We start from the raw sequence: 144,179 nt of genomic DNA, 5'->3' as shown, positions 1-144,179 counted from the left end.
AGACCCAGCACACGGACATTGTTGTGATGTGCCCTGCCTTCTGAGTCCTCCACCCTGTCTTGAAGAGTCGATAACTACTTTTGCATGCAGGTCAGGGTTTCTGCATGCCCCTTATGTTGTGATAGGATCTCCAGCAGTGCCTGTTTGTTGTTTTTTACTGTGTCCGCCAATGTTACATGGTCTGCTCTCAGAAGTGTAAAGCCAGTGGTTAAGGAGCCTATTTGTTGTTCAATAGACTCACATGAGTCCCGTATCTCTTGTAAGATTACGTCTAACTTGTCTGGAGTAGGCTCTTCGTTGGTTGGCGGGACACATCTAATGGACGATGTTTGTGAGTCCGTGTCTAGTTCCCCCTGCGTCTGGTGTTCCAGTGGGGGCTATTCCGTGGTCTTCCCCTTTGTGCGCCCCATAGTGAATGGCCTTTCAGTAGTACATCTGCGTGGTGACCCAGTCGTAGTATCAGGGTATTGCTTGTTGTGTTGCACTCGTGCTAAATAGAAGGAAGGAGGGGAGAGAACGAGCTCTGTCAAATATCACGTCTGCGTCAGGGTTGGAAATCAGACAAATGCAGGGCTGTTGGTCACAACTCTTATGAGGATTGGTCCCAGTTCTACAATGGGATAGGGCAATGAGGTCTGTTTTCAGGCTGTGGATCTTCTTTGCAGTTCACCAGTGCACCACAGTGGGGTATCGGCTATGCCCCTCCATAGGAGATAGCTCACACCAAGGACTGCTATTAAGAATCTCTGCAGGAGGAAGAGACAATCCGCTTAAAGTAGCACGTTACTAACTTTGCTGTAAGTCTTATGTAGTCAGCGTTTCTGTGCTCCTTATTTGCACCTCCAACCATTGGGAAGCCCAGTTACATAAAACAGTAGGTTCGATCTTTTCTCCCAAATGATAGATTCCCTTGAAAGGTTTAGTATGGGTATTGCCTTTCTCTGTTGCGCTCCCAACAATGCTCAGTTTGAAGATGAGGATGTATATGTGAGGCCTTGGAGACACACAGGGGTGTCAGAACTGTGCTGCCTCTAATTCTCGCTGGATGGAAAGTATGGCTGGTGGGACCGCATTGGCCCAATCAAGCATGTACCTCGGTGGCCCATAAGCTTTCCCTGCATGGTGGCCCTGACCCGCATCCTCCTCTGTCTCACCCCTGGGCCGCCCATCACCAGGCTCAGAGGGCACCGGTAGTGCCTTTGGAGGGGGGAGGGAAGGAAGGGGGGCAAACTCCATGGGTGTCAACACGCCACTGATCTTATTGTTGCTGTGGGCCCCATGCCGTAGATATTTCCATTTAGAGTCGCTCCCAACTCGTAGGGAGCACATCACTGTCACTTCCCAGCTCCCCAGGGCAGCACCCCATACTCACAGTTTGCTCGCGCCGGGTGTTGAGGCCCAGGACCTGGTCCCGGGGTGTGTTCAAGGGGCCCAGCCGCCGTATCCACAACACTCCAGCGGCCTCCAGCTGGTGCCACAGTCGACTTCCACTGCAGAAACTGCCTGGCCTCGGGACCCGCCCCGATCTCGTCTGGCACACTCAGTTCAGATTCGGTCTGCCGTCCGCTGCGGAAGGAATGCAGCCTCCTACACTGGCAGAGGATCGTTTTCCTGGGGCTGTAATGCGGGCTTTGGTTCTCTCCATTAGGTAATCCTCAAGACCCCAAAACGTACTTAGGCCCAGGCAGTCATCACAGCTCTTATTCAAGCTCTCCGGTGGCACACCCTGGCAGCGGGGGCCCACTCAGGTCGTTCAGTGTGATAGCGTTCTGTCGCTAGGTTCAGCAGCAGCAGTATGTGCATTTCAGCACCACTGTACGGCCTTTGATGATGTGGCTCATCGTCCCACGCCTCCGCCCCTCATGCAGCTAGGCCCCGCAGTGCGCAGTCAGTTTTCAGACGTTTTTTCTCCTTGCATATACTGTGCTCTACTTTCTTAGCGGGCCTGCACCATTCTGCTGTGCTCAGGGATCGATGGCAGGGAAGAACAGATGCAGTTGACCCCTGATCCAGTGAATTCAGCAGGATTAAAGGATCCTGCAGTGTAGCTCCGTCACATTGCGTCCGCCATGCTCGACAGTTAGCCACACCCCTGTTATCTGAGCTAACTATAACTTACTGGGGGAGTAAGTTATAGTTAGCTCAGGTAACTTTAACTCCTGAATTTCACTGGTTTTCTATGAGTGAAATCGGAGTCTAACTATAACATCCCTGTACCCTTCTTTTTTTGGCTATTTGAGGGGCTGTGTGGGTGAGTGACTGTTTGTATGAGTAGCTGTATGGGTGAGTGAGTGGCTGTATGAGTGAGAGAGTGGGTGTATGACTCTATGGATGAGTGAGTGGCTGTCTGAGTATTTTTATGGGTCTGTGACTGGATATGTGAGTGGTTGTGTGGGTGTGTGAGTGAGTGTATGGGAGATTGTGTAGGGGCATGAGTGGGTGTGTGAGTTGTTCTGTGGGTAATGTCTTTAGTGATGTCATTTGACATATCATCATTGATGTGATCAGTGATATGACTGACCATGTCATGAGTGATGTAATATGTGAGGTCATAAGCAGTGTATTGCGGGACATAAGTCATAGTTAGCTCAGGTAACTAAAACTTCTGAATTTCACTTGTTTTGAACGAGAGAAACCAGAGCTTAACTACAATGTCCCTGGAACCTTTGTTTTTCCAGTGAAAATATATATATACAATAGCACTTGTTGCCCGAAACACGTCATCGTTTGTTAGGAGTGAGGACTAAATAAAAACATCTTGCCAAAGAATCCTTGGTTTGTCACTCCCTTCGCTGAAAGGAAGTTATGAGAGTCTGTAAGTCCTGAAACTGCTGCGATTGTGATTAAAGTCATGAACAAATACATACCTGTGTGAGGTTTCTTCTGTTCGGAGGCAACTTCTTCGATGGATATTAAAACAGCTGTGCCTAGCTGTGGAGGAAACCCGCTGTGTCAGCATGGACCCCTGCAACGCAGAGTAGACGTGAACAAAGTGGGCCAGGTGCTCGGTAACGGTTGCTGCGAAGTGCAGCAGTCTAGAAGGCAACTTGGTAAAGCAACCCACTGTGGAAACACTTGTTTAAATTATAAACTGTATCCCGCGCCAGCTCACTGTAGTTTAATTGTGCCGAACTACAAATTCCAGAAGGCCGTACGAGCGGCCACACCCACTGGGGACTGGCTATCGTTTATTTTAGTTGTGGCACCTGTGGCAGCGTGATGTCAGTCAATCAAGCCTCTGAAGAAGTGATGGAATCATGAAACGCATCAGGCTCCTGAAACTGCTGCTTTCCTGATTGAACTCTGTCTGCTGCAGCAATCGTGATTAAAGTCATGAGCAAATACATACCTGCGTGAGGTTTCTTCTGTTTGAAGGCAACTTCTTTGATGGAAATATATATATATATATATATATATATATCTCCAAACCTCCTCCAGCAACGAAGAAGCAGGGGCCACACAGGGGAAACGTTTGGAAGCTCTTTATTTAGAAAGACGGCATGATGCATTTCAGCCCAACGGCCTTCTTCGGATGCCTTGCAATGTCAGGGCGACATGTTCACCTCGCTTTTGATTAGTCCTGCATATTCGCCTGATTGGTCAGAGTCCGCCCTGCCCCTAATTAACTGATGTGCTCACCACTTGCGCTGATAGAAACTGCAAGTCCCAGGATTCCATTCCCCGGTAAGTGCTGCACGGGAAATCACCTTGTGGTCGGGCGGGAAGGCAGGCTGATAGCGAAGTGTTCAAATGTCAATGGCCCAGGAATAATTCTGTAAACAGCTTCCTCCAGTCCCCAATCGTTCAGGCCACTCAGCAAATCGATTTCACTGGGTTGTGGTAGAAATGGAAGTCCAATCCACCCCGTGTAGTCACGGACCGCGCTGCAGTCACCCTTGTGTCATCTTTGCTTCAGGGCGAGTCCGGGTTTTTCCAATAACTTGGACAAAAGAAATTCATGCCACAGCATGCACCAGTTTTAACCCGGGCTTCTTGTTGAACGGGACCCCTGTAGCGCGTTCCTGGCAACCGCGCACAATATCTCTCCAAACCTCCTCCAGCAACGAAGAAGCAGGGGCCACACAGGGGAAACGTTTGGAAGCTCTTTATTTAGAAAGACGGCATGATGCATTTCAGCCCAACGGCCTTCTTCGGATGCCTTGCAATGTCAGGGCGACATGTTCACCTCGCTTTTGATTAGTCCTGTATATATATATATATATATATATATATATATATATATATATATATATATATATATATATATATATATATATATATATATATATATATATTACCTACTGGATATCGCCAGTAGGTATATATAGTTAGGATTTTTTTCCTATGGATTTCTGAAAATTCTATGTCGAATAACTTTAGCGTTTGTGGACGGAATTGGCTGAAATTTTCAGGAAACTGGCACATTTTGTTTCTGAGCAGCCCCTGAAAATTTGGGGGGGTTTCGTCAAGGGGGGGCTGAGAAAAAAGGGGGGTCCCAAAACACGTTTTTCCCATTCATTTTTCCATAGGGCGGTTGGAATCACTTTTAGCTCGAACGGCTGAATGGATTTACACGAAACTTGGCAAAATTGTATATATGGTTTGCCCGATGTGCCTTTGCTATGTCTCAATATATGTGCTCCAGTGGATTTTGAGAAATTAACGTTTTAAAAAACAGATATATCTGTGACAGCGTCCCGGTTAGCGCCCCGGTTCGCGTACCTAACGCGTAACGGAACTTCGCGAGGAGAAGCGGATTGGCTCCCCGGTGACTGTGAACATTCTAAACAGTCCGGAGCGGCCGCCATCTTGTGTCTCGGTAGGATCGAGACACAAGATGTGGCAAAAACAAAGGGGGAAATTAGCATAAGGGGGCAGAGTACATCCTCCCTGACTCCCTAGGTTTGTTGAGGGGGCTTTAAAAGGGCCCCGCGGGGAAAAAAAAAATTATTATCGTTTTTTTTGCGGGGGGAGCGCTCGGTACGCGCACCGGGAAGCGGTCCGGGGAGCGTAATATAGGGAAAATAGAATGAAAGAATGTTCAAATAATGTATGTATATTGATTGTTCTTTTTGTTGTCTTTTTTTTTTATTTAAGTACCAACATGTAGGTACCAATGCAGAGTCGAAAAATAAAAATACACCGTTTCCTTTGTAGATATCTTGCATGTTGTTTCAGAAGTTATTGTGGTATATGGAATTCATAGCATAGTATGTGAGGAAAGCAGAAAGAATATGGAGGCAGGAGATGAAAAAGAGATGTTAAATACACATTGGAGATAAAATAGTGGGAGAAAGGAAGTAACTATGAGCAAACTTACTATGTTACACAAAAAAGTTGCACAGTATATTTAAAGTCTGACTTTACATTATAATCAATTTGGTACTAGTTTAAAAAATACATATAAAAATGAATAATGTCTCAAACAATTTTTGAATTATTTAATATAAATTTATTTCTCAGATTCGTTTTCAAAATTTAAAAGAACTTCTAATATTTTATTGTCAGAAATGTCCTCATTTTCAATCAGGAAACCTACTGATTCTACACATTGAAGAAGTTCATAGTCCCGTGATTCATCAAAGAATTCAGAGTCATTGGGTTCAATATCTGTATCTTTGTTACTTTCCAGAACTAATTTGATGGTATTTTTTTGCTCTCCTTCCATTTTTGTGCTGTAATTTGAATTTTAAAAAAATATATCAGTAGAGATAGGGCACTGTTGGGTTTAAATTCAGACAGGTAGTTGGTTTTTTTTAACAGTGATTTTATCTTTGGGCAGTGTATGGTATCAGACTGGAAGTAGAAATATAAAAAAGTGTATGTGATAAAGCCTAAGTAAATTCATAATTATACAAGACAAGCCTAACTCCATCCATAACTATAACAGAGAAGTCTATCTTATTCTATAACTATTACAGAGGGATAGTATATAACTATCAGAAAATGTCTTCCTAATTAACTTAAAGTGCACAACATACTTCAGTTTTTAAAATAACATCTTACCTTTCAAAAAGAAGTTTAAGTTCTCAGTTGAAATGCACTTGAAATATACTTCAGGAAGTAGTAGTCAAAATGGCTGTGTTTCTCTCTCTTTCTTTATATATATTCAGGTACATAACCAATCAAATGTCATGAAATAATAGAAGATAATGAAAGTAGCATTTTAATTGGTTGTCAATTCTAACAAGTGTTTTTGTTAGGTAATTTACCTCAGGATATTTAGTCAGGCCTACAGCATAATTTTCTCAATGGAATTCCATCAAATTTGGGTAAATGGTAGGGACTGCTATGTAGTAGGGCCTATTCTATATTTGATGAAAGTGTCTCTAGTGGTTTTTCTGTAAATTACTTTCCCACCTTTTTTTAGCGAGCGCTCACCGGTGCGCGCCCCGGTACGCGAACCGGCAGCGTAACGGGAGACCTTCAATATGGGTATCGGTACAATTAATACACAAGATGGAGGACAAACAATGTTCGGAATGGGTAGGGGGCACGATAGACACTTTGTGACCGTCTAGGTTTTCTGAGTGGGGCTTAGGACGCTGATATATGCAAAAATAAAAATAAAAAATTTGAAAAATTTCGCGGGGGGAGCGCCCGGTACGCGCACCGGTAAGCGAACCGGGGAGCGTACTTTGGTGAAAAAAAAAATTAGAAAAAGATAAACGTTTTGAATGATCAGAGGTAGGGAGGCAATGAAAAGAGCTATTGGGTTCTGTGGCTAATTAAGGTACTTATAAGTAGGTTCCAATGCACAGTTTTAAATTCAGGAGGAATATTCTATTCCCCTCATCGGAGAAGTGCACACCATCTCCTCTGTAGATGTCTTGCATGTTGTAACGCAAGTTATTGTTGTATATTAAACCCATTGTAAATTCTCTCATGTAAGCAGAAACAGGTTTATTCACATGTTTCCGTGCGTTCTCAAATTGTGGAAAAAATTGGTTGGACCACTTCCATTTCTGTCATTGGCATATATTGGAATATACCAAGGCAGTTTGTGGAAAAAGTGTCATCAATTGATGAAAGGTGTCCTTTAAAAGCATTTCCAGACCAACCCCAGTCATAGTCCCAAAATCAATTCCACCACAGTGCACTATTAAGAGGTTAGGGTTTGGCAGATGCATAAAAAAATTATATTACAAACATATAAAATATATTTTTCATTTAAAAGAATAATACATTTAACAGTTTTTGATATTTGCAATAAAAAAACATTGAAATTCACTGAAAAAACCATAGGTTATAGACCATATATAGTTAGGAATTAGCATTTACAAAACCTTGAAAATTCACTGAAAAAACCATAGGTTATAGACCATATATAGTTAGGGATTAGCATTTACAAAACCTTATTTTACTCACACAAAACCAATGAAATTTGCATATATAGTTAGTTGCACTAACTATATATCGCGCACCCGCAATCCACTGCTGATGATGTCACATATTACTTCATTCATGACATGGTCAGTGACATCACTGATGACATCACTGATGACATCATCCAGTGACTGTATGTTTCTGTAAAGTTAAAATATGTCTTACATATTGAAGAATGAGTGGATGTATAAGTGTCTGGATGAAGGATTTAGTAGGTGCATGACTGACTGTATGAGAGAGTGATTAAATGTGTCTCACTGAGTGCATGGGTTAGAGACTAAACTGTCTTAATTTGTGCATCATTATATCTGTTGTTCTGTAAACTGCTGCATGTGTTGATTAGTAGCTATATGAGTAACTATATGGGTTATTGATTGGTTGCCCAAGTATTTGTATGGGAGAGTGAGTGTGTGTGTGTGGGTGGCTGGGAGGTGTGTGACTCTGTGCATAGATGTGTGAACAGTTGATTCACTAGATGTATGGGTTCAAAACTGCATGTGGAAACAGCTGTATGGGTGGTTGACTGTGTGTATGAGTGTATTGGTGAGTGAATGGATATCTCAGTGCTACATTTCAAAGTAAGTACATATGTAAAATACAGTACACGTGAGAGTTGACATATATAAATTACTGTGTATAAGAGCCAGTGAATGTGTGAGTGGCTGCATGGATCATTGAAAACTTGTATCAGTGATTGTATAAGAGAGTAAATATGTGTTAGAATATGTTTCAATAAGTAAAGTGTGTATAACTGTATAGTTGAGGAAATGGAGGTGTGATTGATTCGTTGCATGACTGACTAGGTGTTTGAGTAACTCCATGGATGAGTGACAATCTGTGAGTGTCTGTTTACACTGAGTGTATCTAAGGTTATATTAGAGTCTGAAGAGGTTCATCGTATTATCACATGAATGATGTCATCAGTGATGTTGTCAGTGATGTCATTTGAGTTGTCATCAGTGATGTCATCAGTGATGTCATTTGAGATGTCATCAGTGATGTCATTTGAGATGTCATCAGTGATGTCATTTGAGATGTCATCAGTGTTGTCATCAGTGATGTCATTTGAGTTGTCATCAGTGATGTCACTGACCATGTCATGAATGATGTAATATGTGAAATCATCAGCAGTGGATTGCGGGTGCGCGATATATAGTTAGTGCAACTAACTATATATGCAAATTTCATTGGTTTTGTGTGAGTAAAATAAGGTTTTGTAAATGCTAATCCCTAACTATATATGGTCTATAACCTATGGTTTTTTCTGTGAATTTTCAAGGTTTTGTAAATGCTAATTCCTAACTATATATGGTCTATAACCTATGGTTTATTCAGTGAATATATATATATATATATATCTGCAATACCTCGCAGCAGCGACGCTTCCCCCAGCGAAATACGAGGCAAGGACCATCTTTTATCAGCATTCTTTATTTAGCCAACAGACAGAGTGTCATGACGCTTTTCGGCCATCCCAGCGGCCTTGGTATATATATATATATATATATATATATATATATATATATATACAAATGTGTGGAAACCCCTTCGTGTGTGGCATTCCTTTGAGGGCATCCTTTTTTCGATATATATATACATATGACACTGTGAGCAAGGACACGTCAGCCCGAAACGCGTAACTGTTGTTCTGTGAATAAAGAAATCCATCTTGCTGTACCTGGTTGGTCCGTCTCCTTCTATGCTGGCGTAGCTTGCTGCTGTGGCTACGCAAGGTGAAACTGCAAGGAGTTAATTCTCATATATATGTGTATATATATATATACATATATATATATTTCAGAAATACTGGCCCTGCACCTCCAACTCTGGCGAACAGAAACCACGGCGAGTCCCAAAGATTTCAGGCAAAGATGTTTTTTATTTTACCACAGCACAGTTAGGAAACTGAATAAAAAAACATTCGAAATTCACTTAAAAAAGCAAAGGTTACAGGGACATTATAGTTAGAGTGATATTTCACTCATACGAAACCAAAGAAATTCAGCAGTTATAGTTAGCTGCTAACTATAACTCGCATCCCACAATGCACTGCGTTTGACCTCACATATTACATCACTCATGACATGGTCAGTGCTATCACTGATGACATTACGGATGATATCACTGTTGCCATCATCCAGTGACTATGAGTGTTTTTGAAATGTTTATGATTGTTAAATATTAATACCAAGGTGTATTGATGAATCAGTGGGTTTATGAGTGCCTGCATCGATGATTCAGTTAGTGCGTGACTGACTGTATAAGTGAGTGATTAAGTGTTAGTGAATGTATGGGTCTCTGACTACGTTGTCTGAATGTCTGTATCAGTCTGTCGGTTGGTGTCAAAGTGCCTGTATGGGTTGGTGAGTGGGTACATATGTAGGTACATGTGTGGGTGATTGATCGGTTGTCTGAGTAACTGTATGGGTGTATGAGTGTCTATGTGGGTGGGTGAGAGGGTATGTGACTGCCTGCATGGATGAGTGAGTATGTGAGTCAGTAGGTGTATAGGTTAGTGAGTGTAAGAGAAGGGTTGTATAAGTGACTGAGGGGCATATTATCAAGCAGGGTGTTAAAATTATCACTGTTTTAGTGGCAGGAAACTGCTGCTAAAGCGGCGATAATGGGCTTGATAATATGCCCTGAAGAATTCCAATAGAAGCCCATGTTCACACCAGAACATGGGTTTCTATTGGAAGTCACAAGGGCATATTATCAAGCCCATTATTGACTCTTTAGCATCAGTTTTCTGCCCCTAAAACGGCGATAATTTTTAACGCCCTGCTTGATGATATGCCCGAGAGTGTGCCTATGGCTGTGTCCGAGGGTGAATGGATGTGTCAGTGGTATACGGGTAAGTGGATATGAGAAAGACAGTATAGGTGAGTGTTGGAGTATATCAGTGATTATGTGTGAGTGAGGGATTGTGATAGTGGCTATATGGGTTAGTGAGTGCATGTGTGATTGTTTGTATGTTAGTATCTGTAGGAATAAGTGAGTGTGTGTGTGTATATATTTATAGGTGAGTAAATGGCTGTCTGATTGACTTTATAGATGAGTGAGTATGTGTGTAAGTAGTACTGAGTGACTGACAGTGTGTGAGTGGCTGTATGAGCAGACATATCAGAGTTGTATTAGTGAGTGAGTTGGTGTACAAGTGGCTGTATGGGTGACTGAGTGGATGTGTGTGAAGACCTATGAATCAGTGAGTGGGTATTAAAGTACTGGTATGGGTGTGTCAATGGTTTCGAGAATGGTAGTGTGGAAGTTGTAGTGGGTGTATGAAAATTTACATGGGGTGTGAGCGGCTGCATCAGAGATTCTGTAGATGATGTCATCAGTGATGTCATTTGAGATGTCATCAGTCATGTCACTAACCATGTCATGAGTGATGTAATATGTGAGGTCATAAGCAGTGCATTGTGGGGGCACGAGTTAGAATTTGCTCAGCTAACTATAACTGCTGAATTTCTCTGGTTTTGTACGCGTGAAATATCACCCAAACTATAATGTCCCTGTTTGTTTTTTTTCAGTGAATGTGTAAGGCTTTTTTTTATTCTATTTCCTAACTATAACGTCCTTCTAACCTTTGTTTTTTTCAGCAAATTTGTAAGGTTTTTTTTATTTTATTTCCTAACTATAATCTCCCTGTAACCTTTGATTTTTTTGAGTGAATTTCTAAGGGTTTTGAAATGCTTATTCCTAACTATACCTGACCTGTAACCTTTTGTTTTTTTCAGTGGATTTCTTTGTTTTTTAACTAGCTATCGCGTTTGCAGAGTGGTAAAGATAAAGAGAGGGGTCTGGGGCTTGAACCAGCTCTTAGGAATCCCGCTGTGTATGACTTACAGGAGGTACCAGAAGGGCTTCTTGGCCCCCAAGGTCCCTCAGGAGTAAAGTGAACTTCATCCCCCAATCAATAGTGCACCACAAGCTGTGTTTGCAGAGTAATAGAGAAAGGGGCGTATCCTCTGAACACTTCTTACCAATCCCACTGTTTGGGACTTACTGGAGGTAATAGGAGGGGTAGTTGGCCGAAAAGAGCATCCTTGGGGCTCAACTACCCCTCCTATTACCTCCAGTAAGTACCACACAGCAGGACATTGCAGGAGGTCTGGCCCCCTTTCTCTACCACTTGGCAAACGCACCTCTTGGTGCACTATCGGCGGATGGATGAAGTGCCCCTTGGTCATATAGACCACATTTTACAAATTCTAGCACTTTGCTTAATAGAAATGTTTAGACCGGACATAAATAAACGTGAATACAAATGAAAACAACCAAAAGTTTAAAAAAAGTTATAAAAAACACTACACTAAAACACAAGTTCATCCCTCTGCAGATTAACTGATAAACTGTCTCATTGTACCACTAATCCCCTGCTCCACCATCTGGAGATGAAGGGACAGATTTATGTTAATTGCGCATCCCCAGGGATGCGCCAGTTAACATGCGCCACAGTGCGCCACAGCTCCGCCAGCCATGGTGCGCAGCATTTATAATGCGGCGCACCATGGTGCAAAAACGGCACAGATGCGTGACGCATCTGTGCCGGAAATGTGGCGCATTGCTGGAGTTGCGTCGCAAGCGCGACGCAGCTCCAGCAAGGCTCGGGGGTGCCCCATTTTAACAATGCTGTGTCAAGACCTACGCCTGCTTCAAGCAGGCGCAGGCTTTTGACGCAGCATTGGCTTAAAAGTGACTGAGTGAAATCTCATAGATATCACTCAGCCACTTTTGCGAGGCGCACCTGCCCCGGAACGCCCACCCTGCGCGGGAACGCCCACAAGCGGCGCAGGGCTTTACAACGTGACGCATCTGCCTAGATGCGTCACGTTGTAAATCGTTCGTAGGGATGCGCCACGTTTACGCCGCCTTGCGTGACGCAACAGCGGCGTAAACGTGGCGCAAGGGCCTCATAAATCTGCCCCGAAATGTGAAATGCTGCGCCTGCGCCAAGCCCCGAGTCAACCTATTGAAAAGGAATTAATTGCCTCAAAAGTATGCAAATGTGGAGAGCCCAGACCTGATTGAAAGGAAAGTAATCATGCCTCAATATTAGCACCTTTAATTAACAATACAGCACACTCACCAGGAAGTAGAGGAAAAGAGCCTTATCACTGACCACCGCACAGCTCCTCGGGGATATCCGCACACTGCTTGTGTAACAGGCTGATGGGTTTGTCAAGCACAGCCTGTGTCTGTGGATCAGCACCGAGGGGGAGAAGCTTCAGGTACCAGCCAAGAAGTCAGGGGCATATTATCAACAACTAGCGATATTTATCGCTAAATGGGCTTACCGATATTTTTTTTATCGCCGGATTTTATCACAGAGATAACGTGCTATTAGTAACGTTTATCTCTAAAGCGATAAAATATCCGTCGATAGCGGCGAAATGCTTGAATATCGCTTGGAATCTAGCGATATTCAGGCATTATCGCTAATGGGGTCTTAACCTGAATATCCACCTCCCAATGGATATACAGGTTAAGAAGTGGTCAGAGCAGGCGTTAGTTTTCAGTGATTTTCACGCTTAGCGCAAATTTTTAATCGCTACGCCTGCGTTCATAATAGACGATAGCGATGTTAGCGACTGCTTTCAGTCGCTAATAGGTTGGGTACGCCCACTTAGCATGTCATTAGTGATAAATATCGCTGACATACGACGCGGGCCCCATACCGCTCGCTATCGCCTAAAAGCTGTCGCTAACTGACGTTAGTGACAGCTTGCTAATAAGGCGATGAAATTATCGCCGCTTTGCAGCCGAAAACGGCTGCCAAAGCGGCAATTATTTCATTTCGCCTGCCTAGGTAGTATGCCCCTCAGTTCCCAAACAACAAAACCTGCCGGAACGCGAATCCTGCACATTCCCACAGCATTCAGGCACTGCGCAGCAGGGACCTGTTCCCCAATTCCTTAGTAAAAGGGCCTTATTGCCTCAATAGTTTATGGTATTCAGGGCTGGCCTGTGGCATGTGTGAGCTGGGCCCACGCCCAGGGCGCAGACCTTCAAGGGGTGGCCATAGCTGCCTGCAGCAGTCTTCTTCCGACATGGCTCCAAAGACAAGTGCATTTAAAGACTCTTGCTGGAGGCTGCCAGTGCTCATGTCATTTCCAATAGAACATAGCAAACAAAAATATTGTGTACAGAATAATGTATCAAAAATAGTGAGGATCAAAACATCAAGATGGTAAGTGCAAAACGGTAAGTAAAGATTTACTTTTCTTAACTCCACATCTACGTACATTCAAGATATATATAACGCCATGGTACATATATGTGGATTTACATATAATAAAACCTTACTTTCTGATATTTTTTACCTCAATATTCTTGACACAATATTTTGACAACACAATATTTTTTCGATATTTTGTCTAAACACAATCCCAGGCACCCTGGGAGCAAAGGCCAGCTGGACGGCATTACTGAAGATCACTGGGAGATGGGATCCTTTGGTTTTGAAGAAGAGGTGTATAAAATACGTGTTTTCAAGAGTTTTTTGGTCTTCCGAAGTTTACAAAATGTCCAACTTTTCTTATCTGTACAAGCTCCTGTTGTTTTTAGTCGTAAATTAGTAATATTTCAATGACAGTACTAGCTGAAGATTAAAAAAACCAATGTGCCATTTTCTCTCCACTGAATGGCTGTTGACCCTCTCTTTTTACTCACAACAGACTTAAAAGGAGGACAAAAATCTTGATTTTAAAACTTTGTAAGTATGTGGCGTTTCTATAGTACAGACGTAGCCAAAAGGCAGTGGAGCGCTGCGTAGTCACAGGCAAAGTCAATGTGAGCGGTACCTGGTGGGTAGATTGTTTATGCACTGTGATGTGGTGTTGTTTATAGAGGTGCGTCTTCAACTCTTTCCTAAACTGGAGCAGCGTTGGGGCAGTCCTAATAGATACTGGGATGTAGTTCCAGATCCTGGGTGCGTAGATGGAAAAGGACTACGGCCTTTTTTTTGTGACTCTTCTGAGTCAGTCTTCTGAGAGTGTCCTGCCTGCCGGTGTGTACTATGTGTAGTAAACATATTATTTGTAAAACTTGCAGGAACTTCACAGACCATATGTAAAAGCTACATTTGAAGAAATCTTTTCTTAAATTATTGAATTAGTCTGAGCTATTAGGAGCTACATTTTAAGTCATGGTCATTGGTTCCTTATATAGGGCTTCGAATATCCATGCTTCGGAGGTTCATCGGGTTATTGGCATATTCATGGAAATAATGCAAAACACCATGAGTGAACCCCTTGTGAGAGCTTTCTAAGAAGATTCCTGCAGGCTGGATGCCCTTCAGGCGTGTTATGTAGTGGGGTAAAGCTCTGCCCTGAACCTTTAGAGACCTCCCTCCAAATCAGTTTGATCCAATTCACAAAATTAGAATTTTCTTCAAAAAGTACGTATTCTCACTGTATTCCTGAGACAGGTCTTAGAAGTCCCTGACGTACACATGTAAGTTTGAAACAGAGTCTTTGTGCATCTTGGGCATAAGGGGAGTCTCAAGTAACCGGGGTGTTGGACTGAGAAGATTAGGTTCCTGAAGTCAGCACTTTGATCATAACTGTGCTCGATCTTGATTGTTGTTTAAGGCCTGGAGATAGTCAAAATCTTTGGATTTTACTAAAATTATACATGAAACGAAATTACCTATTGAGGCTTTCAGCCAGCTCTCTTCGTCCATTGGGCTGTTGTTGTGTCGCTCACATTTTCTGCCTCCCACCACAGCATAAAAGAGGCAAAGCTTCAGCCTACTTTAGCCATTGGCTAACTTCTCAGCGGCTGATAGCAAGCCCTATCACAAGAAGAGCATCCACTCACAAAGTAGTTCCTTCTGTGCCAGCGACTACTGTAGCAAATTGTGCTTTTTGAGACCAAAATGTTTTTTTCTTGTATTCTTTTTTTTTTCGATTGACAAGGGTCCAGCCGTTTCCCCAACATTAATGTTTTGCAAAACTCATGACAAATCCAAAAGGCAAACAGCCAACAGCAGACCAATTGGCTATGTCAATGCTTGTTTTAACTGCTGTAAAGCAGTCTGTTGCTCATGAGGGTTAGGTACTCGCTGTATTGGGTTTTGAAAAGTAAAAGATACACTTTTGTGTATTAGCCAGAAAAAGTAAATGACATGGGTGAGTAAATGCAGTTTACACCTGGAGTCCATGACTTGAATTTCCCAAGACCTTTAATAAGCAGTTCTTCTGCTCCTGGCACCTCTGTGATGAATCTTCTTGAATAAAGAGAACAAGAGGGGCTGTAGTAGTGGAGGAATGGGAGTCTTGATTAGACTAGTCCCCTTCTTCAGCAGTATATAAGTAATAGTGGAGCATATTTACAGCAAAATGTCAGAGTGCGGTCCTACACCAAATTTGACAACGCCGCAGTCTGAAATTTTTTAGAAGCAGGGATGTGCTGTATTCACAAGAATACGGTGCACCCCTGTGTTCTCCTAGCGCCTGCACAAAAAAAGCTGCCAGTGCAGGCACCCTACCGTCATGTTGCAAGGGTGCCAGCGCTGCAGGGCCGATTGTTTGTGTGCAGGAAGGTACACCTTCCTGCTCATAAACAATCAATAATGGCGATTTTCTCTTTCCATGTGTGCTGCAGTGCTTAATTTGAGCCTGTGGTTTCCGGTGCTGAGCACTAGCACTTAACTGTCAACACTGGCGCTTCTGACAGTCTGCCAGAGGGTGGCGCTGTCTGGCTAATTTAGGGATGACTAGGGATGACCACGAAAACTGTTAATTTTTAATACGATATACATTAAAAATGACTATTACGTGCCGGCTTGGCCAATCATAGCTTTGGGTGCCTGAAATAGTTGGAATTGTCACACTTGAAGGAGTGCGATGTTTTGGTCATTGGTATCATGGGTGGTGCAAACTGCAGTGGCCTCCTGAGGAAGGCCCCAGCACTTATTATTTTACAAATTATTTACTGATGTGCTGCATCTATGGACTATGGGAGTTTGTTATGAAAGAATCAGATTGCGAGAGGTTTGCCAGACCACATATGCCACCAGGCTCAATGCAAACTTTCAAAACGTGCAGCAACGATACCAATTCAGTGTAGTACAGTAAGACGATTTTTTTTCATCAAAGCTTAGTGTACAATAGCTTGTGTCAGAGCGCCATCTAGTGTACATTGTTAAACGTGTGTATGCTGTAAATCTAAGACGGGCGATCCTGCAATCGTATATGTGTTTCCGTTAGTCAATCTCCCTCCATGCGTTACGGATAGGGCAACATTTTAAATCTGGGACGCACACTTTGGAAAACTCTCTTTTAACATCTGTCATGGCCCTTACCTACTCACATTCAAAGGCTGCAGCGATAACCCTCCCATTATCAAACACAGAATGCCAGACAGGGCTAGATGTACAAAAACATTTTACGATCTAAAAACATGAGATACACAAATGTACACATGTTGCGGCCGCAAAATGGGGTTATGCATGTAGTAAATCCCTTTTGCGAGTCAGAAATGCTTTCCTGGCTTGCAAAAGCGATTTTGTAAAACATTCCAAAACGCAATTAAGGGGAGGGGGGGGAGTTGAAGGGATGAACCCCTCCTAATTGCGAGTCGAATTAGATAAATCAATCGGTGGTGACTAAAGCTGCAGTCACAACTCATTAAAAAGTAAACAATATTTGCAAGGACGTGATATCTGATTCGCAAAGGTAGGCTGTCTTCCCAATTGGGAATCAGTTTGGAGACCTTTGTAGGGAGCAGTGCGCGCATCCTCCAGTGTTTCAAAAACAGGAAACATGTTTTTAAGCAGCCATGGCAATTAAAGGGAAAGTTGGTGCTTAAAAATCGTCTCCAACATTTGTGAAAGAAATATGGATGAAGGTCTGCTGCCCCCTACAGGTAACCATTCATACATTTGTAGTCAAACACTGGTGGTCACCAACTGTTACCGAGATGCCTAGTTTCATTAGTGTTTTACGGATGTATGACGTACAATGCGGGATTTTACAACTCGTACCATTACGACGCAAGTTTTACAACCCAATCGTTACAACGACTTGCGGTGGGGAGCGCTGAATAGTGAATAGTTTAATTTACTATTCCAACTCCAGTCCCTGTGGATAGTAGGGAAGGTGTTGGATAGTAATTTAAACTATTACGTACCTAGAGCGCCCTCCAGCGAAAGTCGTTGTAATGACTTTCGTTGTTAAACCTGCGTCATAACGGTACTTCGTTGTAAAAGTTCAGTTTTAAAGGACGTTCCCCGTGTTTTACGAACCCTAGTGAATGTGCAAATTGCAATGCGATCTACTAGTAGTAGTAGTATATAGATCGGAAAGTGCGGACTTATTCGCAAAGCCCTCAGGGACATATTTACTAAGAAGTGATGGACTGCAGCGTTAGCCTTCCTGGCTTAATGCCGCACTCCGCCACTTCTGAAACGCAGGGCTACACCATATCTACAACAATATGGTGCACAACCTATGTTTCCCCCTGCGCTGGCGCTAAATTTAGCAGCCTAGCGCCAACGCTGACACCGTTGCACCATAGCGCAAGGGTGTCTGCTTTGAGGGGAATATTGTTTATGTGCAGGAAGGTGACCCTTCCTACACTTAAGCAATCTTTAAATGGTGTTTTGTAACTTCTATGTGTGCTGCTTAATGCTGCACACATAGAAATTGCCAACCATCACTTTTTTTTTAATTATTGTTTATGTAAAGGATGGGACACCTTCCTGCACATAAACAATCAATGGTATTTTGCTGTTTCTATGTGTGCTGCACAATGCAGCACGCATGCAAACAGCAAAAACAAGGAGAAATTTAACATTTCTCCTCGTTTCGCCAGGTTAAAACCAGGGAGCATATTCACAAGCCCCAACCGCCACCACAAAGTCACTTTTCAGGACATTGTAGTGGCAATAGGGCCTTCGCCTTATTTATAAGGCAGCGTTAAACCACTTAACGTGACAACGCTGCCTTGTAAATAAGGCCCCCTTTCACGATACACTTAGCATAAAAGCAATGGGTGTTGCGTGAGTGCGGCGTTAAGCCAGGAAGGCGAATGCCGCACTCCGCCACTGCTTAGTAAATATGCTAAAGAGTTTTCCCTGGTCTTCATTTTGGCGTTGCCTCCTATTTACACCTTCCTTGTAAATAGGGGGCAGCATCAAAATCAATGGGTGTTGTGGTGGAACGCCCACTACAATTCCCATTGCCCACCCCTTTCACGCTAAGTGTCGCATAAAAAGTGACCTTCTTTACCAGGCAGCGTTAAACCACATTAAGTGGCTTAACGCTGCCTGGTAAATAAGGCGAAGCCCCTATCGCCACTACAACATCCTGAAAAGTGACGTTGTGGTGGCGATAGGGGCTTGTAAATATGCCCTGCAGTGTAAAAAGGGCACATCCTGCTTCATGAATGCTTATTAGTATAGTACATCAAGACAACGTAATTTTCTCAGTTCTCTGCATTTCTGTAAAAGTCACATCACCTCACTGGGGTTTCCAAGGACAAGGCCGTTGTCTCAGCTGTGAAAGTAGAGTCTGGATTTAAGTTTGGCATTCGCATTGAGAACTTTTAGGTGCAAAGTAGAAATTTAAGAACTCTTCCAATTCTTGTTCCGGTTCTGCTTCAACTGTTACATTTTTTTTGGAAATGCCTTTTTTGTATAAGCACTTGTCCGTAATGCAGCGTTTTTGTGAATCTCCAAGCCGCGAGGCGCTATGCATGAATGTTGGTGCTGTAATGTATGCACGCGCAGGCCTCCCAGTATCATTCTGTTTTCAAAGACACCACAATCAGTTAGGGGGCGAGTGAAGGAAGGCCTCTCCACGGCCATTGAAAGTATGGATGGATTCAATGTTTCTGGTATAGCGCTATATCGTTCCCTCAGTGTTCCTTTTATGCACTAGGAACAAAGTAAGGGGATTATGGCGCTTCCGATAAGTAGTGAAAAAGAGCAGAGATTTCGGAAATTGTCACGCTTCTCCTAATTGTTTTAGCAGAAGGGTGGAGATGGGAGGAATCGCAGAATCTTTTCCACATTTAGGACATTCCTGGAGGATTACAGAATGTACAAATATTATCATTGGGCGGGCATCTGTGTTAAAATTAGGCATTTTGGAATGATTTGCTTTCTTATTGCAAATCTCATTTCTAGGCACGTCATTAACCTAAACTTTTCGATTTTGGCAACAGTATATTTATTAAATATATTTTTTGATAGGGGCTTTCTGCCAGTTCTCCTCACCCATTGGTCTGTTGTTCACATATTCCTTCTGCACACTAGAGTTCACAGCATAGGGTAATGGGTCAGCCCACTTCAGTAATTGGCTAACCACTCTGAGTGATGGTATTCAGCTCTTTCACAACTTCTGTTTCACAAGAAGCACATCCCCACACAAGGTAGTTCCTTTAAATTCTAAGGCAACTTCTATGGCAACTTGTGCTTTTTGAGAAGGAAGAACAGTCTTTGCTTTTTTTCCCATTTTTCAAAATATTGGCAAGGGCCTGCCAGCACTCACAAAAATGTTTTATAAAAACCATGGCAAAGCTAAACAAGCACTGGCAAAGTCAAAAGGCTGGCAGCAAACACCACACTGATTGGCTGTGACAATGCTTTTTTTATCATCTGTTCTCATCTGTACCCCAAGTACCTCTCTCTTGAAACTGTCCACTGCTCATGCCCAGTCAGTCACAAGACAAATACACGCCAGGTATGCACTCACACAAAGGCTCGCTAGATACCTTGGTCCATTTAGTTTCTGTATGTTGCGCTGAGAACATTGTGCAGCCTCATGCCCTGCGCTGTAAGACAGTTACCACAAGACGTTTTCTACTCAAACCAAGTCCTGCTCTAAACAGTTTTGTCACCCGAGAAAGCAAAAAAAAAAAAGAAATTGGACAAAATATGTATAACTCAACAATTGCAGGTTTACGCAAGATGGCCCTTAAACAAACGGTCCTCAATACATTGAGTTGCAGACAAAAGACATGCAAAGGACATCAAGTTTATTTGGTGGAACAGATGCCATTTGGGAAATTGATTGAAGCTGCTTGCAAGAAGGGTAAGTCAGATGTTATTATTTGAAAGTAACAAGAGAAAAATGTCACCAAATTTCAACCTCTGCTCCTGTTAGCCCTAAAGAGAGCTGCCCAAACAAAACGATTCAATCTTCAATTACCCCACTAGGCAGCTCCCCCCGAATTTACACTGCAGTACAATTTGAAGAATTTTAGCCCAAATCTGCAGATTTATTCGGAAAATAGAAAACCTGGTTAACGAACCAGTTAGTGCTTACATGCTCCAAAGTGGTGCTAATTTATCCGGATTTTAAAAAACATATTAGACTTTAAAGGGCAACCGCGAGTCTGTTTATTGGATGTACACATATCAAATAAAGGGTTCTCTCGTCTGCAGCCTAATATTCTTGGTCTCATGTTATCATTCCTTGCACCTGAATTTCACCACTTCTTCACTGTGCTGTTGGACTTTTACAAAGCGATACCAAAGGGGATGATGGATGGAGCGTTTGAACAAATCAAACACTCGCCCCCAGTCAACTGATCTGGGTTTAATCCATCACCATACTTAAGCTCACTCCGCCACCCCAGTTCAGACATGGCCATATGCAAATAAGTCTGACCCTGTGCCTCATGGGAACAGTCCAGCCCGAATTGCCAAGCCCTGTATTCCCTGGAACGGAAGCAAGCATCCTGGGACCGGTTTCAGGTTCATAACGCTCATCAGCCAGGCTATCTTGAATACAGTGGCCAAGTGAGCAAGGGACTCACGTCTGAGCATACCCTGCCAACTTATGGCAAACAAAGCGATACCAAAGGGGATGATGGACGGAGCGTTTGAGCAAATCAAACACTCACCCCCAGTCAACTGATCTGGGTTTAATCAATCATCATTCTTTAGTTTGCTCAAGCGCTCCGTCCATCATCCCCTTTTGTATCACTTTGTTCGCCCTAAGTTGGCAGGGTATGCTCAGACGTGAGTCCCTTGCTCACTTTGCCACTGGATTCAAGCTAGCCTGGCTTATGACGGCTGAAATGCCAGAAACCGGTCCCAGGATGCTGGTTTCCGGCACAGGGAAGACATGGCTTTGGCAGTTCGGGCTGGACTGTTCCAATGAGGCACAGGGTTAGACTGATTTGCATATGGCCATGTCTGAACTGGGGTGGCGGAGTGAGCTAAAGAATGGTGAGGGATTAAACCCAGATCAGTTGACTGGGTGTGAGTGTTTCATTTGCTCAAGCGCTCCCTCCATCATCCCCTTTTGTATCGCTTTATTCGCCCTAAGTTGGCAGGGAATGCTCAGACGTGAGTCCCTTGCTCACTTTGCCACTGGATTCAAGCTAGCCGGGCTGATGACCGCTGAAATGCCAGAAACCGGTCCCAGGATGCTGGTTTCCGGTCCAGGGAAGACATGGCTTTGGCAGTTCAGGCTGGACTGTTCCAATGAGGCACAGGGTCAGACTGATTTGCATATGGCCATGTCTGAACTGGGGTGGCAGAGTGGGCTAAAGAACGGTGATGGATTAAAACCCAGATCAGTTGACTGGGGGTGAGTGTTTGATTTGCTCAAGCGCTCCGTCCATCATCCCCTTTAGTATCGCGTTGCACTTTTACAAGCACCTGCAGCCTCTTCTGCCCCTGTGTGAGGCAGGGTGCCTTTCCACAGTGTTCCACCCACATCACACAAGCCCCCGAAGAAGGGCTGGCAAAGAAGGGGGGGGGAGCAGTGCCTTCTTAATGCATGGGCACACTGGGCAGTTGCCCTGGGGCCCCACGAGCATAGGGGCCCCATTCAGGCCAGCATTTAACACAAATTTTTAAATAAACATTTTTTTTCTGTGAGCCTTTTATTCATCTGTTTTGATAATTAACGCATACATAAAAGGCATTGTCATTTACAATGCCAATAGCACAAACTCTTGTAAATGCCAGACCTATTTCACTTCCAAGAAGCGGCCGCCATTGTCCCGGACTGCTTGGAAAGTGAAAGCGCATATGGTACGCTGAATGTTGCAGGAAAGCATGTTGTGCATGCAGTAGGAGAAACTTGTTAACGAAAATAGTGCTTACAGACTAAATAAGACATAGCGTGTAGAAACGGGAGTAAAAGGGCCAGTCCTCATGAGAAATTACAAATGAAGACAAGGCGGTACTAAGGAGGGACTAACAAGCCTATTAACTAATCGGAAGACAGCATTTACAAAGGACAATTACACAAGCCAATGAAAAATAAGGGGAGAGCTTCAAATCCATACTTGAATTCAGCATGCCTCGCAGAGCAGTGCATGCACTGCCCAGGCTCTACCTAAAATGTCAGAAATCTAGAACTAAAAGTTATTTTGCATAGTACAACTCTGTGCTTTGGCACAATGACATAGATTACCAACACCAACTTTTTTTTAGTCAACAGCTTGTTGGATTGTGGGGCCTGCAGTTTTGCTTTGAACTGCTTCATTATGGGATTAAAATACCAGCATGCAAAGTGATGCTGTCTAAAATACCTAAATTGGCTGCAGGTCTTTTGCATGACAGGGAAGCACTTGTCATCTATGTTTTAACATTCTACAAAGGCCCCAATTCCATTAAAAAAAACACTTGTTTTATGCATAAAACCAAAAATAAACTGTGCACACTTATTTTGTGAGGTTTCACTCTTTCCCTTGCTCCATGAATTAAAACAAGCATTGGCAATGTGGATCTTTTTTCTGATGTGTAGTAGAAAGTTATATACCAAGCTTCACAACACAAAGGTACAACATGGACAGCTGCAGTGCAAATTTCTCTGACACAAATAACATGGGCAAATTGCAGCAGCAGAAATAACATCACACAATTCTCTCACACAATCAGGACAGCCACAACAGAGGTAGCTGACTCATTAAAGAGTGAACGAAAGGTATTAAAGGACTGTTGTATAATTTTCATTAACAGACAAACATACTGAAAGTACAAAACTCCTGCAAGAAATAGTCAAACCTGTTCTAGAATTACCATACATGTATGTACTCATATAAGATGATGAATGCTCATCTACCTAATGTGGTACACTTTTTAAGTGGGTTACATATCTTGCACTTGGAATCATTCAAGAGTACTAGTGTCTACTGGTTGTACAGACTCCTACCAAAGGGGTTCCTAGTTTGGATGAGACTATGCCGACATTTATGTACTACCTTTGTTTATTGGTCAGACCTATATTAACATTTTATGTGGGCGGGATAGAAATGTTTTTACTGTGGTCTCACTACCACTTAAATAAAAATGGGAGGGCTGAGTAATGGACCCTACTTCTCTTTCCATCAACACGTTTTGGACCTTGAAAATTGCCCCGTTGGGCTCAGGCATCTTCCCCAGGAATATTGGTATCTCGCATCAAATACTATGAAACAATCCCTGCTTCACGGGGAATGTTCACCAGCCTCGCAAGAAGGAAGAGGCAATGAGGAAGGCCTCGCATGAGGCTATTGGTGAGGTTGTCAGTATGCAGCATGTTTGCCATTGCAATAACAGCGTTCAATATGACATATACCATGTCCATGCTGCCAACCCGCACTCACAACTGACTGGGGTTGGGTAGTAGGAGTGCATAGGCCTTGAGACCAGAAACCATACGTCCAACACCAAGGCATCTCCTGCTTCGCTAAAATATGGCAGTGATACGGTGACCATCAAATCCATAATTCTCCACTGCCCCATCTGTGTTAATTCCTGTCTGGAAAACCAGTGCTGTGGAGGCTTAAGGGACAGTGCATAGCTCAGCCTGACCTCCCTCACTCTTTCAAAATTGTCAGTGACTGCACTTTATTAATAGCTGAGGTATGAACTTTTACATGAAATAAAACACCTTTTGGATTTATTCACTTTACCAACTTAGATTATATCACTAGTCTGAGCAGCCTTTCTGCTGTGAGAATTGTATTAATGACCCTGGAGGCACGTCAGTTGTATTATTTTCTCTAATGTAAACCTTTTATTTTTATAGCTGGAGCAACATTATGGTCTATTAAACCATACACAAGAGGTTATTGGAAAGTGTGCATCCTTAACTATTTCAAGGTGCTCTCAAATTTGGTAATCATGGGAAAAGAGGCAAGTAATTGCTGGTTAGTCAAGCTTAGAAGCTGGTACTGAACTCAGTGATTTTTATTAGAATTTGTGCAATTCACATTCTTTCCCCTTTTGCCCCGATTAACATTTTATAAGTGACCCAAAAGGCAAGTCAGTTGCCTTATGCCTCTTATACAAGGAAAACCTCATAAAAATCATTAAAAGGTTACTAAACCTGCAGGTCTAGGGACTTACTTAATCTGCTTGACGTAATTATAATGCTCTTGACCCATAAACTGGTTTCAAATTATGTGATCCTAGGCTAGCTTTTTATTATTTATCACATGGGTGAGCATCTTTCAAATACGCAAGCTCAGCACGCGTGCTGAACAAAAAACACTTTTGTTTGATTTAATAGACTACGTTTTTGCTCCATATATAATAAAAGTTGAGCCACATATAGGATACACATGACCTCTGACTTGCCACTTAGTTTATTAACTGCATTGTCATCAGGGTGAGGTAGGAACGTTTCTCAAATCATGTTTAAAAACTATGACTTTTAATAAATACATACCCGTAGCATGAAGTGATAGCTCACTTATTTGCAATCAGCAGGTTTTCCATTCAAATGGCCACAGCATTTCACACTTACTTGATTTTACTGATAAAACTGTATAGTGTATAATGCCCCTCATCATAGAAATGCTTCACTCTGGGTAGAAACAGTGCAACTATCCCTCCTTCAGAGGACAGGTGCAGCTAGTGTAGTACGAGTACAAGTGGGTACAAATCTGACAACAGCACTGCAAGCCTAAATTCCTCAAAGAATTGGGGTAGCATGGCATTAGCAAAGCAAGCTTCCCTCTCCCATAGAATGCAATAAGTACTATCTTTCATTTCCTTAGGACAGACCCAGTATAACAGGGAAAACTGTTGGAACGTCACGGCCTCAGCCACGTGTGTTCCAACATCATGAGCACACTTGCCTTAACCCCACATATGCGTGGTTAAGGCAGTGCGCAGTCTAGCTGCAGGGTTTTAGGCCTCAGGACAGGAGGAGGGGACTGGGTAGTGAGATAGTTTTTAGGGCTTAGGGGAGGGTGGGTAATTTGGTGGGTAATTTTTAGGTCTCGGTGGGGGTCGTTTTTAGATTTCGCCTGCACAGCGCTTGAGCTGTGCTAGAGAAATCGAATGTTTTAAATATAAACTTAAAAGGGAGTTACATCCCGCATCCTCTTTTTCCTGGCTTCTCATTGGTTCTTGTGCGTGCTACTTACTTTTCCTCCATGTCTATTGGCCGTAGCCTATTTTCCTCCATGTACCAGTGCTTGTTCCTCGTCTGCTTCTCTTATCAGTTTCCCGCCGCCGATATACTGTTGGTGGAATAATCTTTTCATAAATAAAGTTCTGCCTCTTTCTGCTTTTTCGTCTTGCAACAGTTTTATATATAAATGTAACTCATCATCAGGAGATATTTAGTAATTTTCCCAGAATCACGGGATGTTGCACTGGCAAGACTCGAACCAGGATCCCCAGCTCTGGAGTCCGCAGCTCTGCCTGCTGCATCACAATCTCTCTACACAGTTAGAGTTGTCAGGGAGCTCTTTCCTTCATCCTAGATGGTGATTGATGAAAACAGCTTATTTATTATTCATCATATAGGCGAACCCGATGCATTACCAAAGCTTGTACTTTTTGGGAAGCACTCCATGAGGATGCATGTCGTTTCCAGAGGTCTCCCATGTGTGCCTTTCTTCCCTCACCCGCCCCTACACTCAAGCTTTGTGACGCTCTCTCACCCATGTGACTCTCTGCCACCCCCTTTCTTATTTCTCAGCACCTCACAAAAAATGTTTCACACATTTCTTATTGGTAAATAAAAAGAAAATAAACGGCTGCTTCACAGGTTTAATTTTGTTCACATTTAGAGATTTCATTATTGTTTATTTAAACCAGTTTCCGATTTTACGGAACCAATTGCAGAACATTTTCCACTCTTTCTCCCAATACTTCCACTCAGTATTGGGATAAGTTAATAATGTCTGTGAAACTGTCTCTCTTGCGCTGGTGAGACTCGGACCGGAATCCCGAACTCTTGTGTCAGCAACTCTGGACGCTGTGCCACATCCTCTCCATTCCTGTGATACTTGTATGGGAGCTCTTTCTTTCGTCCCGGATGGTGATTGATAAAAACACCTTATTATTCCCAACATAGGCAAAACCGATGTTTAAATTAGGGGTTATGGTTTTAAGCCTAAGGGTTAGTGGAATGGGTAGTTTTATGGATATCACGAGGGTAGGAGGGGCTTGGGATACCGTATGTTAAGGGGCAGGGTTTTAGGCCTCGGAGTAAGGGGAGGGGAATGGTTAGTTCTCAGGGAAGGTTTTGGCCCCCAGAGTGGGGGAGGCAGGTAGGAGGTGGGTTATAGCTTAGGGCAGGGGAAAGAGGTCAGAGTAGTGGCAACCTCAGCCATGCATACCCCTTTGCAATTCATGCCTTTACCACAAAATTGCATAGTAAAGGCATACGTGGTAAAGGAATGTGTGGTGAAGACACATTTGTGGATTGTGCTGTGTGGTAGAGGCACGCATGTTTTATCCATGCGTGCCTCTACCATACAACCACATTGCAGAGTTGGGCAAGCTTTCATTACTCAGAGAACGTGAACAGTTAAGGCATAAGTGACATGTCGGTTACAGACAGATTTCTGAAACAGGTGCTTAACTCACTAAGAGGAATGTATAGGTGGATGAGTTCTGACACCATTCTCACTTCGGTGATATTCCACATCGGCACCCTGAAAATCCTCCTGCTGTCACTCTGAGACCTATTTTTTATTGATTCTGTGTTTTGCCATCTATTGAGAAATTGTAGTAACCTAGATGGTCATTATTATTTGGAAACCTTGCAACAGCCTAAGTAACTCTGCTCTAGACAAGCACACAGGTTCCAACCTCTTTGACAAGGTCTTAACGTGTGCACATCAGGCTTTGGGCAATCCCAGCCTCAGGGCTGCACCTGTTCAAATTGTTGAGGGCCGCCAGTATTGGATTGTCAATTTCTTGCAAAACCCCCATTTTTGTCATCTAATCGTGAGCAAACATATGTTTTCCTTCTAGCTGCACACTGTTCAATCAGTCACAAGGCCAATGTACACAAGGTACACACTCACTTATGAAAAGGCTCCCAAGACCCCCATTTCCGGCTAGCTTCTGTAAGCCGCACAATTTATACGTTAATAGCGTAGCGCAAGCGCTAAAGGACGGACATTAATGCATTACTACTGAAAGGAATAGTCAAGTAGACAGAACATGGAAAAACACATTACAGTCCTATTTTAGAAGTTTTCATTCTTTAAAATACAAAACCCTTGGTTAGCATTACATAACGGCATAGTACAACAAAACATGTTTGTAATTAAATTAATGCTTCTGGGAGGAGACTCAAGGCAGGCATTAAAGGCCTTATTCATTAATTTTCAACAGTTCTTGAGGCTGTCATTGGCAGGTATCTGCTGTTTTCTTCTTTGGTGATAGTAAATACTATTAATCCCATTAGGTATTTCATTAAGCAATACTAAAAACATTTAAGAACTTTAAAAGTAAAAAATGTGGCAGTTGTATTCAGTTTATCCAAAAGAGTTGCAAAGGGGCGTTGGAGATAATAACATGATTGCATTCTCCACCAGTCAGACCCCGCCCTTAAGCACCATATGCAGACAAGTGTGAGGACAAGAGACTCTCCTAAAGTAGTGGTCCGGAGCAAGATAACAAGGAGATTGGTGTCTTTCTGAAGGAGTTCTTATTCTAGCCATGCCATGGACACGTGGGTTCCCCCAGGAAGAGGCTTGGCCAGCCGTTCATCTCTCCGTGGTCGACAATGGTTACAATTCATCCTTCTTCTTCAGAATGAGATTTCTCACTAATTCCTTGATCTGGGGTTTGATTTCCTCCACAGAGACGGTAGGAGCCCACGCGTTCACCACCTTTCCATCAGTGTTCACCAAATACTTCCAGAAGTTCCAGTCTGGCTCCTTTTTAGAAGATTCTTTCAAAAAGAAAATACAACAGGTGAGTGGAGGCCTCTTGAGACCAGATCTAAAACATACAGTGATATCTGTGATTTCTCATTTTTCACATGACCCTCTTCCAGCATGCAGTGCCATCAGCTTTTATTACCAATAGGGTGGGGCTGAAGGGTTGAGGCAGGGGTAAAACTCCCTGTGGGTTAGAAGCGGGAGGATGGCTGAGGTGGGCTTTGGATGCATCCTCCTCCCCTCTCACAGCGCTCTATCCTAGAGAAGCCAATCTTGTTGTAAGCTAGCATGGGCGCTGTCGAGTTATCCCAAGAGGGAAGCAGGCTGCTTCCTCAGTCCATTTATCCCACTTTGTTGTGTAGGGGAGAAGGGCTGAAGAGCTGCAACAATGCGTCCAGTGCATTGCCTCACTAGTATCCCACAGTCAATGAAAATGCAGTCAGTGTTTATGCTATTCTGTTTTTACTGTTAGTACTTATTAATGAATATGAATAGATCCTCTCTTCCCTGAGTGCCTCGCTTGTACGCTTTCATCATCTCAAGATCATCTAAGACCAACCTCGCAAGACACTTTCGCCAACAGACTTTATGACAACCAGGTCACCTCCACATCATACCGGCTTCAGAAAAACTGATGGAGTCAGTACAATTTTCACAATGTGGTACACTTTGCTTCTTCAGTCCAGAGCTCTCCTGTTGTTACTTTCTTACACCAAAGCATGTGATCATGGTAAGTCATCATCCCTAAATCCCTTCTACTAGTGAGGTCAAGTGAAGAATTAACATTTCTGCTTAAATATTTGTTGCACTCATGTATCTGACAAACAAGTAAGATAGAATGCAGTCTTTTTTGACATTCGGGTAGGAGACATCGCTGTGTGACGTTTTACAACTAGTTAAGTTTTCATAACGGTGCTGCTGATATAGCGCTCTAGACGCAGATATCCCTGTTCTTCCCATTGAACCACAATGGCACAATACTGCAAGTTTGACTTAAAAAATAGTCTTCAAGAAAGATTCAAATTATTCGGAACCGAGAAATTAAGTCTTATATTATAAGGATGCACGTTTCATCGAATAACTTCCTGGCTGAGGAAACTCTGCGCGCCCTGGCTATGTCTACTCCGCTATATGGTTTCCACTTTGAACCTCTGTAGCTCCTAGCCCCTCTGTCATGTAATAACACTTGTCTAACCTAGGCTATCTGGATAACTTGTCACACATTTTGATGTGTGTTAATACCCATCCAACTTTATCTTGTTTTATTTCATGTGCCTCAATCTTGTAACTACATTGCATAATTGCATACTTAAATTAGGTACTTTGTAAGATAGGCAATATTTTTACATGTTTATTTGACATGATATTTTATTTATCTTTTCCCTGCTAATGGTATGTAAGTATGGATTAAGATTTTTAAAAAAACATTCCCCTAGGAATATTTTTAGGACTCCTTCCTTTGGGACAGCACATTACATTTTTTTATCCTTATTCATAGTTACACATATTTACTCTGAGGAGACTTTTGGGGAAGCGTTTGAGACAGGATTAGAACCCAGGTCTCCTCGGAGCAAGATCGGCAACCAAATCACTGATCTAATCCCTTGCTTAAATTTTACCCTAGAGCTTTTGTTGGAACACATCTGGAAAACAGTTCTGTGGCCACGAAGAACGTATGGATCGTTGTTAAAAAAAAAAATTGAACTCGAAGCTTTCCACTACTGACAAACCATTAACTGCTCAGCGACCGGCTGGTCACTAGAATTATGTTCAACACCCAAAATCATGTTTACAAGGACTGTACGATGTTGGTTTGGTGAATTGTACTTACCTAAACAAAACTCCAACAGTAGGATGTTTTGTGAAATGTAATATAATGAATTATGTGAACTCTAGAATAAACCTAAAGGAGGGGAATACAATCCATTCACATGCTTTGTGGGTTTGTGTTGAAAGAACTGTATGGGTTTTACCACATCGGGGGTCATCCAAATGTTTTAAATAACTGACTGTGAAAGAAATAGTAATCTCACCCAACAATCACAGATGCAGTATTGAGGGCCAAACTATTTCTATGTGTTTTTATTCCTTCGGGATCCCCCTTTTGTTATGTAGTTGTAATAGGCCCAGGTTCTATAGGGGTTAACCAGGTTCCTTCATAATCTCTTCCAGGAGTATTCTGGTACCAATCCTTTGTAATGCATATGTCAAAGCACTCAGAGACCTAGGGCTCTATTCACAGAACTAACTTAAGACAAAATCCTAAACGTACTACTTTTGGTATTCACAGAAGTTAGGATTTTGTCTTAAATTTGTCTTAAGACAGATTTAAGACATACTTAAGACAGAATCCTAACTTAAGTCCGTCTTAAGTCTGTCTTAAGACAAAATCCTAACTTCTGTGAATACCAAAAGTAGTAAGTTTAGGATTTTATCTTAAGTTAGTTCTGTGATTCGGGCCCCTGGGGATCTCAAAACCACTTTTCACCCATATGAGGACGATACCCAAGCGTCTCTGAAGATTGACTCCTCTAGATCAATTTATACCATCACAGTCCATTTGCAAAGTGCAAGAAATTGGGTTACTGGTTGAAGGGGAGGTGAAGTCCCAACCAACGCCAAATTAACCTGTGCTTAACCCTGTGGTAGCTTGGCACAGAAGTAGTCGTGCTTGACTTAGAGGCAATGTGTAAAGTATTTATGCAGCAGTTCAAACTGCAATAAAGTGGAAACACAACATAAGAAAAAAGAAAAAATCCACACCAATTAAATAAAATCGAGTAAAATGTAAAACATTATTTGAGAGAAAAATGAAATTAGTAGAACCGAAGATTTTGGAGAAATCAAGCACTAAAAAGCCAAGAACGCCAGCAGGACTTATTTGGTTGCAGTAGACCAGGTCCAAGTCACAAGTTCAGGCCGACCGCAATGCAGCGGGGGTCGCAGGACTGAGTTCAGTCAGCTGAAAGTACCTTGTAACCTGCGCATCGAGATGCATAGTCTGTGCAATAGGCTGCACAGGCCGGAATCGAGGAGCCGTCATCGAGGAATTGCAATGTGAGGTCTGGGGTTTAGAAGTGTTGCGCAGTGGCGAAGTCAGAGGTCGTTGACGGGGGCTAGCGCTGCGCAGTCCTGCATTGTCGTCAAGATGCTGCGAGGGCTTGCAGACTTGCACTGCGAGGCGTCAGAGCAGAGGAAATTATGCATTATGCTGGGCTGATGTCAGCATGGAGCAGCGTCGGAAAAGCAGATGGGACTTGCGAGGACTTGCAAAAAGATGTGTCGGCGTCGAGCTGGGCAGAGCCGGTGGAGAACTGCGTTGCGCTGTGTTGAGATGAGAAGAGTTGCATCCTATTAGAAGAAGCAAGTTATGTTCTTGCAACTTTGAATAGAGGGCCAGCCAACCAACCCTTGGAGCTTTCTGGTGCTGCAACAGCAGGCCTTGGCCAGTAAAGCAGTTGGTGATCCGCAGGGAAGACTTCATAGCGGGGCAGTACTTCTTCCTGGCAGAGTCCACAGATCCAGAAGAGTTGGGTCTGAGGTCCACTAATTATCCTTGGTGCCAGCTTTGAAGTAGGAGAAGTTTCTAGAGGCTTCCATCCCCGGTTGTGTTTTGAGCTTCCTCCTTCCCTGTCCTGGTCCTAGCTTGCCTAGGGACACTTAAGACTAGTGTGAAACCCTTTGTGTGTGCACTCAGGCAGAGTCTTTGTGATGTACAAGAGTGGTAGGTGACAGCTCTTCCCCCTCATCCTGACAAAGACAACCCATCCTGTCAGCACCTATCCCCCTTTGTCTCTCGGTCTGGGAGCAATACACAAAGGCCAACTGCCAGTTAGACCTTGTAATGTGAACCAAGATACAGGCTGCAGGCACCAAATAGCTAGGGCAAGAAAATGCCAGCTTTCTAAAAGTGTCATTTTCAGAATAGTCATTTAAAGTACGACTTTACCAAAAAGAGGGATTTAACTGTTCTTTAGACACCAAACTTAACATCCCTACCTACACCCACATGAAAGTTATCACTAATATAAGGTACCCCAATGTTATCCTATAGGAGAGGCAGATCTTGAAATAGTGAAAAACAAATTTAAGAGGGTTTCACTTCCAGTACGCTTAAAGTTAAAAATACATGTAAAACGTTCTAAATCACCACACCCTGCCCTATGAGCTGTTCGGGACCTACCCTAGGGGTGACGTAGAGGCATTAAAAAGTAAGGTTTAGGCCTGGCGAAAAGTTTCTTTTGCCAAGTCGAAATGGCAGTTTAAAATTGCACATACAGGCAGCAGTGGCAGGCCTGAAACATGTTGGAAGGGCTACTTAAGTGGGAAACACTATAAGTGTTGCAGGCCCACTTATACCATTTAATTTACAGGTAGTACTACTTTACTAGGGACTTACAGGTAAATGTAATGTGCCAATTAGATGTATGCCAATTTTACCATGTTTTAGGCAATGAGCAAACACACTTTAGCACTGGTAAGCAGTAGTAAAGAGTCCCAAGGCTAGCAAAAACAAGATTAGCAGTAAGTGGAGGAGTAAGGCAAAAGTTTGGGGATAAGACCACCCTAAGACTGACAGGCCTAGCAGGTGCCCCCCCTCCACACAGCAGAAAGTGAGGAGAACTACCCAACCTCATAAGAGTTCTCGTCTTTAAGGCAGAAACACCTAGATAGACCATCAGCATTAGCGTAGTCTGACACAGGATGGTGTTCCCCCATAAAGTTCATTCCCAGCAAGTAGATGGACCACCTCAATCATTTTGGATGTTTATCCTTCATTTGCATGAGCCATCTGAGGGTCCTGTGGTCTGTCTGAACCCGGAAGGGAGTCTCAAACATATATTGTCTCAACTTCTCCAATGCCCAGACAAAAGCAAAGGCCTCCCTTCCAATAGGGCTCCACCTCGGTTCCCAGGGAATTAATCTCCTAATGATGAAGGTTAACAGTTGATCAACAGCCCCTATGCCATGCTCTGAAGTCTCTGTCTGCAAAATAAATACCTTGGAGAAACTAGGAGCCTTGAGTAAGGGTGCTGTACACATGCCCACCTTGAGTATGCCAAAGGCTTTTTGACAGTCTTCCATCCATATCACCTTTTTGGGCTGCTTCTTGGAAAGTCAGCTCAGTTAAGGGGGCCACAATCTCTTCCTGTAGTAGCCTGTGAGCCACAGGAAGGCCCTCACTCCAGTCTGGGTTGGGGGGGAGGAGGGGGGGCACAGGGGGTTTGCCACGCTATGATAGTCTCAGTCACGACCTGGAGGAGCTGCACCTTGCCCCCACCCACTATGTGGCCCAGATACACCACTGTTAACTGGCACTTGCTGGCCTTGATGATCAGGCTTGCTGGATGCAGGTCCTGAAGTCCCTCCTGGAGGTGGTTCGGGTGCATTCTTTAACCCAAAGGGCATCACCCTAAACTGGAAGAGGCACAGGGGGTGGGGGTCGAGAATTCTGACCTCTGTTTTGCATCCTCAGTCAAAGCAATCTTCCAGTACCCTGATGTGAGATCAAAAGTACTGAGAAATTTGGCATCGCCCAGACTGTCGATGAGCTCATCAGCTGGGGGGATGTGGTGAGCATCAGTCTTGGTGACCAAATGGAGTCCCATCTAATCCACACAGGACCTAAATTCTGAAGTGGGGCCCTGTGGGACAGCCTTGGGTACGATTCCTGAATACCTTGTTATAGACCTTGGCAGTCTGGCTGACAGGGCTAATGCATAGCATTCAGGAAGGGATGACACAAGCAATTCTCAAAGTTAATGCTTTCAAATCAGAGCTCCAACTCATCCAAAATCAAATTATCTGTAAAGGGAAAATGCGTAATCTCCCTAAAAAGTACAGATATAATTCATAAAATAGTTACTTCAGCCCTGCTTCTGAACAACTCAAAAAATTTCTGGCCAAAAGCTATACCGCACTAAGCTGCTCAGCTCCTGATCAACGTAAAACAAATTTGGCCACATCATGCCAGTAGCCACATCTCTTTGATTCCGGTATTTATTTAAAAAAGCCTGCCTCGTGTGTAATGTTCCTTACTTCCCCACAGTACTACACGGAGACTTCTTGTAGAGGAAACAGGTTTATTCATACAACAAGAAATCCAATCGCTAAGGGCGCCGAGCGTCTGGCTATGACCAGCTCCAGCCGCCAACTGACACAGCTCTGTTCGCGCCTTCTCTTTCATAGTCCTGCGCGTGCGCCGTGCCGCTCTAGCTTATGGCGTGACGCGTCATCGCGTAGGCGCCCGTAAGCTAGAGCGCATACCACATATCTCCCCCCTTTATAAACACAGAAAGCACGTTCCCCTCTTCTATAAAGGCATAGTCCACCTCTGTGCCCATAGTCTATGTGAGGCGCCCGGGGCCATGTACCTTAGTGTCTTTCTACCACAAAGTCATTGTAACGAGAGGGCATCACTACTGCCCTTCCGCTGCGGGTGTGTCTTACCGGCACGTTCTCCCTCGTCTCAGTCTGTGCCTGGGGTATCCCCACATCTCTCACCACCGATCTCTGCTCTGCACTCTCTTGCGCTCTCCCTCCTTCGGCCTGCCCAGCTCCCTGGGCTCTCTCCTCACTGACTTCGCCTGCCTCCTCTCCTTGGCTGTTCTGCTCCTGATGCGGTCTCTCTTCTGGGTGATCAGTGTCTCTGTCTGCTTCCTCCGTCCTCGGCCAGACCAATATTTTGTTGACCCTGGCCATGCGATCTTGTGACCAGACTTTTCCGTCACTAAGGAGGGCTGCTCTGCCCCGCACTTCCTTAACTTGGAGCGGTTGACTGAACTTGCTGTCGCCCTTCTTTTGGAGGGTGGGCAGTTTGATCCTGACCCACTCCCCTTCTTCTAGCGACGTTTCTTTAGTGCTGTGTCGTTTGTCGTAGTGCGCTGCATATATTCTCTGGGCCTTCTCTAGATTGCTTTGCACTACCGCTGGGGACCATTTGCTGGTGATGGTCTTTTCCCTCCATGCCACATTGTCCCTCGTAAATGGATGCCGCCCTCTTAACACCTGAAAGGGACTGTACCCTACCACCGAGGGAGTTATTCGGTAGGCCCATATCATATTCATTATCTCCACTTCCCAATCCTTGCCTTGAGAAATGGCTGCCTGGATGGATCCCATGAGCACCCTGTTGAACCTTTCAACTTGGCCGTTGCACGCGGGGTGGTACACCGCCGTGTGTCTCACTTCAATCCCGTTGCGTTTCATGTATTTTCCCCATTTGTCCGACACAAATTGTGGCCCGTTGTCACTGAGGATCGTTCTGGGTATTCCTTCCCTCAGGAACACTTCAGTAACGAATTTCAAGATCGTGTCCGTATCCATCGACTCCTGTATGTCCACTTCAGGCCACTTGGAATACTTGTCCATCAGCACGCAGATATACTTGTTCACTCCCTGGTTGTCCAGAACCGGCCCCAGAATGTCTATCGCCACATCCTCCCAGGGACCATGTGGCGTGTCAAACTTCCCCAGCGCCGGTCGGAGTGGTCGGAGCACCTTGTCCGCTCCTTGGCACTGCACACACTCCCTGACTTGCCTCTTGATGTGGGCATCCATTCCTGGCCACCAATACGTCTGTTTGACCAACGCCTTGGTTTTCACTATGCCCAGATGGCCTTCGTGGAGTGTTTTAAGCAGTCTTGGTATCAATGACTTCGGGGGTACTACTCTCTCACCTCGGTATAAGAATATCCCCGAATCACTCAAGGACAACTCTTCCCTTATTTCGTAAAAGCGGCGGACATTCTCCGACAGTTTCCTTTTGTCCGGCCACCCCAACTTGAGGTGTTTCCTGACCTCTCTCTTCTCCTCATCAAGTTCATAGGCCTCCTGCCACTCCTGAGCGCTGATGGCTGTCTCGTGATCCTCCATGCAAGCGACCATCTCCTCTGTCTCGGGGGTGGTACTCGGGGCGTCTTCCATCGCCGCCGCCCTGCTGAGGTAGTCCGCCACCCTGTTCTGCGTGCCCGGAAGGTACTCGACATCGTAGGTATAGTCTAGCAGCTTCAGAGACATCTTCGCTATTCTCGGGGTGGCCGTGTCGTGGCCGGATGACGTCAATACTTTGACGAGGGGCTTGTGGTCTGTTTGTAGCCTGAACCTCGTGCCCCATATGAATTGGCGAAATTTACTCAACGCCCATGTGACGGCCAGCATTTCCTTTTCTATCACGCTGTACCTCTGTTCCGTTGGGGATAGTGCCCTTGAAGCGAAGCTGATTGTTTCTTTCGTTCCATCCGTTCTCTCCTGCGCCAGGACCGCCCCCAATCCCTTGTCACTCGCATCCGTGGTTACTATGGTCTTGCCCGTGGGTACATATCCCTGTAATGGAATGGCCTGGCTGATGCATGCCTTGATGGAGTCAAATTCCGACTGGGCCTCCTCGTCCCACTCGAATTTCGTGTTGTGCCTGATCAGTTGCCTCATCCGGTGCGTCCTAGTGGCGAAATGTCTCACAAACTTACTATAATATTCGGCCATGCCGAGGAATGACCGCACCTCCTCTTTGGTCGCTGGGGCTTTGGCGTCCTTTATGGCCTTGACATTCAGTTCTTTCGGTAAGATGCCATGCGTTCCTATCTCGTGCCCCAGGTAGGTCACTGAGCGGGACCCTATTTTACACTTGCTCCATTCGGCTGTCAATCCCTTGTTCTGTAGCACTCCCAGCACCTGGTGCAGTTTCTTGTCGTGCTCCTTCTTGTCGGAGCCCATCACCAGGATGTCGTCTTGGAAGTATTGCACTCCCGGAATGTCTTTGAATAGCCTGTGCATGAGCTTCTGGAATACGGCTGCGGCGGACGCCAGTCCGAAGGGCATCCTCCTAAATTGGTAGCACCCAAATGGCGTTATGAAGGCCGTGTATTTCCTGCTCGCCGGGTGCAGTTCTATCTGGTAGTACGCAGACGTGAGGTCAATGGTAGAGTAGTGCGTGATCCTTTTGGTCTTAGCCAACATCTCTTCTATTCTGGGGAGTGGGAACCTCTCCACTATAAGATTTTTGTTGAGCTCCCTCAGGTCCACGCAGAGCCTGACCTTGCCGTTGGGCTTTTTTACTACCACCAAGGGCGATAGCCATTCCGCGCTGTCCACTGGCTCGATGATTTCTAGCTCCTCCAGTTTCCGTAGTTCCTGGCGTACGGCCTCGCTGGTGGATATTGGAATGTTCCGCACTTTGTGCACTACCGGTTTTGCTCCCTCCTTGAGGACCATTTTGTGCACGAATTTCTCCAGCTTGCCCACTGTGCCTTCAAATACTTTGGAGTATGCTGCCTTCCAGTCTTCCTCCTTCGAGAGGGGCCATTCCTCAGTCAGCAAGATCTGTTCTCTCCCTCCTGGGTTGAGCACGATGCCCAGGGCACCCGCATCTCTCCATCCCAACACCGACGGACCCTTCTCCGCCACATATAGCGTGCACGTGGCCGTCCTTCCTCTGAACTCGAATTCCAGGTCTCTGCATCCCACCAGGGGGATGGCATTTTCGGTGTACGATATGGGTCTAATGTCAGGTGGCCATAGGTCGGGTCCCAACGCCGGGGCAAAATCTTCCTCCCATATTGACTTCTGCACTATCGTCCAGGGGGATCCTGAGTCCACCGCCACATAGACTTTGACGCCTCCGATGTGCATGTCTGTGCGTGGCTTGTCCCTGCGTTTCCCCGACACGTCCAGCACTTGGTCCTCTATGCATAGTACCAGGTCGTCCTCATCGGGTTCCTCTTCTTCACTCGCCTCTGCGGTGGCTGCTTCAATGCACTTTACCGTAGACTTCAACCCTTTCTTCCTGCAGACTTTTTCAAAGTGCCCCATCATTCCGCAATACGAGCACTTGGCGCGAAACGCGGGACAACGTCTGTCCTGGGCTGCATGGGCGGTGCTGCCACACCTGTAGCATGCGAACTTCGTCCCCTGGCTGGAGCGAGGCATCTGCTTCCCCGGTCCTTTCGCCTCCTTCCTCAGGTCTCCACCGGCACTTCTTTGCTTGCTGTAGTGTGGTGCCTCGTCTATTTTGTTGATCATCTGTTTTGGCGCGCTTTCTCTCTTCGCCGCGTCTGCGCCTCTCTTCGACATTTCCGCCTTTTTGACCATTGCCACGACCTCCTTCAGGGTGGTCTCGTTCATTGCCCACAGCTTGTCTTGGACTGCCCTGCTGGTGGTGTGCATTACTATTTGGTCCTTGATGTATTCGTCTTGCAGGTTCCCGTACCTACACGTGATTGCAAGTCGGCGGAGGGCAGCCACATAGTCGTCGATCGATTCTCCCGCCTCTTGCTTCCTCTGCTGGAAGTTGTAGCGGTCTATCGAGACACAGACCGCTGGGCGATAGTGGCTGTCCAGGTCGTCCAGTGCATTCACGAATACATCCGTTTCATCTGCACCCCTCTCCTTGGGCACCAAGTTCTTATAGACCCTTACCCCTTCTGGGCCTAAATTGTGGAGTAATAGTCTTTTCTTTCTATCCGGTTTGTATTCACTTTCGCTTTCGTCTTCCAGTGCTTCTATGTAATTTAGGAAGTACTCTTTCCAATCTTCCCATTTTAGTTGGGGTTCGCCTGGTCTGGTCAAGAACGGGACGGGTGCCATTAGTGTTGACGCTTGACTCGTCATTCTGGCTTCACCTCTGGGTCCTCCTTCCTGGGGTCTTTGGGTAGGCTCACCGGACGCTCCTGCGTACCCTGCCGTGTCGCCTGGACCTCTTGGGCTGCCCGGGGTATTATCCCTTGTGGCGTGTGCTGCCTGTGCGTCCTTCCCCCCTTCTTCTGAGGTGGGGGTGTCTCCCTTAGTTGCCAGGGTGCTGCCTGGGGTTCTGGAAGCTTGGATCGCACGACTTACTGCTATGCCTGGGAACGTTCCCTCCTTTGCTGTTGCGCTGCTGCCACGCCCTTGCTCCTGTGTAGTACCTGTGCCTCACCGGCCCGTGGATGTGGGCTGTGGAGGTATCCTGTGATCTTCTTCGTTTCTTCTCTTTTTCCAAGCACCAGGTGGTGTTCGGATCCCAGCCTCGTCGCCACTGTAATGTTCCTTACTTCCCCACAGTACTACACGGAGACTTCTTGTAGAGGAAACAGGTTTATTCATACAACAAGAAATCCAATCGCTAAGGGCGCCGAGCGTCTGGCTATGACCAGCTCCAGCCGCCAACTGACACAGCTCTGTTCGCGCCTTCTCTTTCATAGTCCTGCGCGTGCGCCGTGCCGCTCTAGCTTATGGCGTGACGCGTCATCGCGTAGGCGCCCGTAAGCTAGAGCGCATACCACATCGTGCACAAAGACCTGAAGCTTCGTACCCCCAACCTCCCTAATCAGAAGCTCACATATATACTGAGTACCACAATGTCAGAAGCTCAATCAACATCACCATGAAAAATGACTCCTTAAGAAACAGCAGTCTCAATAGATGCTATTCAGGAAATGCACCAAGACTCTTGATATCTCTGCCCATCTTTCTCTAGCTTCAATAAAGCTCTTAATACCTTTCTTTCTCACAACTTCGTGATCGTTTTAAGCTCCTTATTGCAGCTTCACTCCGTTAGGCACGCCCATGTGGACACAAACTCTTCAGTTTCCCACCCATAATTTTTCTTTTCAAATTTAATTTCTCTCTAATGCCCTAGCTCTTATCGGGACATAAAACTGCACCTCCTCCACCCTTAAAATAACACTAATTGAATTGTTTATGCTCTCTTTATTCTAACTAGTGCTAACTCCATTTCTAATGCTGTTACATCCTGTCCAAGAGCTATACCTCATCCGCGAGGAACTGCAGTGTTGACACCCTCAACTTTTATGCACCATGTAAAATAAGACAATAAATATATGAATGGCTCCCTCTTGCAGCCAGTGTCCTATACATCACTTACCAATTAGGTATTTGAAGGCCACATTTGCACCAGTGCCAGTAACAGCAATTTTGCTGAACATGGGGAAGGTCACACTGTAATGCTTTCTGGCAAAGCTCTCAATCTCCTGGTTGCTTCCAGGTTCTTGTTGGCCAAACTGGTTACATGGGAATGCCAGCACATTGAAATGAGAGGAGCCGAGCTCTCTCTGTAACTGCTGTAATGCCTTGTAGTGTTCCTCTGTGAATCCACACTCACTGGCCACGTTAACCACCAATGATATCTAGAGATCAAAGGAAAAGTAGAATTATTTAGAGTTATTACACTTTTGCATAAATTAAATGGTCATTGACAAATGCAATCGGTATGACTACTTTATAAGTGAAGGTGCTTCTTCAGTGATTGGTGAGTGTTTTTTGTGTAGATGGGTGACGAGATTAATGTGAGAATGAGTCAACAGTTAGATGGATGAGTTAATGAGTGCATGCTAGATCGATGAATCAAATAAATAAATGAGTGGATGTACAGGTGTGGCTAGGAGCAGCAACTCCCATATCCACAGCATGCTTTCATCCAGTAAAAGGCTGCCCAAAACAATATCAGAGTACCAGGTTCAAGGGCAGCATCACGCCAATTGTAGTTGCCGGTGACGTTTGCCTTGGAACCCTCAAAACCCTGCCTGCCATCCATGTCAGGAAGAGACAACATCTCAGCTGGAGTAGCCTACTGCTTCAACCACCACCAACGCCAACTTCCACAGATACATGATGAGTCGCTAACAGGATGAAGGGCAATTGCCTCAAACTCAACATAGACAAAGCGGAAGTCCTCGTCTTCAGGAACAACACCTCACCATGGAACATTGCATGGTGGGCCACAAAACTCGTCCCACTCCAATAGACCACCCCAGCAACCTTGGCATCATCCTGGACAGCAAGCAAATCGATAAAGAATCGAGTCAATGCAGTCTCATCCACCTGCTTCCACACTCTTCGCATGCTCTGCAAGATCTTCAGGTGGCTCCCAGCCGACACCAGAAGGTCCCTCACGCGGGCCCTCATCATCAACAGACTGGATTCAGGTGTACAAGGCCCTGCACAACGAGGGACCAGCATACATCAGCAAATACCTCACCTTCCACCAACCATCCAGACACCTTGGATCTGCTTCCCTCTCCCTCACAGACACCCAACTGATCTGCTGAACTAACAGCAGAATACGCTTCTTCTCGCACATGTCGGCCAAGGTATGGAACAACCTTCCCCTGCACCTCAGGACTGCACAGTCGCTCCAACAATTCAAGAGAGAATGCGAGACCAGGATGTTCAATTGAACAACCGAAATTGCAGCAGCCAACGTCTCCTTCGCCTCAAGACCCTCATGACTGATTTGAGGCAATCTACAAATGTTTGATTGATTGAGAGGAGTGATATATATAGTGGCGTAAAGTGGGGGGTAGTGAAGGGGAAGAGCGTAGAGTGGCGTGTTGTGGCACAGAGAGGAGTAGAGTATTGTAGAGTGGAATTGACTGTTGTAAACTATTGCGCCTTATAGTGGAGGATAAGCAGAGTGGAGGGGCATAGAGTGGAGGAGATGTCGTAGATTTGAGGTGCACAGAGAAGAGTGGGGGTGCATAGTGTGGAGTGGCATAGTGTGGAGTAGAGTGCTGTAGAATGGAATGTCATAGAATAGAGTGGCATAAAGCGTAGTAGAGTGGTGTCGATGGCATAATGTAGAGTGGAGTTTCGTAGAGTTGAGAGTCGTAGAGTGGAGAGTCACAGAGTACCATGACATAAAGTGCGGTAGAGTGGCGTGTAGTAGAGTTTTGCAGAGTGGCGGGACATAGAATGGAGGAGCATATATCAGAGTGTTGTAAAGTGGAGGGGCACAGAGTGGGCAAAGAGTGGAGTGGAGTGTTGTAGAGTCTTGTAGAGTTAAGTGTCCTAGGGTAGAGTGGAGTGGCATAGAGTGGAGTAGAGGGTCGTAGAGTGGAGTAGAGTGGCATTGAGTGGAGGGGCATAGAGTGGAGGGGCATAGAGTGGAGGGGCATAGAGTGGAGGGGCATAGAGTGGAGAGGCATAGAGTGGAGAGGCATAGAGTGGAGAGGCATAGAGTGGAGGGGCATAGAGTGGAGTGCCGTGGAGTGGCGCAGAATGGAGTAAAGTGTTAGAGTGGACTAAAGTTTCATAGAGTGGAGTGCCGAAGAATGGAGTTGAGTGCAATAGGTTGGAGAAGAGTGGAGTGGAGTAGAGTGGCGTACAGTGTCATAGAGTGGAGTGGTGTAGAGCAGAGGAGAGTGGCACAGTGTGGAATACAGTAGAAATTCAGAGTGGAGTGTGGTGGAGTGCTGTAGGGTGGAGTAGCGTAGCACAGTGTGGAGTAAAGTGTCATAGCAGAATGGCATAGTGTGGAGTGGTGTAGTATGGTGTAAAGTGGCATAGATGTTGCGCAGTGAAATGGGTAGTGTGGTGTAGAGTGGAATGAGGTAGAGTGGAATAGAGTAGAATGTCAGAGTATAGTAGCTTGGAGTAGCACAGAGTGGGTGGCTTAGAGTGAAGTGGTATGTGTAGAATGGAGTAGAATGGCGTGGAGTCTTGTAAAGTGTTGTGGAGTGGAGTGGAGTGGCATAAAGTGAAGTACAGTGTGGTTAGAATGGAGTACGCATGGTGTGGTAGCATACTGCCATTACAGACAACAGACTTTCGATTGAAATGGCCATTACATTTGCACAGACATACAGTTTAACTGATAAAACTATACAACACACAAATGATATATGTGTGGAAATGAGATCATCTAGTGTATTAATTTGTTTTGATCATATTCAAATATTTGTTTCCAGCACACTTCAGAATAGCAAAAAAAGTTTCTTCATTTGTGCTTTCTTAATTCTGATGTATTCTGAAATATTTGCACAGTTTATTTACAGACCTTTCCATTTTAGGGCTCATTACGATTTTGGGAGTAAAGCCTCCACCCAGCACCGACTCGGAATCGGGACAGACAGACTTGCATTCGGGGTTCCGACCGTCGGATTACGATGCAACGGAACACTGTTCAGTCGGAGTCCCATTGTTCCGTATTGGAGCTCGTGTTCCGTCCGAAAACTGGTCGTAACACAGGCCCCTATTGGGAAATGGGGTGTTTGTGGAAAACCCTGTACCCTGCCGCAGCCACCCCACAGTGCCTGTCGCACAGTGCAGGGTTTTAAAAGGGGGTCACTTAGGTACCCCCTCTGCCATCAACCCTAGGCCGCGGGCCAAGGGAGCCCTGCCAGGGCCCCCCAAAGTCACTTTCCGACAGCCTTTCCATGTCAGACAGGTCGAAGCGGAAAGGCTGTTGGAAATCGACATTGTGATCCAGAGGGCGGAAACGCTGTCCATATGGGGTATACTATGCGGTTCTGACCAACACGAATACTCCGCGAGCCGCTCGAAACCTATTCAGAATGACTGCGCTGTTTACATTCCGAAGGCGAACATCGTAACCCTAAACCTAAAGCCTACAACAAATAAATCCAGCAAATAGAAAGCAAGCAAAATTGAGTTACAAACCACAAAGCCAATGCTAAGCAATGGGCAGAATGCATTCCCTGGGAAGTGTCCCCAAAAAGTATTTGCAAACCAGACAGCTGAGATGTTTTGGTAGTCTTCAACCTAAAAAGCGTCTCTGTCTACTCAATTCCCCTTTTCCACTTGTTTGCGTTGCAGGTGAATTGGCTGCCAGTGGGGAATCACCTTATAGAAGACTGCACAACTTTATGACTTGAAGTGGTAGCTATCTAACCCGATGGTATTCCCCTAACATTAATCAGCATTCAAGTTCCTATACCTCATTCGAGTCGTGACTACCAAGTTAGCAGCCCGATCCCCTCCAGTGCAAGAGCAGCAGTCTGGCATACTGGGACCCAACTGGCATTCTATAACTGCGAGCCACTCCTCGCAAGCAATGCGGGGTCTGAACTCCTTGCCAATGATCGAAATGCAAAACTGCACAATAACATTGTGTGCTCATCTAAATGTGAAAGACACTTCACCGAAATCAAGTCAAGTCAAGTCAATATATCTTTATTACGGCCAACATGGCCCAGAAAGTGCAAAATTTACAACGTTTGTTTGCAAAGAGTCATCTAAAAAAAAGAACTTTGATTGAAATCTCATGACATTTACAAGGATTAAAAAGTGATTAAAACAGTATTATATAAATACATAAAATCAGGGTTTTGGTCTTTCTCCCCGTTTTTTGGGGGGGAGGAAAAGAAGGGTGGCTGAACAACACAGAAACATGTCACAGATCTATAAAAAAGATTTCACTTCACCAAAATCATTGTTGAAAGGGGCAGACCCCCAGCAACTACTGACTGAAGGGGGCTGACACTGGGCCCCTCTGTATGTACCTTATGTGTTAGGTGTTGTTTACATGAGCTCTAGAAACAGTTAAAGTTGTCTGGAACTAGAGCAATCCTTACATTTGTTGTCTATCAGGGCCTGAGAATTCTTATTGCGGAGATTCCGCCCGGGCGCGGAGGACCATTGAGAATCAAGACCCCAATTTCTAGACAGGCAGAGAACATTGTTAATACCGTAGAATCAAATATTTGTGATGGTTTGTACAGCCCTTCTTTCTTACTGTTGATTAGATCAACGGATGTAACATGATGACATAACAAATTGCAGCCAAAGAAAAAAGGGCACAAATGCACCAGGGTGTGTTTGGAGCTTAACACAGACATTCTGGGAGTTCAGCAACAGCTTCTTGTTAGAGTTTAGATGTTTAATGCACACGAAATCAATATTAACAGAAGTTAAGTTATTCAGTGTTTAAATGCGATTCATAATGCTTAAATCAATAATACTTAAATCAATGTACTGAAGCAGAAATTCTAAGAAACCTTGCAAGTAACGATCAGGTAATGCACGGCCTTTGATTCAGAGCTTTGGTGTTCAAGAGGTGATATTGAGATGAATAATAAAGCATTGCTTGTGAAAGTAGGGAACGATACCCTTTCCAGAAGCAGATGAAACAGAGGCGAGGGACAGAAATATGCAATATTCCGACAAACAGAATAGCAGCTTTTACACAGCAGTAACAAAAAACTCAGATATGTTGTGAAACGAGGGAGACCCAGATGTTCCTTCACAGATGTTCCTTCCTAAATCAGACTTCAGGGGAACCCTACAACCTGGTCCGAGCTCAGCCTCAAGAAGGATGTCCTGCTCGCTAGATTTTAAGAATCACAGGTGATCCCGACTAAAAACATCTTTAACAAGGCTGCAGAGTGTCTCAGGCATCTTGACATAATGTTATCCACCATCTGAGAACTCGAGTGGTTCCTCCTACCGGCCCTCCTCACCCCCAAGCGGTAAACCTCAGCACCCGCCATATCTAGTACAGAAGATCAGGCGCTCCCTGGGCCACGGGCCACTCAGGCTGGAAAGAGAAGCCATGATTCCAAGGCTGCTTTTGATACGTTTCTAGGATCGGACCTGCCTCCCCACCTCAGTCCTGCAAGCTGTAAAGACCCTATTCTTCTTCCAAGATCTCATACATGCAGAATCCTACAGATAGAACCCAGCAGGTTTCTTCCCCTTGCTCTGCCTGCTTCCACACCCACATACATTCGACCACTTAGGTTCTCCTCCGCTCTAACCTCATCTTTCAACAGAGCTGCGTTGCTTTGTGCCTAGACTCGGAGTATAGAACCCCCCATACAAACAGAATTAGGCTAAATTTTCCACAGGAGGTAAAGCCCCAAGTCATCACTGATTCATATATCCAGACGTACTCCTCTTTTCGTCTAAAATATTCATTCTTTATTTATGGAGTCTTCATCACGAATAAAACTAGTTTTATAGATTTTCTACAGGTACAGCCAGTGAACACGTGTTTTGGGGATCACCACTTCATCACCAAGGCAGGAACACTGGGATTCTCCATCCCCGTCCAGGGTGGGCGCTTGAAATAAATAAAGATTGAATATTTTAGATGAAAAGAGGAGTTCGTCTGGATATATGAACTATTGATGACTTAGTGCTTTACCTCCTGTGGAACATTTGTATACAAGATTGCACGGGTGGGCTGTCGGTGTTGGAGGTTGTGGCGCCAGGCTATTAATTCTTTCCCCTCGGTCCCCAAAGTAGAGACATAATTAGGCAACGGAATACCAATTAAAATATCTGAATTACCAATACGGGGTTTCTATTCTGAGACTTAAGGCAACTGTGAAAGGAATATGAATTTTAAAAAGGCAGATGAGTTTCTAGTTCTTAACAGGCGCAGACAAACACAATAGGCTTGTATTTTTATAGTACATGTACAAAAAGACACAGTATCCTACCTTGACTATATCACACATGCATCTACAAATGCAGAACAAACTCAACTCCAGACATCCGTACACAAGCAGAACAACATATATACATGGACGCATGCACAGGCGCGTGCGGGCGCACGCACCACCGTATACACAGGAACAAAGACCAACACATAGATGTCACTCATACACAAACACCCAGTGCCACACAATAAGCATACAGCAATATTGCACAAAAGCAGGTTTGCATAAAAGCACTCGGATACAGAGGAGGAGCTTCGCGGGCGACCGAGATGGCCGCGTAAGCTCCGAGCTCCGCGGACCCTCAGACCCTCCGCAAATATCCTGTTGAGAATCCTGATCCACATTAGTGGATTCTGCTTGGTGAGAGGTCGCGGACACGGGAACTGCTTTCCGCTTTCGAATTTGTAGCTCCTAGGCGAAGTTACGTCGAGCTGCACTTCGTGCCAGTGATGCGCCATTGTCTCATGGGTGGCTGCTGTTCGTACCGACGCTCTGCATGATTGGAATGCGAAGTGGACATTTTGGTCCCTGCTGGCGAAGTGCGTGTAGCTGCGGAGTCGCCTGCTACTGTTTGCTGACTTCGCCTCTGTTCTACACATCTGCTTCCTTGTCCGGGCGGCGTATCCCTTTGTTCTCCTTGGGTCCATCATGGCCGGCAGAGGGGACCCCGACAAGACGTCGAACAGAGGTGTTCGTAGGACGACTCAGACGCAGCTGAACAAAATTGATCGATACGCTCAGCAGCGGACCTCGCCCACTGTGGTGGCCTCTTCTAAAGACTTTCATCGTGTGTTAGAAATGGGATCCCTGGCTGGCCAGGGCTTTCGCCAAAGTCAGTCAGAGACCACCACTCCTAAGTCAGGGCAAGGGAGTTACACGCCAAGATAACCCCTACTCACCCTCTAGGTAACGTGGCGCGAGCTGCAAGGCTAAACTTGGAGGCGATATGAGTTAAGTATTTGCGCAAGCAACCCAGCAACAACACCCAAGGCCCACCACAAAGGAAACTCCACACAAGGTTATATATAAAAATAGCCTTTGTATTACACCAAAACACATTAGATAAAACACACACACTTTACAATGTGCCAACAGGCACGGGCAGAATTTACAAGGGATATGTACAAGACAGGGCCACCTTGACCACTGTCAGGAATCAGCACTTTTAGAACTTAGAATACAATACTTGTAGGCCTAGAACTTAAACATAGAGCCTAACGGACAGTACCTCCCGACCTGGTTGTAGGGATAATGCGAGTGACCTCCTTAGTAAACTTGAGCGGGCGGCCCAGCGAAGCGGCACGACTCAGGGGAGAGTGGTGCGGCTTGAGGCTTGAGCGGGCCACCGGCAAGGTACAAGCGTTTCTCTGGGGCGACCAATGTGTGCGGCTCAGAAGAGGAGGGGAAGGCAGGATAGAGTCCACTGGTCCTGGGACTCTGGTCAGGGGGCGAGCTCAGTATCAAGCCCTTGGACTATCACTTAGCACATAACAGAAAATCACTGTAGCACAAAAGAGCACACAATCAGTAACTACTGGTAATCAGGTAAGTACCCCCTACGCAATCCTAACCACCTTAGGAACAGGTCACGCAGGGAACCAGGACCTCACTAGCACCACCTGTACTAGCAAGAACAACCAACTAAATATCACCATACATTTAGGGGTATAGACCTGGGGACAAAACACATGATGCATCAACAACACATTCAGCGGTGTAAGGAACACATGACGCATCAACACACGTTCAGCGGTGTAGCACAAGAGAACACATGATGAATAATCTACCCATTCAGAGGTGCAAGGAACAGCAAACACAATAGCGCAAAATCCACATTCGCCACCACCAGTGGCAGTCCTTGTGTCCAAATCAGGGGGCCTAAACGTGGCAGTTGCCCACAAAGTGCTGGGCAACTGGTGCAATTGATGGGGCCAACGTGGGAGCCTCTCTAGGCTCTGCCCAACTGACTGTCTCCTGAGCCTCTCTGGCTCAACCAACAATAGTGCGCCTGAGCCCCTCGTGGGCTCTACAAACAACTGTGGCGATATTGAGCCTCTCTGGGCTCGTGAAACAAATGGCCCCTGAGCCTCTCTGGGCTCCTGCAAGAATGGCACTCAAGAGCCTCTCTGGCTCTTAAATAACTATGGCGATCTCGAGGAAGACGAAGGCCCCCCGTGAGCCTCCTCTGGGCTCAAAACACAAAGCGCGAGGTCGCGCTACCGAGGGGGGGCGGACACCGACAATGTGTCCCGGCGCCCCTCCCTTGTCTGGTGCACTCACCGGCTTCCGGTGAAGGTCCGGGTCTCCTCTCCAGCTCGGGGAGCCTCGGGCGGCCCCCGCAGGCAGCGCCTTCCTCCAATCGGCCAATCAGAGCACAGGTCACCCGGCGAGCCTCCCGCAGCCACAGCCAATGGCAGCGCGGCTCCCGGGTGACGCCAGCAGCTGCTCCTTGGCTTCTCCTCGGCTCGGGAAAAGGCGGTGCTGCTTCCTCCGGGTTGTGGGGGGGGGGGGCAGGACTTCCGGCTCGCCTGTGGGCCGGCCCACGTCCTGCTGCAGCTTGCCTGACTTCCGGTCTGGCAGCCAATGGCAGCGCGACCCCTTGGGCGAGCCTCCAGGCTCTCGGGCGCGCTGCTAAGATCACCGCGGCGAATTTCGAGGGGCAATGCCGGATGGGCACCGGCTTGAATTAATATAGCAAGCGAGGTGGCACTCGCTCAAAGGCGGCAATGTCCCTGGCAGGGCGGGCACCTGCCAGAGGACTCGAAAATCACCACGCAGCGGGGCAAACGCCGGGTGGGCTCCGGCTTCCAAAAGTAAAGCGCTCCTAGCGCTGCATGCAAAATCAAGCGCTCGTAAGCGCTAGAAGGGGATGAAGCGCTCCCAAGCGCTATAAGCGAAAGAAAAGCGCTCTCAGGCGTTAGGCAGATGAATACAGCGCTCCCAGCGCTATAAATCAGAAAAGGGTCCAGAGAAAGCGCTCCCCAGCGCTAGTTGACCCTTAGAGTCCAGCAAAAGGTCCATCAGCAAGCCAGGGGCTGGGCAGGGCCCAGGGGGGGGGCAAGCCTTCCCCTGGGCCCAAGCAGCAGCATGCCCCTGGTAGATTCAAGCAGCAAACAAGAACATTTTCATGGGGTCACAGCCCCTCTTTTATACACCTTTTCTTTTGTCTGTAGGTGCAGGGTGGGGGCAGAACCAGTCGCAGCTGGTCTGTGAGCACTGTTGATGGCTCAACCACCCCTTTCATTCATCAGGCAGGCTAGGGTCATCAGTCGCACCACAGGGGGCGGAGCCAGCATTGTGTGGGGGAAACCCAGCCTCATTCAGGACACAGGCGCAGCCCCTCCCTCACATCAGCATGCTATTCTCTCCATTCACCACCGGGGCAAACCCACACAGACTTCCTGGAGCCTGGCATCCCAGCCAGCTCCAGCCAATCACACGCCAGCACCTTCACAGCACATACACAGTCATTTCTAGAAGTAGCACTTCCGCACAAGACACAACCATGTCACATACATTGTTGCGAAGCATTCAATCACACGAGTTCGCACATACCAGACTTGAGCATGCACGCCTCACGCATCAGGAACTACCAGGGACACAGACATTCCCCATGCATTCCTATGGGAGGGCAGGCCAATCTCACTCCACGCACTCAGGAAGAGCACGCACTTTACACTGCGCCACAGTGTCAAAGTGCGCAAAGACCAGAAATCACTAGGCAAAAAGTTCAGGGGTGAACCCGCCAGAAGGGCCGAGTCCAACAGTGCGGGCTCGCCTGAAGGTTCCGAGCCTACTCTGAGTGACATTATGGGGGCCATCGCAGGCATTCGATCAGAAATGCAGAAGCAACACGAGGTCCTGACTCATAAGGTGGGCACTCTGGCCGTGGATCTCAACCTGATCAGGGCCGACTTGGGGAAGACCAATGATCGGGTGAAATCCCTTGATCTCAAGACCTCCAGCTTAACCACCGATGTTTCAGACCTTCAGGCGGAGGTCCGGACTCTGAGATCGGTCAACGATCAATTCTCCAGGAGGCTGGAGGATTTTGAAGGGCGTGCAAGGTGGCAGAATGTTCGCATTATTGGTATTCCGGAGGGAGCGGAGGAGGTGGCAGTGGACCTTTTTGTGGAAGACTTGGTACAGACGCATCTCGCACCTTCTGGCCTGAGTAACTTCTTTTCGGTGGAACGTGCCCATCGGATACCTGGCGGCCCTCCGAAGTCGGGTGTTGCGCCTAGACCCATCATTGCCCGGCTCTTCAACTTTAGAGACCGGGATGTGATTCTTCAAGCCTCCAGGAGACATGGGCCGCTTAAATTTCAGAACTCTGAGGTGCACTTTTACCCGGACTTCACCAGGGCCGTTCAGAGACAACGTCAGAGTTTTGCAGGGGTGAAACGACGCCTAAGAGACATGGGTTTTAAATACTCTATGCTGTTCCCTGCTAAACTGCGGATCGAGTACGAGGGCCGAGCTATGTTCTTTGATGTGCCGGAGAATGCGAGCGACTGGCTGGACACTTTGCCACAACGCCGGGAAGAACACGACGAACACTCCGGTGGCGCAACTGGTGGTTCTGATCTCTAGGACTGGGTTCTGCTGTGCTGCATATGGCGGTTGGTGGCCCTGATGTCTGTGACTGCCAATACCAATGCTATTCCGATTTTGATAGCTTTCCTGTTATGTACATGGAGGGTGGCGGGAGGGGTTTGCTGAGATTCCTTACTCCTCTAGGGTCTTTTTGTAGATTAGTTTATGGGGCGACAGGCGCACTGCTGGTTGGGGGGGCTTTTTAGTCTGCTGCAGGGGTGCAGGGTGGTGGGTGGTGGTGGGGAAGTTTGTTTGTTTATTCTTTCTTCTCTCTTTCTATCTCTTAGGCAATGGGATGTATCTACTGCTCAGTTTCATTTGTTGTTGAGGCTTGTTGGGGTTGGGTGGGGCCAGGGTCACGATGATGGGGGGTAGGAAACTACGAGTCCTCAGTTGGAATGTTAACGGGTTGGGTGACCGTATCAAGAGAGGGGTTGTGCTCCAATTGATTAAACGTCATATGCCTGATGTCGTCCTCCTTCAGGAGACGCATCTGGTTGGTAACACGTGCAAGGCCCTTAACCGTAGAGGGTACAAGATGGTGGCTCACTCAGGGTTCTCCTCGGGATCTCGGGGGGCGGGAGTTCTTGTTCGCACGTCCCTTCCGCTTGAGGTCGACGTCACTGTGATCGGTGAGAGGGGGCGGTACGCCGCTGTGGCGGGTCGATGGGAGGGGCGCGCCCTAACATTGCTCTCAGTTTACGTTCCCCCGGGTCTACAATCTAGCACCTTCCAGGACCTTGGTGGCGCCATTTTGAATTTGCCTGCTGGATTACTGATAGTGGGGGGTGATTTCAACTCGGTCTGCTCCGGCTCCTTGGACCGCCATCCGCCTAGAGACCTCCGGGGCTCCCAATTGTGGTTGCCCTCTTTCCTCGAGACCATGGGGCTAGTAGATAGCTGGCGGCTCCTACATCCCACGCTCTGTCATTATTCCTTCCACTCTGGCGCCCATGGTAGTCTTTCCCGGATCGACTATGTTCTTACATTGGCCGCACACGCGCCTGCTGTTTCTGAGGCTCGTTTTCTGGCACGGGGTATTTCTGATCATTCCCCGCTGTGGGTCACTTGAAGGTCTTGCATTTGAGGTTTTGCAAACCACCCTCTTTTAACCTGTATACGGGGTGGGAGGGAGGGTAAAGCCCATCGCGGAATCCCGTCCTGTGCTACGCACGGCTAGGCCAACCAGAGGATTTTAAATCCCTCCCCAATGCTTGCTTGTTTACTTTTGTTCGTGACTAATTGCAAGATTAGAGTTACATAGGGCCGGCAGAGCCTCTAGAAGAGAATTTAAAACCAACGAAGACCAGATAAAACGGACACACGCCTTGCACTGTAGTACATTCCTCATTGTAGGAATTCCCTGACGCATGTTATTATAACATGCAATCTTTCCCACAGAGATACAAATAACTGATTATTACCACTAACAGTACATTAGTAAAAACGAAACGAGCTTCAGAGCACAACATACACGTGACATTTCTGCTCTACTAAAAAAACATAAAAAAGAGCATGCGAGACACAAACACACAGGATGAGAGAAGACAGAAATGGGGCAGAAAGGCACAGGCACATGGACACAACAGTACAACCGAGAGAGCTGTTCTGCGAGAAGAACAGAGGTTCAGAGAGAGAGAGACTGATGCACGCACACTGAGATAAAGAGAGAGAAGGAGGGGAGTGTAAGGGAGAAGGATTGAGAAGTACAAGGTAAAGCGAGACAACACATTCAGGAGAAGATAGAGCGAGAGAGGATGTAAATTAGAAGAGAAAGGAGCAGAGAGCCTATGATGAAGAGAGAGCGAGAAAGGCAGTGAAAGAGAGAGAGAAAAGGAACTAATGAGAGAGAATGCAGGCAGGCCTGAAAAAACCTAGAAGTCAGACTCTAAATAAAGCATTGTATTTAAGAGAACAAATTGTGTGTGGGCGCACGTCACAGGTCTTCACAAACAGGCATGTCTCTCCTTTCTGTGGCTCCTAACTTTAGTAGTTTCTTTTAGTAAAATAGGGGATTACATTTTTTATAAAGTGTAAATTTCACTCCAACACAGCACAGCGATCTACATTGCAAACCTTCAAAACACCAAGCATTCAACGATAAAAGTAAGATAAATACAAAACAATCTACCCACTGCCCAGCTTGCCACCAGTTCCAACTGATGGACAGTGAAGAGCAAATTGGATGCGAAGAGAGCAAACTAAATGCGAAGGAGAGGATAACGGTAAAAATAATAACCATGAGAGTGGTGTGCGCATGCCACAGCAAGACATCTGTTTTCTATTATCGCGCTCGCGTCTGTGTGCGATAATTGCAAACAGATCTCGCCCGTGCGGGTAACCGCAAGCAATAGGCCACACACGAACAAGCGTGCGTGTGGTGAGCTTTCTGAAGCCCCTTACAATAAGTCTCGCAGAGCAGCGCATGTGCGCTGCCAGGCGAGACCTAAAAACAGGCAAATCATCATTGATTATACAATGAGCAATTCCTGAGATGAAGGTTGCAATAAAAATGGATTAAATTGTCAATGTGTTTTTTTTTGTGATAAAATCTATGAGACCATCTTCAGGACGAATTGTTCTTCTGTGGATAGGAGACCCTGGAAGACTGAGAACATAATTATATGTTGGAGTACATGGAGCTATTCAATGCAGGAAGAAAGAATTAATTGTACTCTGAAAATCAGGTTTAGCGTAGTGGCACCCTTCTTTTGGCAAGCCCACACTACAAGGCTTTCAACGTCTGTATGATTCACGTCCAGAAACGAGTATTGTTGCACAAGGTAATTGCCTGCCATCATGACAGAAAATATCAGATCCTGTCTTGGACAGGGTTGTCCTGTGCCTTGAAGGGCACACCAAGAAAGATTTGCAGCTGAGGGAACTGGAGTGGAGATGGATTGGGTCGCTTGTAGCCCAGGCTAGCCACAATGCCTGTGAGTACCGCAGCCTCTGCCCCGAAAGGACTGCAGATTTTGCTGGGCTGGCTGCTTAGGTAGCTGAAAATATGGAAACCCCTACAGTAGCCATGGAGGGGACGAAACTCCTGGCATGGTGGGACAGACAGGCCCAAAGAGCACACTGTAGCCCTACTAATCTTGAAGCATTTGAGGGCTGAATCTGACTTCTTGCCAAAAAGGACAAAAGCCATCAAAGGGCATTTTATAAAGGTGGATTGAACATCCCCAGAGAAGCCAGTGAATCTCATCCAGGCATGTCTCAAAAGAGCCACCATGGTGCTTATTGCCAGGCCAAGGTAATCTGTGATATCCAGCCCACAGCAGATTGTAAACTTTGCCGCATAACCGTGATCTTGAGACGCATACGTAAAGGTGGAACGTAAATCATCCAGCACTGCAGCTGGACTCGGAGAAACAGAGTTCCAAAGGGCATGGTCATGATGTCCTAACAAGCAGCTGATACTGACTAAACCTAATGACAAGGTGATGGAAGAGAAAATGAGCTTTCCAAGCGTTTTGTTGCAATTAGATTTGCTATCCAGTCGAATGGTGGGGAAGGCATTGGGGTTTATTCAACTTGGTTTTGCCTGTACAACCAGGCTTTCTAGCATTGGGAACTGCATTGCTGGGTTGGCCTGGCCATGCAATGGTGTGCAATGGTGTCTGCCTGTGACTTGGCACAAGCTCCAAGAACAATGCCTTTTATTTATCTGTTTTGATAATTACCACACAAATAAAAGGCATTGTCATTAACCCGTTTACCGCGGCCCCGATTTTCCCGCAGTGCGGTACTTCCGCAAAACTGGCAGGGCCGCGTCGGCCATTGGCCGACGGCAGCACTGGGGAGGTGGTGTTGCCGTCTGCCAATGGCCGACGGCAGCAATTAAAGGGTTAACATTGCCAATAGTTCAAACGCTTCTAAATGCGAGACCTATTTCACTTCAAAGAAGCGGCCGCCATTGTCCTGGGCTGCTTGGAATTTGAAAGCGCGCATGGCATACAAATATAGTCAGTGGTAATTAAATTCCCGCAGCTGCCTGTAAGTATTTTCATGTGTCATTAAGAACCCACTGCAAAGCAAACAAATAAACACTCCATTTGGTGGGTCTTCGGGGACTCAGAGGCTGCACTGTAATGATAAAATAACAAGGCAGGCAGGATTTAGTGTCCCTAAAACTGACTGAAACAAAGTTTATTTGGAAGAGGGGTGCCGAACAATGCGTGTCTGGAGCTAGAGCAGAGATTACTGAAGCCCTACACAGATATGCCAGGGAGATACTGGTGCGGATAAACACACTGACACCAGAAGAGCCACGCCACAGCGAAAGGCACAGGGCAGAGCCCACATCTGCAGCTCTGGGGGGCTGAACGGGAAATGCCACGCCGAGAGACTGCAAGGCAAATGAGACGGCAGAGCCAAGGAGTTCTCAAGGGCTACATTACTCATGTCCGAGAGCTGTCTGCCAGTTTTACATCCCGTGACTAGAATGGCTGGATCGGGCTGCTGAAAAACCAAGAGATGGCCAGACAAGCGGACAGGCAGGAGCACTAATGTCAGGCAAGAAAGAGATATGTCTAAGCAGCTACATCTGCAGGGTTTTGGAACTTAAGAACCAAGTTTGAGTCCTGACTTTAGCTCAACATCCTGTGATTCCGAGCGAAATGCTTAATGTCCAAGTGCCTTAAAAATAAGGCATCTGATCCTTTTGTATGTAGTTGGATGCTCATGGAAGTCGCATGTGCTATATAAAACTGTGAAGAAAAAAAGTCAGGTTTCCTTGTGAGGGACTCTAACCCAATCCTACCGACAAAGGGGCTCCAGACCGTCTTGGGTCTGTGTGTGTTTATAGGTGCTGGACTATTCTGTCTCGGTGCCGTTATTAGGTACTATTGGGTTAAGTCTCAAACTATCAGCCTTTCACAGGAACCGGCTGAGCCTTTTGCCCCCAAACCAACAGAACAGTAAACAACACCTGCCTGTACCTTTCCTGTCCATTCCCTTGGGCTCTTCAAAGACACCGATGTGACCTTTCCCTGCCTCTTCCCTACAGAACATTCACAAGCAGCATGGTGTCCCGTAGACACTGTAGACACCAGCAGGTCTCTTCTCTGCCCGTGTTCCAGCATAGCTGACCTTCCAGTGGCACCGGCCTGTCCGGCCTATATTACAGCCAGAGACCAGTGTGTCCTTTTCCTACCTCAGGACTGGAGCAGCTCTTATTGTTACCTTGTTTTCTCGGGGTGGTCATCCTGGACACCTGAGTGTGCCCACAGAGCAGAGCCAAATAATAAAAAGCGAGGAAGCAAGACTTCCCGGGCGGTCCCATCTGTCCCGGGATGAGACAAACGCCTACAGGGAGTGCTGCGTCGAGGGCAGCCTTCAGCCGAGGTCGGTGCGTGGGACAGAGCGCGAGTGCAGGAGCCTGGAGCGGAGGTGCAGGGGAGGCGACAGGTCTGAAGCTGCAACAGACTGGAGGGCTCTGTGACAGAAGTGGGAGGGGGTTTAGAATAGGGCTGGGAGTAGTTTGCGAAGTAGCGCTTCGCGAAGCTACGCGAAGTGCACTTCGCACTACGCGAACTGAGTAGTAGCATGTTCGCACTGTGCAAGATGCCGTTTTCAATGATTGCACAGTGCGGGCAAGCATCCGGCACTGTGCAATCATTGAAAACGGCATCTTGCACAGTGCGAGCTGCAGTTTTCTACCGCTCGAGGAGATTTTTTCTCAAGCGGCAGCTTTCTCAACGCGGACTGGTAGTTTCTCATCGCGAGCATACGCGACCACTCGCAATGAGAATAAAGAACTCCCCGCGTTGAGAATCTCGCAGGGAGGTTTATTTTCCACGCTCGCGATCGGCAACTTGATGTTGCTGATCGCGAATGAGGAAAAAGTCTCTCCAAATGTCATTTTGCTTGCTCGCGGTCGCCAACTTGTTGTTGCGGACCGGGAGCAAGCAAAAAATGACCGCTGCACTATACTACGCGTGTTCGCACTGTGCTACGTGCAGCTCGCGTAGTGCAAACTTCACAAACTACGCGAGCGTATCGTAGTGCTTCGCCCAGGCCTAGTTTAGAACACACTACGGCAGGAAGTGAGAGAGCGGGAGGACGCCCTGACTCCGACCCTCCACGGCAGCAGCCAGACACAAACATTTAACCGTCTCCTACTTGCAATCCCTAAATACATTATATGAGAGGAGACAGGAGCAGCTCTTAATTGTTACCTTGTTTTCTCGGGTGGTTATCTGGACCAAGACACGAACACAAAAACTGAAATATACAGCTACAGAAATAAACACACACACACACACACAAATGCATGCAGGCATCTGTAGAAGCAGAAAGCCATATAAAAATATAACACCTAAACACACAACAACCGCATGTCTGCTACAAGCTAAATTAAGCGCGCAGTGGGAGCGGGTGAGCGCGCGAGGCAGAGAGGAGATGCCATGCGCATGCACATCGCCTGTCCGCGCGTGCACATGATTTGTCTCCCTTCGCGCACCAAACCCACAACAATAGTCTCGCCAAGGCAAAGCAGCGCATGCACTGCGTTCGCTAGGCGAGACCTAAAAAACACATAATTGAAAGCAAACACTTAAAAGAGACAATGAAACGATGCTTGAAGCCAAGCTCGTAAAAGCCATGAAAATTAGTACCAGGGAATTGTGGTGCACCAAGCAACATTAGAACAGGTAACCCTGGCAACCCAAGGAACTCACATAATGCTCCAGCCTTCAGCATCACCTGCTCTTGCCAAAACCTTTTCATCATTTCAAGTCTTCTTCACTGTGAGCATTCGTCAATCCAATCAGTGACCATAGAATGTGGTTCAGACATCACTGCATCCATATAGGCTTAAGTATAACTGAGACCCAAGAAAGAGTCTATGAGCTAAGGGAACTGATTTACAGGGTCTCACCCTGCACTGCATGCTAATCCACTTGAACCACAGCATGGGCCTGAGCCAATTTCCAATAAGATGCCCTATGAAGCTACTTTTACCTTTTTCTGGGCATTTTCCCATTGAACGCTGCAATAGGCCTCTGTAGAATGGAAATATATCCTACGTCCCCAAAAACATATTGAACAGTTAACATACATTTTATCTCAGTTACTCCTTTTTCTGGCCTGTAAGTAGGGAGGTAGGGATGTGTTTGTGTGTGGGCATGTATAATCCACGCTGTGGGGACAGACAGTGTGGGTTAACCATGTCAGAACCTGATAAAAACTATCTTTGTGAGGACTGGTGCATTGTGAGGATTGGTCGTAGTAGTGTGCTTAGGTATTTTCGAGTGAGTGTATCATAAAACTAAAAGCGTAGTTAAATTTGCCACGGTCCACTTTATAACCTTCTCTACTATCAAAGAGTGTGAGTGTGTGTGAGTGTGTGTAGGAGAGTGTGTGTGTGTGTGTGTGAGTGTGTGTGTGAGAGTGTAGAAATTGTTGTTCTGTCCTGATAACTTTATAGTTATTTTCTTTGTCAAATGAATGTGTCCAGTATGATCATATACTCTGGGATGGGGCATGATTCTATTTGTATTGAAGTCCAGAGAACCCTGTGTCACTCTATTACAGATTCCAAATGCTGTGGTACTCTGGCTTCTGTCAGACGTGTTTGTCGGACAGCTTCTAGTGCATGGGTCATCTGGACATATTCATTCGACAGCAAAAAATGATAATAAATAACTATAAAGTTATCAGGACAGAACAACAATTTCTCATGTCCCGGACCTTCCCAGGTCTATGGGATGAGGTCAATTTACTCAGAAGGAAAGTCCAGATTTCTGGACCTATGAGATACCCCCCTATGTTCCACCATTATTGAGTGGTTACCATAGGTGGTCCTGAAGAAGGTGGATTTAAAACATAATTTCCACCGAAACACACAGACTGGATTGTGCAAGATCTCAACCTACAACACAACAACGGCTGAAATAAAAGTCACTTTCCCGTTGTTTTTTGCCAGTGAATGTAATCAGGGGTTGGGATGGGTATGAATGTTAAAAGTGAGTGAATATTTGTGTGAAAGGAGAGAGTAGGAGTGTGTGCATGGGGGAATGAAACCAGCTTACTAATGAGGTATGTTCTTTTTAAAAGTTGTTTGTTGTAAATGCAGGAGTCTCCTTTTTCCATCTTTTAATCTAAAGGCCTCTTTTGGAACATTCTGTGTTGTTTAACAAGATATGACGAAAATTGGTAATTGTATTAGTTTTGCATACTGGATAAAATTATGCACTGTGTTGTATATTACCATTAAATGTGTTTATATCATGTATAGTGTATAATCCAATTGAGACATGTAAAATGTATAGGGAAAAATACATTTAAGAAATTAGTATTAGAATTAGGAAATAAGCAAATGATCCAGGTACAAGGAGTACATGTATGAAATTAGTAAGAATTCGCATATGGCCATCCTTGTGAGCTCTTTGTAGCCCTTCAGTAAGTAATACAGATCAAGTGGGGCCATGCATCACATTTCATTGGTTTGTTTCCCCTTTGTCCCAGACCTTAAATAGTATGTTTAGGGGGTACCTTTCTTCTTCAATTACATCATCCAAACCATACTGCATAGCACCATAGCTCCTGCCACCCAGAAGAAGGCCATTGCTGAAAACACTATAGAGTTGTATCAACTTTCAAACACAAGGTACAAGGACATCACACAAAACCTACTGCAGACTTGCATCTCACAGAGACATTGTTCAAAAGGCACTGCAGATGACAAAACAGCATCCACACCCAACAAACAGAATGCAATGCAAAGAATCACATGCTGGTCCTAGGCATATCTCAGGTATCCTCCTCCTCCACAATTTAAAAGAGCGCAGGAGGCCATGAAGGTTTTGAAGATGGAGAACCTTGTAATCTACTAAAACTGTTACTGGGCAAATATATACTCAATCCACAAACTACATACATTTTTTCTTAAATTGATTATGAAAACATATGTGAACTTACTTAAACATACACTTAAACAGTCACTCTCTAAACGAATGGGCAAGAATACTATTTCAAACAATGAGGTACACCAGCAAGATAGGTGCCGTAGCACCCCACAGAACAAGAGTAGCTATTTATTTTTGCTGCTTTTTTAAGGCCTCGGCCACCGACAGGTTTAGCTGTTTGTTGACCAGACCGGTTGTTGCCAATGCATAACATATACGCTGTATGCCATGTGGCTTTGGGTCAGCCTCTTGCTCATGGCTGGGTGGCTTTTATTGTCTTTGATTCAATGACTATCTTTCCTGGGTCTGTTTGCCACACCCTGGATCACTGGCGAAGCCAATAGCTCCGGTTTTTTGAAGTCAAGAGCCATTTGCTTTGCCAATGCTTGTTTTTACAAATTTCCAGTCACCTGTAAAACAGACACCAGCATCAATGGATTTTAATTGAAGGTTAATGTGGCACAAACATTACACCATCAGTAAAACCAAGAGAAAACACAGAGATTATAGGGTACCAAAAACAATGCAGCATAAATGCCCTCCCTGTAACATTCACTATACCAAAAATAATACCATGAAAACCAGAACCTCTTACAGAAAAGTTAAACGCTCTGATTTACCGCATCAATAATCGCAGGGAGTCATTGGCCAGTATGGAGTAGCCGCTTGTGTGGTAACGCTCTTGCGTTAGCGCACTAGTGTTCCGCTAGGCGGAACAGGAAACACGGGAAACGGAAACGGAAGGCGACCATTTTGTTCATTGGCGCCGACCGTTTCAAAGTGATCAGTTGTATATCCCCGGCGCTCCGTCTACCAATAAAGAAACTACATTTACTTGCCACGTGTAGTCTTCTTTTAAGATATTACAATGGCGACGAGGCTTCAGATCTAACGCAGAACCCCAGGAAAGATTGCAGAAGAGCAATCGAGGTCGAGCAATCGAGCGTGCTGGCAACCAAGGTGAAATACACCAAGACGGAGCGTGGCAGAGGGCTACACCTGGCAACTCAAGGAGCGCACCCCGGCCTGAAGCACACTGGAAAATCAGGCAGCGGAGGTAGGCCTGCAAGCGCTCAGGGCACCGAGCACCACAGAAGCTCGAGCGAGCGAGCATAGCGATAGTGCCTGCGCAAATAGGAGGCGACCCGAGGGGCAGTGGGAGCATCGCCCCAGGGAGAATAATATCAGCCAAGCAAACTGGCGGAACAGAGAGAGGGCAGAGGGGAGTCATCCACCACTCGCCCTGAAGAGACAGCAGACGCTCATGCGGTAGGAGGGGCAGGGGCGCAGACACTACCCACCCCTTCCCACGCACAGCTAGGAGAAGATAGCGAGAGTGACCCTGAAGAAGGGGACCCGACCAAGCAAAACACTCCAGGCAGCCCCCAAGGGAAGACAGTCTCTGTCCAACCCACCAGGAACAGAGCGGGAAGAATGGCGGTGCACTCGTCGTCCCTCACGCAACTGGTACCGTTCCTAACCAATCCAGGGGAACCGAAGAGGCTTTGGGAGGACTGGAAGAGGTATTTCCTTAACTACCTCGACGCGTTAGAGGAGGAGGCAGGCGTTCCATACTCCAGCAAAAGAAGAAAAAAAATCTTGCTACACAACCTAGGCCCGGAGGGGATCAGAATCTACGACACCATCGTGAAGGTGGAAAGAGATGCCGGAGACACTGATGTCTTCAGCCACGCCATAGCAGACCTAGATGCACACTTCCGGCCCGTGGTGTGTGTCGCGATTGACCGTTACAACTTTTTCCAAAGGAAGCAAAAGAGCAGCGAAACGGTAGATGAATATGTAGTTGCCCTGCAGAAACTCGCCATCTCATGCAAATTCGGCGCACTACACGACGATCTAATCCGAGACCAGATCATCATGCACACGTCGAGCACCCATGTCCAGGAAAAACTATGGGTGAACGGAGATGCCCCACTCAAAGAAATCTGGGCCATGGTCAAGAAAGCTGAACTATCAAAACGCTGCGCCCAAGCAGCTAAGAAAGAAACAGGAGGTACGCAGTCGGTGTGCCAGATATCAACACGACAAAGAGGGGAACGCCCTAAGCAAAAGGAGCCGCTGAAACATCTGGATGGCAGGAAGCAGAAGTCCACCAATCCCACGGACCAGAGAGGGAATAAGGGAGGACGTCCGAGCTGCTACAGATGTGGGAGTGTCAACCATCTGGGGAATGACAAGGCGTGCCCGGCGTTCCGAGCAAAGTGCTCGTATTGTGGAATATTTGGTCATTACGAGAAAGTGTGCCGCCGGAAACCGAAAGGAACTACAGTGAAGTTCGTTGACCGGGAGCAGCAAGACGACACCAACGAATCTGAAGAAACTGATGACCAAGAGGAAATCCTGTACATAGATGTCCAGGTATTGGAGATGGACGACTCAGGAAATGACAAGCCCCGATTAGACATGCACATCGGAGGGATACCGTTGGAGATGATAGCGGACAGTGGAGCTCCCATCTCAATAATTCAGAGGAAAGAATGGGAAGACAAATTTGCGTCCACACACGGAGAAAGACTACGTCCTATGGACTTGCGTCCTGTCACATACACCGGGCAAAAGATCCCCATGTTGGGGTACTGTCCTTTGTCGTTCGAGTTCAAGGACCGCCAAGCTGTGTGCAAACTGTACATAGCGGAGAAAGGCCCCTCGGTGCTGAGCTGGAGAGACCAGGGTGCCTTGGGGATCCAGTTAAATCCGGGAGGAATCGAGAAAATCCTGCTTATGGACATGGAGAAGAGAGACGACGTGGAGTCTTGGAAGAGGGCGTACCCAAGAGTATTTAATGGACAAATCGGGGAGCTGGCGAGATACAAGCACCTAATCAAGCTGAAAGAAGGAGCAACGCCAGTGGTGCACAAAGTGAGGAACATCCTCCAGGAGCAGAGAGGCAGTACAACAAGAGCTAGACAGACTCGAGAAAGAAGGGGTGATAAGAGCCATAGAAAGTGCAGAGTGGCTTTCTCCCTTGGTGGTAGCTCAAAAACCCAATGGCAAAGTCAGGCTATGTGTGGACCTGAGGGAATTGAACAAAAATATACTCGTCGACAAGTTCCCCCTGCCACACATAAACGAGATGTTGTCGAAGACCAAGAACATCAAATGGTTTTCAACGGTGGACCTGTCGTCGGCCTACCATCAGGTCAAGCTACACCCCTCCTGTACACACCTCACCTCCTTCATCACACCGTTTGGTTGTTATGAATTCTTAAGGATGCCATTTGGTTTAGCTTCGGCAGCCGCAGTCTTCCAAAAGATGATGCACAAATTGCTGAAAGGAGTCGTCGACGTTCAATTCTTTCAAGATGATATCCTTGTAATGGGGAAGTCCATGCACGACCACAATGAGAAGCTCCACAAAGTATTCAAGATCCTACAGGACAACGGACTGACAGCCGAATGGTCGAAATGCAGATTGGGAGTGAAATCAGTCACCTATCTAGGCCACGAAATAAGTGAAGACGGGATCAGGCCCAAAACTGCCAACATGAAGGCCATTCAAGATGCACCTACCCCGTGCAAGAAGGAGGACGTTCGGTCATTCTTAGGAATGGCCGAATACTACAGCAAGTTTGTGCCACAATTCGCTTTCAAGACGCACCACCTTCGACAGCTGCTCAAAGAGAGGAACAGATTCCAGTGGGGTCGGGCAGAACATGAAGAGTTCGAAACACTAAAGAAAGAGATGAGTACTACCATCCCACTCCAGGGATTCAATCCCCAAGCAGAGTCAATCCTCACGACGGACGCAAGCGACCGAGGACTGGGGGCAGTCCTAATGCAGAAAACTGAAAAGGGAGAGATACACACTGTCAGCTTTGCATCCAGATCCTTAGCCCCCAACAAAGAAAAGTTCAGCGTGGTGGAGAAGGAGATGCTGGCAGTGGTGTGGGCCATGGAGAGATTCCGTCAGTACCTGTGGGGAGCGAGATTCTTAGTAAGAACGGATCACAAGCCCTTAGTCCGAGTTTTAACATCGAGTGGTCATGCGCATGCCACACCTAGGATTGCTAAAATGACTCTGCGCCTGTTAGACTTTATGTACGATGTGGAACACATCCCCGGGCCACAAAACAAAGTGGCGGACTTCCTGAGCAGAGCAGCAGCCATGGAAGTTGGGAATGACCAAGAGGACCAAGAATGGGAAGGCTATGTGGTCGCCACTATCCAAGAGGCAGAGAAAGTAATAAGTATGCAAGAGTGGGAGGAAGCGTACAAAGAGGATACTGATCTGGAAGCCATCAAAGGTTATGTTGTCCACGGATGGCCGGAGAAAAGACATCTAAGAGAAGAGCTCCGAAGGTACTGGGAGGTCAGAGAGGAACTATCGCTAGCCGAGAACTCCATCTTCATGTTGGGAGGAGACAAGGTGATACCCCCTAAGGGCGTACTGGAACATCTGATGGCCTTACTACACGAAGGACACCAGGGCATCACCAAGACCAAGGCCCTGGCCAGGCAGGCTTACTGGTGGCCGGCCATCGATACACAAGTTGAAAGGCACGCGAGACAGTGCGAATCTTGCGCCAAGGCAGACAAATCTCAAAATCTAATCAGACCACCCCTGGGGAAATTCCCCATACCGGATGGACCGTGGGAAATGCTATCAGTGGACATTCTAGGACCAGTCCTAAACAAAGCAGGGACTCAGAAATACGTAGTAGCTCTGGTGGACAAATTCTCCAAATGGCCGGAAATTGAAGTAAGAGAAAACATGGACACGGAGGCGGTGGTGAACTTCCTACAGTCCACATTCCTAAGAGAAGGTATTCCGAAGATCATTATTAGTGATAATGGTCCTCAGTTCACTTCGACAAAATGGACAACCTTCACCGAAAGGAATGGGATAGAAGTGAAGCACCCACCCATCTACCATCCCGCGGGCAATGGCCAAGTGGAGCGGTTTAACCGCGTGATCATGGGAACCATCCAAGCTGCCATCAACGACGGTTTAGATTGGGAGAAGGAGCTGGAAAAGATGGTCTGGGCATACCGGATCACACCGGGCAGCACCGGGTACAGCCCTTTCAAGGTTTTGAAAGAGAGAGAAGCGTTCACCAAGGACAATCAGGCGTGGAGGAAGTTGGTGATACAGAGCAGATGGTCTCCGGCAGTGGTAAAAAAGAACCTGGAAAGAGCACAGGAGATCTACACGACACACTTCAATGAGAACCACAAAGTGAAGAGAACAGAGCTAGAAGGACAGAGGAGCGAAAGGAAGGGAGAGAGGAACAAGGACATGACAGACAAGAGTGGTACTCAAGGTAAAGAAAGCATGGAACAGGAGTGCAGAGAGGGAGCGATGAAGGTGAGAACCAGAGTGGGAAGAGAAGTGAAGACACCAGAGAGGTTTAAGGACTTTAACATGGACTGGAAGTAAGAACTTTTATTGTTGATTTATTGTGAGTAAAGGGGGGAGATATGTGGTAACGCTCTTGCGTTAGCGCACTAGTGTTCCGCTAGGCGGAACAGGAAACACGGGAAACGGAAACGGAAGGCGACCATTTTGTTCATTGGCGCCAACCGTTTCAAAGTGATCAGTTGTATATCCCCGGCGCTCCGTCTACCAATAAAGAAACTACATTTACTTGCCACGTGTAGTCTTCTTTTAAGATATTACAGCTTGCACAATACTGCTCGATTATTTACATTTCTAAAACAAATCGAAAGACCTGCAGGAAAAAGCTCAATAGAAAAAGATTCGGTATTTCTTGGGGTATGTGGGGGCACAGGTGTCTTCTATTTCCGGAATCCAAGGCAGGGGACAAGAACTGCGAAAGTTTCTGTCTGCAATACAGTGGACCAGAGGAAAAGCCGCAGTGCAGATTCCAGGCATAGGCCTGTACTCTTAGAAACACATCCACAAGAGAGTAACGTTCTCTTTTGGGCATGTTTAGGAGTACCTGCAATGTAATATCGGTAGTGTCGGTCTATCAAAACAAAAATGTTGGGGTAGATGTGTGAATATGGCTATGTGTATTTCACACCAAACATTAACAGGATCAAACATTATAAGTGAAATAACGTGTCAGGACCGATGCTAAACTTGAAAGAGAATTATTTTCCTACCAATCTGCCATTTTTTCTAAATGTAGGCCTGAAGTGCCATCTGGTGGACAAAATCAAGCAATAGCATCACTATGGCAGAAACTAAATTGGAGTGTTGCAACAGAAAAATATTAGTGGTTGTGTAGATGCGCAGGTGCTCAGTCTAGATCAAATGGGTTATTTAACTTTACTGAGCTGAAAATAAAGTGTTTTCTCTACCATTGCTGACATGTTGTACAACAATGAAAGAATGTCTTTATATTTACAAATACTTTGCATGCTTGTCCAATATTTTACAAAAGTATATCTCTAACTTAACTATATTAAAGAGAAGGGGTGTGTGGTGCACGTGCTGTGTTGTGTTGTAGTATTTGTACAGCGTTTACTGCCCCTATGGGTGGCGCTGCACATGTTGACAGCTGAGCTGCGGTTATTTGATAGGAACCAGCACCTGGCGGTGGGATGGGGGAGTGCATGTGAGACATGCTCAGATTATTATTGCAATAATGAAATAAAATGCTCAGTGGGTGTGCACTAGAAAAAGAGGGGGTAACAGAAGGCCCAGCAATCTATATAGAAAAATGTGTCAGTTACAGACAGCATTGAATGAGTAAAAGGATGCCAAAAGGACAAGAACTGGAATTGATGACATGAGCAGTAGCTGTGCATTATTTAAGGAAAGGATACTGCCACCTGCTGAGGGTGAGACACAAAGCGATTGTTGAATGTCTGTCCAGACTGCACCAGAGTGGCTTTGCCTGCCTGCCTCAGGTTACCCTTCTGTCCTCCTGCCTCTAAGCAAGCTTAATACTTTTCTTAGAACCCAGACACCCATGCTCTTTATAGTTTACAAAATGAGACATCTTCCTGACCTAATAGAATTTCCTTCCAGGCAACTTCAACTTTCATTATTTAGTGAATGACATTTAAGGGTAAAAAAAGACCATGTGGTGAAAGACTTACCTGGTTTCCAATAACGTGTTTCCATTGTTTTGGTTAAGCCTGAATCATGGCACAGATTTGGTAGTTCTCATTTGTTCTACCTTTGGCCAGCTCTTCTTTGACCTGTGAGCCTTTAAAAAAAAATCCTTAATATAGGTCTCCACAAGTTAACTTTGCTTTAGATTTACTCTCTCTTGTCCCTTCTCATTCTCCCAGTCCCCACTCTATATCTAGACGAACTGCTTGTGGTATGAGGGTTTGTCCGAGTTCAAGGAGATGCTGTGTGGCTGCTCTCCAATCCCAAACCCATCCAAAGTTCAACAATGTGAAAAGGAAACCAGGAGTGGTAAAAGCTTGTAGCTCACATCTAAACTTGACTGAATTGAACATGATGAAGTGGGGAAGTCCATGGTGCTGAGGAAGTCACCTCAACATCTTAGAAGTAAAAAGGCTGAGAGACTAATCGCATTTTCCACTCCAGACTGCCCGTTTTATGGTCATCCTAGACAGTGCAGCTGTCGCCAGACAATTATGTGAGAATCAACAAGAGAGGGGCTCTGTGTCTGCCCAGATGTTGGGAGCTATGTTTAAAAGATTCTTTTCGACAGAAATTGTACACTTCCTCTTAAAGGGTGCTTAAAGGAGTAGTGTTGCTCACTGGTTAGAGGCGGCAGACCCGGGAGCAGAAGTCGGCCCCGGACCAGGGTTCAATTCCCGACGCGACAGGGTCGTGGACCTGGGTCAGCGGACTCGATAATTCTCGCTTCGGTGCCTACTCTAATCAGGGGTCCCACTCGGCAACTCTGGGCATTAGCTTGCCTAATCTCCACAACGGCCCCATCAACGCCGGGGATGCCTGGATCCACCTTGGAGACTCCCAGCAGGGACCATCCCACAGGGAAAGCCAGGACGGGTTCCCCAGCGTTATACAGCGCCAGGAAACCTACGGGTAGCAGTAGTTCATATAAGGAAGGATTGCATCGACGTTTCGACCCTGGGACCTAGCTCCCCTTGGAGTCCTGGTCTGTTTCTCAAAACTACTGCCACTCAGCCGACTCAGACAGCGTAGATCTTCCTCATACCTCTGCAATGATTATTTATACAGGAGGCAGAGTGAAGCGATTATTTCATAATTTACTTTCAGTACAAGCCGTTCGTGTCTCTAAACCTTCCGATTGCTGTAGGGGATCCAGCAATCGGAAGGTTTAGAGACACAAGAGGCTGTCCTACATGTATACAGTCCTGATGAAGACCCACTCTTGATGCGCTAAATCATTGCATCGTTCCCCAGGGTCGAAACGTCGACACAATCCTTCCTTATATGAACCAACTACTCAAAATCTCCTAGGAACCAAGATCAAATTGTTGTGAAAATCAGATTATTGTATATGTAGTTGTCTTCGTCAATGAGTATATGAATTTACAAGTTTACTTGTTGTTTTAATTCTGTATCAAGTTTTGCACAAAGCTTATGTATCAATTATATTTTATGTGTATTTTAGGGACAGCATCTGTAGTTTTTTGTGTTTCAAATTCGAAATATGAAAGTGTTTGAGTAAAATTTTGCTTTCCTTTTTATCTTGTGGTCAGTGTACTTAATTGTTTTGATAAAAATACTGCTATCTTTGTATCCTGACTAGGGACACAGTACTGTATCACCGACAGAACCATTAATATTAAATTTTTTTCCCCTGCAAAGGCATACTGAACAAGACACTATGTAATTTTAAAATGTCCTCTCCTGCTCACTTCAGCTATTCTGTAATTGTGAAGTGGCAGTTCCTTAAGTAATGTGGAAAGTTACCTAGCATGTTACACAGCAATAAACATTAGCTTACAATTTCTGGATTGGTTTTATCAACCGCACCACTTGTGTTTTTCAGCCTTCTTATGCTTTACAATAGCAAGTGAATGATAAGCAATGAGATTATTATTTTTGTGTTGTGTATGTCATTTTTAGGTTTCGCCTGAGACAGAGCATGCGCTGTCATTTGCGAATTTATGTACCCTTGGTTGGCTTCAACATCACTCTAGTTTCCTTGCTTTTCATTGGTCAGCGATTCTTACCTTCACTTTGTCTTCGTCTGTTTGTCCATGTCCTAGAGCAAGGACAAAAGTATGTGGGTGTGTAGTTGTTTCTGCTGGTGTGCTGGGGAGTGTTTGTCTATTCGCGTCTGTGAAGTAGAGAGTGTATATATATATATATATATATATATATATATATATATATATATATATATATATATATATCAAGGCTCCAGCTTGAGTCCGTAGTACTAGGAATCACTCGAACTACACCAAAGGCTCCAAGCAACAGCCTTTATTCAAAAGGTAGGGAAAACATACTTCAGCAGAATCCTTTTAGCAGTCACACGCCTGCCTGACACGTTTCGATAATTCTCCTCAGAGGCTTCTGGCGGATGAGATGCACTGCCGCACTTCCCGTTTTTCTCCAATGTTAATGCGCACCTGTTTTGGTTGCTTTTATAAGACTGTGCTGTGGATGATGGGAATTGTAGTGCCGGTTTGAGGTGCAATGTTCTGCCGGCTTCTTTTCAAGACCCACGATGGGCCCCCGCCTCAGATATTTTCCTAAATCCTGTATGATGTAGCTCCAATGGGCTGGCAGGATGACAGTCCACACGGCTCCCAAATTACCAGGATGGTGCATTCCTTTCGGCACGGCCGCCGTTTAAACATCAAGGCTCCAGCTTGAGTCTGTAGTACTAGGAATCACTCGAACTACACCAAAGGCTCCAAGCAACAGCCTTTATTCAAAAGGTAGGGAAAACATACTTCAGCAGAATCCTTTTAGCAGTCACACGCCTGCCTGACGCGTTTGATTGAATCCGGCTTATGACAGATGGTGTGACTGATCCACACCGCCAACCATTGATCCAGGACGTCGTTACCATGCACGACCCGGACCTCTAGTTCTTCACGGAGGAGGACACTAAAATCAAGATAGCGGCGCAATTCTCCAACTTAGCTGGGACGTTAGCAGCGTCAAAACCAAAGTGCTCACAACCCTCACAGTCCTGATGAAGACCCCAGAATGAGGAATAACTTGCCCTTACCACGGGGGTCGAAACGTCGACAGTTCTTTCTTCAACATACAAGCTAAAATTACAAATAGCCATCGATGGCTCACGTGTAATGTTTCATAGGGAACCTTGTAATCTATTTGAGACTAGAAAAGTTCCTAGATTGATTTTGAATTGTTTACAGGACACAATTCCTTTTCTTTGTCCCTTAACGTATTCCAATTACACCTTGTAGGAGAGTAGGGTCTGCAATCCTATGATCACCCAGATTTTTTGCTTTTGTTTCACTGGTTTACGACTTTCTCTGGCTGTGGGCCTGCCAATCAGACCCACAGCCTGGCTGTTCTCTTTCTAAATTACGATGTACCCTAGGTGCATTTACCAATTGGTACTGGGCCACCTTACAAGACCCTGTAACCCAGGGCATAGGTGTACCCAGGGCCGCCAGGGGCTGCAGCATGTATTATGCCACCCCTGGCTGGCCTCCTAAATTTGACACAACTGGCTGCATGACAGCTGGGGCGAAGTCGTGTAATCACCCTTTGCTTTAGATATAGTAGCTCTATATCTAACCATACAATGGACACCCGAGTCCCTATCAGTCACTCCTATGGCAGGCCTTGACAATCCTGAAGGCAGAGTGCATGGGCTCGCGTGAACTGTGTTCTGGCCCGAGCCGAGCCGGTTGCAGCTTGCGGAGAAAAGACCCAATGGCTGTTCCATGGTAACGCGTGCCACATCGGTAACTTCGGTGTCGCGTTATCAAGACATGTCGAGTAAGGTGTCATACGAATCGGGATGCTGCCCTCTCCCCAACTCTGGCGACGAGGTTAGCATTCCGCCCTTCTAGAGGGACACGACATGTACGTAACTGTGAACCCCGGTTAAAGTTAACGAAAGCCTCAGCTCCACAAAATGGATGCTGCCACCACAGACACGAGTCTGACCTCCTGCCGCTGGGAGTCCTTCCAGCGAGGAGCGCTTGGACAAAGGGTTTCCTGTCGAGGGCGGTGTTCGCACCGTCCCAGACAGGGTTTGTGTATTCTGGGTAGGTAGGGCTTTTGCGAGAAGGTGACTGCGGAGTGGCACCCCGGTGCTCACTACGCATCTGCCGGTTAGAACCAGTTCCAGGGGCGACAGCCCTGGCCTGGGGAAAGTCCGGCAGGGGAGAGGGGTGTAACTACCCCCCTTCCTGGTCCCACCCTTAGGGCAGGACCTAGTCATGTACCCGCCCCTTTCTTTAGGATAAAGGCCGGAGCGGGGACCCTTCCAAATTAGATCATCTTTGAATCAAGAATACTTTCTACGAAAGGACTTCAAGACTCTTCTCAAGATTTCTCCCTTGTGGCTAAGGAGTAGTCACCCTGCATCAGCGGGCACCATCTAAGAACTCTGCGGTTTGCTGTAAGTCCTTCCTCAAGGAATCCGACGGCCCAGCTCGACGAGAACCGGCTTCCCTGGCACCTCTGACCTCTACCCCCGTCATCAGCTCAGCTGTGACCTGTGGGTGCGACGAGACCTCGAGGGACCGGCCATCATCAGAACCTGCACGCTCTTAGAAACCAGCACGACCATCGAGGTAACTCTCTGGTGAGTGCTCTGGGGTCCGAGAAGCCCCGACCCTGAGCCGCTCCAGCTCCGAAGTGCAGTCCCCCAGCATCTCCACGATCTGCGTGGGGCCCTTCTGCTCGCTGCTCAACACGTTGCCTGGTCACTAGCCGCTGGCTTGTGTCCTTCTGTGACGACATCCGAGAATCATCACTGCCGGTCTGGTTGCTCCAGACTGGCCCTTGCTTCCATCTTTTCGAGAAGCACCCCGGACCCTCCTGGTCCACTCAAGACGCCGACAGCGACATCCGTCGTGGGACAGCTCGCACCTCCACCGTGGTCGCCGACAACGCCTCCTGGTCCGTGAGACTGCAGAGCCTAGCGTCGCCCACTCACCTGGTCGAGGTGACGGCCAACTAGGTGCCTTCCTGGTACCCTCTGACTACTGGCTAGTAGTACGAACTTGGTCCCCTCTGCTTTCAGGTTTCTTCAATCTCCGATCCAGGCTTGGATCTCTACGAACTATTCAGCACTGGTCGCCGGCCAGCAACTCCTTTTCTTCCGGCTCCTGGCTCGTCAGCGAAGACCCCGACGCCTGTAAGACTTGTGCAGCCGCAGCCCTCGTGGCTAGGTAACCCGGCATTTCAGTGCCTGCATAGCCTCCTTACTCTAGGGTCCCGAGTCCCTCGCTTCCGACTTGCCTTAAACCTTTCCGTGTCCTCGGACACTTGTTTTAACTGTGCACTTAAAGTATTTGCCCTGTCCTCATAAAGAGTACAGGGCTGTTGTGATTCTTAATAAATATACAGTTTATTTTCATAACACTTGTGTGGTGTCCTTTCACTGGGTGTTCAAGGGGTACATGTGTGGTAAACAGCTGGCTTAACGCGCCCTCTCGAGTCTTTAGCCTTAGACTGCTCGTATCCACGCTACTAGGATAGCTGGTCTATAGGTTGACTTACAACCAAACACCATAAGGGTCGTTGGAACGATACATAGCGGTCGCTAGAATAGCGAACGTTGCATATCGGGCCAACTTCTCACATTGGTGGCAGCGGTTGGGATTTGAGCTTGCTGTTGTTTTACCACACGTATCCTAAGAATATCTTGTTGAAAGATCGCGCAAGTACTGTTAGTACATATAACTAAAGCTTAGAATACTCTGAGTTCTACTGAACCAGCTGTTGTAGCTCCTCAAGGCTTAGCACACCTTGGCTACAACTCTTAGCAAGGGATCAGTAGGAAAACACATAGTGTAGGTAGGTGCATCACTTACACCACACTAGAAACAGTATGTCGGGCCAAGGAGGAAACTCTGAGTCTCCCCTTGTGTCAGTTGACCCTCCACAGGTCATCCCTTCAGGATATACTGTGCTGAGCTTCAAGGAGTTAAGACGACTGTGTCACTCCCGGAAGATTCAGCAGGGGTCTAACCCCACAACGTCCTTTCTGATTGGTCTCTTGGAGACTTATGATGCCAGGAGAGCTGAGAAACTTCGTAGCTCTTCTAATCCAGAAGGAGACATGCCTCCCCTCGAGGGAACCCGAGATGATCCTGACCTCATCCACCTCGTAACTGAGAACGAAGAGGGAGAGGAGGACGAGGATGAGGATCTCTCTGGGGACGAGGCAGATAAGGGACAGGTAGAAGTCGTCAGACTAACACGGTCCAACTTAAGCAGGCACGATAGTGGTACTGGGGAAACCCCGACGCTGCTGTCGGTTCCGCTTAACCTGGGCAATGGACGAGCCCGATCTCTGTCAAGAGACTCTGGCAGATCCCTTCGTACCAACGGCTCTCACAACTCTTCTCAAAGAGGGATGACGTCCCCTCAGAGGAGAGTGTACGAAGCGAAGGAAAGGGCAGCTAATCTAAGGATCGAAAGGGAAGAACTTGCCCTGGCCAAGGAAAAGCTTGCTTTCGCTAGAGAGCAACAGTTAAGTGGGGCAATCCCCACTGGTGGCAGCAATGTACCTAGTAATAGGGAAAAGAGTTTCGATACGAAACACCTTGGGAAGATAGTGCCCCCCTTTAAACAAGGGGACGACATCCACAAATGGATTACTGCTTTGGAGAGGGCCTGCACTGTGCAAGGCGTTCCCCAGAGTCAGTGGGCAGCTATCTTGTGGCTCTCCTTTGAAGGAAAAGGAAGAGACAAGCTCCTCACCACAAGGGTAGAGGACGCTAATAATTACCACGTCTTGAAGAATACACTCGTTGAAGGGTTCGGCCTAACCACTGAGCAGTACAGGGTGCTGTTCAGGGATACCCAGAAAACGCAGGCTCAAGACTGGTCTGATTTTGTCGATTGTGCCACTAAGGCTTTTGAGGGCTGGTTGCTGGGCAGTAAGGTTACTGATTACGCAGGATTGTATAATTTGATGATGAGAGAACAAATTTTAAACAATTGTCAGAACCAGTTGTTGCATCAGCATCTTGTCGACTCGGATCTGACCTCTCCCCAAGAATTGGGAAAGAAGGCAGACAGATGGGTTCGTACGAGAGTTAAACAGAACCAGGGCCAGAATCAAGGTGGTCAGAAGAAAGCAGACCAGAAGGGTAAAGATTCTAAGGGGGAACAAAATGACCAGAAGTCTTCGGCAGGTCCCCAACAACCCAAAGAGGGTGGGGGTCAGGCTCCCCAAAAGAAGAAAGAAGGCCAATCCAAAAGATGGTGCCAGTACTGTAAAAGTAAATCTCACTGGTTTAGTGAGTGCACCAAGAAAGGAGGAGGGCAGACTCCTGCCACTGCAGCCCCTAAGGCACCTGTGCCCCCTAGTACAGTCAGCAGTGGTAGTGCGCCTCCCAAGGGTTTAGTAGGGTTAACCCTGGGTTCTGAGGGGCGTGACAACTTAGTTGGCACACTCACTCAGGCTGTCCTTGTCAGTACAGGGGACGCGGACGTGTCCCCTGACATAAGTCCCAATACGCTGGGCAAATACCGACAGACGCCTTTCATAAATGGAAAGATGGCTCAGGCCTATAGGGACACTTGTGCCAGCGTCACCATGGTGACGCCTAACTTTGTGGACCCTGGACAGATCATGCCAGGTACAGAATTCCTGGTGACCAATGCAAGCAATGTCACTACCAATCACAGTATGGCAATTGTAGCTTTCTCCTGGGGAGGGGTAACTGGCCAAAAGAAGGTTGTAGTTAGTCCAGACCTCCCAGTGGATTGTTTGTTGGGCAATGATTTGGAGTCGTCACAATGGTCAGAAGTGGAGCACCGGACTCACATGGAAATGTTAGGTTTGCCAGCACATGTGTTCGCTGTGACTAGGTCACAGGTCAGGAAATGCCCCACTGAACAGGTGCTGGATCCTGGAACAACGGACCAGACACCTCCCAAGAAAAAGAGCAGTAGGGTTAAGGCTGCGCCTTCCCCCTTGCCCCAGGTCGAGGATCAAGTCTCAGAGGAGGCTGACCTACAGGAATTGAGGGAAACTGAGCCTAGGGAGTTCGAACTTGATCAAGTTGAATTCTTGGGCTCAGGGGGACCCTCAAGGGAAGACCTGGGGAAGGACCAGTTAGACTGCCCTTCTCTTGAACCCCTCAGACAGCAGGCTGCTGCTGAGGCTGCTGGGAACGCCACAGGTACCCACAAGGTATACTGGGAAGATGGACTCCTGTACACTGAGTCAAGAGACCCCAAGCCTGGCATGACCAGGAGGCTGGTCGTCCCCTTGTCTCAGCGTGGTTTCCTACTTACCTTGGCCCACGAGATTCCCTTAGCAGGTCACTTAGGCCAGACGAAAACGTGGGACAGGCTTGTCTCGCACTTTCACTGGCCTCACATGAATGAGGATACCAAGGAGTTTTGCCGCTCCTGTGTCACTTGCCAAGCCAGTGGTAAGTCAGGTGGCACGACAAAGGCCCCCCTTATACCAATGCCTGTGGTGGGGGTGCCCTTTGAACGGGTGGGGATCGACATCGTCGGTCCCATGGAACCACCAACAGCATCAGGGCACAAGTTTATACTGGTGGTAGTGGATCATGCCACCAGGTACCCTGAAGCTATTCCCCTTAGGACCACTACCGCACCTGTTGTGGCAAGAGCCCTGGTTGGAGTATTCTCCAGAGTGGGCTTCCCTAAGGAGGTCGTCTCCGACAGAGGTGCAAACTTTATGTCGAGCTACTTAACTGCTATGTGGAAGGAATGTGGTGTCAACTACAAGTTCACTACACCCTATCATCCACAATGCAATGGGCTTGTTGAGAGATTCAACCGGACCCTAAAAGGGATGATTCATGGACTACCGGAAAAGCTTCGGCGTAGATGGGACGTCCTGATCCCCTGCCTCTTGTTCGCCTACAGAGAAGTCCCACAGAAGGGGGTTGGCTACAGCCCTTTTGAGCTTTTGTACGGGCATCCTGTAAGGGGACCCCTGTGTTTGGTGAAGGAAGGATGGGAGAGACCTCTCAAAAAGCCGGCAACCAACATAGTGGACTATGTGCTCGGCCTCCGCTCGCGGATGGCTGAATACATGGAGAAGGCATCAGAAAACCTTAAGGCCAGCCAAGAACTCCAAAAAGCTTGGCATGACCAAAAGGCTGTCTTGACTGTTTACCAGCCCGGACAGAAGGTGTGGGTGTTGGAGCCAGTGGCCCCAGCAGCACTCAAGGACAAATGGTCCGGGCCCCACACCATCCTGGAGAAGAAGGGAGAGGTCACCTACCTGGTCGACCTGGGAACTCCCCGGAGCCCCCACAGGGTGCTTCATGTCAACAGGCTAAAAGCATATGTCGACAGGAAGGACATGAGTTTGCTCATGGCCCTAGATGAGGGACAGGAAGAGGAGAGTGACCCTCTCCCCGACCTGCTCACTCAGAATCCTGACGATGGCTCGGTAGATGGTGTTGTCTTTTGTGGCAGCCTCTCCGAACATCAACAGAGCGACTGTAAACAGGTTCTTCAGTCGTTCCGACATCTGTTTTCTCTGACACCCAGTCAGACCGATTGGTGCACCCATGAGGTCTACACTGGTGACAGCTTGCCCGTAAAGAGTAAGATCTACAGGCAGCCTGATCACGTTAGAGACTGCATCAAAAGTGAAGTGCAGAAAATGTTGGAGCTGGGAGTCATTGAACCCTCGGATAGCCCTTGGGCTAGTCCCGTAGTTCTAGTGCCGAAACCTCACACCCAGGGTGGTAAGAGAGAGATGAGGTTCTGCGTAGACTACAGGGGTCTCAATGCAGTCACTAAGACTGACGCCCACCCAATACCAAGGGCAGACGAGCTTATTGATAGGCTGGCTTCGGCCAACTACTTAAGTACGTTTGACCTGACAGCTGGGTATTGGCAAATCAGGTTAGCTGAGGACGCCAAGCCTAAAACAGCATTTTCAACCCCTGGTGGGCATTATCAGTTCGTGGTGATGCCCTTTGGTCTGAAAAATGCACCTGCCACCTTCCAACGGTTGGTGAATCATGTCCTTACTGGGCTGGATGACTTCTGTGCGGCGTATCTTGACGATATTGCTGTCTTTAGCTCCACCTGGGAGGATCACCTGGTCCACCTGCGGAAGACATTGGAGGCGCTGCAAGCAGCAGGCCTCACTATCAAGGCCACCAAGTGCCAGATAGGGCAGACACAGGTTGTATACCTGGGCCACCTTGTAGGTGGAGGTCAGGTTCAGCCACTGGAGGGCAAGATACAGTCAATCAGGGACTGGGCTCCTCCAACCACCCAGACTCAGGTTCGAGCTTTCTTGGGCCTGACTGGTTACTATAGGAAGTTTGTCAGGAACTATGGTTCCATCGTGACACCATTAAATGAACTGACAAGTAAGAAAATGCCAAAAAAGGTTCAGTGGACAGCGAGCTGTCAAAAAGCATTCGATGACCTAAAGCAGGCCATGTGCACGGCGCCTATCCTCAAGAGTCCGGACTACTCCAAACCATTCATTGTCCAAACAGATGCTTCTGAGTTGGGTGTGGGAGCTGTTCTTTCTCAACTGAATTTTGATGGTCAAGACCAGCCCATTGCTTTTATAAGCAGAAGACTGACCCCTAGGGAGAAGAATTGGTCAGCTATTGAGAGGGAGGCCTTTGCTGTGGTTTGGGCCCTGAAGAAGCTGAGGCCATACTTGTTTGGCACTCACTTCAAGATTCAGACCGACCATAAGCCCCTCTTGTGGCTAAATCAGATGAAGGGTGAAAACCCCAAACTGCTTAGGTGGTCCATTTCCCTACAGGGGATGGACTTCACAGTGGAACATAGACCTGGTACTGATCATGGCAATGCCGATGGGCTCTCCAGATATTTCCACTTAGAACAAGAAGACTCGCCTGGTCAAGGTTAGCTAGTTGTTCCGACGTTTGGGGGGGGGGTCATGTAGGAGAGTAGGGTCTGCAATCCTATGATCACCCAGATTTTTTGCTTTTGTTTCACTGGTTTACGACTTTCTCTGGCTGTGGGCCTGCCAATCAGACCCACAGCCTGGCTGTTCTCTTTCTAAATTACGATGTACCCTAGGTGCATTTACCAATTGGTACTGGGCCACCTTACAAGACCCTGTAACCCAGGGCATAGGTGTACCCAGGGCCGCCAGGGGCTGCAGCATGTATTATGCCACCCCTGGCTGGCCTCCTAAATTTGACACAACTGGCTGCATGACAGCTGGGGCGAAGTCGTGTAATCACCCTTTGCTTTAGATATAGTAGCTCTATATCTAACCATACAATGGACACCCGAGTCCCTATCAGTCACTCCTATGGCAGGCCTTGACAATCCTGAAGGCAGAGTGCATGGGCTCGCGTGAACTGTGTTCTGGCCTGAGCCGAGCCGGTTGCAGCTTGCGGAGAAAAGACCCAATGGCTGTTCCATGGTAACGCGTGCCACATCGGTAACTTCGGTGTCGCGTTATCAAGACATGTCGAGTAAGGTGTCATACGAATCGGGATGCTGCCCTCTCCCCAACTCTGGCGACGAGGTTAGCATTCCGCCCTTCTAGAGGGACACGACATGTACGTAACTGTGAACCCCGGTTAAAGTTAACGAAAGCCTCAGCTCCACAAAATGGATGCTGCCACCACAGACACGAGTCTGACCTCCTGCTGCTGGGAGTCCTTCCAGCGAGGAGCGCTTGGACAAAGGGTTTCCTGTCGAGGGCGGTGTTCGCACCGTCCCAGACAGGGTTTGTGTATTCTGGGTAGGTAGGGCTTTTGCGAGAAGGTGACTGCGGAGTGGCACCCCGGTGCTCACTACGCATCTGCCGGTTAGAACCAGTTCCAGGGGCGACAGCCCTGGCCTGGGGAAAGTCCGGCAGGGGAGAGGGGTGTAACTACCCCCCTTCCTGGTCCCACCCTTAGGGCAGGACCTAGTCATGTACCCGCCCCTTTCTTTAGGATAAAGGCCGGAGCGGGGACCCTTCCAAATTAGATCATCTTTGAATCAAGAATACTTTCTACGAAAGGACTTCAAGACTCTTCTCAAGATTTCTCCCTTGTGGCTAAGGAGTAGTCACCCTGCATCAGCGGGCACCATCTAAGAACTCTGCGGTTTGCTGTAAGTCCTTCCTCAAGGAATCCGACGGCCCAGCTCGACGAGAACCGGCTTCCCTGGCACCTCTGACCTCTACCCCCGTCATCAGCTCAGCTGTGACCTGTGGGTGCGACGAGACCTCGAGGGACCGGCCATCATCAGAACCTGCACGCTCTTAAAAACCAGCACGACCATCGAGGTAACTCTCTGGTGAGTGCTCTGGGGTCCGAGAAGCCCCGACCCTGAGCCGCTCCAGCTCCGAAGTGCAGTCCCCCAGCATCTCCACGATCTGCGTGGGGCCCTTCTGCTCGCTGCTCAACACGTTGCCTGGTCACTAGCCGCTGGCTTGTGTCCTTCTGTGACGACATCCGAGAATCATCACTGCCGGTCTGGTTGCTCCAGACTGGCCCTTGCTTCCATCTTTTCGAGAAGCACCCCGGACCCTCCTGGTCCACTCAAGACGCCGACAGCGACATCCGTCGTGGGACAGCTCGCACCTCCACCGTGGTCGCCGACAACGCCTCCTGGTCCGTGAGACTGCAGAGCCTAGCGTCGCCCACTCACCTGGTCGAGGTGACGGCCAACTAGGTGCCTTCCTGGTACCCTCTGACTACTGGCTAGTAGTACGAACTTGGTCCCCTCTGCTTTCAGGTTTCTTCAATCTCCGATCCAGGCTTGGATCTCTACGAACTATTCAGCACTGGTCGCCGGCCAGCAACTCCTTTTCTTCCGGCTCCTGGCTCGTCAGCGAAGACCCCGACGCCTGTAAGACTTGTGCAGCCACAGCCCTCGTGGCTAGGTAACCCGGCATTTCAGTGCCTGCATAGCCTCCTTACTCTAGGGTCCCGAGTCCCTCGCTTCAGACTTGCCTTAAACCTTTCCGTGTCCTCGGACACTTGTTTTAACTGTGCACTTAAAGTATTTGCTAAAGAGATTTGGTTTGTGCTAAGTACCCTGTCCTCATAAAGAGTACAGGGCTGTTGTGATTCTTAATAAATATACCGTTTATTTTCATAACACTTGTGTGGTGTCCTTTCACTGTGTGTTCAAGGGGTACATGTGTGGTAAACAGCTGGCTTAACGCGCCCTCTCGAGTCTTTAGCCTTAGACTGCTCGTATCCACGCTACTAGGATAGCTGGTCTATAGGTTGACTTACAACCAAACACCATAAGGGTCGTTGGAACGATACATAGCGGTCGCTAGAATAGCGAACGTTGCATATCGGGCCAACTTCTCACACACCCTACCCTACCTTTCTAAACCCCTTTCTTTTGCACCTACGGAGCACTATAATATGTGATTACTATATGAATTATGTTAGAAATTACATTGTATGTGATGAAATGAGAGATATATCATATGTGAATGAAATTAACAATATTGCATACAGCTGAATTAAAATTCAGTTCTTTATTTTCCTTTACTTGTGTACCTCATTAATTATTTATTGCAAAGTAATTTATATGATATGTTGTATCGCCGACCACTTTTCTGCATTTACACTATGACCCATGTCGGTTAGTATCTAGGGGTTACCCCGTTATTACGTACCACTCATAAATCAGAAGGCGCGCTCCCGCGCTGAGCACCTTTCAATAAACGGCGGATGGAAGGGACGCTCCTGCATAATTATTAATAGCTTTTCATATTGCGGCCTACTCGGCGTTAACAACTCTCTGTTCACAGCAAAGGGCCGCCTCTCCGCAGGCCCGCACCACCCGGAGTCCTGCGAGGCCTCCAGTCACCAGGAATGGCGCTGCCTTTGTGTTAATTGCTGGGCTCGTTCCGCCGGCTGAATGCTAATAGCACCGGGAGAGAATGGGACATGTGTGCAGAGCGCCAGCCCAGGGACAGCTTTATGTGACATGTATAGTTTCAATTTGTGCCCTTTATTTCAGCTGCCGGAGTACAGAAACATAACACCCAAGAATTAATAAATGCTCTTTAGGAATGGAAGATTAAGTAAAACATGTGCAATATAAACAGAAACTAAATCACAGATTTGGATTACATCCATTGGTCAGAATTCAAGCAGTGCTTTTGACTGTAAAGCTAGGGACATTGATTATTAGGCCCAAAAGTGACACCAGTTGCAAAGCTAACTTTTAATTACAACCTGGTCTGAGCCCCGGAGGGACCACCCACTTAAACCATTGCTTTAGCAGTCTTGGGGTTTGTTTACAAAGCCCCTTGCGCCGTTGGTACGTCGCTATTTCCCACATTAAAATTGTCGCACCGGCGGCGCAAGGGGCTTGTAAATAAGCCCCATTGGAGTCTTGCTCCCATCAAAATCACCAGAGTCATTTAGGACACTCCACACAGAGGCCAAAGATTGAATGAACATATGAACAGTCTGTTCTAAATACATACCTGCTCAAGTATGTTGACCCCAACTGCGCCCTGAGCACTAACTACAATACTAGTTTGTGCTTCCGATACATTCCCTTTCACAGGCGCTAAATTCAGGGTCCGAGCTAAATCAGTTTGCTTGCAGAATGCACTGGAAAAAAAGACTCGCCCTTTAAAATATACACTCGACCCTGTCATTGATTACAAAGATGCAATCTTTTAGGAACAGCTAGTGATTATTTAGTCCTGCTGCTTAGTAACACCATTGCATCTTGAAGGCTAATAAATATACAGTCTGTGAGTCTGTACTTTAGAATTAGATAACTAAACGTAAAGCACTGTAGTGCATACTTCATGCCGAATCTTAAAACAACCCCAATGTCACGATAGTTATAGAACCGCGTCAGCGTCGGTGTTTAACTTGATGCAGAGTGTGCTGAGAGACTGCGACTTTTCATTATCTGGAGAATCGCCGCTCAGGCTCTTCCAGCAGTCTCTGCTGTCGGAGAGCTCTTCGGGATGTGTTTTCTCGCAGACAATCCCAGTTTCATGCTCCAACTTGTCACCTGTGCGCTGGAAGTTGTTCCCTCCGAGTTACGCACCGCGGCTGCCCACACAGCGCTACCTCCGCAAGAGTCATTGGTGTCACGGTCAGGTGTCACCACCATTTGATGGTGTTACCCGGTGCGGTCCGCATCCCCGCAGTGACTGACGCCCATTGGGGACTATAATGGTGCACACGTGCACAGCTTTGCTCCTCTCGCACGCACCTGTCACATTGCTTGTAACATCACGTACCTCATTTAAAAGATTGAAAGTGCCTACTCAAGCATACATAAAATTACAAATACATCTAATATACATCTAATATACATCTATGTGGCGAAAGTGTTGTGATCCTCTGTATTTGCCGAGCTTCTGCGTGCGGTGCTTCCTCCCGTGTGTTCGTGCAACAGTTCAAAAGTAGTATTTCCGAGTACGTTTTCTCCGTAAACCGTGTATTCTTAGGAGATGTTGCCCCCTCCTGGTAGAGGGGCGGAACTTCAGGGAGCACGCGTAGAACGCAGGCCCTCGTGATCAGATAGATGTCTAAGCATATTTCTAGAAATTGACTTTAATTTTACACACTGGTGCATCATTGGAATTGTAGTCTTAGTTCTCTACAACTGAACTAATGCTTCTGATAGTAGTGTGTTAAAAGAACACGCAGGGCTGCGAATGTATCCTCACTGTGACGTGGAGCCAGCTGGTCACACTACTTACAGGGCTAGGCAGTACTTTAAATGGGAAAAATACGTGCTGGTATTCATTTAATAGAGCTAGAGGAGGGGCTAGTGGGCGGGGCGAGTTATGATGATGATTCAAATACACTTCTATTGACTATTCATTTTGCAGTTGATATTGGTCTCAAATTTCCCATATGTGCAGTTTCACTCTGCATATCTGCCACAATACATACTAATTACCAGCTATTATGGTGCCATGCCCCTCTGAACTATTTATGTTGACCGTTGCAATTAAAGGGAAAGGTTAAGTTGGACTCTCATTTCAAAGCCTCAAGAGTTTCAGTACAAATGTACCAGGTTTAGAACTGTCCAAAACGGTCAGCAGTGTGCGATATTGGCTTGCCCTAACCTTTGCATAATGCGGGTTGTTCTTGGATACGCAGAGTTTGATCCTGCACCGTTAGCATTTGATTCTGTGTCAGTGTTTTGTGATCTTGAACCAGTTCAGAGGAATAGTGGGTCAGTAAAAGTTAATACTTTGCCTGTACTGTGTTGTTTTGATTCAGCACTGTGCCACCTTGGCTATGATTTCTAACCACCAGTATGTGTTCTTGACTAAGCTGTAAGTTATTGTAGGAAAGTGCCATTTTTGGATGCTCACCCCCTCCCTCTTTTTGCTCTAGATGTTGTGGTTTTAGAACTGAAAGTGCACTGGGACCTGCTGACCAGGCCCAGTGTAGTAGAAGTAATATCTGTTTATTAGTCAATAAAAACCATACGCGTCATTAAAAGTTACAATTCAAAACACGATCAAAAAAAGCTAAGAATTGAGGAAGGATAATCAATCATATGCAATCAATACATACAGATGAAATTTGGATAAATTCTAGTGTTGCCAGCATGTGCAACATAGTGCGTGAAGTGCAACTGTGCGGGTTAGCTTCCTCATTTGGTCAGACGGCAAGTTGAGTGACTCTAGTTTCATCTGGCATTCCTAGACGGCCAGCACTAATAGAGAAATGACCGAAGCCTATCCAATGCACAAAATAATGCAGAAGAGCGCTTTGGCTCGTTCTAATGTTGGCAGCTTGTGTGTAATAATGCGTAAAGTGCAACCATGCCAATCTTTGGTCAGTGACCACAAATACAGGAATGGCAGGGACCTATTGGAATGAGCAAGATTTCGCAGAAACTAATGTTCAATGAGTAAAACTGGCGAAGGCCCATGCAGTGTGCAAAATTACACAAAACGCAAAAAAATGCTAATATTTAATCATAAGAGCATTAGAGGCAAGCTGAGTGACTCCAGTTCTATCTGGTATCCCATAACAGCCTGCACTAATACAGTAATGACGGGAGCCTGTAAAATGTGCTAAACTACGTAAGAAAAGCAGTTGGTAGGTTCTAATGTTACTAGTACGTGCAGGATAGTGCATAAAGTCAGGGCCGTTTCTACCATTAGGCAAGACTAGGCGGCTGCCTAGGGTAGCAAAAGGAGGAGGGCGGCAAAATAATGAGTCAGAAAACTGTAAAAGGTGAGCATAAGGTTAATCTTGAATGCGTTGAATTGAATGCTTAAAATAATTCTGTTGCTCTTAAATTTCGGGAAATACAGCCGAACTACACAATGAAAGTAGATTGAAATAACCAATTACAGTGCAGCATAGTTTAGGCTAATCCCGACCCTCAGAGCAATGAAAACAGGCAGCTGAAACATCAGTCAATAGGAAAGTACGGTGCGCCATCAAGTGCACTTTTGTTTTCCCGACAGGCCACTGCTCAACACATTGCTGTATTCGAAACAATGAAACCGCAGTATGGCGCAGCAAAAAGGACGGCTTGGTGCCTTTACAAAACAGCTTTTTCCTTGCACGTTTGCTATAATTTCTTTGTAGCAGTGGTTATCAGCGTTAACTGTGCTTTACATTGGATCCTACCTCATGGCACTAAATGTATATCTAATTGCATGCGGGAGGCTCACACGTAATGACATCAATTACCATTGTGTCAGCATGTATTACTGTTTGTTTATAGGTTTTGATGAAAGCGTGCTCTTGCTTTAGGCTCTCAGTCTCCCGCTTGCCTTGCCCCACCACGCTTTCAAAGTGCCTTGTTGAATTAAATCCCCTTCCTAGTCACAATCTAATGGAGGTAGGGGATGTTCCAATGGGTGCCTTTAGAGTGACGCAGATAGGGAACTCTGCTACAAGTTTGGAGACAGCGTTTTTACTAGCTTCATTCTTTCTGTCATATGAAATGCTTTCAACAACGCTTCTTTCACCTCAGGCCACTTGACATCTGTCTTTGGTATGTGTTCCCTAAAATACGTATCTTGTACTTCTTCTATCCTCAATAACACAAAGGTGAATGTATCTGTATAGTGGGGTAATGGAACTGAACTAACGTGTTATCTTTATGACCCTAGCCCTCATCTCATTCATTACTAATGAGGTGAATCCCACCTTGAGGCTGGAAAATCTAGACGCATGGTGAAAAAGCAAGGTGCACCCATCCAACAGACATACATTTACAGGCATTACCAGCATCCTCTTGTTTTTTCGCCCTGCTTGTCTGAGATGAGGAGTTTATGAACTATGAGCTTCTCAGCAAACTCTGTCACGTAGTTCCTATATCCCTATATAGGTGCTGCGCGTTTGGTTAACATACACTATAGGTTTGATGTCATACTGATTCTGTACACCCCTATTGGGTATGCTAACCTGTTTACCTTTTACCAGCTAGCTCACAGTGCCACTAGAAACTACTACCAACAGCTATCGAACATGAACAACCCTGATCCCTCAGGATCGTGGAAACAATGTACTACTTTTCGCTCAGTCACTCGTGCTCACTTATTTGCTTCTCAGAGAGTTACACAGAAGAAACAGTTGGGCGTGTTACAATAAGTATTTATTGCACAGGTGTTCTTCTAGTGTAAATTATATGCGCTGTAACAACCATTAAACAGTAACAGAGAAATATGATTAGCAGCACTACAAGAATGAAAAAATAATAAAGCTCTATCATGGTGCAATAATCTTGAATACATAGATAGATATAAAACACTTGATAAATATGCGTACTCCTAGGATGCGTCCCCTAACTATATGTACCTAAAATATACCTAACATCGATGTAGGTATTTCGCCAAGAGTCCCTCTAGGTTCTAGTCAACACTGTTACCTTTAGAATGAGAGAATGTAGAACCCCGTCCTGGTCTCGAGTTGGACACCCCGCATGGGATGTTTAGATCACTGCTAGCTGGAGCTTCTGCATGCAGGAATGACAGCGTCTCTGGTCAGTGTGTCAGCAAGGAAGTCACGATCTCCTCTAACTTACTTGGGCAAGATGTGGTATATTTATACCCCAAGAGTGTCCACTGTTACTATGTGTGTATAGTGCTGACATTTTGTCAGACAGAGGAAGGCAGAAGAGATGGACCTTGTGCGTAGATAATGGTTCATGCATAATTTATAACCTCTGTTGGAGATGTACACTGAAAGACTTGTGTTAGGGAAAACCCCTCCTTCTGTATCCAGGGCTGAAGCTAGATAAGGTTAATTTCTAAGAGCACGTTATTGCGTAGTGTTGTGGGATAATGTAGGTGAAGGAGCATGCCTCTATATTAGGGTTGCATGATTCATGCCTATATTCGGATAGCTTGAATCATGCCTACATAAGGGCAACGTGAATTAGGTCTATATTAGGGCAAGTTGCGATTATGCCTATATTAGGACACCTATAGGAAATATATAACAACTCTGATCAATATTATTGAGACCATCGGTTCCCTGGAGCTGGACAGATGGGAGTGTGTTTGCAGCCTTTAGGAGCTGCAAGCGGAGGAATGTTGATAGGAGCCTTGCCTTGCCAGGAGCTGGGGAAGTTTTACCAGTTTGTCATTGTTGATGGGATGTTTCAAATGTGACCTGGTTTACATTTTCAACATGCTTCTAGATTTTCCCGTCTCGAGTTGGGACTCACCTCTCTAGTAATAACTGGGGCAAGGACGACTAAGGTCAATCGAGATTATCAGAAAGCAATTCATACTCACTCACCCACTAACCTATCCTCTCATTCATTACCTCATCTGCTCATATATAGGACATCAGAAATATTGTTTTCAAAGTCTTTGACAGTGGGGTAAATGATACAAATAATTCTTGAACACATTGACTTGTTATGTTATATTATGTGAATGTGTGATGAATTGAACACTGTAGTGTCTGAGAAGATATCAAATTAACAACATATTATCTTGTGTAATGGTTATCTGTTAAATACCTTTAGGTAGAACACTGGTTGAACCTTCAAAATTCCAACACGTTTTTGGGCGGAGGTGGTAGTAAAAGGGAGGGGACGGCATTTTTTTTAGTTCTCGCCTAGGGCGGCAAAACACCTAGAAAAGGCCCTGCATAAAGTACAACCATGCAGATCTTCTTTCTTATTTGAGCAGTGGCTACTGATACAGAGTTGGCAGGGGTCTACAATGAGCAAAAATCACATAAAAGTGCAAAAAAATGCAACATTTTTATTTGTAGGACTGACAAAGGCCTACGCAGTGTGCAAATCCTCGCAATATGGAAAAAAGCTAATATTTAATTATATTAACATTTGGGGGGAGTGTCGGTTTGAAACCCAAGGCAACGGGATAGGAAACAACAGGGTTACATAGTCCTGAGCAGCCCATAATGGTAAAAGTGCATTTCCAGGTTCTTATCAGATGCCTGCATCGCCGTCAATCCCGACCCCCACCTGAGTCCTCGGGTCTAATTTAACAAATAATTTAAAAATGTCCAAGAACTATACCAATCGAATGTTAAGCATTGTATTCCTTGGATCTATTGACTTGATTAAAGCTGATCTGCAGGATCTAGTCCCTACTGCATTAAGTTATTTTTTAAACATGCTTCTCAGCTGTGGTGCCAGAGCATGGCAGATACAGATAACCTGCTTCAGTGTTTTGCCTGCCTGATTACATGGGCAGCATTGCTGGTCTTTGGAAGAAAGCAAAAGGCTAGAATATTGCCAAATCGTAATGTCAATAATCTCTGTTTAATCTCCCAGAGGTAAGTGGCCTCCAGAAGAAGAGACCCTTTTTGGGTATCATATAATTTCAGTACCAACCACCCATCAGACTGCTTGGACACCTGATTTTCATCATCAATAGTCTGCCAACCCTCTCCTTCTGTGGCTCAGTCGTAGAGTACCTGCATCTCAAACCTGTCTGCATGCCGGTTGCTGCTTTCTGGCGACAGGTAGTAGAGCGTATCCGGAGTGTCACGGGGCTTCGGATTGACTTAGTCCCTCTACATTGCTTGTTGGCCCTGGATCCCAAACCTAAAAAGAGAAACCTATCCTTTAAGATGTTGCAGCTACTCTTGGTGTTGGCAAGGCGCAGGGTGGCTATCACTTGGATGGGAGGTAGAGCCCCGGAGTTGTCGCTATGGCTTAGGGACTTCAGCGAATGGTCCTTAGCGGAGGAAATACATATGCAACATACACGTAGGGACGAGAAGTTGCAAGAGGACCTGCTTGCATGGAGAGTGATGTGTGCGGTGGGGAATACTGATAGCGACTCAGACGCCACTAGTGCGGAGCTGTTTACCCCGGAGGGGTCGGAGTCCGAGGGAGGGGGGGTAGGGATGGGAGTGGGGAGGAGGGGGCCGTCAGGGAGTAGTGCCTTGCTAGTGACGCACGTATAATCTCGGTAATTATGGTAATTTGCTCTGATTTCACAACAAGATTTGTGTTGCAATTTGATACTTGTGCCCGGATGGGCCCTGTTGACCTGAACGGACTATATATGCCTGGGTTTTACTGATGCCGAGTTGTGGGGGGAATGTTTAGATGTTCTTGCATTGTATTGAAGTTTTCAATTCCAAAACAAAAAGAAAAAAGTGATGATGTACTTACACCTGGCTGTTTACACGGCGTGATTGGCGCCTTACAAAGACTACGGAGCCCATGCTGCTACTATTATATTGCCGCCCGGCCCCCGGGATGTGGGCTGAATGGCTGTGTTCTATTGGTTAACGTCCAGGTCCTCAGATCAGGGATGAGTTCCACTGTGTCTACCATTTCATCACAATAAAAATAAAGTGTTAAAAAAAAAACCTGTCTGCATTGGCACACCTGGTGAAGCTTGCTCCTGCATGCCTGTTCAGCACCATAGCCAGGTACACCACTGCACTCTAGACACCGGAGCTAGGCAGAGCTGTTCCGCCTGGCAATTCCTGGTCCAGAGGCCCGCAAAGCTTTACCTCCAAAGGGCTCCCGCAAATTCGACCTGCAAGTTTTATTTTGCCAAGTACTGCTTATTCAGCAACCCTGACTCCCATTCAGTACCAAAGACAGCTAAGTTACTTCTGCACCCAGACTCCCTGGGCAGGGTAAAAGTGTTCTGAATGTCGAAGCTTGGTCTGTGGAACTCATCCCACAAGTGACCGAGTGTCACCTTGGGTTTCTACCATTGACCGCAGTGATAAAGTTTGACAGCTCTGCAAAGTATTGATTACAATATCACTGTAAATTCTATTACTCCGATTATACGAACTGAACATATTTCATTCTGGTGTCCAAAAGTATATAAAAATAAGCTATATTTTTATAAATTGGTGTCACATTTCTTTTGAGTCATGTGAATTACTTATCGTCAGTGTTGGTACTGTAAAATGCTTTACACATGTTTCTCCAAGTAAGCATGTCTGCACGTTGCCACTCTACCTGGGCTGAAGGAAGGATTCCTAGTGTGAATCTGAGGTCCTTGTTAATATGGGCATCTTGTTAATATTACATGGTAAGGCCCTCAGCCATACCACATAATATTGCCACCTTGCTACAGTCAAATGTAGGATTACTTTTCACTTTGAGCGTTGGAATAGCAGTAAACCGCTGCATGCAAAATTGCAAATAATACAGAGTACTTGATGAGCCTCTCTGTCTAACTTAACTGATTTAGCATAGCATGATTAACTTTCTTTTGTGTAACATGGAGTGCCCAAAATGAATAGCGTGATTTATCATGTATGTTATTTTACTCTCCCTGTGTAAATATGTGAACAGCCGAATAAACCTACCGATAGATGCATCTCAAGAGAACAAATGTTCAATCAAAGGAATAAATGAAGTTTAGATACCTAACTGACATACTATGTAACGTCTGATTGAATGTATAGTGTAAATAGATTCTGTTTTTAATGGTTGTATATATTGTAAATAAGTGTGTTTTGTAGCCCTGAAGAAGTACCAGGTGGACGAAGCGTGTTGGCTATCACTCGCATTCTATGATTTAAAAAAAAATGGATGAATAAAGAATGTTTGGAAGTAGGAACAACTACTACATTTGTTGATTGAGATGATGCGGTCTTATTTCTATGTGTACTATGGACTAAAATTCTGGTGTATATATATATATATATATATATATATATATATATATATATATATATATATATATATATATATAAAGCGCTCAAAACTTCGAACCAGTTATCGAAGGAGACGACACAGCGTAGTGGAAGAACCTTCTCTTTATTTCTTAAGTCGCTTACGACGCGTTTCGCCTGACCCAGCAGGCTTGGTCATATATATATATATATATCTCCAACGAGTCGCCGGCTACAGCCATCAGCCAGCATACAGGCACACAGACACCATGTAATAATCACCGCAAGCCAGTCTTCAATGTGAAAGATTATTTATTCCAACAAATGGGAGGTGGTGGTGCCAGTCATCAGACGCGTTTCGGACTTGCGTCCTTGCTCACTGATGAGCGGATAATGTGGAGGTCCCATGTATACAAGTTTGGTAAACATTTGATTTTCACGCCTTTGCAATTACTAGACATAGACGGTGGACTAACATGAAAAGTCTCATACCGATCCCAACTCGTGGGCGCCATATTGCAATGGTCAAAGGTGGAAAACAATTATACACCATATCCATCTACTGTTGGGTTCTATGACAGAATTACTGCATTAGATTTATCAAATCAAATCAAAACAATGCATAATGTTTTGTAGCCCTGAAGAAGTACCAGGTGGACGAAGCGTGTTGGCTATCACTCGCATTCTATGATTTTAAAAAAAAATGGATGAATAAAGAATATTTGGAAGTAGGAACAACTACTACATTTGTTGATTGAGATGATGCGGTCTTATTTCTATGTGTACTATGGACTAAAATTCTAGTGTATGTGTATATATATATATATATATATATATATATATATATATATATATATATATATATATATATATAAATAAAACTGATCTGCAAGCTGAGTGCTGAACCACCTTTGTGGATTCTTGCTACAGGTATGTTGACCTAGTATTATATGATCTTTAGCCAGCGACTATCTGATTTTGGACTAACAGGTGACGCTGTGGTAAAACCTGTGGACATTGCCCAATTTGAAGAAGCCAGGACCTTCTAATCTGCGAGAGCCCACCTCGATAACGCTGCTCCCTGCGGACCCTTGACCCCTGTGCCTGCTGGTCTCCGTCCCCCTCCCGCCGCCGCAATTGTCAGCTTGAACGCGGCCGCCGAGCGGAGGGGGGCACAGGACTACGTTTCCCGCCCTGCTTTGCGGCGGGACTCGGCGCTGACAGCGCGCCAGGCGGCGCATAAAGAGCGCGTCACCCCGGTGGAGCGGGTGACGCTGTGGTAAAACCTGTGGACATTGCCCAATTTGAAGAAGCCAGGACCTTCTAATCTGCAAGAGCCCACCTCGATAACGCTGCTCCCTGCGGACCCTTGACCCCTGTGCCTGCTGGTCTCTGTCCCCCTTCCGCCGCCGCAATTGTCAGCTTGAACGCGGCCGCCGAGCGGAGGGGGGCACAGGACTACGTTTCCCGCCCTGCTTTGGGCGGGACTCGGCGCCGACAGCGCGCCAGGCAGCGCATAAAGAGCGCGTCACCCCGGTGGAGCGGGTGACGCTGTGGTAAAACCTGTGGACATTGCCCAATTTGAAGAAGCCAGGTCCTTCTAATCTGCGAGAGCCCACCTCGATAACGCTGCTCCCTGCGGACCCTTGACCCCTGTGCCTGCTGGTCTCTGTCCCCCTCCCGCCGCCACAATTGTCAGCTTGAACGCGGCCGCCGAGCGGAGGGGGGCAAAGGACTACGTTTCTCCCCCTGCTTTGCGGCGGGACTCGGCGCTGACAGCGCGCCAGGCGGCGCATAAAGAGCGCGTCACCCCCGCGTTGCGGGAGCGCCCGGGGCTAAGCCCGGGCAAAGGGCGGGCCCTCTGTGGCCCTCAGAGGCCTGAAGTGGCCGGGTCGGGCCACCTCCTTTAGATTGACAGTTAGGATCCCTAAGTCAAATCAACGTAAAGAACATACGGAGTGTGGATAATCAAATACTGTCAAGGATGACTAAAGCACAGAAAACCCCGATGGCAACAAGATCTACCACCAGACTAAAAACCGTGAGTACACCACTACCCACTATAACTGCCATAGACATCATGTTGCAAAAAACTATTAGTGTAGTGGCGGATGCCATCCAGGATACAGAGAGGCGACTCTCTCTGACACCAGACTTGTGCTTCCCAAACTTGTCCTCACATACCACAAACAATACCCAAAACATGGACGATACCTCTACATCACAGGAATCCCTACTGATTCAATCTTTCACAGACCTACCAAGGTCGCATGTCAAGGATAATACACCAAAAACTTTGTTTACTGACTCTACAGTGAATACCTTGGACAGGAGCCTCTTGATTCTAACCAACCGTGGAAACAACATAAACAGTGAACACATTTCGTCACCAGACCCTGATGTTCATTTAACAGAGAGCCACACAACGGTTACCCACTTGACAGAAATTCAAACTTCTAATCAAACCAGTATCCCCAAGTGTACCCGGAAAAAACGCAAAACAAAACACCTCATGAAAAAAACCCATTGCCTACTAGGCAAACCGAAACGCTCAATTAAAGATATGTGGCAGAAACCAACTCAGGGGAAACCCACCGAATCCATTTTCACGGGAGCCCCATTGACTCCCTCTCAGGTTCTGGAGGCACACCGAAACAACAAGAACAACGCAGAGAGTATTCAGGTCAATGAGCAGACAGGTCACATAGACAAGACACCCACTGCGAAAACACCATCCATGAGCGAGATCGAAATCCTGGTTAAATCCCTCTTACAACCTATTAGCCAACAGATTGCCAACATTGAAAAGGCTTTAGGTAAATTTGAGAGAGCACAAAACGAAATATCGTCTAGCATTCTCAAACTACTAAAAATGCCCAATACAAGCCCTACCTTTGTCCCAGCAAGTACAACCCTTAATGCTAAAAATACAAAAATTGTAAAAAACTCAAGTGACCCACTAATAAGTACAGGTAAACAGAAAAAGACACAGCAACAGGGTCCCCCTGCTACTAATGATTCGCCATTAACTCCACAAATAGCACACCTCTTAGAGAAGACTGCAGCTACACCCACTAACAATACGCAAATCACTTACATACGTGAGGACGACGATGACAGTGAGTGGGCTGCGGAGGGTTATCCTTCAAATACAAATACAGCTCCCGTTGAGGTATCAAGACATCCCATTTTACCAACCGCGAAGATACCTACTAAAGCAACTGGAGTACAGCAACCCAGACCCGCCATGACACGAACATCCACCCACATAAACTTACCACCTGAGTCTAATGCCTACACAATAGTCATGATCGGGGTTCCCAAAATAGTTGAAAACAGGGGGGAATCCTACGTGGATTTAAAGAACAAAGTGATGCAATGGCTAACTATCCACAGGCCACTTCCCTCCAATATAATAGGAACCATCTCCCACGTGAAGAGAGTAGATTGGGTGGGTACACGATTTAAATGTACAGAGGGTGATTGTATCGTGGTCACTTTTAAAAACAGAGGAGCGGCGAAATTCATTGCAAACTGGAGGAGTTCCGCGACAAATAGCCTGATTCGAACAATGGGCCTAAGTTACTTTTATCCCCTTCACTCGGATGGCCAAAGGAAAAATCACGAACGCCACTATGTCCAAGAAGGGCCCCTTGCACCGCAATCTCACTTTCAACCTTGGGCCCCCCCTTTTGATCCAACTCAAGGGATACTTGTGGACTTAGAACCACATACATATGACCATTCTTGGGAAGGCAGAACGCACAACTACCCACCCCCAGCAACATTTGAGAGACTAGGGCCCACTCAACACCGAGATTATAAATACTCGAATTTACACTATAATCATTTCGGGATCCCAATATCAAATAGATATGACGCCTTATACACCTATGATTATCTGGACGAGGTGGATTGACTGCCATTCGCTTTGCCCCCTGGTCCCTCACTTGACCTGTTAGATACCCAAGTTTATTCTAACACAACATGTAAGGTTAACCCAACAATAACCTTTGACCTCTTAGGTGTTACTCCAGCTAACACTGTAACAACGACGATAACCCTATGCTCAGAAAGCCCTCCCCTAGATCAAGCCTCTACCCCTCCCCTACCTGAAGCAAGTAGCTCCCCTACCTCCATAGCTCTCCACTCCTCACTCACCACCAGAAGTCAACTGACAGATTTAGCCAGTAATGTTAATCCAAAACCGCACCCCCTCACCCAACATGACCACAGAGTTATCGACAGATCACAATGATTTCAACTCCATCAAAATCCTGTCATGGAACGTCGCAGGACTGGCTGCTAAAGTAAACGACTCGATGTGGGTATCCTTTGTCAAAAACTACACCATATTGTGTTTCCAGGAGACCTGGCTTGTAGACAATAACGTTTTCATTGAGGGTTATCAAAGCTTCTTTGTCCATGCATCTCCCTCACCTAGTGGTAGGGCAAAGGGGGGCTTAGCAACATTTATCAGTCTGTCTCTCATATCCCAGATAAATAACACACAGCTGGATAGTAGGAATATTCAGATACTGGATCTCAGGAAGGGAAAAAAAGGATTAACCCTGGTCAATTTCTACAACTCTGTCACATCACCAGGAGAATGTAATATCGTCACACTCCAAAATTACCTATGTGAAAACCTGACAAAACTGTCCCGGGATAAAATAATTGTTGGCGATTTTAACACGCATATTTGTGGAAATCCATCTGTGACATCCCTGGGCTCTCTGGGCTGTGGAAATAGATCAGGTCCTCACTTTGCACATTGCCCTCGAGGAACAAGTATGAACACCCTAACAGATGTCCTGAACCTGAGTATGGCACTGTCTCTGAAAGATGACTCTTTTACCTTTAAAACTCCAACTTATAAAGGATCAGAGTCAGGTTCTTTTATAGATCACATACTTCTTTCAGCTGGTGTGGCAAACCAGGCCTTAAACTTTGACATACTTGAAAGCACTTATAGTGACCATAACCCGCTCTACCTTGAGTTACAACGTGGTCCGTTAGTACTCCGGAAAAACCTCAAGGACCCAGGAGTACTAAAACCGGTCAATAACAACCGCCGTCTGAAATGGACCACGATAAATAGCGACATTTTGCACGAGTCTGTCATAAAGTGCTGTGAACAAGAACTCAACCTTTGTACCTCAAATACCACACCCCCGGAATCCATCCTATCTGCCTTTGTTGTGGTTACAAAAAGAATCGATCAACTGCTCTCTGTATCAACAAAAGGAACAACTGTTCAACAACCACGATGGTTTGATCACACTTGCTCATCAGTCAATCGAAAACTGAAAATCGCCCTCAAGAATAAACCAAGAGACCCCGCACTTATTAAGGTCTTGCGATCAGAATATAAAACTGCTCTGGTATCCCGCAAAAAGATCATAAAAATGAACATTTGGGAATCTTTGCTTGATCCCTCAACCTTGGGTAACAGCTCGAAGTTCTGGAGCATAACTGTTATACCCGAGAATGAATGGATCTCTCACTTCAGTTTAATTTTCAAGAGCGACGCCCCACAAACAACACAAGCTCCTAAACTTCCCGAAGGTGCATCTTTGCACTTTACAGTCAAAGAAGTTGAAATGGGGATCCGTGGTCTAACTAGTAACAAAGCCCCGGGCCCAGATGGCCTTCCCCCGGACTTATTCAAATCAAACATTCCTTTTTGGGCCCCAATTCTCACAGCAGTTATTAATGCCGGGCTACAATTGGGGCTCCAAAGACCTGGGGAGCCTCCACCATCGTTCCTGTATATAAGAACTAACGCAGCATGCTACAGACCAATCTCCCTGATAAATTCAGTCGCTAAAGTAGTGGGAGGGATTCTCTTAAACAGGCTGACCACGTGGGCCAAAAATAACAACATAATGGCACCCGCTCAATATGGCTTCAGACCGGGGCATTCAACAACAACTCAATGCCTGAACTTATACTTAATCAGTGGCAAGTATACCCTGGCCAGAAACGGAACATTATATATGGCCTTCATGGACCTTTCATCGGCCTTTGATTGTGTTGATAGAAGCAAACTTTGGGACGTCTTGCTGAACATGGGTGTTGAAAACAATCTGATCAATTTTCTGGCTGACCTTCATAATGATACACATGCAAATGTTCGTTACACCAAAGACTTGAAAGTAACTAGAGACTTCAAAATCAATCGGGGGTTAGGCAGGGCTGTATTTTAGCGCCTTTTCTTTTTAACTTATATATAAACGGTCTTGAGGAGCATCTTTTAAAAACTGACACGGACTACCCTTGTATAGGGAAAAAGGGCGTCCCTGTTCTGCTCTATGCAGATGATGCCGTCCTTATATCCAGAACTGCACTTGGACTTCAGAAACTATTAGATTCCTTTCTCCAATTTATGAATTTGCGTGGCCTGAGCATCAACAATTCCAAATCATTTGTTATGAAGATAGTCTTAGGATCAAAAAAGCCTTACCCCTTTTCTGTCAACGGGGAAAAAATACCAACAACAAAAACCTTCTCATACCTTGGAGTATTGTTTGATCATAAACTTACATGGGGTCCCGCTATAAACAAAAAGAAAGGTGAATTAACAAGGACCAATGCTGGAATAATTGACTTTGCACGCAAAATGGGCAATACACCAGTGATCGCCTTGATGAAATTATATCAAGCTAAAAGCATTGCGGTCGCCTGTTATGGAAGTGAACTTTGGGGCTTCGCTCCAGTGGACGCCCTTACAATCACTGAAAATAACTTTTTTAAGCAGGTCCTGTGTCTACCAAAAAGCACTGCTAATTTCTCCACTCATGAGGAACTGGGCATACCACAATTAGGAGATAAGCTCGCTGTAAATCCTCTGCTTTGCTGGCTAAATTGCTTCTGTATATGAAGTCACTTATCTCAATGAATTTTTGATAAAACTATTTTTCTAATACACCTTGTGTCTTTGTTTGTATGTTGTGTTTTAATGAAACAAAGTATCTATATTGAATTTCGAGTCAAATAGTATTGGATTGATTCATAATAAGGATTATTGATTTATCCTTCTATAACTAATTTGAGTTACTGAACATATAGAAAATAAACTCCTTGAAGGCACTTTTACCTTTCCATTTTAATTACCCAAGCCCTCAAGGGTATTTTCGGGTCGCTCACTTTTTGTAAACCATATTGTTTGCAGGCACCATTAAAGGGACCAGTTAGCAATGCTCTACATCAGTGGTTCTTAACCTTTTGACTTCTGTCAACACCCACTTAACCATTACTGGAATCTGTGGACCCCCACTGAATAATTTTTGGAATCCGGAGCCCCCACTGAGTCATTACTGGAAGCCAGGAACCCAGGCAAAAGCAATTTCGAGGATTTGAACCACAAAACAATACACAAATGAAGATCTGTTTTATTTAATTCACTAACAAAAATGCAAACAATAACAATGTTAATGGCAAGGTTGGAGCTTTTTTAATTCCATAAAGCCAAACCCATGGTCTATAACATATTCAGCTTTATGCACTTGCACTGTTCCATGAATCAATCTGAGAATGCCAAATTCTTTTTGCTCCTAATTTCAAATTCATTTACCTTTAAAGAATAATTTCAAATTTACAATGTGCTTTTTTTAAAAATTTATAAACACTTTATTAATCTGTTTAATTTTCTAAGCAGTCGCAGTAAGCTTTGCAGATCCCCAGTGGCCCCCGGACCACAGCTTAAGAACCACTGCTCTACATGTTGTACATAGTTAAAAGGGGTCATTTGAGGGGAATGCGGTCAGCTGTCTAATTCTCTACCACCTGGAAGGACACACACAAAGTGGCAGCTGTTCAACATGAAACGCTTTCGTTTTGCAAATGGTCCCTGCCTGCCTGCCTGCCTTCAGTGGCTTGCAACTGCAGCATTTATGTATTCCTTTGCAGGTCACAACAAGCATTGACAAAGCCACTAGGTCTCACCTTTACAATGCAAATGCCAAGCTGTTGGGTTTGGCAATGTTTGTCTGTAAAGTATTTCTAAAAAAAAAAATACTTGAGGAAATTCAAACACATATTTTATGGTATCTCACAACTGTACGTACATGGATTTCAGTGTGTTAAATCTTTATGAATGGCCTAGGGTATTTAGCAAATAGTTTTCACTCAGGAAACTGTGAACAGTTTTCACTCAGGAAACTGTGAACATAATTTAAAAAAGAATAGGGAAGTGTTACAATGTAAAGGGAAACTCTTGCCAAGGCCTTATTTACTTTCTACAGGATTTAGCTATGTGGGTCCGCTCGCAGTAGCCTGGGAACAGATGTATGGGCCTCCAGGAGAAGTGTCATCCTAGGTGCACCTTCTGCCTGCAGCAGATGGTCCTTCTCTCGGCGGCATAAAAACCCTTCAAGTCTGCTCTTCAGCCATACTCCAACAAAACTATCCCTGTTACTGTGCTTTCAAGAACAAGAACGGAGGGGTGGGGAGAAACACAGCACAGAGGCAACTATTTGAGGGGGAACCAGCACATGAGGGAGAGAGCGAGAAAACACATGCACTCTGATGGAATGTTGAATGAAAAAGAAACAAGTAGTTCCATAAATATGAACATTGGAAGGATACAAGCTAGCTAAACAAAAGGATCATAAAGAGGATATACTGCAGAGGAAGGAAGAAAACACAAAAAGAGGAAGGGAAGCCAATGAATAAGAAACACGCACATAAGAGTAACAGAAGGCAGGGAAGGAGAGTATGGGGGCTGGAGGGGAAGGGGATGATTAGACTGTAAAGTGTAACACTAACAGGGGCGACTAGACAGGAGGCTGAAGGAAGGCAGGAGGTCTCCTAATAAAACAAACGATAAAACAAATGCAATGCAAACAGAATAGGGCAAGGAGAGTATGAAGAGGATCATGCTGTGTAAGTAAAGGGTGAGCAACTGCTGATGAAAACAGACCAATTAACCTCATCCAATAAAATACTAGGAACTGTTGTTTATGCAAAGTGCATGATGGTGAGGCACAATCCAGTTTGCACGCAAAGGCAAAAGGAAATGACACAAATTCGGTTGCAATCGAATAGAATAAGAAAAAAAACATGGTGTGCATACCACTTCATTCATTGTTCATAACGGAAATGCCATTAGCTGTGTAGCAGCTTATCTAAATATAACCATAAGTTCCCGCCTCCACACAGTAGTAAGAGTGCATACCCTCTGAATTAGCTCAATTTATCTGACCAATCAGGGTTTGCTTGAGTGGGGTGGAATGAAGTGAGGTGGAATGGAGTGGGGTCGATTGCAGTGGGGTGAATGAAGTGGATGGATTGGAGTGGAGTGAATTGGAGTGAGATGGACTGGATTGAGATCTGTACCAATAGGATGCTTCATGCTGCTACACCCCCACCCGCTGCCCCCCTGCCAACCCCTCCCCCCTGAGGATTTGGGTATCATCCAAGCAATGGATGGTGCACAGGCTCTAACCATGAGTGCTATAAATAAGATGATCCAAGGCTTGCTACAACCTAGTAGGCTGTGTAATTGTATAAACACGCTCGAATGGGCTTGAATAGGCTGGCTCAAAACTAGGTCATAATTGCGCTATTATGCTATGATTAATTATCTTGGCTTCATGAGGCAACCGTATTATTAACATGAAAAATTGGATCATATGCAGTATACCAACACTATCCTTAATAAATAGCATATTTGCAGATGACTGGCGGGAGACGAACTTTTGGCTCTCCGTGCTATTCTTCATATTCTTTGTGCCTTTGTCTCGTACATTGAATACTGATGTGTCAGAGACGAGGTATTTGCATATATTTATATTGACTATCGCACTATGAAATATATCAATTTCAGTCCCCAGGACCTTGTGTGTCCTGCTATACAAAATGATGATTTAATTTTAAGATCGGAAGACAGCTAATTATCATCATTTACACATTTAAAACTACAGGATTTGTATTCAGTAGATCGCCGTTAGTAAAAGCGGTCTCTGAACTAGATTTCCCGTGCCCCTTTGGGCGCATACTGATGACTCTAGTGGCATTGACCAATGGGCTGGCACGTCGCGTAATGACGTGTAATCGCGACGATTTTGGCAAACAACTTCAAAATACGGAACTGCATGCCCCTCGGTGCCTCCCCGAACAGCGCAGATGCCTGATCGGAGCACCGACGGATAGGTATGTACAAACCGTGGCTTGGGGTACTATAGACTGTATTAGGTGGGGGCGGGATGCTGAGCGCGGGTTGTCACTCCCGCAGCGAGCGCTATTGCAGAGCTGTTCCCGACCTTTGTGTCCATTGAAAGACAGGCTATGGACTGTATCAATCCCCGACCACCAACTGCATGGGATTAAGGGTTCACACTTCTAACAATCTTATGACGGAGTGGTTAGATGATGTCTCGTGGTGGGTGTCTGTGTAGCACCGCAGGTGCTTTGATCTGTACAGATATTACCCATAATATGATTGACACCATCATAACTTCAATGATAGTTTTGATCAGATTTTGGAACGGCAGCTGGCGAGTGGGGTTTCTCATTTTCGTGTTTATGATTTTCAATTAGAGCGGTGCCCCCAATTCCTGAGCTGTAGCCAGGTGAGGAGTGGCGCTGGTCCCTCAATCTCCAGGTGAGTGAGAGGAGTGTCCAACTAATAAATGGTTGGGTAATGTGTTTTTGATACAGTATAAACTCACAAGTCATTAGACTTTTTTGAAACTAAGGAGAGATAACTCTGTTAATAATATGTTATCCTATTATCTCTGTTTTTTCTTTTATATGTGTCTTCTACACCTCCGCATCACTCTAACAGAACAGTGAGAGGACTTATTCAGGTGATATCCATTTTTGTTTCTTTTTTGCACTCACTCACTTTAGAAGCAGTCGCAAAGTAGATTTCTGGTCCTGAAGAAGCAGGAGATCCCGGTTGGGTCTATTTACTGCAGAAACATGTCGACCTTCAATAACGTGCAGTAGATATTTGTTATAAACTACTGTTACTTTGCATCTAATTGATTTTTAATCTTGGAAGTGGTTGCCTTCTCATTAAAATTATTTGGTGCATCCACTATCCATTTTTATCTTTACACTTTCACTCACATATTTTTATTTTGAGCACTGCTTCCGGTTACCACTGTGTTGACTAGTGGTATGTACAATGTGGACATACTACTTTGTGAAATCGCCCAAATGATGACAACAGGGCGGTTCAGAGTGTGTAACTGATGGGTACATATATAACATTGTGATTAGTCCTTTTTGTACGTTACAGTATAGTTGACACCGTTTGAATACAGAGACCTTAGTTCCACGTAGACCCACAGTTATTGGTTGTTGATAGAGTATCATCCAAGCAAGCCACAGATCTTGGGCCTCCCTTTCAGCAAAGATAAAATTATGCTCCCATTCATTTCCCATTATTCAAACAGGGTACACCCATAGGATGCCTCAGCTAGTATAATTTATGAGGATTTGCCCAAGGAGTAACAAAGCAACCCCCTCAATGTAGGTTTACCACAAAACAACCACTTATGCCAAGTTAGTGGCATAATATAACTATGCAAGTACTTGGGATTACTGGAAAATACAGCAACCAATTTGACAGTCAGGGAACACCACATATACTAATCAAAGGACTATATTTGCTCCAAACCCTCTCATACTATGTTTTTAGGTGTAAGGTTTGTTGCAAATGTTTCTGCTCTTAAAATCCTTTTTTCATGTATGATATTCTTCAAGAAAAAACAGTTACACTAATTCTTCATATTTGATATTTATTCATTTATATAGCGCCCAAATCACCCCATAAGGGCTATCTCTGCGCTGGGACATCATGCTACAGCCAAACGAGTGGGCCTCAGAAGAGATGGGTTTTTAACAGTTTCCTAAAATGGGGAAGGCTCTGGCAGTCGCATAGTTGGAGGGGGAAGTTTGTTCCAGAGAGTCAGGGCAAGGTAATTAAATGCTTTGCCACCCATGCAAGCCTTTTTCATTCTCGGGTGCAAAGGAGAAGCTTGGATCCAGATCGGAGGGGCCGAGAGAGGGTATACTTTGGCAGTTTGTCAGACAGGTAGGAAGGCCCCAGGCTGTTAAGGGCTTTAACCCTTTCCATGCTCATGACGAGCTCAGCTCGTCATGATGCACGGTTGAGCTGTGCTGATGACGAGCTGAGCTCGTCATGAAATGATGGAAATGACGATAATTCAGCATAGGAGGGGAAAACACCTAGCAGCCAAGGTGTTAAAAACAGAGTAGCAGATCTTAAATTTCACCCGCTTTCTCACGGGGACCCTGGGGAGTTTGTTAAGAAGTGGTATGGAGGCCGTTCTGGGAGGGGCATTTGCTACTAGTAGGGCTGCTGTATTCTGGACCACTTGCAACTTGTTTAAGGAAGCCTCGTTGGCTGAAGTCAACAGTGTGTTGCAGTAGTCCAGACAGCTTAACACCAGAGCTTGCATCAGTGTTTTTTGCGTGGGGGATGATAACAGAGGAAATACTCTTCTGAGGAGGCTGAGTGTATGAAAGCAGGTACCAGCGGTGGTAGTGGCATGTGCTTCGAGCGTAAGATTCTGGTCAATACAGATGCCTAGGTTCTTGACCACTGCTTTTGGAGTGGGAACAGAACTTAGCTCCTCTGGCCACCAACCAGGAGTCCAGCTTATAGCTGTACCTCCAAACATGATCTCTGATTTTTCGGCATTCAGTTGAAGGAAATTAGCCCTCATCCAGGCGGCAATGGTCTTCATGCTCTCCGAAAAGATAAGTTGTATGTTAGGACTGGACATACCAAAGGTGAGTAGGAGCTGGGTGTCATCCACGTAGGAGATGAGACTAAACTCTAGGGTCCTTATTAGTTTATCCAAGGGAGTAACATAAATGTTAAAGAGGGTAGGACTCAAACAGGAGCCCTGTGGTATTCCCTTGATAACTTTACTGGTCTTAGATCTAAAAGTGCTCAAAGTGACTTTCTGGGTTCAATCTGTTAGAAAGTCGGTCATCCATTTCAGCGCAACCCCTTGAACACCAATGTCCTGAAGTCCCCCCAGTAGGATTTGGTGAGAGATGGTGTCAAACGGCACAGATAGGTCAAGCAGCACTAAAAGTGCTGCCTGACCCTTGTCCAGGGCCATTCTGATGTTATCAGTTACCTCTATCACGGCGGACTCGATACTGTGCTTGGCCCGGAAACCTGACTGGGAGACATCCAGGCAATGTGAGGATTCAACAAAATCAGAAAAGTGCCTGTTTATGTGTTTTTCAAGGAGCTTGCTCTGAAGGATGAGCAAAGAAATGGGGGAAATATTTGGACAGCTTGATAGTGGGGACCTTAAGGTTTTTATGAATGGGAACAACTTGTGCTGCTTTCCATTCGGGAGGGAGTCTGACAACCCTCAAAGAGCTGTTGAGGATAGTGCAAATGGGTGTGGCTAGCTGTTTAGCTAGTCAGGAGGAGATGTTTGTGGGGATTACATCTAGGGGGCCCAGACTTAACTTTGGTTAGACGAGTTTCTACCTCTTCTGGGGTAAGGGAAGGAAAAAAGTGCAACTGCGCAGTGTTGATGGAGGTTACAAGGCGTTCTGTAGAAGGGGTTATTAGGAATTCCGTTGGATGAGATAATTTTATGGTAAATAGCGTCGATTTTCTGGGTTAGAAAGGACGCTATATTGTCGCACAGCGACTGTGAGGGAGTCCCCGCAGTATCGCAAGCCTTAAGGTTAGTGAAGGTCTTCAGGATCCGATAAAAGGTCCTAGAGTTGTTCCCAGCCTGTTCTAGTTGATTTGCAATATGCAATTTCCGTGCAGACTTTAAGTTTATATGATAAGAAGAAAGTGTGGCTTTGAATCTCTCTTTGTCCTGTGCATTGTTTGAGTGTCGCCATTTCCCATATAATGATACTCGTGAAAACATAACATACATGAAACAAGCATTGGCAACACCAATAGCTCTCGTCTTGGTAAGCTGGTATGATGCTTACTTTTTTGTAATATTTATTGAAAGCATATGCCATATAAAAAAAAAGAAAACCTGTAAAGTGCAAATATGGTCTCTGCATGTGGGCAATAAACTTTTTACATTTATACATTTTAATCACTGCATAATAGAACAGTATGGGCACGAGCACAGGTATAGAAACCCTTATTAGTATTAATGCACACCATAGGTAAATAATATTCTATAAAATGTACTACTGGTTTTAAATTGAAAATGAAACACAGACGGACTATTTTTTCTTTGAAAAAAAAAATAAAAAAGGATAAAGAATGGAAAGAAAAAAAAAAGAATTGGCAAAGTGAAGTACTGACTAACCAGACCGATTACTTGTGAGCAGGCAAAATGCCCTTAGTTACAGTGTAGCAGATACTATGGCTGAAGTAGGCAGTCCGATGACTTTATGCTGTATGCTCTGCTGGAAATAAGCAAAATGTGAACGGCAGCTGGACAGGAATAATGCATGAAATGGGATAATGCATATGTATATAGGCATGTACTTTTTATTTACATGTTTTTGATTATGTGAGGTTGTCAACAAAGTAAAGCTGTTTCAAGGCAAGACCTACAAAGAAGTTACACATGTAGAGTACTTCACCATTCACTAGTGCAAACTGCACCACATAGTGGACAACGCTGCTGTGCCAAGCCTCTACAGTGCAGTTTGCACTGATGTGCACACTGCTCTACCCTGAGGTGTCGGTCACACTATCTTGTGTCCCAGAATCCACCACTCCCATATTACTTAATATCCGTCAATCAGAATGATAATATCACATCAGCTGCAGTGGAAGACAGTGGGCGCCGACACAATAAAATACTGGGGTTGGATGAAGGGGGTGCAGGAGGGGGGGGGGGGCAGTGGGGGCCAGCTTGAAGCATGGAGGGGGCCAGCAGGAAGAACATGCGGGGAGCACACGGCAGGGGGTAGTAAAAATAAACACTTACCTGGTGATGCCGTCTGCCTCGAGCTCCTCTGCTACAGTTCCTGAGAAAGCACCAGACTCCCATCCAATCCCCACGCAGCTCTCATTGGAGGTTAGCATGGGGATTGGCCTGAGCGGGCTGAGAAGACGCTCCGCTCAGGTCAGGGAGTCTGTGGGTATCTCCAGCCTGGCTGCTCAATGAAGTCAGATGAAGAAACCTAATTAGGCATGTGGAATTTGGTCAGCCTGAGACAGGCGGACAAAGACACATGCACACTTAAAAGTTCACATAGCACTCCTCCTCCCCCTTCCATGCCCCGGCCCTGCCACTCCCTTCTCAAGCTGGCTCAGAGCCAGCAAATTAAAAATGAAACAGTACTAAAATATCGTTTTCTTTTTCACTTGCTGGCACTGAGCCAGTGGGGTGATGCTCCTCCGCCATTGCAAAGGAGCCGCCCCTGGTGGAAGAACCGTGTATGAACCGGGCACGGAAGGTTTAGGATGACGAGTGCAGAAATGACTACATAAAGTGAGGCATTTCGTTTTCCAATTCCATACATGAGTAGCTCTCCCATTACAGGCATTTTCTTCAAAGTCTGGGACTTGAAGTCCATGTTCTATAATGGGTTAGACAGAACTACAGATCGCAGCATGCAACAAAACAAGAATCGGCAAGGCCAATACGTTTTTCCAATACAGGAGCTATTGGATTTGGCAATGTGTTTTTGCCATGTTCTACACCAGTGTGGATGCTGCTCATCGTAGCTAAATGTTAGTGGTGTGGAGTGTCCTAGAATGGAATGGGGGAAGTAGAGTGTCGTAGACTGGATTTGTCGAAGTTGAGTGTCCAACAGTGGAGATGGGGAAGTAGAGTGTTATAGAGTTGAGTAGAGGGGAGTAGAGTTCAGTGGTTCAGTGTGTCTTAGAGTGCATTGTCGTAGAGTGGCACATCATAGAGTGGAGTGGCGTGGAGCAGCATGGAGTGGCGTAGAGTGGATTGGAGTGGAGTGGATTGAGGTAGCTGGTGGATTGGAGTAGTTTAGGGTGGATTGGATTGGGGTAGAGTAGACTGGATTGCGAGGAGGTGGTTCATTGGAGTGGGTGGATTGGTTTGAAGCAGATTGAAATGGAGTGAGGTGGATTGAAGTGGGGTGGGTGGAAGGGTAAGTTTGGTTTGGGTACGGTGGATTGGTTTGGGGTGGACTGGGTTAGAGTTCATTGAGTTAGAGTGGGGTGAATTAAAGTGGAGTGGGGTGGATTAGACAGCATTGGAATGAGGTGGAATGGACCAGAATGAAGGAGGTGGATCGGACTGAAGGGGGCTGGATTGGAGTGGGGTGCATTGGACTGGATTGGTATGAGGTGGACTGGACTGCAGTGGGGTGGACTGGAGTGGGGTGAATGGATTGCAATGGATTGGATTGAAAGGGGTTGGATTGGAGGGGTGGATTGGAGTGGGGTGGGTTTGAGTGTGGTAGGGTGAATGGATTGGATTGAGCGGGGTGGACTGGGTGGGGTGGATTGGGGTAGATGGGACTGGACTGGGGAAGAGTGGGTGGATTGTACTGTGTGGGGTGGTGTGGAATGGAGTGGGTGGACTGGAAGAGGTGGATTGGAGTGGGGTGGTTTGGGTTGGGGTGAAACGGATTGAGTGGGGTGGATTGGAGAGTGGTAGGCTACATTGGGGTGGACTGGAGTGAAATGGATTTCAGTGGGGTGAATGGGAGAGGGGTGGGGTGGGGTGGATTGGAGAGGAGTAGATTGGACTGCCAAGGAGGAAATAGGATTAGAGTGAGGTGGATTGGATTGGCGTGGATTAGAATAAGAAGGATTAGATTGGACTGGGGTGGAATGGGTTGAATTGGATTGGTGTGGGGTGGAATGGATTGGATTGTGTTGGGTGGATTGGGTTTGGTAGGATTAGGGTAGTTTGGATTGGACTACAGTGGGGTGGATGGGGTGAGGTGAATTGGAGTAGGGTGGATTGGAGTGGGTAAGATTGCTTTGAATTGATGTGGAGCTGATTGGAGTGGGACACACTGTTCTGGATTGGAGTGGGGCAGATTGGAGTATGGTAGATTGTTTTGGATTTTAGTGGGGCAGAATGAAGTGGGACGGATTGTTCTGCATTGGAATGGGGCATATTGTTTTGGATTGGAGTGGGCTGATTGTTTTGGATTGGAGGGGTGACTGATTAGTGTGGTGCAGATTAGAGAGGGCGGATTGTTTTGGATTGGATTGGTGTGGATTAGGGAGGGAGTGAGGTGGATTGGATTGGGGTGAGGTGGATTGGATTGGAGTAGGTTAGATTAGATTGGGGTGGAGTCGATTGATGTGGAGTGGACAGCATTGGTGTGGGGTGGATTGTGGTGGATTAGAGTAGGGTGAATTGGGATGAAGTAGGTGGATTGGGTGCAATTGATTGGATTGGAGTAGGGCAGATTGTTTTGGACACGTGTGAGTTAGATTGGAGTGGTGTGGTTGATGTGGGCAGATTGTTTTGGATTGGAGTGGGGTGGGGTGGGGTGGGTTAGAGAGGGTCAGATTGTTTTGGAATTTAGTGGGGCAGATTGGAGTGGGATGGATTGGAGGAGGACAGATTGTTTTGTATTGGAGTGGGGCAGATATTTTTCGATTGGAGTGGGGTGCATTGGAGTGTACTGCACGATTATGTGCTAAAGCATCATTTCAGAAATTGCACATAAGAAAGAAACAATGTATTTGAGCTATTTAGAACAAGATGGTCTTCATCTTTTGAGAACAGCACCCATTGAGCAAAAACAAAAGAAAACATGAGTTCAAAGTGAGAAAAGAAGACTTGGCAAAATAAAATTTTGCATTGAAGTTGTGGGAAAAAGGGAACTGGCGACAGGGTACCGATAGGGTGCTCTAAGGCTCCAGTGAAGTCTAGGGTGTAGTTTCCAATTTTCTGAAGAGATTGTTAGGATAAACATACACTAGTGTTCTTAGGTAGCAACAACGAACAGCATTAGAATAGCTGGAAATACATGATCCAACTAGAAGGGGCCAACTGTGCAGTGAAACAAAGATGGCGCTGTCGGTGGTAACAATTTAAGTATCTGGGGGAAACAAAGCCTGTGGGTCATACGCTGATACAATACCCAGTATGTTATGGTTGTGCTATGTGTAAATAAAGCATAGCCACATATCGGAACAGCTGTAAACATTTCAAATAAAACGTGTAGCTGACAACATCACATCTCTTCCAGACAGAAAACTTTGAAATGGTTTTAGAGTCGGATATCTCTTCTTTATTCTCTTCTTCAAGGTTACCTTGCTGCAAGCAGGCCGTTCCACCGGAATCTTTTCCTTTCAGCTCTGCTCCATGCTTCAGGGTAGCCACGCGTCTGGTACACATGTTCTAACCTGCTTTGTTGACTGGACATGCCATGCTGTCCCGACATGGAATCGTGTTTCACTCCTTCAGGAGTGAGAGTCCCTTCTTGTGAAACTCCCTATGCGTATACGGTTACATATTTACACTGCTGACTCCAATCGGAAAGTCACAATGCATGGGGCAATGGACAGCACATTTTCGTACATTTATTGTAAAAACTATTAGATGCAGGGGACGTATATATACATACTTTTGGATTGCCTGCATACATTAGCAAGGCTCCTGATTAGGTATTTTAGCCTACACCTGACTGATAAAGTATTTGTGAAATAGCTGAATGGTATACGTTTTACAAAATGCAAGATCTACGCTCAAAAAGTATTTTCTTTCTTTTCTCCTGAAAGGCCTACTTCAGCCCCAGTTCTGACAACACAGGAAGCATTCATGGTGGCATGCGTCAAGCTCACTGTGGATTGAGTGAACTTCTTCCTACAATGTGTACATCTACACATATGATTTTCACAAAGCAGTCAAACTGACATTTTGCGAAAAGAAATTAAAGGACAGACAACAAGTGCCATGCTCACGAACGGCGCACTGGTCTCAGCAGAGGCCAAGGACTGAATGCAGTCTTACCTCCCTCCCAGATTTCTAGCCTGAGCAGCTCCGACACACTCTGGTGGGCGGAATTTCGGGGGCCAGGCCCAAGTCACACAAAAATTACGTTGCCTGCACCCACAGGATTACTGCCTCATGTGAGTGCACATTTCCAAATTACAGGAATTCTCAAAGATTTCCGCGAGTACTCCTTGAAACCTGCCGCAGTGGCAAGTTTCCAGGATCACTGAGAATTTGTGTGTGAATTTCTACCTCCAGATGAGCGTGGGAATGTCCGCTTTTGTACAATTATACATAGTGCGTAAGTGCACCGTGGTAAGTGCTCCTAGATTTGTGCAATTGCTTGGGAAACCCTCTCCCCCGATTCCCTACATATTGTGAGAGTATTATCTTCCGTCCGACCCTCCAAAGGGCTTCTCTCCTGCTATTCACAGGAGTAAGCCTCCAGTCGTTTCAAGGGCTGGAAAGGGTCAGACAAATGTTTGTGAACACAGAGAGTTTTTCGTGTCCTCCCTGGTCTGAAGCGCCCACTCTCCACCCCTCAGTAGGATTTCGCCAAGCTCAGTCACACCATCCGCGGAGTAATGCCAGGCAAGAATAAATTAAGAGTGCAAATTCACTTTTTCTGAACGCCTTATACTTGTAAACAAAGCCATTTGCTGGTGTAAGTTGAAACCCACATGCTCACATTCTTTTATGAATAAAGTCATTAGTGTGTAGAAAGCACTGTATGAAAGAAACCTTGACAAAGTCAGTAGGCCGGTCTCTAGCTGACGAATATGGATTTTCCGATGTTTCTAAATATTTTTTGTAATTTTTATAAGGGGATGACTTTTTGTGTGAAAGTGCACATCGTGCAAGAACAATATGTGTTACTCACTTACAAGTAGGCCAATGGCTGAAGTGAGTTGACCCTGTGACCCATGCTGTGGTGGACATAACAGAATTTTGAATAACACACAGACCAATGAATGTAGAAAGCTGGCTGAAATCTCCTATATGTTATACATATATATTTAATATAAATTATATATATATATATAAATTCACAAAAAAACAAAGGATACATGGATATTTTAGTTAAATTCAGATTTTACACACGCAAAGCCATAGAAATTCCACAATTATAGTTACAGTTATCTCAAGTAACTAGAACCTGTGCCCTAAGATAACTATAACTAGGGCCCCGGCATGCACAGTTTTCTTGTTAATAATTTTACAGCAACTGTTGCAGTGATATTATCAATGATGTCATAGAAGATCTCGTAAGTGATGTAATATGTGGAGTAATTAGCAGTACATGGCAGCGGTGAGATTTATAGGTAACTTAGGGCATAAGTTATTTTTATTATAATAATAATATTCAGATCTATTTCCCTGCCCGCATCACTGCAAGAAGGGAAACAGATCTGAAGTATGACTTATTCTCGTGGCTGTGTTAAACTTCAATGCAATTATAGCCGGCCCATTGGAGCTGTATTTTATAATAAGTTATTGAGGACTATATGAAGTAACTCATTCATGTAATCTGCCCAGTTCACGTTTATTTTAACTGATAAGTTTTAGGCACAGGTGTTTTATCAATCAATGTGTGCCCATTCGGGTTAAACACCTAACAATACATGACTCAACAGTGTGTAGATTACTAATGATACTGCACGTATTAGAGTTGATTAATACAATTAATGTAGGAGTACTCGTTATGATAATTTGGGTGATGCAGTTAACAATATATGCTGAAAACAAGAATGCTTTAGTATTTTGTCTATGTTTATCTTATTTGTATCATGTGGAGAGTATATATATATATATATATATATATCCAATCCAAAACTTTGCCCTGAAGCAAGGATGCCCACGCAGGTGAGTGCTGTCAAACGCTATTTATTTTCTAAACCGCCAAATGTACTTCGAAATCAAATCCCTTACGCGTTTCAAAGCTGGAAAGCTTCTTCATCAGAGGGTAACACCGGAAAGACTGACAACTCGCTCCAGCGCCATTAGTACATGTAAACGTTCCGCCCCTGCGGGCCTCACAAATGATTCAGGTGAGTTACTCCAAGCATGCTGGAACTGGAAGTTTTATTTACTGCGAGATATTTGCTCCCATGTGGGTTCAATAAAATAAAGTATTCCCCATGTGGGCTGAAGTTTAAATGGCAGTTTATTTTCATTCCGCTAATGCTGCGCCGCCAAGTCCCATTCTCTGTGATCTTTTGGCCCCAAACTGCAGTCTGTGGTGGGGCAAACTGAATTGAGGGATGCTGAGAGGACGGAGAGGCCATTATTGAGGGACGTGAACAGCACTACGAGCAGTTCTTCAGCTTTCAATCGGCCCACTGGGGTATTAGACTGTTTTAATGGCGAGTTACGGTGGCACCCACTGTGGTGTTATTGGTGGAACTGCAAGTACCAGAAGTCCATGCGGTGTGGGGACTTGGTGTATTTGCACTGTAAATAGTCCTGCAGCACACCCTTGCTTTATCATTTTTAAACTTTTTGCAATGTTTTCTCAATCTTAGCGTGCAGCACTCCGTCATGCTCCGTCCCAAACAAGCACCTGAGTTAAACAGCTCTGTAAACGGCACGGGGTGTCCGTGCCACAAAGGAGTTGCACAGCCATATGCACAAATGTGAATGATATACACACGTATTCCATATTTACTCCAAATTCTTCCCGTTTTTATTCCAAGTTTTTCAAGTTCTTTTCCAATGTTTACACATTTTTTCACCATCACGTCAAAGATGCGAAGTTTTCATGTTTTTATGCGTCTTATTATTCTGAGAGTGCCCATCCAGGCTTAATCACAGACAATTATTTAAAACTTCATGGTTCCAAAACATTCAACCCAATGCATTTCGGTCCTCAAGACCTTCTTCGGGGGTATCTACAATATTAAAAACATATTTTAATAAACGCTCCATTTATGCGAAAAGCATTCCAACAAACTTTTAGACCAAGTGTCCCTCCCCCTTCATCGATACTATAACTAAATAAAGTGTAACTAAATAAAGTGTGTTGATTCTTATGCGCGCTGTTATCTCCCCCGTCCTGCAGTCTTTAAACACCCTTAGGGACTGTCCCATTACACATGATAACAATGTGCCCTCTCAGTAAACCTCGCACTCAAAAACCAATTTAAATAAGTCTAAATATCCCATCTACTTAAAGTGTAACCCACATCTACCTTTCTGAATCCACAGTCGATCCTTCGTGCATCCCTGCTCCAACGTTCTGAGTATTAAACCACTCCCTTTTCTCTTCTCCCTTCGACTGCAAGCTAAGTTTCCTGTCCTCTACGAAATGGTTTATAGCCTTCTCCTCCCACCTGTGTTCTTTTCTACATCACGTGGTTCGTCTGCCTCCCCGTGTTTCTTAAAGTGCACCTTCCCCCTCCCAAATAATCCAATGCTAACAGTTACCGCTTTACTTGTGTGCATACATCAACTAAAAAATAAACTGACTGTAACCAATGAATGTCCGTGATAAAATTATCAAATGAAATATAAAAATGGCAAATAAACACTTAATTGTGACATTATGACTCTAAAATGTCCACTTGAAACAAACGTCCATTGCGAACAATCTTTCCAAATGTAGCTTCTTAATGTTTGGAGAAAGCGTCCTTGACGTGTATACTTCCATAAGTCCCATTTTTCATCTGTATCAACTTTTCGGCAGGGTGCTCAAACAGGGTTAGGGACAGAATTAATGAAACTGCACTGTAAATAGTCCTGCAGCACACCCTTGCTTTATCATTTTTAAACTTTTTGCAATGTTTTCTCAATCTTAGCGTGCAGCACTCCGTCATGCTCCGTCCCAAACAAGCACCTGAGTTAAACAGCTCTGTAAACGGCACGGGGTGTCCGTGCCACAAAGGAGTTGCACAGCCATATGCACAAATGTGAATGATATACACACGTATTCCATATTTACTCCAAATTCTTCCCGTTTTTATTCAAAGTTTTTCAAGTTCTTTTCCAATGTTTACACATTTTTTCACCATCACGTCAAAGATGCGAAGTTTTCATGTTTTTATACGTCTTATTATTCTGAGAGTGCCCATCCAGGCTTAATCACAGACAATTATTTAAAACTTCATGGTTCCAAAACATTCAACCCAATGCATTTCGGTCCTCCAGACCTTCTTCGGGGCTATCTACAATATTAAAAACATATTTTAATAAACGCTCCATTTATGCGAAAAGCATTCCAACAAACTTTTAGACCAAGTGTCCCTCCCCCTTCATCGATACTATAACTAAATAAAGTGTAACTAAATAAAGTGTGTTGACTCTTATGCGCGCTGTTATCTCCCCCGTCCTGCAGTCTTTAAACACCCTTAGGGACTGTCCCATTACACATGATAACAATGTGCCCTCTCGGTAAACCTCGCGCTCAAAAACCAATTTAAATAAGTCTAAATATCCCATCTACTTAAAGTGTAACCCACATCTACCTTTCTGAATCCACAGTCGATCCTTCGTGCATCCCTGCTCCAACGTTCTGGTTTGTTTATAGCCTTCTCCACCTTTTTAGTTGATGTATGCACATAAGTAAAGCGGTAACTGTTAGCATTGGATTATTTGGGAGGGGGAAGGTGCACTTTAAGAAACACGGGGAGGCAGACGAACCACGTGATGTAGAAAAGAACACAGGTGGGAGGAGAAGGCTATAAACCATTTCGTAGAGGACAGGAAACTTAGCTTGCAGTCGAAGGGAGAAGAGAAAAGGGAGTGGTTTAATACTCAGAACGTTGGAGCAGGGATGCACGAAGGATCGACTGTGGATTCAGAAAGGTAGATGTGGGTTCACTTTAAGTAGATGGGATATTTAGACTTATTTAAATTGTTTTTTGAGCGCGAGGTTTACCGAGAGGGCACATTGTTATCATGTGTAATGGGACAGTCCCTAAGGGTGTTTAAAGACTGCAGGACGGGGGAGATAACAGCGCGCATAAGAGTCAACACACTTTATTTAGTTACACTTTATTTAGTTATAGTATCGATGAAGGGGGAGGGACACTTGGTCTAAAAGTTTGTTGGAATGCTTTTCGCATAAATGGAGCGTTTATTAAAATATGTTTTTAATATTGTAGATACCCCCGAAGAAGGTCTTGAGAACCGAAATGCATTGGGTTGAATGTTTTGGAACCATGAAGTTTTAAATAATTGTCTGTGATTAAGCCTGGATGGGCACTCTCAGAATAATAAGACGCATAAAAACATGAAAACTTCGCATCTTTGACGTGATGGTGAAAAAATGTGTAAACATTGGAAAAGAACTTGAAAAACTTGGAATAAAAACGGGAAGAATTTGGAGTAAATATGGAATACGTGTGTATATCATTCACATTTGTGCATATGGCTGTGCAACTCCTTTGTGGCACGGACACCCCGTGCCGTTTACAGAGCTGTTTAACTCAGGTGCTTGTTTGGGACGGAGCATGACGGAGTGCTGCACGCTAAGATTGAGAAAACATTGCAAAAAGTTTAAAAATGATAAAGCAAGGGTGTGCTGCAGGACTATTTACAGTGCAGTTTCATTAATTCTGTCCCTAACCCTGTTTGAGCACCCTGCCGAAAAGTTGATACAGATGAAAAATGGGACTTATGGAAGTATACACGTCAAGGACGCTTTCTCCAAACATTAAGAAGCTACATTTGGAAAGATTGTTCGCAATGGACGTTTGTTTCAAGTGGACATTTTAGAGTCATAATGTCACAATTAAGTGTTTATTTGCCATTTTTATATTTCATTTGATAATTTTATCACGGACATTCATTGGTTACAGTCAGTTTATTTTTTAGTTGATGTATGCACACAAGTAAAGCGGTAACTGTTAGCATTGGATTATTTGGGAGGGGGAAGGTGCACTTTAAGAAACACGGGGAGGCAGACGAACCACGTGATGTAGAAAAGAACACAGGTGGGAGGAGAAGGCTATAAACCATTTCGTAGAGGACAGGAAACTTAGCTTGCAGTCGAAGGGAGAAGAGAAAAGGGAGTGGTTTAATACTCAGAACGTTGGAGCAGGGATGCACGAAGGATCGACTGTGGATTCAGAAAGGTAGATGTGGGTTACACTTTAAGTAGATGGGATATTTAGACTTATTTAAATTGGTTTTTGAGCGCGAGGTTTACCGAGAGGGCACATTGTTATCATGTGTAATGGGACAGTCCCTAAGGGTGTTTAAAGACTGCAGGACGGGGGAGATAACAGCGCGCATAAGAGTCAACACACTTTATTTAGTTACACTTTATTTAGTTATAGTATCGATGAAGGGGGAGGGACACTTGGTCTAAAAGTTTGTTGGAATGCTTTTCGCATAAATGGAGCGTTTATTAAAATATGTTTTTAATATTGTAGATACCCCCGAAGAAGGTCTTGAGGACCGAAATGCATTGGGTTGAATGTTTTGGAACCATGAAGTTTTAAATAATTGTCTGTGATTAAGCCTGGATGGGCACTCTCAGAATAATAAGACGCATAAAAACATGAAAACTTCGCATCTTTGACGTGATGGTGAAAAAATGTGTAAACATTGGAAAAGAACTTGAAAAACTTGGAATAAAAACGGGAAGAATTTGGAGTAAATATGGAATACGTGTGTATATCATTCACATTTGTGCATATGGCTGTGCAACTCCTTTGTGGCACGGACACCCCGTGCCGTTTACAGACTTGGTGTATTTAACAGGTGTTCCACTTGGCTGCCGTTCTTCTGCTTCCAGCCAGTGATCAAAGGCACACGATGCCCGAAATCGTGATTGAAGATGAGAACTGTGAGCATTGTCATCCCCATTAAACAAGGCATACAACTCTTCAGTGTGCAGGCGTCTTCAATGTTGGGTTCTGTTTGATATATATATATATATATATATACATACATACATACATACACAAACACACACATACATACAAATATGCAGATAGACAGATTTTTTTAAATCAAGAGGGCATATGTACAAGCCCCTATCGCCACCAGAACGTCACTTTTACCGATGTTGTGTGGCGATAGGGGCTGCGCCTATTGTACAAGGCACCGTTAAGACACTTAACATGGCTTAACGCTGCCTTGTACATGAGGCCCTCTTTCACACTATGGTTAGCGTGAAAGGGGGGTTTGCAGTGGGTGTTGCTGTGGGCATTCCACCACAACACCCATTCATTTTGACGCTGCTCCCTATATACAAGGGTGGCGTATATAGGAGTCAGCGCCAAAATTAACATCAGGTAAATCCTGGTCATAAATTAGCAAAACAAGGGGAAAGGCATTATTTCTCCTTGTTTGTCACTTTCCATGTGTGCTGCCTTCTGTAGCACACATGGAAAAGGCAAAATACCATGGTTGGTATCTGTGTAAGAAGGTGTCCCTTCCTGTACATATATTAACCTTTAAAAAAATTCCATTTTGTCACTTTCATAAAAGTGACAGAATGTCATATTAGGATTGGTTATGTGCAGGAAGGGACACCTTCCTACACAAACAATCCTCCCCTGCACGCAGACACCCTTGCTCTATGCTGCAAGGGTGCCTGCGTTGGCGCCAAGTAGCTAAACTTAGCACCATCGCAGTGGGAAACGCAAGGCTGCACCACATTCATGTAAATATGGTGCATCCTTGCGTTTCAGAAGTGGCAGAGCGCAGTGTTAAGCCAAGGAGGCTAAAGACGCGCTCCGCCACTTTCATGTACTATCCCCAAAAATGTCTAATACCAGACATATTTACTCACCATAGCTCTGCCCCTGCACAGTGCACCCTTCACGCTGAGATCCTATTTCACCCCTAGCTTCGAGTGCTTTGTCTGAGATTTGGTAGTGTCAGGCACACCACTCCACCCAAGGCTTCATGCCCAGCAGAGCATGGTGATAGCAGGACTTAATTGACAGGTGCTGTCAGGCTTGGAGTACGTGAATCATTTTTCTACTCAAATGCTTCCTACACAGGCCAAGACTGCTCTCACTAGGTTAGTAGAGGTGGTGAGTACTAGGAGACAGGAAGAAGACACATGGTGTCCCACTGCTCCTGCACTTGCTAGGCTTGGTCACCCCAAACAGAACTAGCTAAAGAAATTTAAAAAAAACTGTAGAAATGTTGAAAAGGTAGATCTTCCCAGGAAAAAAAAACGATTCCTATATAAAATACCTAAAAAGTACATAAAGGCTATCATCATTAGCAACTTACGTTGTTCGATTGCTAGGGATAAGGACTCGAAACAAGCTGGTCTAAATGTATAATTAGATGCTTGCCTGTCAAAGCGGGCCAATCTTTGGTTACACTGTTTTTTCGCACCCTCCCATAATTTTCTGAGATTACAGCCCCCCTGGACGATTAAGCAGTTTTTGAACGTTTTCCTCCTGCCCTCTCAGTAGAAGGCACTAACGTGCCTCTAAAAGGGTATCAACCTATACAACAGTCACGCTTAAACAATGGGGAATTATTGAGAAAAAGGTCGGGTTGAATGGGCGACAAAGACCACAACGGATAAATAGATTTTTCAGATAACATACAGTCGGGCATCTCCCACGAGACCACACGTCGTTACGAACACTCCACTGAAGACCCAAACCCACATTTTGACTATACCTATCGTTAACGTAAAACTTTTTTTCGTGACCTTTCTACATATGCTGTGCCCTTTTTGCAACGGACAAATAAGGTTTTATCTGCAAATCAACAAGAAATGCAACTCGTCACGGTTTTGCAAAGTTGCCGCCGTGCCCTCACGAGTGAAGTGTGCTATGTATAAGTGATGTACCAGCAACGTTTAAATGCATTGTCTGCACGGGCTGTAGACAGGCGTGTAAATAATTGATAGCGCCTCAAAGAGAAACATTACAGCGAACAACCCTACTAGCTGTGCCATTACCCAGGGACATGAGTGGGGTCAGAGGCTGAGACCCCAGAAGCCCCCTCCCGCGCTAAGGATGCCGGCTCTTGCCACGTATACAGGGACCCGCGGGCTGCGTCTGTCGCCGAGCTGGGTTAGTGCTCCGTGGAGGCTGCAGGGCGAGGGCCGGAGACTCATGCACGGCTCCTCGGCGCGGGGTTAGTAGTTTCCGCAGCCCGTGCTGCACTTACCGAGCCCCGGTACTTCTCCAGTGACACGAGCTTGCCCCTGATGTTCACCACCTTAAAAGTGTAAAAGTCCTTGTCCTTCTGGTGGGACAGGGACAGCGCCAGGAGCAGCAGCGCGAGGGTGACCGTGACCATAGTGACGAGGACCCCGACCCTCTGCCTGCGCGAGATGCTGCCTGCGTGTCGCTCGCGCTCAGGCTCCTGCATCCCACTGGCAGCTGAGCTCGCATAGACCGCTTGCACATTCAACCACTGTGCCGTAAAGCACGACTGCCCGTCGCAAACCGCTGGATGCCAGCGAGACAGACACGGGGCTCATGTTGAACAGAGCCGAACCTGGCCATAATCGGTCGCAAATCTCAAAATTCCACGCACACCAATAACCTTTTTAGTTTCTTGATTGTGTGCTGTATTATTGTATTGCAACATTTACATACATATCCAGTATATCAGCATACATTCCATTTACTTTTTCGTTTATGCATGAAATAGTTAAGAAATGCCAATCAGGACGGGCTTTAGCGCTGGTGGTGTCTGGTGCTACAATGTTTGTTGGCGCGCCCCAATGACCACCGACATGGATTCCCTCACTACCACCCTTTAACACTGCCCCACAAGTCTACATAACCGCTCTCTCTCAGATGCAATTCATTATTTTTATAGCGCAACTCGTACAAATGTAGGGCGTCAAAGGACTTTGCATCACACATACATTACATGGGTAAATCCGTGCATAGTAACCGTCAGGCGGGCAACTAGAGCCAAATTTGGGGAGGGGCTGAAAAATATTTCGAGGGGGGCTAATTCTTCCAACCACAGACAGAGTGGCTGTAAGAAGGAGCGAACACACAAAAAAAGCCTAATTTACAAGTAAATGGTCTTTTAAAGACCTGTTAAGTACTCCGGTGCAGCTGCAATTAGATGCTCGCCAGCCCGCGAAGCTGTCTCCGCCCGGGCAGACGGGGTTTGGGCTGAAGCCCCGTGAGCCCAATGGGTGTTGCGCGCCTGGTAACCGTTACATAAAGAGAGGACTACAAGGTGTAGGAGTGACATGTCCTCCATACTGGTTGGCAGTATAGTTTAAGAGTGCTTGGTCTGGAGAAGCACAAACCTGGAATTTAAAACTTAACACCCTTGTTCGGGGGTTCTCTTTACTAAAAAGAAATTCTTTCTACCCAAATGAACCATTTTTGCAACATTAGGATAATGAAAGACTGGGGAAAAAATCATAAACTCTAATCTAGACCTTGTAATTTGCATGCAGCTTTTTGATCACAGTTCATAGCTCACTGTTCTGTTTTAGGATATAACTTATACCCTGACAGTAACAAAAGGATATCTCTGACATAAGCAGTAACCGACTGACCTATTTATACTATATGCACTTTGTGATTTGCATTGTATATGTTCTTTGCAGCAGGCGTATTAACCACTGCGCTACCTTGCCAAGAGTCAAAAGTTCCACTAGGTAAAACTCTGATCTCTCTCCAGCAGAAACATGAATCACCTCCTGGTCAGGAAACTGCTCTCCCCCTGCACAGCTCCACTGTAGTGCCTCTGACCCCAGCGCTGCTTCAGGCTGGTGTTCTAGGCCCCTGTGCTGCGCTTCGCTCCGTGAGGTCCTGCTGCTGCTTGTTCAGACTCACTCTGTCTTTTTTTGCCTTTGCTCACTTTTGACTTTCTTTGCCCTTTTGCCTTTGCTCACTTTGACTTTCTTTGCCCTTTTCTCACTTTATCTTTTTGCATCTTTTTGCACTTTGCCTCTTTTTATCACCTTCTCCGTTCCCTCAGTTTCCTTCCTTTTCTTTCCTCCTCCTACCCACCGCTGCTGCCCCCGCGGACCCTCTCATGTGCTCCCACTCCCGCCTCCCAGCTGCTCCCCCTCCCCGACCCTTACTTAATGGCAGCCAAGCAAAGAGGGCATGCCGCTAGCACACCAAAGGCGTGCCAAAGGCAAGCCCGTCTGCGACCTGACCATGACCAGTGCCAGGGACCCAGGCCCTCTGACCCACTAGCGGCACAGCTCCTCGGCCCTCCACGCACTCAACAAAGGCCAGAACAAAAATTGCAAGCATTCTTCACCAATCGACACTTATGGAGCTTCACCTACCGTCACGCCTGTACCATCGCCAAGACCCAGGGTCCACCACAACCCTCCCATCACAACACCCCAACACCCAAAACCCTACAATGTATCCTCCTAAACGTCCGCTCCATCCACAGACACGCCACAGAAATCTGTGACCTCCTCGACAGCACCAGCCCTGACTTCTCCTTCCTCACAGAAATTTGGACAAACGCTGCCTCGGGACTGGACATCGCGATCGCCATCCCCGAATGATACAAGATCACCTGGAAGGACCACCCCAACCGCCCCGGAGGAGGCATCGCCCACAAATCATACCTCCGACTGAGCACCCACACCAACGAGCCCACAAACCTGATGGAATCCCTACACTTCAAGATACAAACCAACTCGGCCACCACCCTCCTGGGCACCCTCATCTACAGACCACCCAGACCCTGCACGCCTTTCATCAACTCCATCACCAACATCATCACCTCGCAAGCCATGACCTCCACCGACTACACCTTTCTGGGAGACCTCAACTTCCACCTCGACAACCCCCAACTCCCTCCTGGACAACCTGCACAACATCAGACTCAAACAGATCATACCAGAACCCATGCACTCAGCAGGACACATCCTCGACCCTATCTTCACAGCAGGAAACTCCATCACCTTCAGCCACACCTCCGAACTCCCTTGAACAGATCATTGATGCAACCACTTCACCTTCAAACAATCATAATCTGCAAACCTCCTCACCAGCTCCCAAGCAGAAGCTAGAACAAGATCTCCAACTACCAGGTCACTGCCTCCCTCAGCAGCTCCACTCCAACCACCACGGACGATGACTCAAACACTGCAGCCCGAACCTTGCACAAATAGATCTCCGACTACGCCAACACAATCGCCCCCTCACGAAATCTACCAACACACACGCCAAGAGAGCAAGCTGGTTCTCCACCAAACTCCAAGTATCGAGACAAACCTGCAGATGCCTCAATAAGATCTGGAGAAAATCCAAAACAACAGTAGCACATGACGAATTCAAAGCAGTCACCACCGCCCACCACCAGCTCATCAGAAACACAAGGAAGAAGGCACTCCAGGACATAATCTTTACCCACACACACAACAGCAAGGAACTTTTCAGCATCATCAAAGAGTTTGCCCAACCCAACAGTGAGACTACAGACATCTTCCTTGCCAGGACCTCTGCAATAAACTCAGCTCCAACTTCCATCACAAAATCAAGCCCACCTTCGACAACTTTGACGACGAAAACCAACATGCGGAACCCACACCTCCCACTCCGGCACTAAGCAGCCAACACTTGATAGCTGCACCATTCTCACCACCAAAGACACCCTGAAGACAATGAAGTTAATCCACTCAGGGGCCCCCCCTGACCCCTGACCCCTCACATATGCCACAGAGCAGCAGACGTCATCGCCCCTGAGCTTCGCCGAACAATCAGCCGCTCCCTCGAGACCGCCTCCTTCCCAGACGACTGCAAACACGCCGCGATCAACCCCCGTTTCTGGTGAAAGTCATCGAAAAAGCCATCAACAGCCAGCTTGCCTCATTCATTGAAGAAAACAACATCCTCGACACCTCCCAATCCGGCTTCAGGAAAAACTACAGGACCGAAACTGCCCTCCACACTGCAACTGATGACATCTGCTCCCTCCTCGACAGAGGGAGACTGTGGCCCTCATCCTCCTGGACCTCTCTGCAGCCTTCGACACAGTCTTTCACCGCACAGCAGCAAGCAGACTCCACGACGCAGGGATACGGGACAAGGCCCTCGACTGCATCCGCTCACTCCTCTCCAGCAGAACACAGCGGGTCAGACTCCCACCCTTCCTCTCAGACCCCATACTGATCACCTGCAGTGTTCCCCAAGGATCCTACATCAGCCCCACCCTGTTCAACATGTACATGACCTCGCTCACCCCCATCGTCAGATCCCACTGACTCAACATTGTATCCTACACAGACGACACCCAACTCATCCTCTCCCTATCCAACGAACCCAACGTATCCAAATATAACTTCCAAGAAGTAATGGAAGCAGTCGACAAGTGGATGAAGAGCAGCTGCCTACAACTCAACATGGACAAAACCAAAGTACTCATCCTGGACCCACGCCCCAACACCTGGAACAACAACTCGTGGCCCCCGCCCTGTAGAACCCACTCATCACCACAGACCATGCACACAACCTCGGAATCATCCTGGACTCTGAATTCAAAATGGACAGCCAAATCAACACCATCTTATCCTCCTGTTTCCACAGTGTCCGACTCCTGCGAAAGACCTTCTCGAATACAGAAAGTCTGTCACCCATGCCCTCATCAGCAGCAGACTCGACTACGGCAAATGTCTCTACGCCGGAATCAACAAGAACCTCACCGCAAACTCCAGAATGTTCAGAACGCCTCCGTCAGACTAGTTCTCAACCTACCGCATCACTGCCACATCACCCAACACCTGTGCACACTACATTGGCACTCCATCAAGAAGAAAATTGCCTTCAAGCTTCTCACCCACGCTCACAAAGCCCTCCACAACACTGTCCCTGAATACTTGAACTACCGACTCACATTCCATGTACCCCAAAGAACTCTCCACTCAGCGCAGCTCTCTCTTGCTATGGTGCCTCGCATCAAGAAGACCAGAACAGGAGGTTGTTCCTTCTCTTTCCTCATGGCCAAAACATGAAACACCCTCATGCTCCACCTCAGACAAACGAAAACACTCTCCAAGTTCATGAAGGATCTCGAAACCTGGCTCTTTGACGGATCTCCTTGAACATCCTGGACCTGCACTCCCCCACCCCTCCTTCCCAGCGCCTTAAGACCCACTCTGGTGAGTAGCTGTGCTTAATAAACCTATGACAGAATGTGTTCTTTTGCTTCAGAAAATTGGCTATTGGCAAAGTTTCCACCACGGTCTGAAAGCTGCAGGTACTATACTTTTTAGCACCTTCAGATCTTGGTTATTTTGAAATGAATAGTAGCTTTTTTGACAAGTGTTGTATACAGTGTACACTGTTCTAAGTAGATGCTTTTTAATACACTGCAGTGTATTTCTCATGAAAGTTTCACTGTCTGAAAACAGTGTAGTACAGAGTAAACTCTCTCCATAGAGTAAACACTGTTTGCAATAGCCACCTTTCTACCCATATCAACTTCATTTCTCAATGTGTGTTCGGTGGCTGTCAGGGGTTTGAAGCAGATTAAAGTTGTGATTTGTAGGGCATTCGTTTTGGAACCGACGTTGAGTACCTTGAGGAACTTGGCTTTCTCTAGTCATTTGAATACGATTTAACACTGTGTGTGTAATGAGGGTTTCCCATATATATCTGTGGCTGATTGTTAATGTGAATTAGGCTACCCGTGAAGTGTAGAGTATAGGTCAATCTTGCACGTAACCCATGCTTGCTACACCCAGGGGAGTTGTATCTGTGATGGCATTAATGACGGTTCATATTATTCTGAGCTATTTTGTACTTACTTACAGGCCTTAAATGCAATACTAGTTTATTGAGCAATATGTCCAAAAGAAGCTTCAGTGACGTCATCAGTGATGCCTATTTTGACCCGGGGACTCCATCTCCCGGGGTTTCTAGTTATAATACCCAGGGCCCCCACCATACACATGTTGAGCTTGCGGTGGGAGCTCTAAGGGCTCCTGAAGCCACAGCCAGCTCCCCGCATGCTGTTGGTGCCTTCATCGCTCCTACCCAGATGGAGCAGCTATTTATGCTGCTCCCTCCGGGTATGAGAAACCTCTTCATCTGTTTCCCTGCCCGAATCGTTGTGGACAAGGAAACAGATCAAAAGTCTGCTTCCAGCCGACAGCAGCACTTTTAAAGCTTCCGCACACAGATAGCAGACTTTTTTTAAAAATTCATTTGGCAGGAGTTTTAAAAATGCTCCAGGTAGGCGGGAGCAAACACAAGTTTCCTTGCCTGCCTACTGTGTCATGGGGGTGGGTCCCCGGGACACAGTATGAGAGCCAGCCCCGCGGGATAGGATCCCTGGTGTCATAGAAGGTTCAGGGAGGGTGCCGCATTGCTCCCTCCCTTTTTAAAAGTTTAGCGACACTGACGGAAGGAGTCCCCAGGGCCTTTAGAGGCTCAGGGAGGAGGGGGGCATGTGGCCCCCCTCCCTTTTAATTTTATTAATCAGTCCCGGAAGTGGGCTCCCAAGGGCTTTCCATGGCTCAGGGGGGCATGCGGCAATCCTCTCATCAATTAAATATATTGGTCAAGGGGGATGGGGTTCACGGGGACTTTAAAGGCTTGAGGAGAGGCCTGTGCAGCCCCTCTACCTTTTTTTTGCCATTTGACCCCAGGGGTGGGCTCTCCGGGGCCTATAATGGCTCAGGCAGGGGGGCCGAATGCACTGCTCCCCTTAACCGCTTTGCTGCGGCGCAAATTCCGCCGCTGTGCTGGGACATTTCAATCTTGGGCGTGACTCGGATGGCCCCCAACCGTCAAGCGCACCTGCCCACTGTGACTCATGACGGCCAGGGGCCGTCATGAGCACGGAAGAGGTTAATTAAAATGCAGCCCCGGGGGTCATCTCCCCAGGGCCTACAATGGCTCTGGTAGGGGGGAGCGTGGCCCCCTCTCCTTATGTAATGTGCCCCAGGGGGAGAAGGGGGTTAGGTGGACTGGGTATCCAACCCTGCCATCTTTATATATATATATATTTTTTCAGAGTTTTATAAAGCGCGAACTAGACCCGAACCGAATCGGGTATCAGAGCGCTTTACATAGCACCAGTTATGTTACATGAGGACACACATTAATTTTAGGCACGGGGAGATTAAGTGATTTGCCCAGAATCACAGGAAGTTTTGACATCGTTACCGAGACTCAAACCCAGCTCCCCAGGTCTGAGGTCGGGGTACTAAGTTCCCGAGTCCTGTAATGACTGCCAGAAACATGTTTCTCATGTTCCTGGCAGCCAATCAGTTTATCACAGAGCTAATTGGCAAAGGCACAGGGAAATAAAACTCCCTAGGCTAATCACAACACTCTATTTTTATATTAGCGCTCCCGCAAGAGTCTCTCGAACCTCTCATTTTTTTTATTTTTTTTGAAATATATTTTTATTGCAGGAATTAGCAAATTGTTACATATACGACCAGCGATATAAATCCAATAAAATCAATGAACTGCATCCCACCATCCCCCAGCAGCATGTACCCATATACAGCCATTCAGCCCACAACCCAAAGGTCGGGCGGCAAAATCCAATGGGGGCTCAGCAGGAAAGCAAAGCTGGTCCGGATAATCCACTGTCCGTCATCTGCTTTTCTAAACAAGCCTATAAAACCCCCAAAGAAAACCCCTCCCATAAAACACTATAACCCAAATAATCCCTACCCAACCCAACCCCGCCATCAGTGTATGGTAGCAACCGCAGTAGGATTCATGAGAGGACCCATGAGGAGAGTATCAGAACATGAATTGCAATCGCCTATCGGGACTCGGGGCGCGCTGCTCCCTCACTGTCAGTGTCGCTGGGGGCGCAATAGTCCCTGAGGGCCTGCACTAATGTCTCCCATTCTAGCGCTGCCTCCTGTGCCTTCTCGTTATGCTGTCTCCCAGCTAGTTGGTATCTCAGCGTGCTTTCTCCCGCTGCCCACTTCAAGAGTTCGCTGTGCCACCTGCTCCCAGTCGGACCAGCCCGTGCCTTCCAATTCCTGGTCACCTCTCGTTTAGCTAGGAGAAGCCCCAAATCAATGAATTTGCTGGAAATTTTGTTTTTGGGGGTATGTGGAAACCAATGTAAGAGTCCCACTGCCGCATCGACCGATAAGGATCTCCCTGTCACCTCCTTCAGGGTCTTCCCCACTTCCATCCAGTAGGAGGACAATCCCGGGCAGGCCCACAACATATGGAGGAGGTCCGCCTCCGGCGCCGGTCATCTGGGGCAGTTCGCCGAGCCCGTGGCGAAATACTGTTGGATTTTCGCCGGGGTCAAGTATGCTCTATGGAGTACGTAATAGTGGACCAACTGAAAGCGGGCGTGGCGCGTGCCCTTCCAAGCTCGCCGCACGAGTTGGGACCAGGTCGTCTCCGGGATCTCCTTGCCTATGTCTGCCTCCCAACGGGCTCTCAAGGTCGTGAGGGGGGTCAGCCCCTCATTGATCAGTCTACCGTAGAGGCAAGTGACCGCCTTCACCGTGCCCGCAGACATCATGACATATTGGCACACCGGAGACGTAGGGGGCTCCTCTTGCCCGCTTTTCCAGTGCGCCTGGATCGCTCGGACCAGGGCCGAGTGCAATAGAAAGTCTCCGCGGGGAACCTCGAAGCGGTCAATGAGCTCCTGAAAGGGCAAGAGCGCCCCATCCTCATAGAGGTCCCCCACCAACTGCAGTCCCGCGTTCTCCCAGTCCGCCAACCGTGACCAATCACCGCCATGGGGCAAGGCCGTCAACATCCCTAAAGGTATTTCAGGCGCATACGGTATTCGCAGTTGGCCCCGGGCGTGGGCTCGGTTCCAACACAGGCGAATGGTCTTCTCCTCCAGCGACAGGTCTTGCAAGGCCAAACGTTGTCGTAGCGCTATGAAGGAGAGAACATGCCTGGCCATCCCCGTACCTCTTCTGTCCTCCGGGCCCCGGAATTCCCTGGCGATTTCCTGGGTGAGGGTCTGGAGCTGCGCCGCTAGATAGTATTTCTCAAAGTCCGGCACCGCCAGCCCACCCTCGGCTTTCGGCCTCATCAGGGTCTTAAGGGCCACCCTTCGGCGGCCCGAGCCCCAGAGGAATCCGACTATCATTGACCGTAGGAGCCTAAATGTGGCCGGCGGGATCCAGATCGGTAGCGCTCGGAAATAATACAGCAACCGGGGAAGCGCCACCATTTTGAGCAAAGCGATCCGCCCCGCCATCGAGAGCGGTAGCGTAGCCCAGAAATCCATATTACCCCGTAGCGCTCGATTGCATCTGGCAATGTTTCCGTCTAGGAGGTCAGATGGTTCATGATAGACATACACTCCCAGGTACCTAAAGCAGTCAGGTTCCCATCTAATCTCTCTATTGAGCACAGGGCTAGGGGTGCCTCTGCGAACCGGGAAAAGGCATGTCTTAGCCCAATTCACCCGGAGGCCCGAGACCTCCCCAAACGCCGTGAGCGCCGTCGCAGCTCCATGCAGGGCAACAACCGGGTCTTCAAGGAAGAGCAACAGGTCATCGGCATACAGCGAAATGTAGTGCGGGCCCGAAGGTGTCCAGAAGCCATTATAATGAGCCCCCGATCGGAGTAGCAGCGCGAGAGGCTCCACCGCCAGCGCGAAGAGAAGTGAGGATAGCGAGCAGCCCTGTCTCGTGCCTCTCTCCACCGGGTACTGTGAGGAAATTAACGGGCCTGCCCGAACCCTGGCCGATACAGAGGTATACAAGACCGTGGTCCATCTGATGAAACCCTCGCCGAGGCCGAACCGCCGTAACACAGTGTGCAGGTAGTCCCATTCCAGGCTATCAAATGCCTTCTCTAAATCTACCGATAGGACCACCGGGCACGGAGCGTCCACGAGCGGTTCCCCCAGCAAGCGGAACAACCTACGGATGTTCATGGTCGTGTTTCGCTTGGGGATGAACCCAGCCTGGTCTTCATGTACCAGGGAGCTCATGTGGCCCAGCAGCCTCGAGGCCAGGATGCTGCTCAGAATCTTATAATCGACCGTCAGCATCGATAAGGGACGGTAGGACGCCGGATCGGCCGAGTCCCGTCCCGGCTTGAGGAGGGGAACCACCAAGGCCTCGCGCATCGAGCCGGGGAGCCGGCCAAGCCTCTTCGCCTCTCTATATACGATCACCAGTCTCGGGGCTAGGAGGTCAGCGTAGGCTGCGTAAAATTCCACAGGGAGGCCGTCTAGGCCCGGGGTCTTGTTCCGTGCCATCTTTTTAATGGCGCTGCGGATCTCCCCCAGTTCGATATCGGACCCCAGGGCTTTCGCTACGTCAGGCTCCACCGTTGGGAGCTCCAGGGGCCGTAGATAATCCTCGAGAAGGTCAGGGTCCCTGGCTGAACGACTGCGATACAGCTGATCATAGTAGTGCCGGTAGCAGCTCGGAATCTCCGGCTGAGTGTGCACCACGGTCCCGTCCGCCATGCGCATGGACGTCGTCAGTGAGGTCTGGCGCGTAGGGTTAGCCAGCCACGCCAACAATGCGCTCGACCTTCCCCCTCTGCGAGGGACCTAACCATATAGGCCTTGTAGTCGAAGCAGCGCACCCCGCTCGACCTCTGCCGCCACCGCCTCCTTCGCCTCTACCGTGCGTCCCTGAAGTTCAGGGTGTCCGGGGCGGCGGAGTTCCAACTCATGGAGCCTCCGATCGGCAACATCTAAGTCATCGAGGATAACCCGCCTCATACCTACCCTCTTGGTGATGCAATAACCCCTCACCACCACCTTAAAAGCGTCCCATTCCAGCGCTCTCGAGCTCGCAGTGCCCCTGTTGGACGCGAAATACTCCGCGATCTTATCCCCTAAGTCCGCTTTGAATACAGTGTCCTCGAGGATCTCGGGACGTAACTTCCAGGTGGGCACCGCCGGCGCCCCAGGAAACCAGCGAAGGGCCAGCAGGAGGGGGTTATGGTCCGAGATGGTCCTAGTTAAATATTCGGAACGGACCGCTGCTGAAACCAGTTCAGTCGAGCCAAGAAATCCGTCCAACCTAACGTGTAACTCGTGTAGGCCCGAGAAGTAGGAATAGTCTCTAGTGTCGGGGTGTTGCGCCCTCCAAATATCCGTCAAACCCCAGCGTAGCTGCCAGTCCCTACGACCCTTAGCCACACGGCGGACCGGAGAGTCAGGGAGGGGCGGGTGCGAGCGATCGGTCTCCACATCCACTACTGAATTGAAATCCCCACAGAGCAGGAGGGGCCCAGTGAAAAAGTGGGCCAACGAGCCCGATAACCTGGAAAGGAAGGCAATCTGGTCCATGTTAGGTGCGTATACACAGCAAACGTTTAGGTCCCTCCGCCCCAGAGTGCCCGAGATGGCCACGTAGCGCCCCTCTGGATCTACCACTGAGTTTGTGACCTGGAAGGGAACCCCAGCTCTAATCCAAATTAGCGCCCCCCTGGCATACGCGGAGTACGATGTGTAAAAGACCTGCCCCCTCCACCTACGCTGTAGCGCCGCCCCTTCCGCCTTGTTCAGATGGGTCTCCTGCAGCAGCGCCATTTGTATTCCCCTACGCACTAAATAAGCGTGTACTTTGTGCCGCCTAGACATGGTGTGAAGCCCCCGCACGTTCCAAGTAATACATTTCACATTAGCAACATCAACCATTGTCCCATACTGTTTGTGCAAAGTCTCCCCATCTGGGTCCCAACAAAGAACGAACAACAATCAACCCATCACTGATGGCGGCCATTTTCCCCAACCAAAACTCAACAACTCTTATTCTAACCAAACCCCTGCCCACCCTCCCCAGAACAGGACCCAAATAGCACCATCTAGTTCCCATCCAAACCATGCCCTCAGAAAACCCCTCGTCCCCAACTAATCCTGCGGTCGCCACCGTAGGACGGCCTTAAGGGCCAGGTGCGGGCTGGGTGGAGGCAGCGGGCCCTCGATGCCCCGGCTACCAGGACTAAAGCAAGCCCAAAACAGTAACGGAAACCCTCGGGGCAAGAGCAAGGCACCCCCCCCCCCTTCTCCGGAGATCATGATCAACCATCGGCTCCCGCCGCCCCCGCTTCGGGCCCCCACCCAAAAGGATGCAGCACACCCCGTCAACCCTGTCCATTCAGAAGGTCCTCAACCGATTTCGGTGTGATCACCGGCGTGTGGACGCTATCCGTCACCGAGTCCTCCGAGTTCGTCGGTGCACCCTCGTCACCAGGGTCCTCTTCTTCTGCAATGGCACCGTCTCGTGAACCAGATAGTGCAGATAACACCTCCAACACTCCCTTCCGCTCCGTCGAAGTCTCCGCAGTTGAAGGGCCGCCCGACCGGCCCCGGCGACTCCGTATTCTCTTAGACCGCCGTCGCTGTCCCAGCTCCACCGCTAGTTGAGATGCGGAGGTGAAACCATCTTTCCCAGCTCTATAGAGTTCAAGCCAGTTACAGACATCCTCCGGGGTGTCAAAAAATTGAGTCTTGTCATCAACAATGATGCGGAGCTTTGCAGGAAATAGGAGCGAGTATTGGATGCCCTCGCTCCGGAGCTCGCGCTTGACCGCCAAGAATGAAAACCGCCTGCGTTGGGTTTCATAGGTGTAATCCGGGAAGATGTTCACCTGGCTGTTCTCCACCTTATAGGGGCCATTATGTCTAGCGGCATTGAGGATGAGGTCTCTGTCGCGAAAATGCAATAGGCGTGCCACCACCGGACGCGGTGCACGGCCCTGTTGTGGTGGCCTCGCTGGGACTCTATGAGCTCGTTCAAGGGTGTAGAAAGAGGATAAACCCTCCGGGGCCACCGTGTCTCGGAGCCAGGCTTCCAAGTAGGCCACCATGTCGCCATCTTCGATCTTCTCCGGCAGGCCTACCACTCGGATGTTGTTGCGCCTGTTACGGCCTTCCGCATCCTCCGCTCGCTGCTCCAGGGCAGAAATCCGGGACAGGGCATCTTTCATTGTCGCGGCCAAAGTTCGCTGCGCCGGCTCTAAGGTTTTCACCGAGCCTTCCACGTCCTTGACCCTGTCGGAAAGCTTGCCGTGATCCGCCCTAAGGAGGCCCAGGCTCGTCGCCACCTGGGCAATGTCCTGCTGAAGGGCCGAACGTGTGGTCGCGATCGCCTCCAGGACGCGGTCAAACTGTTGCTGCAATGGCGCTCCGCCAGCACTCCCCGGGTCTCCATGGTCCTCTTTGTCCGGGGCCTCTGAATCAGAGGCGGCTGGGGTGGTCCCCTTGGCCCCCCTTGGTTTCCCCATGTCGCGGGAAGCGCACAGTGTGGGCCCAGGCAAAGGCGCCACCAAGTGCGGGCGTCGGCTATAACTCTCCCGATTGCTGGCCCTCGGGCTGAGGGTTGGCGATCCCTTTCTCCAGGGCCTGGTGGACCTCCACAGTTTCGGCTCGCGCCACCACCGCGTCGTCGGAGAGCACTGAGGAGGAGGCGGAGACACTCGGGGCCAGGCCGGGCAGGCCCGTCTGGTTAACGAGGACCCGGAGCGAGGGCCACCCACACCACCAGAGACTTTGTGGCGCCAGGGGGTTGTGCTTCCCATGGGATCGGGTCGATCGAGGAGATGCAGCCAAGTGCTGTGTAGGGGGTCGGCGCCACCGTCAGGGCCTCCAGGCGTCCGTGTGCCGAGGTCCACTATGGTGGGGGCATCCGACCATCCAGGCGCAATCTCCAATGCCAGAGTCCCATCAGTTCAAAGTCCGGTTCCTCACAGTCCAGGAAGACAAAAGGGCGGACGGCGCGCTGTAATCAGCGATGTTCCTCCAGTCTAATGGTCCCGTCCGAGGGGACAATGGGGTCCGGGCGCCATGTTGGGTCGCTCTCCTCGGGACCACAAACTTCGATTTTCCGTCGGATCACCACCCGTCCGGGCTGCGCCAGGTGCCTCAGCAGGTTCCAGTCGGGCCGATCAACAGTTTGCGGGGGTTAGGGTGCCCCACGGCCTCCGATTAACAGGATAATCCCGGGCTCAGTCCCGGAGCCGAGCTCTCAGGCGACCATCGCCATCGGCGCCCAAGCCACGCCCCCTCTCGAACCTCTCATGGACCCAACTGTCTAGGCACTTAGTAAGGATGGTTTCAAGGGACTGCTTCCTCAACTCAGACCAGAGCTGACAGTAAGCAACACCTATGGACCCACTTCCTGAAAGGTCTCTTTTATGTTGTAGGGCTCTTGGTTTGAAAATATATCTTTCATAAAAGTCTCATAATAAACTGAGAGAAGGACGAAGGGACTCAAGGGTTTCCAATAGTAAGCAGGTTTAATGGAGGTTAACAGAGAGCTGTCCAGACCGGCAGTGTCGTGCGAGGCATCAGCAGCAACTGCCACACACAGAACATTCGTGGCATCCTGCTCGTGCCTGCACCAAACATTCCAGATGACATCCACCTCAAGTATATTTTTCCAGCATCACCACACCTTCCCTTTTTTAATACAATAATTCTAAAAGTATATACTCCCATTAAGTAGGGAGAACAATAAATGGCACAGAATAAGAGAAGATAAAAAAAAAGTACCAGATTGTATACAAGTTTCAACATAAATCATGAGATAAAAACCAAAAAGAAATATAAAATATGAAATCAAACATAATCACATAATCTACTGGGTCTACATGTACCCTGGTACTCTTTCTGTCAACTTTCTCAGCACGACCCACACCAGTAGATACCCTGTCCCCCTGGAAAACATCCTTGGCAGTATCAACCAACCCAGAGCTCACACAGAGATCCCTTGCTACGGGAGAAGTATTCCACTTGTTACCATTGGATAATTTCACAGCATTTCTTCGTACCTCAACAATCTGTTGAGGCTGCAAGAACTTGGGAAAACCTTTTCTGACAGAAACAGGATTTTTTACTCTGACCCAATCCCCAACATTCAGTCTATGTGTCTCTCTTCCAACCGTAGACTCACAGTTCTTTAAACTAATTTCAGTAGACTTCTTATTTGCTGACTCACACACACATTTCATATTACAAACTTCATAAAAGGTCCTGACTATCAAAAACGGGTAAACCTGAGAAGAAGATTTTCTTCCTCTCATAAGTTCAAATGGACTGATGTTGGTGGCAAATGAGGTGAAGGACGATAAGACCAACCTAAATCTCTTAAAGCTTGAATAACACAAGCCTTGGTTCTAAGGGCTGCTTGTACACATTACACAACAACTCTGTTGAATTGCTCTGCCTTGCCATTACTCTGAGGGTGATATAGGGGAGTTTTGATATGTCTAATACCACAAGTGCGTAAAAATAAGTTCATCTCAAGAGAAATAAATTGGACACCATTATCGGTTAAAATTTCTTCAGGATAGACTTCTCGGAGAAATTTTTTGTTTAAACAACCAATCACACTCTTAGAAGTGGGAACACTAATTGGCTTGACTTCAACCCACCTGGACAGATGATCTACAAGTACCAGGAAATATCTCATGTTAGAAGGTAGAATATGGAAAGGTCCTAAAAAATCCATCCTTAATCTTTGCCAAGCTCTTACAGGCGGAGATACAGGAGATCTAGGGTACTAATGTGTGCACTGAGTAGCTATCAGTTCAAAATGACGTACTGAAATCCTGGTTATATATAATGACCCGCTCAACTTCATAGGGGCACACTGTCCAAAATCCCCTAGTTTGCTTTACATAAATCTTACAGAGCGAATGTGGGAACAGACTAGAGAGAATATGTCATTTCTGCTAATTAAAGATTCTTATTAATGTTTACTTACAGATTGAAACTTGGGTAGAGGATTAGAAGGTTTGAGAAAGAGCAACATACTAGTGGATATTTCAGTGAGAACAAAAAACTTTTTTCTAAGGTGAGCTTGAGAAGGTAACATTTTCTTTTATGAAGTTGGCCCAAATGATTCTTATGTCTATAATTGTTCGATCACCAAATCATGACCCAAGTTCGATAGTACTTTCTAGTTCAAGTTCAAGTTCAGAGATTTATATAGCGCACTACTCACCCAGAGGGTCTCAAGGCGCTTGGGGGAGGGGGGTATATTATTTATCGAATATCCAAGTTTTAAGTTGCTTTCTGAAGGAGAGGTGGTTCTGTACAAGGCGGAGGTGGGTGGGGAGAGAGTTCCATGTTTTGGCCGCTAAGTAGGAGAAGGTTCTTCCTCCCATGGTGGATCTATGGATGCGCGGAATTGCGGCGAGGGCTTGATTGGATGATCGTAGTTGGCGGGTGGGGGTGTAGAAGGACAGTCGCGTGTTGAGGCACTCGGGTCCTAGGTCGTAGAGGGCTTTGTGTGCGTGGGTGAGGAGACGGAACGTTATTCTCTTGTTGACGGGGAGCCAGTGGAGGTCTTTCAGGTGACCGGAGATGTGAGCTTGACGAAGGGATGTCCAGTATGAGTCTAGCTGAGGCGTTTTGGATTCGTTGGAGTTTTTTCTGTAGTTTGGCTGTGGTTCCGGCGTAAAGAGTGTTTCCGTAGTCCAGTCGGCTCGTGACCAGTGCGTGGGTAACCGTCTTTCTTGTTCCGGTGGGGATCCATCGGAAGATTTTTTTGAGCATGCGTAGGATGTTGAAGCATGAGGATGAGACGGCGTTGATTTGTTTGGTCATCGAGAGGGAGGAGTCCAGGATGAAGCCCAGGTTACGTGCGTGGTCCGTAGGTATGGGTGCGGTTCCCAGGGCCGGTGGCCACCATGAGTCGTCCCAGGCGGAGGGGGATGATCCTAAGATGAGGACTTCCGTTTTGTCAGAGTTCAGTTTTAAACTGCTGTTCTTCATCCACTCGGCTACTTCTTTCATTCCTTCGTGTAAGTTGGTTTTGGCGGTGTTTGGGTCTTTGGTGAGGGAGAGGATCAGCTGGGTGTCGTCTGCGTAGGAGATGATGTTGAGGTTGTGTTGGCGTGCGATGGATGCGAGGGGACTCATGTATATGTTGAAGAGGGTGGGACTGAGTGATGATGCCGCAGATGACTTCGGAGGCCTCTGATCTAAAAGGGGGGAGGCGGACTCTCTGGGTTCTTCCGGCGAGGAACGAGATGATCCAGTCCAATGCTTTTCCTTGTATTCCGACGTTGCTGAGGCGTTGTATGAGGGTGCTATGACAGACTGTGTCGAAGGCTGCGGAGAGGTCAAGTAGGATGAGGGCAGCTGTTTCTCCATTGTCCAGTAGAGTTCGGATGTCGTTTGTTGCTGCGATGAGGGCGGTTTCGGTGCTGTGTTTGGCTCGGAAGCCGGACTGTGAGGGGTCGAGGGATTTGTTGGCCTCGAGGAAGGCAGCGAGCTGACTGTTGACGGCTTTCTCTATAACTTTGGCAGGGAATGGGAGGAGCGATATGGGGCGGTAGTTCTTAAGTTCAGTGGGGTCTGCTGTGGGTTTCTTCAGAAGTGTGCTGAGTTCGGCATGTTTCCAGCTTTCCGGGAAGGGAGCAGTTGATGACGTCACGGAGATGGGGTGCGATGATGGAGTCTGCTTTGTTGAAAATGTGTTGGGGACATGGGTCGGTTGGCGATCCTGAGTGGATGGAGTTCATCAGGCGGATGGTGTCTTCAGTGGTGATTGGGTTCCAGGCGCAGAGGTTGTTAGAGGGGGGTGTTGGTTCGGAGGTGGGTGCAGTGGACCGGTCCCCGGACTGGTTTTCAAAGCTGTTATGTATGTCGGCGATTTTGTTGTAGAAGAAAGAGGCTAGGGAATTGCAGAGGTCTTGGGAGGGAGTGATGATGTTGGTGCCGGTGGTGGGGTTGGTAAATTCTTTGACGATGTTGAATAGTTCCTTCCTGTTGTGGGCGTTGTTGTCAAGTCGATCCTTGAATGCTGATTTCTTGGTGGATCAGATCTGTTGGTGGTGTTTGGTGGTGTTTGCGGGTAGCGTTCTTAAAAGTTTGTCAGGTTGTCAGTGGTAGGGTTTTTTCTCCAGGCTTTCTCAAGGGTGCGACATAACTTCTTGGATTTTTTAAGGTCGTCGTTGAACCAGGGGGCTTTTTTGTTACCTTGCTTGATTTGATGGTTTTTCAAGGGTGCTAGTTCGTCTGCGCTGTGGGTGATCCATTGTGTGAAGTTTGTGGCTGCTTGGGTTGGGTCCGATGATTTGGCAGGAGGGTTTTGGTGTAGCAATGTAAAGAGCTGGTCGGTGCTAATTTTGTTCCAGTTTCTTCGGGGAATAGGTTGTGGGGGGTTGTGGGTCGTGGTCTTGTTGTAGTTGAAGTGAACGCAGCTGTGGTCCGTCCAGTGGAGAGCTGTGGTGTGATTGAAGGAGATGTGCTTGCTGGAGGTGAAGATTGGGTCGAGCGTGTGTCCGGCATAGTGGGTGGGGGTATTGACAAGTTGTTCGAGTCCGAGGTTGGCCAGGTTGTCCAGAAGGGTGGTGGTGTTGGAGTCGTTTTTCTTTTCCAGGTGGTAGTTGAGGTCTCCCAGTAGAATGTAGTTCTCGGAGGGGAGGGCGTGTGGGCTGATGAAGTCAGTGATGTCATCGTTGAATTGTGTGCGGGGTCCTGGTGGTCTGTAGATGAGGGTGCCTCTGAGTGTGGTTTTAGGTTCAGTGTGGATCTGGAAGTGAAGGTGTTCGGCGTTTGTGAGGTTGTCGTCGGAACTGGTCGTGATGCGGATGGTGTTCTTGTGGACGATGGCGATGCCTCCTCCTGTTTGCTTGGTGCGGTCCTTTCGGATGATCTTGTAGGCGTCCGGGATGGCTATGGCGATGTCGGGTGCTGATGTGGCGTTCATCCAGGTTTCTGTAAGGAAGGCGACATCCGGCGATGTAGTATCGAGTAAGTAACAGAGTTCAATGGCGTGTCTGTGGACCGAGCGGGTGTTGAGCAGGATGCACTTTAGTTGGTTAGTGTCGGAGCTCTGATTGGAGTCTGTGGATTTGGTGTGGGTCCTGATGTAGTTGAACTTGCAGGAATGGCAGGTGAAGGGTCCATGGGTGTGTCCTGGGGCGGCTAGGTAGCAGTTAGGTGGGCGGCCGGGGTTAAGGGCTGAGAGGGTTGCGGCGTTCAAACCAAGCTGGCACTTATGTTTCTTATGTTGATAATGTTAGATTACCAGAACAAGACCCAAGCTGGGTGCTATTTTTGAATTGTTACTCATTTTGGTTTCTCCATTGTTATAAAAATAATAATGTTCCAAGATATAGGCTGTTGTTCAAAAACTATTGTTAGATTGTTCATTAGGCAGAGTGGTACTTGTGCTTGGTACGGATAATATTTTATTATGAGCAATATTGGTGAAATGATTGTGTTTTTCGAGTTAATATGCTACATTGTACATTATTTTTATTATTGTTAGGTGACTTGTTATTTGTTTTCCTTATTTACAGCCCTGATGATGTTCCAAATGGGGACAAAATGCGCCGGCTGTTAACTTTGTTGTATCAATGATATTGTTCTTGCTTGGAAGCTGAATGACACCAACATATTATTCTGAATAAATAAAACAAACTAAACATCAGCCTGGAGGATTGCTTTTTGCAGTTAATTTCCGAATAATAATGTGTAATTGTAATCATAATATTTTCTGTTTGACTTCTCATGTATTCTGTATTCTGTATTTTGATTTAAGGAGATACAGGAGACTCAACCACCCTTTCCAAAACCAAGATCTTATCACTAGCATTGCATCGTATACACTGTTTAACTAAATCATCAATCTTAGAATCGATTTTTGGCCACCAAAAATCAGTTCTGACCTTCCTTTATGCAATAGTAGCGCCCAAATGTGCAGCTGAAATTATCTTATGCTGAAAACATTCAGGTGGAACCAGTTTATCACCTCTGACTACCTTGCCACCCTCAATGGACAACTCATCACCAATCTTCAAATACGGTTGCAATTCCGGCTAAATACTTTTTTCCTTTTGTCAACCCTTTTTAATCGAAGACATGACCTCATTGAGAACAAGATCCTTTTCCACCTCACCTAACCAGTCATCTTCTACAAAAGACACACTACTTTGACTAATACAAGCCACAAAACACTCTTCAATTTCTGTTTCCCAATCTTGTTCTTCCATATCTACAATGTGAAGTCTAGACAAACAGTCTGCCCTACAGTTTTTTCCACCTGGAATATACTCTACAACAAAATTGTATTCCAAAAGCTTCGCAGACAGTCTGGCCAAACGAGCAGTGGTGTGTTTGACCTTTCTACCCGACAAAATGTCAACAAGCGGACGATGATCAGTTTTTAAAACAAAGGATCTGCCCCACAAGTACTGTTTGAACTTTTCAACACTTCAAACACACGTCAGAAGTTATTTTTGTATAACTGAGTCCTTGAAGCAAAACCCACCATGTGCTCTTTGCCTTCCACAAATTGTGAAAGTACTGCCCGAGACCATATTCACAATCATCAACAGTAACTACAGTTTGTCTCCCTTCCACAAATGCTTGCAAAGCGGGGGCTTTAACAATGTGATCTTTGATGGCATGGAAACCTTTTTCATATTCCTCAGACCATAGAAAAGTTGTTCCCTTCTTCAACAATGCTCTGAAGCATTCAGTAGTCTTTGCAAAATCCTTTATAAACTTGGCATAAAACTTGCACAACCCAAGGAAAGACTTAAGCTGTTCTCTACTTTGTGGTGCTGGAGCTTCAACAATACTTTTAACTAGACCTGGTCTTGGTTTTATGCCATGCTCTGAAATGTTGTGGCCTAAATACTCTATTTCTTTAACTTTACAGGTACATTTGTTTTTATATAAAGTTACACCTCTTTTTCTAGAGTGGTGAAAATCTTATTAATTGCAATATCATGTTCTACGTCAGTTTTTGAAAAAAATAAGAATATCATATTAGAATACTACTACATGGGGATTGTCTTGGAACATTTCAGTCATAAGTCTCTGAAAAACATTGGCCGCCGAAGCTAACCCAAAACGTAGGTGGCAAAACTGGAAGACACAATCAGGGGTCACAAGAGCTGTGAGATGGCAAGACTGGGGATCTAACTCCACCAGATGGTAAGCAGCTTTGAGATCCAATTTGATGTACCAACAGGAAGATCCAACTTTGGCAATCAAATCCTCAATACGAGGTAGAGGAAATTTGTTGACCCAGGTGGACTGTTGAAAATCAGACACCTTGCCTAAACTGTCCTGAAATACCTTCTCAAACATATTCTCCTACATACTAGCTATGTTAGAGCTAGACAAGGAATTAATATCATTTTTGGGTAGGCGTCTTATCTATGAAAAACGGTTTCTACAAACCCCGGTATAGTTAAGCCAAACTCAGCTTGGTGTAATAAACAAAGAACATTGATACCTTTTCTTGCCACATAAACTTTGCCTTTAATAACTTCTCCCAAAACGCTGATGGAGGCCCATAAATAAACCAGTACCTCGATTTTGCTACCTTCAAAAGCTACAGTCAGTACATCAGGTGGTAACAAACTTCTGTTCTCCCAAAACTTAAAATACTTTTCTTGTGACACACTGGTAATGCATGCACCTGTATCTACTAAGAGCTGAATTTTAACTCATTCGATTGTAACATCAACCTTAGGATCAACAATTAGAGATGTTTTTTCTTTCTCCTTATCTCTCACTACTACAATGTATTCTTGGTTGGCAACATCATCATCGCCATGACTCTCAGAATCATTCAAAACACATCTGACACTCTTCCTTTTAGCTCCTCTACAGACTCTTGCAAAGTGGCCCATTTTTCTACATTGTCCGCATTGTTGACTGACAGCTGGACAGTTCTTAAAGGACGACACATGCAAAGGTGAACCACATCTAATACAGCTAATTTTCTGATTAAAGGCTCTGTTTTGTACAACATGTCTCCCACCTCTGAATAAATTTTGTTTTCTGGCATCATCATTCTTATTAACCAGTGACTTATTGGATACAACACCAGAAAATGGTAGTATCAGACAAAGCAGTCTCCAATTGTTTAGTATCTTCCGTGGAACACTCTATACTCTTTGCAATATCTACTGCTTGGTCAAGGAAGAGAGCCTTACAAGTTAGCAACCTTTCCTGAATTTTTTTACAAAAGCATCAGGCTACAAACTGATCTCTAATTAATTGCGAAGTAAAGTTTTCAAATTCACATTTGGCTGCCCAAACTTTCAGCGCAGTAATGAATGTGTCAATACTTTCAGTGGGCTTTTGCATTCTGGTAAAGAATTTGTACGCGTGTACCACAATTTTTTTGGTTTTGGTTAAATACTTATCCAGCTGGGCCACAGCCATTTCGAATTCATCAAGATCTTCACCCTCAGGAGGGTCATATGGCAGTAAATGGTCAAAAACATTTTGACTTTCAACCCCTAACTGGTAGTACATGAAATTCTTTTTCCTTTCAGATCTGAACCTCTGTCCATCCATAGCACCTAAATACGCTTTAAAAGACCTGAGCCATAATCTCCATTCTAACTGTGGATCTAACTGTGGATACCTGAAAAGTAAAAAGATTAACAAGGAAAAGAGGAAAACTAGTAATAAGAAAAGAGGAGAAAACAAACCAGTTAGAAAAGCACCAGTGTGCCCATCACTGAAACAGTGCGCCGGTAATAGATGAACAAAACACTGGATATGAAACAACCGAATGGCGAAACTGCTAACAAGCACACAGCGGGAGACAGAAGCGTAGCTGAGTTGTACTAAAACAACAAAAGCATGTGCCAATTGTAGAAAGTGTGCACATCGCTGAAGAAATTGCACTCATAACAAAAAAGGATATGCCAATGAAGGACTGGGTTTTCTTAAGACCCAGCGGTGCCAGGGGACAACACCTGAAACCTTCGTGGGTAACCTGTTCCGGCGTACAAATGACAGAGACACGGGACACTTCCTTCGGTGTCAAAGATTCGAGGTTTATTACTGCAGGGAACACAGAAGTCACGAGAAGTACATAACATGTAGGTTCACGGAGCCTGATTCGAATTGCTACTGTGGGTCGCTCCTTCTATACAGTTTTCTCTCATAGGTTAACATTGTACACAAAAGGTTACAACTCGGTTCCCATCGTAAAACCATAAGGGGTTACTTTCATGTATTCAAGGCCCGGAACATAAGTACAGAAACGTTTGGTGGTTCCCAACTGTAAAAACCCATCTTCCCACCATTAGTACATTCCAATCAACAATAAACAGATCGAGGAAAGGACAGAAACATGTGCAGAGGAAGACAGGAACAGTGGGGAGATCGGAAAGGGTGTAAATGGGGTGGTATCGGGAAACACGAGCTGCAGGCATCAAAGGGACGTGCCTAATGAGATGCACGGCTAAGGCAATAGACCGGCACGGCAAGATGAGCCTCGAGCGGGGCCATCTGCCTTACAGTGCCGTCCCCTTACCATAAAGACATCTTCAAAGGAAACGTGCCTTCCGCAAGAGTTTGGGAATCCCAGGGTCGCGAAGCGGACAGCGTCCGTTCGCTGGCTACTTGAGGGCAAGAGACAAAATGGATGCCGCATCTAAGATGGAACCCGTGGGCTAGGATGTAGAAACCCACGAAACAAACGAACGGTTTAGGTTAGCACAGCGAAAATGCGTACACCCACTAAACTCGTCATTTGCGGTTCATAGATACCAGACTCGACCATTTTCGTACGAGTCGAAAACACCACTTACGATCGTCATGGAACCTCAGACGCTCCTTTTGCCCTCATGTAGGCAAGCACTAGTCGGAATCATATTCGATATTCATCAGACCATCTAGATGTTGCTGCAACATAATTCTATCCATCTGAGCTCCTTTGGTAACAGGCGGCTGTCTTATACACGTTGTAGCACAGAGGCCACATAAGGCAGGACCACACTGCACACAAAGGCAACACGTGAACAGAAACGCTACAACAACCCCAATGATCATCAGAATCTTCCAACCCCAAGTCGACATCAGGCCCCAAAACCACCCAAGTAGCGTCCAATCCCCTACATCCACGTGTATGGACTCAGAGATCTTATGCAACTTTGAAATGGCTTGATAGACAGTCGGAGCGTTATCTGGAATGAAAATACAGCAGCTCGAATGGATCACCTTACATACTCCACCTCGATCTGCCAAAACCACGTCTAAAACCATACGCTTTTGTAACCTCATGAGCCTATCCGCCTGAAGTTCTGCTGTGATGTTACCAAGGGCACTGGCAGTGATATTAGCTGTCGACTCCACCACTCGGGTCAACTGTCTCAGGTTCCTACTATTAACCATAGGTCCCCAAAACGGAAAGAAACCTTTGAAAAAGTCTCCTGCCTCTTGACCGGCAGTGTCCTCTTCGCTAATCACGCCCCTCACAATTCGAGTCTTGTGGTAATCGGAGGCGACTGTAATAGTCGGAGGCAACAAATTCGCAATGTAACATGTGCCCGCAAAGTCGGAGGGCAACCACGTATACGCACGATCATGACAGACAAAGTACGTACCCTTGGCAGTCAGAAACACAGGGGACGAGAGCATCGGCAAGACATACGTCTCGGAGCAAGCACTCTCTCCAAGATGAGCTCTCGGTCTTCGGCCACGACCTTTCAGACAAAAATTACCAAGGTGGGGTACGATCCATATCGGAGACGAGCTTCTAAGCTGTCTTTCACCCACGAGAGCACTATACTCAGCCTCACTCAGATCCCTATAGGCTCGCACCTCTTACTCTGGGTTGAGCGACGGCTCATAGATATCCCTATCTAAATCAGCGATCGCTATAGCCAAAGGCTTGTGGTACGGACCAGGACCAAAGTGGGAAGGACGTGACTCTCGATTGGGGTAGGAATCTAGTGCACTTCGAAACATTGTTTGAAATGCTCGAGCTGAACCCTGGGAACTATAAGGAAGGACCAAGTACGGAATTCCCTTATCGGTGGTATGTGGCATCAACCCACACACCCAACAATTGGTAGTGTTAACCACCAACTGATGTTGATGAAGGAGCTGAATAAAGGAGTTATTCATAAATTCCGCACGTCTGGCCTGCTCGTGTTGGGGTAAAATGTGGAAGGAATGAGGAGAAACAGTGGAGATAGTTTTAGGTTCAGGAGAAGGGGTAGGTGAAGCAGAAGGCAAGAACGTCAATATCAGGTAATACACCCCACCCACCAATAGCGAAGAAACAGTTAGAAACAGTAGGAACACTTGAATCATGAAGCATTTTGTACGAGTAATTTGTTGCAACTTGAATCTTTGAGCCTGAGCTTTTTCCAAATCCACCAGCTTAGAGAACGGCATCCTCTAAAACCGTCCGCAACGTTTCTTGACGCACTTCGTTCTGTGTAGCAGTAGTCAATCCCCAGGAGTTCCCAGGAACCGACGGCCTTCGACCTAGTGTCAAGACCTACTAACCAGAAGGAAGTACACGCGCGGCCCTATGGTACACCTGGATGTAAGGTACTTATTTACAAATATACACAATATCTCCAAGCTGTGGAAGCAAAAACATATGTGGAAACAAACTCACAATAATTACAAAAACTAAAATTGTACGAGTGTGTTCAGACTGACTGGTGTCAATGGGGTAATGTGGATGTCAAGGGAGAGAGCAAAAAAAACTTTTTTTTTATTTGTCCTTAGTATTAGATCTCAGGAAGTATCGGCTTCTCCCAGGACGTGTCTGTTCATCAAACAACTGATCCGATGGTGGGACAGAGTTCTGCTGGTCAGTCAATTGTTCAGATCTTGAGTTTGTAGGTGGCAATTGTTCAACAATGTCGTCCTGCTGCGCTGAGGGTTCTCCAACAAGCTGAGCGTCGCTAAAAGGAACAAAGGTCTGTGCAGTTTCCGTTTCAGACGAAGCAATGCCTTTCCTCACCCACGAGTCTGCCGGCAAAGGTAGAGGTACCTTTTTAGTATGGGTGGCGTGCACCCAGTGTTTACGACCTTCCAAACGAACAGCAGTCCTCGTGGCGAGTAGAACTTGGTAGGGTCCAGTAAAGCGGGGCTCAAGGTTTTGTTTTCTTCCAAAATTGCGAGTCACCACCCAGTCTCCGGGATGGAGCTGGTGGCCTGGACCCTCCGTCTGCGTCGGCAGTGCTTCAAAGACCTGTTGGTGAATTAACATCAGTTTAGCAGTCAGATCATGCAGATAATCGATCAACATTGGGTACTCAAGATCAGAGAACACACTCGGTCTAGGAACCCCCCAAACATTCGCAGGGTGGCCGAACACAATCTCGTAGGGACCAAGCCCTACTCAGGAGTGTACAGTCGCCCTAGTAGACAGAAGGGCTAGAGGTAAGGCGTCAGGCCACGAGAGACCAGTCGTAGCCTGAACCTTCGCCAGCTTCAATTTGAGGGTGCCATTATACCCTTCAACCAAACCTGCTGACTGGGGATGATTGGCGCTGTGGAATTTCTAGGTAATTCCAAGGCCCTTACAC

General features: G+C 46.4%; 1 protein-coding gene across 1 annotated transcript; it reads right to left on the bottom strand.

Annotated features, from left to right (window-relative positions):
• Window positions 1-26,330: 26,330 nt before the first annotated feature.
• GPX7 (glutathione peroxidase 7) lies at window positions 26,331-118,398 on the bottom strand. The gene is made up of 3 exons (XM_086952447.1): window positions 118,165-118,398; window positions 40,334-40,595; window positions 26,331-28,484 (listed from the first exon to the last, which is right to left on the bottom strand). The coding sequence occupies exons 1-3, from the start codon at window positions 118,366-118,368 to the stop codon at window positions 28,321-28,323; spliced, it is 630 nt and encodes a 209-aa protein (XP_086808573.1). The 5' UTR covers window positions 118,369-118,398; the 3' UTR covers window positions 26,331-28,320.
• Between the last annotated feature and the right edge of the window lie 25,781 nt (window positions 118,399-144,179).

The sequence above is a fragment of the Lissotriton vulgaris genome, chromosome 1_1, assembly GCF_964263255.1.
Source record: "Lissotriton vulgaris chromosome 1_1, aLisVul1.2, whole genome shotgun sequence".
Taxonomy (NCBI): Eukaryota; Metazoa; Chordata; class Amphibia; order Caudata; family Salamandridae; genus Lissotriton; species Lissotriton vulgaris.
Note: the sequence above shows the minus strand (reverse complement) of the source record. Positions and strands in the feature narration are given on the sequence as shown.

Excerpts from the sequence above, each read along its gene's own strand:
- GPX7 (XM_086952447.1), bottom strand. The coding sequence starts at position 118,368 with ATGCAGGAGCCTGAGCGCGAGCGACACGCAGGCAGCATCTCGCGCAGG. Across the intron at positions 40,596-118,164 it reads TGGAGAAGTACCGGGGCTCG|ATATCATTGGTGGTTAACGT; the intron begins GTAAGTGCAGCA and ends TTTGATCTCTAG. Across the intron at positions 28,485-40,333 it reads GGCCTTCAAATACCTAATTG|AATCTTCTAAAAAGGAGCCA; the intron begins GTAAGTGATGTA and ends TCTTTTTGAAAG.